This window comes from Cervus canadensis, chromosome 4, assembly GCF_019320065.1.
Source record: "Cervus canadensis isolate Bull #8, Minnesota chromosome 4, ASM1932006v1, whole genome shotgun sequence".
NCBI lineage: Eukaryota > Metazoa > Chordata > Mammalia > Artiodactyla > Cervidae > Cervus > Cervus canadensis.
In genome coordinates, this window is record NC_057389.1 from 64,639,171 (window position 1) to 64,771,868 (window position 132,698).

General features: G+C 57.2%; 10 protein-coding genes, 1 long non-coding RNA gene and 2 other non-coding genes across 37 annotated transcripts; 6 read left to right on the plus strand and 7 right to left on the minus strand.

Annotated features, from left to right (window-relative positions):
• Window positions 1–8,373: 8,373 nt before the first annotated feature.
• On the minus strand, window positions 8,374–24,615 carry PLK5 (polo like kinase 5 (inactive)). Of its 4 annotated transcripts, none has more exons than XM_043465579.1 (11): window positions 24,276–24,615; window positions 12,482–12,595; window positions 12,213–12,329; window positions 11,449–11,578; window positions 11,265–11,352; window positions 11,071–11,166; window positions 10,191–10,446; window positions 9,991–10,117; window positions 9,757–9,833; window positions 9,531–9,616; window positions 8,374–9,294 (listed from the first exon to the last, which is right to left on the minus strand). In XM_043465579.1, exons 1-10 carry the CDS (start codon window positions 24,402–24,404, stop codon window positions 9,539–9,541), a joined length of 1,212 nt encoding a protein of 403 aa, XP_043321514.1. In that variant the 5' UTR covers window positions 24,405–24,615; the 3' UTR covers window positions 8,374–9,294; window positions 9,531–9,538. The 4 variants fall into 4 exon arrangements, with proteins under 4 accessions (XP_043321514.1, XP_043321516.1, XP_043321515.1 ...); XM_043465581.1 differs by lacking the exon at window positions 24,276–24,615 and adding an exon at window positions 13,182–13,425 and having other exon boundaries at window positions 10,248–10,446; XM_043465580.1 differs by lacking the exon at window positions 24,276–24,615 and adding an exon at window positions 13,182–13,425.
• A 307-nt stretch (window positions 24,616–24,922) lies between these two features.
• Window positions 24,923–31,979, plus strand: ADAMTSL5 (ADAMTS like 5). Of its 4 annotated transcripts, none has more exons than XM_043465576.1 (13): window positions 24,923–25,151; window positions 25,974–26,295; window positions 26,685–26,757; window positions 26,865–26,956; window positions 27,189–27,249; window positions 27,394–27,502; window positions 28,833–28,960; window positions 29,257–29,368; window positions 29,695–29,781; window positions 29,908–30,071; window positions 30,358–30,472; window positions 30,546–30,617; window positions 30,964–31,979. In XM_043465576.1, the coding sequence occupies exons 2-13, from the start codon at window positions 26,240–26,242 to the stop codon at window positions 31,263–31,265; spliced, it is 1,371 nt and encodes a 456-aa protein (XP_043321511.1). In that variant the 5' UTR covers window positions 24,923–25,151; window positions 25,974–26,239; the 3' UTR covers window positions 31,266–31,979. The 4 variants fall into 4 exon arrangements, with proteins under 4 accessions (XP_043321511.1, XP_043321510.1, XP_043321513.1 ...); XM_043465575.1 differs by having other exon boundaries at window positions 24,997–25,151; window positions 30,283–30,472; XM_043465578.1 differs by having other exon boundaries at window positions 24,997–25,151; window positions 30,283–30,472; window positions 30,972–31,979.
• Window positions 31,980–38,325: 6,346 nt separating this feature from the next.
• REEP6 (receptor accessory protein 6) lies at window positions 38,326–44,614 on the minus strand. 5 transcript variants are annotated; one of them, XM_043465586.1, is made up of 6 exons: window positions 44,220–44,295; window positions 41,816–41,852; window positions 41,009–41,102; window positions 40,793–40,931; window positions 40,419–40,587; window positions 39,732–39,901 (listed from the first exon to the last, which is right to left on the minus strand). In XM_043465586.1, the coding sequence occupies exons 2-6, from the start codon at window positions 41,829–41,831 to the stop codon at window positions 39,864–39,866; spliced, it is 456 nt and encodes a 151-aa protein (XP_043321521.1). In that variant the 5' UTR covers window positions 41,832–41,852; window positions 44,220–44,295; the 3' UTR covers window positions 39,732–39,863. The 5 variants fall into 5 exon arrangements, with proteins under 5 accessions (XP_043321518.1, XP_043321521.1, XP_043321520.1 ...); XM_043465583.1 differs by lacking the exon at window positions 41,009–41,102 and having other exon boundaries at window positions 38,326–39,901; window positions 44,220–44,569; XM_043465585.1 differs by lacking the exon at window positions 41,816–41,852 and having other exon boundaries at window positions 44,220–44,614.
• Window positions 44,615–45,864: 1,250 nt separating this feature from the next.
• On the plus strand, window positions 45,865–52,165 carry PCSK4 (proprotein convertase subtilisin/kexin type 4). 5 transcript variants are annotated; one of them, XM_043464304.1, is made up of 15 exons: window positions 45,865–46,084; window positions 46,343–46,447; window positions 47,809–47,901; window positions 47,975–48,103; window positions 48,188–48,264; window positions 48,361–48,449; window positions 48,638–48,810; window positions 48,904–49,116; window positions 49,451–49,551; window positions 49,630–49,733; window positions 49,821–49,938; window positions 50,212–50,421; window positions 50,593–50,717; window positions 51,055–51,177; window positions 51,323–52,165. In XM_043464304.1, the coding sequence occupies exons 1-15, from the start codon at window positions 45,890–45,892 to the stop codon at window positions 51,790–51,792; spliced, it is 2,325 nt and encodes a 774-aa protein (XP_043320239.1). In that variant the 5' UTR covers window positions 45,865–45,889; the 3' UTR covers window positions 51,793–52,165. The 5 variants fall into 5 exon arrangements, with proteins under 5 accessions (XP_043320239.1, XP_043320240.1, XP_043320241.1 ...); XM_043464305.1 differs by having other exon boundaries at window positions 50,215–50,421; XM_043464306.1 differs by having other exon boundaries at window positions 48,011–48,103.
• A 5,624-nt stretch (window positions 52,166–57,789) lies between these two features.
• C4H19orf25 (chromosome 4 C19orf25 homolog) lies at window positions 57,790–62,830 on the plus strand. The gene is made up of 2 exons (XM_043465593.1): window positions 57,790–58,161; window positions 61,394–62,830. Exons 1-2 carry the CDS (start codon window positions 58,032–58,034, stop codon window positions 61,618–61,620), a joined length of 357 nt encoding a protein of 118 aa, XP_043321528.1. The 5' UTR covers window positions 57,790–58,031; the 3' UTR covers window positions 61,621–62,830.
• A 1,881-nt stretch (window positions 62,831–64,711) lies between these two features.
• Window positions 64,712–86,221, minus strand: APC2 (APC regulator of WNT signaling pathway 2). 4 transcript variants are annotated; one of them, XM_043465590.1, is made up of 15 exons: window positions 86,143–86,221; window positions 79,332–79,490; window positions 79,087–79,177; window positions 78,813–78,993; window positions 77,911–78,019; window positions 77,672–77,785; window positions 77,038–77,115; window positions 76,784–76,882; window positions 75,921–76,311; window positions 75,321–75,416; window positions 73,262–73,401; window positions 72,835–72,912; window positions 72,583–72,699; window positions 72,064–72,278; window positions 64,712–69,923 (listed from the first exon to the last, which is right to left on the minus strand). In XM_043465590.1, the coding sequence occupies exons 1-15, from the start codon at window positions 86,194–86,196 to the stop codon at window positions 65,009–65,011; spliced, it is 6,837 nt and encodes a 2,278-aa protein (XP_043321525.1). In that variant the 5' UTR covers window positions 86,197–86,221; the 3' UTR covers window positions 64,712–65,008. The 4 variants fall into 4 exon arrangements, with proteins under 4 accessions (XP_043321525.1, XP_043321524.1, XP_043321526.1 ...); XM_043465589.1 differs by having other exon boundaries at window positions 77,672–77,788; XM_043465591.1 differs by lacking the exon at window positions 86,143–86,221 and adding an exon at window positions 82,405–82,631 and having other exon boundaries at window positions 77,672–77,788.
• Window positions 86,222–90,148: 3,927 nt separating this feature from the next.
• RPS15 (ribosomal protein S15) lies at window positions 90,149–91,972 on the minus strand. Its single transcript, XM_043465600.1, has 4 exons — window positions 91,834–91,972; window positions 91,393–91,478; window positions 90,381–90,615; window positions 90,149–90,294 (listed from the first exon to the last, which is right to left on the minus strand). Exons 1-4 carry the CDS (start codon window positions 91,834–91,836, stop codon window positions 90,181–90,183), a joined length of 438 nt encoding a protein of 145 aa, XP_043321535.1. The 5' UTR covers window positions 91,837–91,972; the 3' UTR covers window positions 90,149–90,180.
• Window positions 91,973–94,644: 2,672 nt separating this feature from the next.
• On the minus strand, window positions 94,645–113,734 carry DAZAP1 (DAZ associated protein 1). 6 transcript variants are annotated; one of them, XM_043465595.1, is made up of 12 exons: window positions 113,510–113,731; window positions 107,154–107,194; window positions 106,508–106,674; window positions 106,163–106,228; window positions 104,787–104,894; window positions 103,949–103,997; window positions 100,936–101,018; window positions 98,640–98,793; window positions 97,795–97,824; window positions 97,548–97,688; window positions 96,770–96,946; window positions 94,645–95,555 (listed from the first exon to the last, which is right to left on the minus strand). In XM_043465595.1, exons 1-12 carry the CDS (start codon window positions 113,536–113,538, stop codon window positions 95,383–95,385), a joined length of 1,218 nt encoding a protein of 405 aa, XP_043321530.1. In that variant the 5' UTR covers window positions 113,539–113,731; the 3' UTR covers window positions 94,645–95,382. The 6 variants fall into 6 exon arrangements, with proteins under 6 accessions (XP_043321530.1, XP_043321529.1, XP_043321532.1 ...); XM_043465594.1 differs by having other exon boundaries at window positions 104,787–104,897; window positions 113,510–113,730; XM_043465597.1 differs by lacking the exon at window positions 113,510–113,731 and adding an exon at window positions 113,443–113,464 and having other exon boundaries at window positions 104,787–104,897.
• Window positions 113,735–114,002: 268 nt separating this feature from the next.
• Window positions 114,003–117,090, plus strand: LOC122439960. The gene is made up of 3 exons (XR_006269022.1): window positions 114,003–114,235; window positions 115,603–115,697; window positions 116,759–117,090. It is a non-coding gene; the product is annotated as an uncharacterized LOC122439960 (long non-coding RNA).
• Window positions 117,091–120,622: 3,532 nt separating this feature from the next.
• On the plus strand, window positions 120,623–123,705 carry GAMT (guanidinoacetate N-methyltransferase). The gene is made up of 6 exons (XM_043465602.1): window positions 120,623–120,882; window positions 121,880–122,025; window positions 122,143–122,206; window positions 122,505–122,572; window positions 122,775–122,885; window positions 123,359–123,705. Exons 1-6 carry the CDS (start codon window positions 120,702–120,704, stop codon window positions 123,497–123,499), a joined length of 711 nt encoding a protein of 236 aa, XP_043321537.1. The 5' UTR covers window positions 120,623–120,701; the 3' UTR covers window positions 123,500–123,705.
• A 414-nt stretch (window positions 123,706–124,119) lies between these two features.
• On the minus strand, window positions 124,120–130,343 carry NDUFS7 (NADH:ubiquinone oxidoreductase core subunit S7). 3 transcript variants are annotated; one of them, XM_043465604.1, is made up of 9 exons: window positions 130,294–130,343; window positions 129,987–130,086; window positions 128,302–128,335; window positions 127,332–127,400; window positions 126,856–126,973; window positions 125,460–125,639; window positions 125,329–125,375; window positions 124,781–124,869; window positions 124,120–124,283 (listed from the first exon to the last, which is right to left on the minus strand). In XM_043465604.1, the coding sequence occupies exons 2-9, from the start codon at window positions 130,000–130,002 to the stop codon at window positions 124,186–124,188; spliced, it is 651 nt and encodes a 216-aa protein (XP_043321539.1). In that variant the 5' UTR covers window positions 130,003–130,086; window positions 130,294–130,343; the 3' UTR covers window positions 124,120–124,185. The 3 variants fall into 3 exon arrangements, with proteins under 3 accessions (XP_043321539.1, XP_043321540.1, XP_043321538.1); XM_043465605.1 differs by having other exon boundaries at window positions 130,241–130,332; XM_043465603.1 differs by lacking the exons at window positions 129,987–130,086; window positions 130,294–130,343 and adding an exon at window positions 129,797–129,980.
• On the minus strand, window positions 130,266–130,339 carry TRNAN-GUU. The gene has a single exon. It is a non-coding gene; the product is annotated as a tRNA-Asn (tRNA).
• A 128-nt stretch (window positions 130,344–130,471) lies between the features above and the next one.
• Window positions 130,472–130,544, plus strand: TRNAF-GAA. Its single transcript has one exon. It is a non-coding gene; the product is annotated as a tRNA-Phe (tRNA).
• Window positions 130,545–132,698: the final 2,154 nt, after the last annotated feature.

A 132,698-nucleotide genomic window follows, 5' to 3' on the forward strand; every position in this document is an offset into this window, starting at 1 on the left:
AACATATTAAAAAGCAGAGACCTCACTTTGTTAACAAAGGTCTGTAGTGTCAAAGCTATGATTTGGCCACTTGATGTGAAGAGCCAGCTCATTGGAAAAGACCCTGATGCTGGGAAAGATTGAGGACAGGAGGAGTAGGGGGCAGCAGAGGATGAGATGGTTGGATGGCATCACCACTCAATTGGACATAAATTTGAGCAAACTCAGGGAGATAGCCGGGGACAGGGGAGCCTGGTGTGCTGCAGTCCATGGGTTCCGAGAGGCTGGGACACGGCTTAGGGACTGAACAACGCCAGGATACGGGGTGGCGACTGGCAGGTTCGTGAACCTGGAGCAGAATTAATTCCCCACACATTTATGGATATGGACTGAGCGCCTTGATCCTTGCCATTCCAGGAGCGGTTTTGCCAGGAGGAAGCCAGAAAGCCCCAAGCACTTTTGCTGCTATTAACCCCTTGCGCCATCCCCAGCCGGGCCCCTCCAGCGGCTGGGAGGGACCAGAACTGCTTGTCCTCTGTCGCCACCGTGTGGCCAGAGCTGCACTCTGCCCGATACCGCTGCAGAGGCCGCTCCTTATTATTTATGTAGTCAAGTGGGCATAACTGCCCTTGGCCCAGGCCTGTGGGCTCCTCAGGACACAAACTGGTCCCCTTCCACAGCCCACCATCCATCGCTCAGCAGCTCAGCGCTGGCACGCAGTGGACCCTCCCTAAATGTTTGCTGATTGAATACAAGACAGGGACCGATCCACCCCACCCAAATAAAACTGAGGGTTTTTTCTCTACCCTAATCAGATCCCTAACTGCCTGACCTCCTGAGGTCCTGAGATACTGAGCACATTTAAATACATACCTGAGTGGGAGGGGAGGTGACACAGACGCTGGAGGCCACCTGCTTTACACCATCTGACCATTGGGAATTTACCCTGGTGTCCAGAGTGAGTAGGGCTTGGAGTTTATTCTTCCAGATAATTAATGTAAGTTCTCCCCCTAGGCACTGTGGTCATTTGGGGCCTGGATCATCCTCTGCGGGGTGTCCTGGACACTGTGGGGGTTGACCAGCATCCTTGCTCTCCCATTCGATGCCAGGAGCCCCCCTTCCCCAGTTCTGATGATGAAAATGTTCTAAAGTCTCCCCTGGGGGCAGGAACCTCCCCTCCCCCAGTGAGAACAGTTCATCCCATTTTTCAGGGATTGGACCAAATTGGCCCTGAACATGCTGTGTCCCGGAATCTCCCCACATACCCACCCACATGGAGGGTTCCACTTGCAGAGTTGGAACATCTGATTTTGGTTTATTTCAAGCAACCCTTAAGATGGATTCATGTCCCAGCTAAAATGACTTATGCTTGACTCGTAAAACTTTTTAGCGTTGGAAATGTCACGTGTAAATCCAAGCAGAGAGGGTCAATCCAAAGGACCCAGCTTCAGCAAATAACCAATTCTCAAATTTCCCAGCAATTCTTGGCTGTTTCTCTCCACCTGCCCCACCGCCACCAGGCTCTGTAGCAAACTGCATTTGTCCACAAGGCCAGGATGCTTACTGAGTAACACACGTAGCCACAATGTCACCATCAGAACTTAAAATTGTTAACAATAACTGTAAAAAAAAAAAGTTAAGACATGTGGGATCTAGTTACCTGACCAGGGATCAAACCTAGGCCCCTTCCATTGGGAGTGCAGAGTCTTAGTCACTGGACCACCAGGGGAGTCCTCACCGTAAGGCTAATTTCTTAACAGTAACTCTCTGGGCAGCATTTCCCTTTCCTCGAGTGTATTGTTACTGTTTACAAGTCAGTTGGTTTCAATCTGCATCCGGCGCATACTCCCTGCAGATCTGGCTATCATGTTTTGTTCATGTACTCTAACCAGCGGTTCCCAACACAGATCCTCAGAGTGGATGAGGAGGTTTAAAAAATATCAAAGCCCGAGTCCCCCCAGTTATGCTGTAATTAGTCTGGGTGCCACGTGAGCAGCAGGATTCTTTTTCAATTGTGGTAAGCATAATAAAATTTACCACTTTGAAGTGTACATTGAGTATATTCACAATTTGGCCCGTCTATCACCCCTATCTCATTCCAGAATATTCTCATCACTCCAAAAAGAAATCCAACCTCCATTAGCAGTCACTCCCCACCCCCAGCCCCTGACAACCAGGATCTGTGTCTGTGGATCGGCCTGCTCTGGACATTCCATCAGTGGAATCACACCCTGTGTGTCCTTGTGAGTCTCCTTCCCTCATTGAGCATCGTGTTCTCAAGTTTCATCCATAGTGTAGGGAGTGTCAGGGCTTCTCTCCTTTTATGATTGAAGAATATTCTAGTGTATATATGGACCACCTTTTGTTATCCATTCATCCTTGAGGGATGAATTTTTTAATTAAATGTTTTTGTGTTAAAAAATTAAGGAAAAAATTTTGGCTGTGCTAGGTCTTCATTGCTGAGTACTGGCTTCAGTAGCTGAGGCACACAGACTTAGTTGCATAGAGACCTAGGAATAAAATTGCTGAATTATTTGGTAATTCTATGTTTAATTTATTGAGGAACCAAGGAACAGAGTTTTTTGGGTTTATTTTATTTTTAATTTTTGTCGAGCTACGCTGGCATGTGGGATCTTAGTTCCCAGATCAGGGGTCAAACCTGCACCCCTGCAATGGAAGCGAGGAGTCTTAACCACTGCACTGCCAGAGAAGTCCAAAACAGAGTTTTTAATTGAAATTTTTATTGAGATCTTGTAGATTCCCCTGGAGTTTTAAGAAATAATGCTGATCCCTTATACATTCTGTCCAGTCTCCCCCAAAGTTTGCGTTTTCAAAACGACAGTCGGTACCTCAACCAGGATACATTTATATCTAAATCAGATTTCCAGGCCCCTCAGTTTTTCTTGCATTTGTGTATGTGTGTGTATTTAGTTGTCTACAGTTTTATCAGTAGGGTAGGTACATGTATACACCACCACAGTGGCCTATTTCCCTAACCTTGGCAACCACCCAAATGTCCTCCATTTCAAAAAGGATATCATTTCAAAAGTGTTGTATAAACATAATCTTACAGTATGTGAGACTGTAAGTATGTTTGACATTGTTTTTGTTTTTTGCTCAGCATGATTCCCCGGAGTCATCAGGATTTTTTAAACTCTTCAGTGAGGCGGTCTGATATTATTCAGGTTGACCTACTTACAGCTGTTCCCCTAGCAACCCATGTGCCTCAGTTTTCTCATCTGTTAAATGGGGAGAGGAAAGCCCCCAGCACTCAGGTGAGCTTTGAGGATTAGAGTAGATGGGGAACCAGGTGCCCGCAGTCAGGACCTGGAGCCTGCGAGGCTTTGTGATGGCACGCCAGGTTGCCATGGCACCAGCCAACCTGCCTGCCCGGGATGCTACAGCCCTGGTCCCGCCTCGCTTGCTGGTGATTGGAAGAGGCATCGTGACACATGCTCCCACGGACCAATGAAGAGGTAGTCCAGAGGCTGGGGTCTGCCGACGCTTTAGATTGGAGGAAAAGGTAGAATTGAGTGAAGCCAAATTTTCCCTCACTCTTCAGGTTTAAATAGACTTTCCGTGGTTTCTTTAAAAAAAAAAAAAACACACACACAAAAACGGCCTGGTCATCCCTGGAATGAATTCATTTCCATTTCATGAAGCTCCAGCCCGTTGTAAATGCCCCAAAAGGTGAGGCTAATAATTCTCCTAGTAATTTTATTTCTTACGACACACAGTTAACCTCTCTGAAGAAGATTCCAGAAATTTTCAGTGTGAGGGTGGTGTGGGCACTTTGCCATCTCTCGAAGTTCTCATACCTAGAAATAAGAATCGGCCTGGGAGGTTATGAAATTAATATATTCCGTGGTTGGTTTATTTTTAATAAACCACCATTGTAGGCTCAGGGTGTGGGCGATTCTCACAGATTGTTGCTGTTCTTACGCCCACAAACAGATGGAAATAAATACTCTAGGTAGGTCATTTTGCAAGATGCACAGTTAAATGGACCGTGGATGTTTTGCCTCCCCCCCACTCCCAGAAACAAATGTTCTGGGTAGAAAAGGGGCTGGGTCCTTTCATGTTTTGGCATGTGTGTTAGTTAGCTATTGCTGGATAATGCATCACCCCCAAACTGAGTGACTTGAAACATCCATTTATATATTAGAGTATTAGCCAGGAAAAAGAGTGACATTCTGACACACTGCAGCATGGATGGACTTTGAAAATACCATGCTCGGGACTTCCCTGGAGGCCCGGTGGTTAAGACTGCGGGCTTGCACTGTAGAGGGAATGGGTTCCATCCCTGGTCTGGGACCTAAGATCCCACCTGCTATGCAGCAAGGCCAAATAAATAAATTTTTTTTAAATTAAAAAAAAAAAAGAAATATGATACTCGGTGAGAGAAGTCAAACATGAAAGGCCACACAGCATGTGATTCTGTTGATGGGAAATGTCCAGAACAGAAAATGGGAAATGTGGATCTCCAGGCAGATCCACAGGCACAGAGTGGGTTCTTGGTTGTCAGGGGCTGGGGAAGTGGAGGGGGTGAGGAGTGACTGCTGATGAGGACAGGTGTTCTTCTGGAGTGATGGACTGTTCTGGAACTAGACAGGGGTGGTGACTGTGCAACACTAAATGCACTCAGTGCCATGGAGCTGTACACGTTAAAATGGTGAATTTCATGTTATGTTACCTCAGTAGTAATAATAGTAGCAAAGTAAAAAAAATAAAAAAACCACAAATCACACATGGTTTGTGTACTTCTCTGCTCACACCCCATTCCTCTGGATTCTCCAGGGAATCCAGGGAGATTCTAAACTCTCCCTCTTTTATGCAGAACAATTTCTCTTCCCGGGCCTGACCACACTCAGGCCTGTGACCTCCCCTGATGGGCCCCCAGCCCCTTCGTTCCCTCCCTTTACCTGTTCTTTCACAAAATCACCAGGTGGGTCTTTCCACCCAGAGGCAGGAATGCACCCAGTCACAGGGTTGAGAGACAGAGCAACACTGATGGTTTAATTTTTTCCATAGGAACATATTGAAAGTCATTCAGTTGTGTCTGACTCTTTGAGACCCCATGGACTATAAAGTCCATGGAATTCTCCAGGCCAGAATACTGGAGTGGGTAGCCATTCCCTTCTCCAAGGAGTCTTCCCACCCAGGGACTGAGCCTGGGTCTCCTGCACTGATTCTTTCCAAGCAGGCAGTTCAAAGGGAAAACCTGCTGGGGGGTGGGCTCAGGTTCCCCACCCTGACCTGCTGGGTGACCTGCTGCAGGTCTCGTCCCTCTTCAGGTGCCCCTGTGCCCTGCCTGCAGGTGGGTGCCTGTGGGCCCTGGGATCCTTCCCAGGGCTGTGAAGGGTCACCTGAGTGAGGGTTGCAGCTCTGCCTGGGCCACGTCTCCAACCCCTGAGACATCTTCCCATTGAATACAGCAGATGGGCTTGAACCTCCCGCCTCCACAGGCAGCCACGCCAGGTTGCAAGGATGTCATCAAAGGGCTCAGAACCTTTGTTCAAAACCTTGGGATTGGAACCTCCCTGGTGGGGGAGCTAAGATCCCACATGCTTCATGGCCAAGAAACCCAAAACATAAAACAGAAGCAATATTGTAACATATGCAACAGAGACCTTAAAAATGGTATACATCAAAAAAAAAAAAAAATCTTAAAAACAAAACAAAAAGCCTTGGGATTTGCTTCACTCGACCTGATCCTGACCCAGCACAGGGAGCCTGATGGATTGAAGAACACTGCCCCCTACAATCTGGGTTCAGGAAGCAATTGTCTTTTCCAGACCAGCCAGACTGAAGCCTCTGAGTTCTCTCGTTTCTGTTGGCTCACCAGCCAGCTCTTTCCTGAACTCATCTTCTGACACTATCCTCTTGCACATAACGGCCAGCTGTCCATCAACCAGAGCCTCCAGCTCTAGGAGCACACACGCCCCACCCTCTGTCTTGCCCTGGCATGACAGAGGTCACCATTTTCCCAGCCTCCCCATCCGTGTCCTCCCTGCCCATCCATTAAGCAGTGTTCCATACTTGAGAGTTTTGGTCATGGCAGAACCCCACTCTGCTAAGGATTTCTGTGTTGGTGAAAATCTGGCCCACCTATCTGTGTCACAGAGAGCAGTGGGCTCAGATCATACCGGGTTTGGGTGCCCCCTTGCCAAAGCTCCTCAAATGCCCCAAAGAGAGGCAGATGGGGCAGGCTGCAGAGTCAAGTCTCCTTTAATGAAAAAATAACAAATCTAGACACAAGTCTGGGTTGAACAGTCATGCCAAGATGCTAGACGAGGACCCCCCCCAACCCCCTGCACACTCCCTATGCTGTCCCCAAGGACGTCCCTCGGGGAGGAAAGGGGGGCAACAGGGGCAGAAATGGACCCTGGGTCCTGGGTATCAACATGCAGAGGTCCACTCTGATCCTTGGGATCGCTAAATGCTCTGTAGCATGAGGATGGCATGCTGAAGGTGCTGGTGGGTGCCTGGGGCACAGCCATGGCCCCGCAGGATGCCCAGTGGGTAGGAGGTGCCAGGCTGGCCCAGTTCCCAGACTGTGAGCAGCAGCTCCTCACCACCCCTGCTCAGCACGAGTTGTTCCTGATCTCCGCTGCCACTGACTGCCAATGTGGGGAGAAGCTGGGGTGGAAGGGAGAAGAGGCCCCGGCCCTTGGGGGGCAAGTGGACAGGAAACTGAGGGTGCCCTGACCTGAGTTTCAGTGGCTGCGCCCCCCCCCCCCCCCCGCTGTGGGGACTCCAGGCCAGGAGCCAGGGCTGTACCGCACAGACAGGGAGACCAAGGCTCAGATGGGAGCCCCTGCCTATAACCACCCAGTGAGACCTCCTACTCAAGCCTGTGCCCTGGGGAACAGCAGCTCCTCACTGGTGCCAGCTCTCCCCGCTGCTGGGCATGGCCATTGGAAGCCAATCCTGCCCTCTGAGACCCAGCCCAGGTCAGGGCACTCTGGTCTAAACAGAGATGGGGTTTTTACTGTAAAATAAAATCATACTAATTTTTCTAAGATGATAGTAAGGATTGTATACTACTGCGTTGGAAGTCTGTTTTAGGAGTGGCTACAATTTCTTAGAGATTGCCAGAATTGCTCAGGAAAACCTACAACTGATTCTGCAGTGAGATGATATTTTGCCAGCTGCTACCGGTGACCACATGGGACCATGATCCCCAGTGACATTCTGCCATCATTCGAACACATTTTATTTCCAGTTTTATGCTTGGGAGTCATAAATCTCAGTTCCTGGCTCCACCAGGAACCAACTGCTTCCTAGGGCTTTCTCCCAAAAGCAGGCAACACACCAGGCCCATCTGAGGGGGCCCCTTGCTCCCCTGCACCATCCTGTCACTGAAGAGCAGCAGCACCACCTGCTCGGACACCAGGAAGCACAGCAGGTGGAGGCCAGGTGCTCCCAGCCAGCTGGGCATGGACAGGCCCCCCTCCTGTGGACAGACCCAGCTGGGAGGCCTCAGGGCCGGGGATCCCCACCGCCTGGCCCCCTGGCTCCCCCACCTCCACCCTCACCTCTTGAAGCTGCTGCTGCATGTACCAGGCAAAGAGCCGCAGGACAGCCAGCAGGGAACCCTGTGCCCTGGGGAACAGCAGGGCACCCAGCAGGCTGGGCACATTCCTCAGGGTAAACATCTGCAGCTTTCCCAAGTGGGGCACATAGCTCACCTGGCTGTTGTTCGGGGGGGCACAGGGTGGTGAGCATGGAGTCAGGGGGCTCCATCCTGGGCACCTCACACCCGAGGACACCTTCTCCTATAGCCCCTTGGACCATGATTTGAAACCAGCTCTACAGAGGGCTTTGAAACCAAGCCCTCTCTGTCCATCCAGTCCCAACCCCGGCCCTAAACTCCAGACCCATGGCTCCTCAGACTTGGCTGTCCATGCTGAGATCCTGATGGCTCCCCACATCTGCCCTCTTGCCACCTTCCTCTCTTGCCTGGTGGCTGCTCCATCCCCGCCTCAAACCTGCAAACTACACCCAGATTGCAGCCCTTGCTCACCCCTCCACAGCCATTACCCCAGCCCAAGTCACCACCATTATCCACCCAGCTAGTCCGGCCACCTCCCTGCTGGACTCCTCCTTCCTGCCCCAAGCCCAGCAGTGGCCTATGAGGCTCTGTAACTTCACGTCTGCCTCCATGCCGCTCCTCAAATCCACCACACTGGGTCCCATCTTGGGGGCTTTGCGCATGCTGTTCTGTGTGCCTCTGATGCTGCTCCTGACAGGCCCTTTCTCATCCTTCCTGTCTCACCTGAGCATCACTCCCCCACAAATCCCCTCCCTCCACAACCACTCTATAGAGTTGCCTCCACCCCGCCAATCTGTCACCTCATCTGCTTTGTTTTCTTCAGAAAACTGCCACCAAAATCAACTTAGTGATTCGTTTATTTAGCATTGTTCTCCCCCAACAGGCAGTAAGCACCTGTACGTATGCACAGTCGGTGTTTATTAAATACTTGAGTGAATGAAGAAAGGTGAAGGCAGGGAGGACTTGGCCCCACAGGGGGTAGGAACTCCATGATTTATCCCCCTGGGGGGTGCAGGGCCATGTGGGTGCTATCCCGAACCAAGACCCTGTTGCCACTGTCTGACAGTTGGTAGCCAAAGCGATACTTGCTAGAATAATCCACCCACTTGGGGGCCCAGAAGACAGGCTGCTGCTCTCCTGGGGGGTCCTGCATGGCTGGGCACAAGGAGGAAGTGACATGAGCGGGAGTTCCTGGAGGGGCCTGCTGGAGGCACAGGAGATGGGGAGAAAGGTCCAGGGCATAGAAAACCAACTCGGGGCTTTCTGGTGGTCCAGTGGTTAAGATTCCGTGTTTCCACTGCAGAGGGAGCCAGTTCAATCCCTGGTAGGGAGAACTAAGATCCTGCATAACACATTGGGTGGCCGAAAAAAACTACGCAAGCAACTCTTGCCTTGAGGAGGACCCTGGGGTCACAGCCGCTTTTAGCAATCAATAAATCTGAAATGCCTGTAAGGTCCAAAACACTGCAGGGCTTTGCTTTATTTCATTAAGCATTTTTTTTTAATTAAAAATAAAATTGCTCAAGTCCACATGGCAGCCCAGAGCGAATGCTTGGAAGAGGAAAAAGGCAGGAATGGGGAGCCTAGGGAAATCCAGCAGCCCAGAGGGAGAGCCAGGGGAAGCCGGAAGTCTGTCTTCCGGGCTTCTCAGCAAATCTCACGTTATCTTGTGCCGCCCCTACCTGGGGGACCCGAATCCAGGCAGAGCTGCAGGTTCCTGATGGCTGCCTCCACCTCCTGCCTTGGACTTCCCTCGGGCCCTGGGGAGACAGATCTCTGTTGGGGTGCACAGGATCTGGAGAGCAACCCCAGCCCCCCTCCCACATCCAGAAAAGTCCCATGTTCAACCCAGGAATCCAGACACTGTCCCCACTTTACAGGTGGGGAAACTGAGGCCAGGAGAGGGGCTGTGATGCTTGCAAGGCACAGTCCTCACCCCCTACTTCTCCACCCTCACCCCTGCCCACAGTTCCTGTCTAAGATGGAGCGTACTCACCCGCGGGGTCACTCTGGAGTGTCCCCTGGGCCAACAGCTGGATGGGTCTCTCGGGGGCACAGAGCCCCGCTCTCCAACAGGGAGTCCTGGGGAGGGAGTAGCAGACGTTGGGAATTGGTGATGGGCTCCGGCCTCCCCATGGAGACCTCATGACTTCTCCCCGTGCCCAGCCAGCTGTGAGGACGCCCTCTGCATTCCCCACTACCTCCCCCCTCCCAGTCCTCACCTCACTGCCCCACTCCATGGAGTCAGGGTCTGAACCGTCTTCTCCAGAACCTGAGGCCTCCTGAGGAGCCAAGAGGCCTGCAGGGGGCGCAAGGATTTAGGGGTGGGGGCAGAGCCTGGCCCCACATGGAGGGCATCTGCCATGGAGGTGGTTTCAGAGCAGGAAGGGGATATGGCAGGTGTGTGAGATGCAGGGCAGGGAGGAGCAGGTGATGGGGGAAGGGGAGGTACTCACAGGGTGCCCGGTACTGGGGCAGTAGCAGCCGGCCCACTTTTCGGAAAAGTCTGCCCAGAGGCTGGGGGACGACGAAGATGGGCGGGCTGTGGCAGGAGTGGGGTGGCAGCCGGTCCGGGGTGAAGCCCTTCAGAGTGGGGAGCTGGAGGTCAGCAGGCTGCTCCTGAGTACCTGTGCTACCTGGGGGTGCTGACCCTCACCTGGGGCTGCTGAGACACCCCGGAGAGGGGCCGCCCTGTCCCGCTGACACCCCACACCTGTGTGAAAAAGTCATCCTGCAGCAGGTGGTCCAGGCTGGGCCGCTCGGCTGGGTTGGGGGCCAACAGGCGGGCGATGAGGCGGCGCGCGTTGGCAGACAGGTGTGCAGGCTCGGGGTAGCGGCCATCTCGGATATTCTGGTACATCTCCGACAGAGGAGCCGCCACGAAGGGAGGGACGCCAGTCAGCACCATGTACCTGGCCAGGTCGGGGGCAGGAAGCAGGGCACCTGCTTGGATCTATTCTGGGCATCCAGGGTCAGGTCACACCTACCTGTGCACACCTACCCTCAATCCCTGACACCATTCCCGCTTCACACCCTTTTTCTCACACCTGCCCTGCGTCCACTGTCACCTAGTCATTCTTGTCTGCACAGAAGACAGCGGCATCTGTCTGTACCCCTGCTTGCACCTGGGTTACACCCGGACACCTGCATAGACCTTTCCAGTTTTAATTTATGCTTGCTCGCACCTGTCCCAATCCTGCATATGCCTCATGTCTGTACAGATGTCCTGATCTGCCTGTGTAGCTAACACCTGCACACACCTGTCCACACCTCTGGGCATGTTCAAACCCGTTCTCTGCTGCACATACACCCTCCTGTATCCCTATTCATACCTGTAGGCTCAAGTGATGGCAGGTGCCTGCTCCTGCCTGCCCCCCAGCTGCACACACTGAGGTCCTATATTTGCTCATGGCTGCCTGTCCCCACACTCAACCTCCTCCGTATATGCTTACACCCGTCCTTACCTGCCTCTGCCTGTGCCCACCTGGGCATTCCTAACCCCCTTCCCCAGGCCAGGGGCTCCCAGGGGAACTCACATGATGCAGCCCAGAGCCCAGATGTCCGACTGGCAGGAATGTCCGTTTCTGGACACTACCTCTGGAGCCAGGAAGTTTGGGGTCCCGCAGAGCACTCTGGGGGCATAACAGGGGCTCAGGAAGACTGGGAGCCCCCACACCAGGCCAGGCCCACCTGCACCCACCCAGAGAGCCCTCTCAGAGCTTGCAGTCACCTGTGGCAGCGGCCCCCTGGCCCCATTCTGGTGGCCAGCCCCAGGTCTCCGATCTTCACCTCCATGTTCTTGTTCAAGAAGAAGTTACCTTGTGGAGGGAAACGCAGCGGGCGGTGAGGAAGGAGCGTGGCTTGAGTGGAAGCCCCGCCCTCACCCTGCCCCGAAGCCCCGCCCCGGCCCGTACTGAGCTTCAGGTCCCGGTGGACGATGCGCCGCTGGTGCAGGTAGCTCAGGCCGCTGACCAGGCCTCGAAGATAGTAGCGCACCTCGGGCTCCGTCAGCGTCTGCCGTGCCTGCAGCACGTGGGCCAGCGACTGCAGGGGCCCGACAGGTGCCGCACCACCATCGAGGAGACACAGGTGAGTTCCAGGGGCCCAAGAAGGCAAAGGAAAATTCAGCCAGGCCCAGGTGGACGTGGCTGACTGTGGAATGGGCAGAGGTGAGCTCTGAGCCCGAGCCCACAGGAGTTCAGTGAACGGAGGGGCCACGATGAGCTTGTAGGCCAGAGATAAACACAAGGTGGGTGCACGCTGGGCACAGGTGCGCTTAGGTTTATTTAAGTGGGCTGAGTTTATTTAAGTGGGCTGTGAAGGTGCAGCTAAGTTCAGTTGGGTCCAGGAACGGGCATCCCTGCCAATCAGACATCTGGGCTCTGGACTGCACCATGTGAGTGGCCCTGGGAGCCCCGAACCTGGGGAAGGGGGCGGGGCTGCCCAGCTGGAGACAGGTGTGGGTAAGTGGGGCCTGGCTGAGTACAGGAGAGGCACGGATGGGCTAAGATGCTCCTAGGTGGGTCAAGAGAGCCTTTGGGTGGGCAGGGGTGCACAGGTGGGCCTGGCGTGGTCTCAGGTTAAAACAGGTAAGGAGAGACAAGGGTGGGAGGACACAGATGAGCTCAGCAGACACGGGTGGGAGGGGACATGCCTCCCTCTCACTCCGCCCCCGCACCTGGCGACTGCAGTATTCCAACACCATGTATATGTGGTCCCGGTCAGCGAAGTGGCCGTGGAAGGCCACGATGTTGCGATGTCGCAGGCGGCTGTGCAGAGCGATCTCGCGTTCCACCTGCAGGCAGGGCACCATGTGTATACACCCGGTAGGCGCCCACACCCGAGGCATTTTTACCCCCACAGGCGAGCTCCCCACCCCAGGGCAGGGACCTCTCTGGGGACCCGCTTCAGTCCTGGGGCTCCCGGGCACTGACGCGCAGAGAGTACCTTGCCGCGGGCATGTAGCCGCGCAGCCCCGCCCCCTCCGCGAGGCACCACTTTGAGCGCGAACACAGCGCTGGTGGACATGTCGGTCAGCTTGTAGCAGCGGCTGAAGGCGCCCTGCAGGGCAGGAAAGACAAGCTGGGTGCATACAGGTGTGAGGACAGATGGCCAGGCCTCCTCACACACACAGAGAGCTCACACCTTCCTACCTGGAATCCCAAAGCAACACAACACAGATAAACGCGAAGGCACACAGATACATCACAGACACCTCCTTACCTGGACACGCAGAGGCCACAGAACCCCAACACAGTACCCAGACACACGCTACGACGCCCGCACACAGAAAGCACAGACCTGACACACGCAGACACACACGCTCAGGGAGTCCGCACCAAGGCTCCAAAACACACCACACACCCATCCCCTGGACACATAACCCACGCCACAGCACTGCACGCCCAACACCGGTTCCCGCCACACAACACGCGCCGCACAGCGAGTTCATCGCAGACCCAGGCGTCCACCCACGCCAGCCCCGCGCCAGCCTCCAAACTCCCGCAGACACGCTGACACGCAGAGACAAAAGCCAGGGCGCACACTGGCTCATCTGCGGGTCGGGGTTTCGCTTGCGCTCAGCCGGGCTGGGACCCCCACTCCGCCCGTCCCCCTTGCCGCGGACTTGGAGTGCTGGAGTCCCCACCTTGCCGATCAGCTTCCCGCGCCTGTACACGCGCCCTGAGCTCGGGTCTCGCAGGAAGACGGAGACCAACGGGCAGCAACTGCGCCGCCGCCGCCGCCGCCGCCGCGGCCGGGGATCCATCCCTCCCCGGGGGCCTGGCTGGCGCACTGGCGCGGCCTCGGGCGCGACCACCGCGCACAGGGCTGCTCCGGGGGCCGCGCGCTACTGGGGCGCCTCTTATTGGCCGAGGGGGGAGGGGTGGAGTCCAGACGCTCCGGGCGACCGGTGCGGGAGGGGGCGGGCGCGTGGGGGCTCATGGGCATGCGGGGAGGCCGGGCTGGCGGGAGTTCCAGGGACCAGAGCGGCGCTGGCATCCTGCACGTAAACCCCGCGCCAGTCGCGCGCGCTCAGCTCACTGGCTTCTCCGATCCTGCGCCTCCCGCCAAGCTGTGAATTGTCCACGCGCCCATTTCTCTGAGCAGGAAACTGAGGTCAGAAGGTTTGTCTCACTTTCTCGAGGCCTCAAAAGGAAGGGTGGGTGGGAATGAGGGCTTGGCGGGGCTCCCCGCAAGGTGCACTTGAGGTTTGAGTCTAATCCTCCTGAATACACACGTGGGACTGCTGCAGATTGGTAGGTCCCTGGGGCCTGCCTGTATGGCAATGTGAGGCTTGATCATCTTGGCCCTGGGGAGCCACATCAGAGTTCAGAGGAAGAGAGAGAAAGGGGAAGAAGCCTAATATCTCTGGGACTGGGGCTGGTGGGGAGGGCAGTGCAGCCCAGAGGGGCACTGCTAGGAAGCTGCTGTGCATAATGGACACTAGGCATCAGGAGCAGGATTTGAGGACTAAAGGAGAGGCACTAGGGGTGGTGACTCCTGGCTCTGGCTTGGGCAGCCATGGAGAGGCAGGCGGATAGAGGACAAAAAGGCAGGCTTGGGCCCTGCGGAACTATGGTGGCACCTCTGAGCTGTGCCTCACACTTCCGCTGTCTCAAGTCACCCTTTCACTGATCCTGAGACCCAGGTACTGGCCTTGTCCCCATTTCACAGATGAACACACTGAGGCCCAGGGAGGTGAACTCACTTCCCCAGCCAGGAAGGGGCAATGCTGGGTTTGAATCCAGGCAGCTGCCTCCAGATGCTTCAGAATTAATACCCATACCTTACATAACACAATGAATGGGGAGGGGTTAGAAGGGCTCCGTTTGGCTGGAATTAGGCCTTGGAATTTTCCAGAGACCAGATTTCAGAGTCCGGCCCAGCCAAGCCACCAGGGATAGGAAGCACCTTCTGTGTAGTCAGATGGCATGTCAAATGGGGGTGCCCAGGGCATGGGGGACTCTAAGGGGGCCCCAGTGCATTTGATGGGAGCCAGCCTCTGGCGCCTTTCCAGGGGGGCTGGCCTCAGTGCCAGGGTCAAGGATTCCAGGCCAGTGAGGGGCAGGGGCGGGGGCCCAGCTGACTGTGGCCAGGGAGGCTGAGTCCCCTGCTAATGAGGATCAGGTGCAGTGTGACCGGAGGAAGGCAGCTGGGGGCCCGTGGGTCTGAGCTGTCATGCCACTGTCGCCCTGGAAGCTGCATGGGCAGGCAGGAATCCAGGTCCCTCTCAGGGCCGCACCTCCGCCACCTGCTAATTCAGGTATTTGTCCAGCACTTACTAGCGTGTGGAGCTTGTGCTGGGCTCTGTGGGGCCAAGACAGACCTGCCTAGCCCTCAGGAATCTGTAGACAGGAGATCACCCAGACTTAACCAAAGTCAGGGGTCTGGGCCAGTTCTGGAGGTCAGCATCAGAAACCCAGACCCCTTCCACACAGTGGCTCATCCCAGAGGCTGGGGTTGTTCTTAGCCCCATGTTACAGATGAGAAAACCGAGGCTCAGGAAGGCATATGTGAGCCAGTCACCAGACTGTAACTGTGCTCAGCCTGGAGTGCAGGTTAGGGGATCCGGAGCCCCTGACCCCCCCCAGTACTACCCCCTGGCTCCTTCCCTGGTGGCCCCAGGAGCACAGGAAGAGCTCTCACACTGGGGCAGGCAGCTGAGCCCACTGGACCCCTAGAAGCCTCCTGGGGGAAAGAAATCCCAAGTTCCTGGCCCAGCGCCTCCCAGCAGGGCTGTCAGCTGACACCCTCTGCAGACAGCAACTCTGCCCCAGTCGCCCGGCAGCCTGCTGTTTTCCTGGCTAAGCCTCCTCCACCGGACTGGGGAGACTTTCCATCCTCAGCCTGCACCCTCTCGGGCAGGGATGCCCTCCCCCAGCACTCTAGAGTGGAAAACTTTATCATAAAAGGAAAAACTTAGATGCTCGTAGCAGCCATATTCACAACAGCCAAAAGGTGGAAATAGCGTGGGTGTCCATCAAAAGGTGATGGATAAACAAAATGTGCTCCAAGCCCACAGGGGAATATTATTCAGCCTTAAAAAGGAAGGAAATCCTGATGCTTGACACAATATGGGTGATCTTTGAGGATATGATGCTCAATGAAATAAGCCCGACCCAGAAGGACACACACTGTCTGATTCCACTCATGGAAGGTCCCTAGAGGAGTCAGATCCACAAAGACAGGAAGTAGATGGTGGGGCCACGGGGTGAGGGAGAAGAGGGGGAGTCAGTGTTTCATGGGGTCACAGTTTCCATTTGGGAAGATGAGAAGGTTCTGGAGATGATGGTGGGGCTGGTTACACAACAGTGTGAATGTGTTTAATGCCACTGAGCTCTTCTCTCAAAAATGGTGATGATGGCAAATTTTTCGTGATGTATATTTTGCCACAATCAAAAGTGAAAACCATATTAGATATCACACCCCAAGAAGCCCTCAGCCTTAGGGGCTGACTAAGACCCGCATTTTACTGATGAGCAAACTGAAGCCTCACATGTGTGGCAAGCTAAGAATTGTAGTTCTGCAAAGGGGCCGGTGTTGGGGTAGGAGGCTCAGTGGGGCAGCCTGACCCTCCCATGCTGACACCTGCCTGGGGCTCAGGAAGCTGAGGAGTTGTGGGCTGGGGCCCCAGGCTGGCCACACAGCCCCCTGAGACCCCTCGCTCCAGGCCACAGGCTTGGTTTGTCTCCAGTCTGTTCTTTCTCTGACCTGAGATAACTCCCCAGACTCAGCAGATTTCCTGGGAGAAGCGCCACGGAGCCTCGCTCAAAATATAATACCTGCCGCAGGTGGAGGGGGTGACTGCTGAGACAGCATCGGGGCTGGGCTAGGGAGGCCTTCCTCGGGGGGTGGGCTGGGTCAGCTTTGGGGTCCACAGTGGTGTGACTCCTTCCATCCAGAACCAGTGCGGGAGCAGGTGGATAGGCATAGGCATAACTCAGCCCAGCTCCTAGGTCCCTCTCTAGCCTCCTGTCTCCTGGATGTGAAGTGCAGTGGGCTCCCTTCTTCCTGCTTGTCTGTACTTGGGAGCCCTCAGCCAGACCTTGCAGGTCTCCAGGGACAGGCCCCATGAGCAGAGAGGGCAGGAGGGGACCCCATGGCCGCAGTGCCTGCTGCCTTGAGACTGGCCCAGCTGGCAGGGGTGGTGGGGGCCAGGTGCCATGTCCCCTGAGTTTCCACAGGAGCAGACCTCGTCCTTGTCTCTCCCAGATTCCCAGAGCCCACTGTCATTGACTCCTTCTAGAAGCTCTGTCCTCTCGCGTCCTTCAGACACCTCTCTGTAGGCTTTTCTCTCACCTTTCTCACCCCATCTTTCTGGTTCTCCTCTGACAGCCCTATTTGTCCTCCTGGAGCCTGGGGCTCAGTTCAGAGGCCCCCACACCCCTTGTCTACCCCCTCTTTCTGGCATGGTCCAGGCCAGCAGGAGACTGATGTGGGCAGCTTGTCTCTCTTCCCCTGTCTCAGTCTGGCCTCTGCCAAAAGCAGAGCCTGAAGCAAGGGTTTAGTGCAGTGAGTTGATTTGAAGAGCAGGAGCAAAGGGCCCAGGAGGATGGGTCAGGGCAGGACTCGGAAGCCACTATGGGCCCTTGAGGAACAGGGTAGATGGTTCCCCAGAGCTGCCTGTCCACAGGGAGGATGGGGAGTGTGTGGACCCCTGGCCTCAGCCCCTCATTAGCTGGGGCCTCCACCCTGGATGCTCATTGTCTGTATGTGCAACTTGGAATGTCTCCCACACGTGGTCTGACTGCAGCTTGGAGAATGATGAAGTGATGCTGGGACAGGAAGGGTGTGGGTGGGAATCTCTGAGGGGCTCGCTGCCTAACCCAGAGCAAAGCAGAGCCTGGACTCAATCATTCCAACCTCTCCCCTTTGACTTGTGACACTAAGATGCATGTCCACACCAGATTGGGGGGTGGACAGGGTCAGAGAAGGGATACCAGAGGAGGAGATGAAGCTGAAGACACCAGTGGGTGCTGCCTGTCATGATGCCCAGGACCAGCCAGGGCCCTGGGTCAGGAGCAGTACGGATAGCCACAGCCAGGTCAGGGGACACAATATGTCTGGGCCATCTGAGGCTCACAGAACCAGGGGCTGGCTGAGAGTTGGATTCAGAGGACAGTCCAGCCTCTTCCTGACAATAAGAAGTCTTCTAGAACTAAATTGGATTGCATCTAAAAGCCTGCTAGTGGGTCCCCATGTCTCTCCCACACACCCACACCCACACCCTGGTCCAGCCACGTTGGCCTTTCTATCGGTCTGAGATCCCACACCAAGCTCATCCCACCTCAGGGCCTTAGCACACACCATTCTCTCAGCCCAAAGCTCTCTCCCCAACCCCGGTGTTCATCCAGTAACTCCTTCTCATCTTCTGGGTTCCAGGCAAGGGCCCCCCCACACCCCAAAAGCCCCTCTGTGGTCCCACACAACCTGAAATCATGCTGTTTCCTTGTTGGTTCGCTGGGTTCCCCCCCAAGGACCAGGGGCTCCACAGTAGAAGCAGGTTGTGTGTTTCCTTGCTGTGTTCCCTGCAGGTGCTGACCCGCTCCCTGGGGAGGCCTTGGGCGAGTTCACACCTTCCCCCGAGTGGCCCGGACCCCACCTGCTGGGTGGGCACCCTCAGGGTCCCAAGTGCGTGCTGCTCACCCTGGGTGGATGCTCTTCCCACCATGTCCTCAGCTGGACACCGTCTCAACCTCTGTTCAGGGACATTGATCAAGTCTGGCTGCAAGCAGAGTGCTGTGTGAGCATCAGAAGCAGCCAGATTTCCACAGGAATAATTCATATTTTAACTGTTTGGGCCTTTTGAGCAATTATGAGAGAAACAGTTCATTGTCATGTGGGCTCCTGGATGCAATCCTCGAACACAAAAAAGAAATTAGTTGGAAAAAAAACAAAAGGAATCCAAATAACATTTGGAGTTTAGTCTGTTGTTATAGTAATTACTAATATTATTAATTAGAAATGGTGATATACCAATGTCATTTCCTTAGACATCACAATAGTCATTGTTTCCTGTGGCTGTTGTAATGAGTTACAAACTTGTTGGCTTAAGAAAGCACACATGGGGCTTCCCTGGTGGCTCAGTGGTAAAGAATCCGCCTGCCAATGCAGGAGACATGGGTTTGATCTCTGGTCCAGGAAGATCCCACGTATCACAGAGCGACGGGGCGCGATGGGGCCCAGTGCACCACAACTGTTGAGCCTGTGAACTGCAACTAGTGAAGCCTGAGCGTCCTACAGCCTGTGCTCAGCAACAAGAGAAGCCCCTGCAATGAGAAGCCCACACACCACAACTAGAGAGAAGCTCCCACTCGCCGCAAGTAGAGAAAACCCTGAGCAGCAAGGAAGACCCAGCACAGCCATAATAAACAAATAAATATAAAAGAAAGCACACATATATATCTCATGTTCTGGAGCTCAGACGTGGGCAGGGCTGGTCCCTCTGGAGGCTCCTGGGGAGCACTGGTTCCCCCTTTTTCCACCTTCTAGAGGCAATGGCAACCCACTCCAGTACTCTTGCCTGGGAAATCCCATGGACGGAGGAGCCTGGTAGGCTACAGTCCATGGGGTTGCGAAGACTCGGACGCTACTGAGCGACTTCACTTTCATGCACTGGAGAAAGAAATGGCAACCCACTCCAGTGTTCCTGCCTGGAGAATCCCAGGGATGGGGGAGCCTGGTGGGCTGCCGCCTATGGGGTCGCACAGAGTCGGACACGACTGACATGATTCAGCAGCAGCAAAGGCACTACATCCCTGGTTTGTGGCCCCTCCCTCCATCTTCACAGCCAGCAGTGCAGCATCTCCTGTCTCTCTGCCTCTGACCCTCCCCCTCCCTCTTATAAGGACCCTGTGATGACACTGGGCCCTCTGGGGAATCCAGGGTCATCCCCATCTCAGGGGCATTAATCCCACCTGCAGGGTCCCCTCTGCCCTGTTACATGGTCACAGGCCCCGGGACCAGGATGTGGACATCCTAAGGGGTGGGGTGGGGATTATACTACTGATGACAAAGGATAGACAGAACTGATAATAATATTTTTGTAACTTTCTGTAAATCTAAAATTATTCCAAAATAAAATTTCTCTTTAGGGACTTCCCTGGCAGTCCAGTGCTTAGGACTCTGTGCTTTCACTGCAGGGGGTGCAGGTTCAATCCCTAGTCAGGTTAATAAGATCCCATAATCGCCATAGTGTGGCCAAAATTTTTTTAAAGTTCTCTTTAAAAAATAATTAAAAGGTGACCGAGAAATTAAAACCTTAAAGGCAGTAAGTAACTCAGAGTCACCTCTAACCTCTACCCCCAGATCATTGTGGGTGACCATGGGGGTTTATTCCTATCCCCTTCCTGTCTGAGCTAATGCTAACATAGATACTTCTTCTATATACCTGCCATTGGATCCTGCATAACTTTTCTAACTTTCTCACCTAATGCTTCTTGCTGTTTCTGTGTAACTTTCCCATGCTCCTAGCCCCCAGGTGCTGTGAGGCCCCTGCCCCCCACCTCCCCAGCTTCCTGTTCACCCCATTACACAGGCCTCCTCAGAGGGCCTGGTCCTCAGCCGGCTCCTCTGGCCCCTCGGCCTTTGCATGTGCTGTTCCGTCAGCCAGGAACACCCTCTCTCACACCCTCCTCTGTTCAGTTCCCCCTCATTCTCCAGGTCCTGCCTCCAGCATCCCCTGGCTCAAGAGTGCCCCCCCACCCCACTGCCTCAAAAGGAGCTCAGGAAGAACCCCCCTGGCGGTCCAGTGATTAAGAATCCAGGCTTCTTGTGTGACCCAGGGAGCTCAACCCCGTGCTCTGGGACGACCCAGAGGGGTGGAAAGGGGTGGGAGAGGGTGGGAGGGAGGTTCAAGAGGAAGGGGGCATATGTATACTATGGCTGATTCAAGTTGATGAATGGCCAAAACAAACACAATATTGTAAAGCAAGTATCCTTCAATTAAAAATAAAATAATTAAGTTAAACACACAAATAGTGAATCCAGGCTTCCACTGCAGGGGGCCCGGGTTCTGAGAACTAAGATCCCGCATGCCTTGCGGTGCAGCCAAAAATTAAAAATTAAATTAGGGACTTCCCTGGTGGCACAGTGGGTAAGAATCTACCTGCCAATGCAGGGGACAAGGGTTTGACCCCTGGTCTGAGAATATTTCTCATGCCTCAGAGCACCTGAGCCCACGTGCCAAAACTACTGAAGCCTGTGCGCCTAAGCCTGTGTTCTGCAAAAAGAGAAGCTCGTGTAGTGAGAAGCCCATGCACCACAACTGGAGAGTAGCCCCCGCTCTCCCCAACTAGAGAAAGCCCACGTGCAGCAACAAAGACCCACTGCAGACAAAAATAAATAAAGCAGTGTGTACATGTCAAGAAAATAGTTTGTTAAAAAAAAAAAAGAAAAATTTAAAAAAGGAGCTCAGGACACCCATTCAGATATGAGTGTGAAGTCACCCCACACCCTCCAAGTCTTGCTGCGTGTGACTGTTCCCCTCTGCTCCCCAGAGTCCTGACCCATGAGGTGGGGTGAGGATTTCTCTCATGGGGGCTGTGGGGGGTGTCACATCAGATATGGAGGCCTTCAAGGCAGTGGTGACCTGTAGATGTGAACTACTCCATCACAGGGTCAGTGACCTAAGAAACAGGACTTGTCTGGGGGGTGAAGGTGACGGAAAAAATGCTGTTCTCTATTAGTGGAGACCCCTTGATGAGAAGTCACAGAAACTCAAAATTGCTCAAGTGAAACATAATGGATGGCTTCAGGTGTGGCTTTGTCCAGGGACTCAAACAACTGTCTCAGAAGTCCAGCCCTTTCTGCTTCTGGCCTCTGTTGGCATCTCCCTAGGGCAGAGAAGCAGTATCATCCCAGCTCACATGGGCCACCCTCGCCATGGTGGGGCCCCGATCCTGCTCCACTCATGGCCAGGAACAGCTGGGCAGCTTCAGAGACCCAAGTTCTGGGGCAGGGTGACAGGACCCCTCCTACCTAGTCTACACAGGAGGCTGGAGGGTCCTGTGGACCACGTGGCCAGGCCTGAGGGATCACGGGAGGCTGCAGAGGGTCGGGGAGGGCGTTTGGGAAGTTCAAGCTTGTGAGGCCACAGAGGGAGCCTGGCTGATCCACATCCGTCAGGACCCATGTTGACTGGGCCTGATCCTGTCTAAGCCCAGCTTCAAGGGTGGGGTTCAGGATAGAGTTCAGTGTTGGGGGACCCCATAACCCCTGGGCCTAGGTCCAGGCCAGTGCATGAGTTGGGGGTGGTGAGATGCCACCACACCTGGAGCCGCCAAACCTCACACCCACCCCTCCACCTGCAGCAGGTGTTGTGAGTTGAGTGCTCAGCCTTCCCCTCCGGGAATCAGCTGAACCCAGCTGAGTTTCATCCTGGCTGGGTATGCGAGGCTGGAAACCTGGGGGGCAGCAAAGGCTGGGAGGCACGGGCAGGCACAGGACTCCACACCTTCACCCCAGTCGCATCTCGCCAGCTCTCAAGCGCTTGTGTCCCCATGCTAGGCACAGGCTTACTGTATATGCTCCCTGGAGGATCCAGTAAGCGCTGTGAGATGTCCTTGCAGGACACAGGGGCTGCTGTATGCTCTTTCTACAGGACTCAGTGCCTGCTGTATACATTCACTGCAGAGTACAATGCCTGCCATAGACACTGTACTCAGTGCCTGCTGTGTGCACTCCTTGCAGTGTGCTGTGACTTTTGTATAAATTTTTTTGCAGGCTACATGGACTGTTGCATACACTCCTCAGGACGTTCAGTGTCTACTAAATGCATTCCTTGCAGGTTGCAGTATCTACTGTATATGTTCCCTGCAGGACAAAGGGCCTGCTGGATGCGTGCCTCTAGGATGCAGTGACTGGTGTGTATATCCCCTCCAAAGCCTAAAGCCCACTGTATATGCTCCCTGCAGGACACAGTGCCTGCTGTACGCACTCTGCTGAGCACAGTGCTTGGAATATGCAGTCCTCGAAGCCTTCTGTATACCTTCCTGCAGGCACACTGTCTCCAGCCCCTGGGGCTTGGGGCCTGAGGCACATGGGAGGGGGATGAGCTTGTCCACTTGGTGGCGCTCCTGGTCAAGCCTGATTTCTTTCTGACACCGCCCAGGCCCTAGGTCCCAGCTTCGCACACAGTAGGTGCTCTGCGGAGGGTAGCTGCCCTCACCATTACTCGCCTCCTCCTGCCACCCTTTCGAGCCCTGACCCACCAGGCTCAGCCTTGTCAAGGTCACTGCCTCCATCGATGCTGATCCACCAGCCACTAGTCCAGCTCCATCCTTACCTCACCCACACAGGTTACTCCCGCCTCCCAGGCGCCCACTCTTTGGAGACCTGAGGGGACCCCAGTCTTTGTTCTGTCCACATGCACACCCCATGACCTCATCCACTACTCTCACCACCACTGTGTGCAGTGGATGCCCACGTGGCCCTCTCTGGCCAGATGTGGCCCCTGGACTCCCAGCCTCTCCCGTGCTTCATGCCTAGACCCATCCCCAGCTGACCTCTGAACTTGCCCCCCACCCCCACCCCTCAGGGAAGAGGGCGCCTCCCCTCCCTGGCTGCTCAGGCCAGGCTCCTGCCTGCCTCCTCCCATCCAATCCCCCTGGGATCTGTCACACAGCCTGCAGACGCCACTCCCAGACTGCTGGGAACCACCCAGTGCTGTCCCCTCCCCCACCCCGGCCCTTGGCCCCACCATGCCTGCCACTGCCTCCCCACTGCTTTCTGGAGCCCCCTCCTGCCCCCAGAATGCCAGAGGCAGGTGTTCCCAAACCAGAGCGCCCCCCCCCCACCTCCCATGGCTGCCACCCCCCACCCCTCTCGGACCACATCTCCACCCCAACCCTGGCTATTTGCTCCAACCACACCAACTTCCCTGTGGAACCTTATTCTCTATTCCAGCCTCAGGACCTTTGCATGTGCTGTTCCATGTCCCCTTCTGCCACCTCCCTGTGGCAATCACCTTCTGGGGAAGGGCCTTCCTGACCCCCACCCCATCTGCAGTGGGCTTGGGCTATTTTTTCAGAGCCTCTAGGTCAGAAGGTGGCCTTACACCATTCTAGGGGATGCCTACCTCACTAGCCTAATTGATGGGGTTGTTTCCAGGTGCAGCAGCACACATGTGTGCTCAGTCTTCAGTCGAGTCCCACTCTTTTTGACCCCATGGACTGTAGCCCTCCAGACTCTTCTGTCAATGGGATTCTCCAGGCAAGAATACTAGAGTGGGTTTGCCATGACCTCCTCCAGGGAATCTTTCCAACCCAGGGGATTCAACCAGAGTCTCCTGTATTGCAGGCAGATTCTTTACCGCTGAACCACCCAGGAAGCCCGCAGTGGCACACAGTAAGTGCTCAATAAGTTTTGGACAAATAAATGGCATTGGATAGCCCTGCTTTGAGCTGCTCCAGGCTGGAGAAAAGAGCGGGATCTGCAATGCGCCCTCCCTGTGGTCTGGGCTGGGAGACCCCATAGCGGGCTCCCCGGAGAAGGCAGCGCTCAAGCTGAGCCCGGGCCGAGCCCACGAAGAAGGGCCGTCCTTCCTTCGCCCACTTGGTGACCCAGTCTTCTCAAGCCGCTCGCCAGGGGGCATCCCGGGGCGACGGGGAGGAGCCAGGGGGAGGGGGCTAGTGAAGGGCGCCTGCGGCGTCCCTGCCAGGGAGGGAGATGAAGGGTACGCAGATGCTAAACCAGGAAAGAGTTGGGATGGTGGGGAGCCCTGGGGTAACCCTGTCCTTACCGGTCCGCACAAAGTATCGCTGTAGAGACAGGTCCCCGCGGGCCCCATTGTCTGGCTGGGGAACCCAAGGTCGAGGAGGGCGGGTCCGCAGCCATAAGAGAGGGGGACCTCCTCGACCAGGGCTAGCATCGAAGCCACGGCTCGCCTCCCCGGGCCGTGCAAGGAGGGCGGGAGGCAGGGTGGGGCGCGTCCTCTGGTGACAGCAGCGCCCGGGAATGCGCCAGGCTGGGAAGGGGCTCTCCGCCCCCCACGCCCGGCCCCTGGGGCCGAGCTTCTCCCCAGTGCTCTGGGGCCCTACGCAGGGGGTGGTCGGGACCAGGGGCGGGAACCCCGCAACCGCAACCCTGAGTGACCTTGAGGGAGGGGTAGGGAAAGGGATTTGGGGAGGGGTAGTGGCCGCGAAAAGGAACCTTAGGGGCGACGCGATCTGGGCGTCGGTGGAGAGAGGGCAGCGCCCTCCAGGAGCCGCAGCAGGGCGCCCTCGGTGTGCGCACATTCCCGGGCCCTGAGCGTGGCGCCCGGAATAGCAGCCCCGAGGTGGGGGTCAGTCCCCGCGTGGCTCCCCCGCCCTGGGCTTCCCAAGGTCACCGGGACGCGGACGGTCGGACACCAGGCCGCAGCCCCGGGGGGGAGTGGGGGGGGCACTGCTCGTGCAGGGCAGTCCCCTGCCGCAGATCGGTGCCCGGGCGCGCAACGGCCGCGCGGGGGCGCACGGCGCCGCAGCCCCTCCGGACCCCGGCCGGGGCGCGCCCTGGGAGGCCGGGTGGGAGGGGCCGCGCCGGGCTCCCCCCGCCCCTCCTCGCGGGCCCCGCCGCTTCCGCTCGCCCAGGGGCCGCCCGGGGAGCCAGGACGAGCCGCCTGGGCTTTGCGTAGCCGGTAAGTCCCTCTTTCTATCCCCCCACTATCGCGGCCAGCGTCTTCTCCCCCACCCAAAGCTGGGGTTGGGGGATGAGGCAGCCATCCATAGGGTGGGAGGAAGCCACTTCCTCCTGGGGAAACTGAGGCCCGGAGGCGTGGATGCCCTGAGATTGTACCCACCGTGCGACTCCTCGGGTAGGGAACCCTGGAGAGTGGGAACGGTGGTCCTTCTGGCCCCTCATGTTCCATCACCTAGACCCTCCCACCGCAACAAGCCAGTGCTAAGTGGGAAGCAGTTGTCAGAAGGGCCAGCCCCCTCCCCCTCCCTCTGCTCCCCAGCCCGGACTTTTTCCTGCTGCCTAAGCCAGCCAGGGCTGGGGTTTAGAGATGCAGCGAGTCACAGGGCTCTGATCAGACGGGGTCCCACCCCGGGGTTGCCCCCCCCGCCCAGTTCCTCAGTGTTTCTGAGCCAGGAGAACTGGATAACCAGGGAAACGGGCTCAGGGTGGTCTAGTGGGCTGGCCTGCCCCACCCAGCGCCAGGACCTCCAGGCTGCAGGCCTCCAACGTCCTGTGTGTCCTCTGGGCACTGCTGGCTGCCGGGTGCCATGGCCCTGGCCCGAGAAAGGACTCACTAGGTGGCTGCTTCCCTCCCCTTCCTCATCCAGTACTGTGGTCATGTGGAGGGTGGGGATGACAAATGACTCCATCCTTCCCTGACAAATAAGGAAACTGAGGCCCAAGGAGGCAAAGTCTCTCTGCCACCCCCTCCCCTACCCCCACGCAGCTGCCTCCGTCTTCCCTCCATCATCCTTACTGGCCGCCCCTTTCCCTCTTGCAGGCAGCTCGGGGGCTCCATCCCACACCCTCCGCACATGAGGCCATGAGGCACCCACTGGACCAGGGCCAGGTCACCCCTCCCTGCCCCTTACCCCATCCAGGAGCTCCCTGCTGTCTCACATCTGGGAGCTGAGGGAGCCCTGGAGGCTGGGGGCCTGCCTGTGAGGGGGTGCCTCTGCCGGGCACCAGCTCCAGCTCCCACCAGCCACACCCTCTGCAAGGTCTCATAGAATACTGGACAGAACTGAGCTGGTCCCCATTACACAAATGGGGAAACTGAGGCCAGAGAAAGAGGAGCACCTGGCCCCCGGCTATACCAGAAGGTAAGTGCAAAGATGGTGGGGAGAGTGGGGAAGGACCTAGGACCCTAGAGAGACCCGTGCACATCCCTGAAATGAATGATTCTTTCCATGATGAGACACTAAATAAGCACCTACTGTGTGCATCATGACAATAAACAACCAATAATAATAATTTTTATGTTTTCCTTCCCCATACCAGGCTCTGTGCCTCCCATTTTTCTCACCTAATTTGACGGAGCCCTCAAAACTTTTCTATTAGGTGGGCTCTATTATGACTTCATTTTTCAGAGATGAGAAGGGAAGCTCAGAGAGGTTGAGTTACTGTCTGAAATCAGACAGTCGGGGTAGAGCTGGGGTTCAACCCCTGGCCTGCTGGCACCCCCACTTCCATGCACCCTCTGCCCCCCCAGACCCCGCTCCCTCTGGAACCTCTTGCTTCTGCTGTGGACCTTCCTGAATTGTGGTTTGGAGGGCAACGCTCAGGTAAAAGGGGACATAGGCCCTGGGGCAGCAGGGATGGGGACGCGGCTGCCGCATGGGATTAGCCAGCCTCCCGTCCAGGCTGACTGTGACTCTCTCTCCCCAAGTAGGGTCCAGGTGAGTGGACGCCATGGGGTTCCTGGAGTCGCTGTTCCAGCTCTTGCGGGCGAGGGCTCTCAGTGCGCAGCCGGAGATGTATCCGGTGAGGAGGCTGCCCAGTGGAATGGGAGGGGGGTCCTTGCCCCTCCTCTCCTGCCAGCCCAGCCCAGCCCCTGGCCGCACCCTTGGCCTGCCCACACATGCTGTGACTTTTAATCCCACTGATCCAGCTGGAATGTGGGTGGGGTTGGCGAGGGTAGACTGATGGGCAGGCTGGTTTTGGGGAAGGGGGTTCCCGGAGGGGCTGACAAGTCTGGCCCCCTTGCTCCTCATAGGTTTCCAAGGGAAGAACTGTGCTGGGGGGACACCCATGAGTACCGCCTCTGCCAGCAGCCTGTATGTACTACCCACCCCATCTCTTAAACTCGGTTCTCCCCGAAGCCCTCCTGCTTCCCTGCTCAAGCCCCCAAATATGCTTACCACCATACCAGGTGCTCTAGGGGCTGTCCCAGCCTCTGCTGCACCCATCTCTGTCCCCAGGACTGTCCCCCAGGGGCCATGCCATTTCGAGACCTCCAATGTGCCCTCTACAATGGCCACCCCATCCTAGGCACCCAGAAGACCTACCAATGGGTGCCCTTCTATGGTGGTGAGTAGCCCAGCCTCCTGTTAGTCCAGAGGGAACAACTCAAAACTGGCCAGAAAAAGTTAGCTTCTAAAAAGGAAGAGGAACTTGGAGGGTTGCAAGAAGGGGGCATTAGCACTGGGGCTTTGCAGGATATGTAGGAGTTGGTGAAGTGAAGCCGAGAAAGCATGTGGGAGTTGTGAAGCAGGGGCAGAAGGAGGAAGGGTCTATTCTGCACAGGGTTGAACACCAAGCTGAGGATTTACTGGGAGCTGTATCCAGAGGCCAAGAGTTCTCAAACTTATACCAGTAGCAGGAAATGTTGTTGAGCTGAAAATAGCGAGTTATATAACTGTGTGCCCAGGGCAGCGCGCCTCCAGATTTAAGGGAAACAGGCAGCTTCAGACGCCACGGTGGGGGTAGACACAGATAAGAAAATCCTGGAATGGAGAAAGTTCCAACCGTCAACCTCATGGGTTTTTTTTTTTCCCTTCACCCTAAGAATTGGAGGAAACTTGCCATGATCTCACCCCCACAGAGGCCCGCCAGGGCCAGCTTAGGCTCCATTCCAGGCAGGGTCTGCCAGCCAGCCTCAGGAAGTTGGGAGATGGAGGGAGTTTGAGCGGGGGTGGGGTGAGGGGGCAGGGATCGGGGCTGTGAGCCTGTGGGTGTGATCAGACTATCCATTGTGCCCCGCTGCCAGGCAGAGGGGGAAACAGAGTCCCAGGGAGGGACAGCAACATACTCAGGATATGCAGGGCTCAGCACTGAGTAAATACTTTTTATTGAGCACCTGCTGGGTGCAGGGTCCAAGTGCTGAATGAGTTCTGCCCACCACTCTACCCAGAGCCTAGAACATTGTCTGGGAAATGTGCTTGATGACTGTTTGTGGAATGAATATATTAAAGAATGAGTGAAGACTAGGTAATGACGTTGATATTGTGTGTGCATGCTCAGTCGTGTCTGACTCTTTGCAGCCCCATGGACTGTAGCCCGCCAGCCAGGCTCCTCTGTCCATGGAATTTTCCAGGCAAGAATACTGGAATGGGTTGCCATTTCCTTCTTCAGATGACGTTAATAATGGGTCCCTAGTACTAGGACTTAACATGAATGAATGAATGAACGAATGAATACATTCTGGCCCAGTATATGAGTCTGGGACAATCCCAGGGAGCAGGAAGCAGAATGCCTAAGGTCTAGTCCGTGCTCTGCCTCAGCCTCCATTTGTGGCTTTGGCTGAGTCTCTGAGCCTCATATGCCCAAGGGGATGGCTGCCTGGGGAAGACTGGCAAGGAGGGAGCTGGAATTCAAATATAAATCCCCCCACACGCCCGCCGACTTCTCGCATCCCCAGCACCCAACCAGTGCGACCTCAACTGCCTAGCCGCGGGGCACGACTTCTATCACAGCTTCGGTCGCGTGCTGGACGGTACCCCCTGCAGTCCGGGCGCCCAGGGACTCTGCGTGGCTGGCCGCTGCCTCGTGAGGATTCCAGGCCCCGCCCCACCCCGCCCATTTCCAACAAGGCCCCGCCCCCCTAAATTCCACCCCGCCTCTTCCCTCCATACCACGCCTCCAAACCTGGGCATATCAAGTCCACGCCCTCCCCTGCCCCATCTATCACTAGACTCCATCCCCAGCTTCCTCCCACGAGGACCTGCCCCCAAGGCTCCATCCTTTTAGTTCTTGATTCAGCCTTCTTCCAGGGTCCCGCCCCTTTGATGGCCTAGGCGAGCGGGGACCGTCTGACGGCGCGCGTATCCACCCCACCCCTTTAGAGTGCCGGCTGTGACGGTTTGCTGGGCTCCGACGCCCGCGAAGACCGCTGCGGCCGCTGCGGCGGCGCCAACGACTCGTGCCTCTTCGTACAGCGCGTGTTCCGCGACGCCGGTGACCGCCTGCCCCGTCCTCGAGTTCTCCCAGAGCCCTTTTTGTCCTTAATGTGCCGCGCTGATTGGACAGTCTCCGCCCCCCCATCATTCTGATTGGTCTTTGCCAGATTATTCCGCCCTTCCCTGAACAGACATGGGTTTAACTCTTTTGCTTCCGCACTTAAACGGTGGTAATAATCCTAACTCCAACCCATCTGTTAGTACTGGTCTTCGGAGGACCAGGGCCTTGGCTAATCTCCTTACCGCAGCATCTCACTTAACCCTCAAACCATCCTTCAAATACACCCTAGCTGCTCCCCAACACCTTCCTTCCCTCCCGCCCAGGTGCCTTCGCTGGGTACTGGAACGTGACCCTGATCCCCGAGGGCGCCAGACACATCCGCGCCGCCCACCGGAGCCGGAACCACCTGGGTATCGCAGGGTCCGAGGGAGGAGGCGCCGCGCTGGCAGCCCGAATCCCGCGGGGAGGGAGATGGCAGGGTCGGGGAGGTGGGCAAGGTCATTTCTAGGGAGCCCGGGCTGACCCTTCTCTTGCAGCGCTGATGGGGGGAGACGGGCGCTACGTGCTCAACGGGAACTGGGCGGTCAGCCCGGCCGGGACCTACGAGGCAGCGGGCACCCGCGTGATTTACACCCGCGCCACAGGGCCGGAGGAGACACTGCGCGCCGCCGGGCCCACCTCCGAAGACCTGCTCCTGCAGGTGGGGGTGGGCCTGAGAGGGCGGCTGGGCGTTGGGGATGGGGTCAAAGAATCTGGGGGGGAGCAGTGGTCAGAGGGGGAAGGCTGGGGACTACCGGTCAGAGGGAGGAGGCTGGGTAGAGTGTGCGTGGGGGGAGTGGCCGGCCATCAGGTCCTAGTGCAGTTCCCTAGTGTGTAACACTCTCCCCGCCCCGCCCCCGCCCCCGCCCCAGGTCCTCCTGCAGGAGCCCAACCCAGGCATTGAATTCGAGTTCTGGCTCCCTCGGGAGCGCTATGGCCCCTTCCAGGCGCAGGCTCAGGTCTTGGGCTGGTCCCCGCGGCAGCCTCAGCCTCGGGAGGTAGACCCTCAGCCCCTTGAGTCCCCCACTGTCATCCCTCCAAGGACCCCGATCCCCACTCCAGGTGAGCTGGGGACAGCCTGGGTGGGGGGCCAGCAGGGGCAAGGCCCGCACCCCTGACCGCACTGCCCCTGCAGAGCCCTGTCCACCCTGCCCGGACACCCGCGGTCGTGCCCACCGGTTGCTCCACTATTGCGGCAGTGACTTCGGTGAGAGGTCCCTGACCCCATCCCTCACCTGGCCCCCAATTGACCTGAACTTGACCCCTGTCCTGCTGACCTCTAACCCTGGTCCAACCTTACCCTTCACTCCTTGACCTGACTACAACTTGACCCGTTCTGACCCTAATTTGACTCCCTGATCTGATCCTTTGCCCTAATCTGACTCCTGACCCCTCATTGTTCCCTAAGCTGACCTTGACCCCAGGCCACAGCTGACCACAGTCCCCAAGAGCCTCCATTGCCCCACCTGACCCCCAGTTCTGTCATTTTGCAATGGGTACATGGTTGGGACCCAGGCCCTGTCCAGCAGGGCTCAGCATGGTCCCACCCACAGTGTTCCAGGCCCACGTGCTGGGCCGCGTCCGCCAGGCCCAGGAGACCCGCTATGAGGTGCGCGTGCAGCTCATCTACAAGAACCGCTCCCCACTGAGGGCCCTGGAGTACGTGTGGGCTCCAAGCCGCTGCCCTTGCCCCCCGCTGGCCCTCCATCGGGACTACCTGCTGGCTGCCCGGCGCCTCATTAGCCCTGATGGCACCCAGGACCGGCTGCTTCTCCCCCATGCTGGCTATGCCCGGCTCTGGAGCCCCGCCGAGGACAGTCGCGTGCGCCTGGCTGCACGGCACTGCCCTCTCTGAGACGCCAGACAAGACCTTGGCCACACATGGGTGACTAGTCTAAGTCAGCATATGTCTCCTCTTTCCATAGCTTCCAGGGAGCTAGGAACTGTTTGTCTTCCACCTGCAGCTCTATGACTCCCATCATCACACTCAGATACCCCTACCTTCAGAGCCACTGTCACCAGCAGGTCCACACTGGTGAGGACTCAATGAACAGACTTTTAATTCTGGTTTCGTCTCTCACCTTGGCTGCCAGGAAATGCATAGCTGTTCTACACCCAGAGAATTTGTGTCTGCTTTTATTCCCCTTGCTTCACACTCATGTGCTCAGAGACATTGTCACACACAAGCCTGGTCCCAGGAAAACATGCCTAAAGAGACGTGGTAATGGTTTTCCCTCTTGTCCTGCCTACCAGGAAGTTCATCACTGTTTAACCCCCGACACTCTCTCCTTTCAGGCTGCTACTTACACACGCACTCTCATATTTTCAGAGACACTGTCACAAACAGGCAAGACCCCCAGAAAACATGCCTACCCAGGCACTGTAACATACCAATTTCCCCTTTTGCCCTTGCTACCAGGAAGTTCACAGATAATCTTAACAGCTTCAGCAATTTGAGGGTGGGGTGGGCTTTCCTCCAGGCAACCCTCCTGTTCACCCCTTTTTTTATTCCTATTTAATTTTTACAAGAGCTGTTTTTTTAAAAAATAAAAAAACAAGCCCAGTTACACACACTTGGCCGCAGACACTTTGGAATGCGCTGGTAGTCAGATCCACAATCATGCTCACTGCCCCCCCCCAACCCCCGTGTGCACATGTGATCATGTGCACTTTGCCCCTCCTCCTCCTGCTCCAGCCCCCAACTCCCTCCAGCATGACTGAGGGAGGTCCTGGGAGGATGGTGATGACAGGAAATAGATGATAAGGGAAGGTGGGGGGTTTCTTAGGTCCCAATCCTGTTCCCATGCCCCTTGGGGCCACACATACCTCTCAGGCCAATTCGGGGGGGGGACCCCTCCAGCAGAGTAGGCAGGTCAGTGCCCCACCTTCAGCCTGTGCCCTGTCCTCATGTGTTCTGGATGTGGTCTCCTCATAGACTCTAGAGCCAGGAGGGTAGGCCTAGGTCATGTGGATTGGAAGTGTCTGCGGGGCACCAGCAAACAAACCTCTCCTTCTGCCTCCCCACCCTGAGTGGGGTGGCTCATGCCATCATATGAGACAATCTGCTCATCTGTACCGTCTGTGGTTGTTTTCCTCTGGGGCGCAGGATGGTGGGAGTGTGCAAGGGGTTCAGGTCATGCAGGTCTCAGTGGACTCAACCCTTGACCTTGTGGGTGACCTCCGGTCAAGCCCTGCAGCTCTCTGGGCCTCAGTTTCCCCACCTGTGCATACCCTTTCAGCCCCACTCAGCCCTGACCATGGGAACCACACCCTTTGGGACTCCTGCCCTACCCCTTCGGTTCACTCGTGCGTTCCTCCAAAGACTATTTATTGAGCGCCTACTGTACGCCTGGGACCAGCAGCTCCTGGGGCAGCCCACGCCTGTTCATTCTGCAAAAAGTGATGAAGCCGGAGAATCTCAGGACCGCCCACCCTCCAACCCCGCGAGGCCGAGCGGGTCGCAGCTCTGGAGGGAGGCGTGGTGCCCGCGCGCCCCCTGGAGGCAGGATGGGGAAGAAGGGATTCAGCGCTCCGGGTGTTACCTGCAGTCCCCAAGGGTCCCCGAAAGGCCCACATGGGCCCCTCTGCTTCATTGCAGTGCGGGGATGGATCGGGGAAGTTGAGTCTCTGGCTTCCTCCTCCCCGGAGCTCTGCGGGTTAGCGCTGCCATCTACTCCCCAGCTAGCTGGACCGGTTGACCAGGGCGAGGAGCCTGCCCCGGGGTGGTTTGGGGGTGGGGGGAGAAAGACGCCAGTGCAGGGTTCACTAGCAGACGGCATGGCCTGTGACCCCACCAGCCGCGACTTCCCGAAGCCACTCTTTCAGGCGGCAACGTTGTTTCCGGAAATGACCATGTAACCAGGGATCGATGGAGCCATTTAAAGAGAGAACACATTGCAATTTTAAAGATACTCGAATCAGCAACGTTGATCCAAACTAGCATTAGCGCTTGCCCAGCAAAAGTTCCACACCGCTTTGACTCTTTCCTTTTAAACATGAATAAAAAAGGCCAGGTGGTTACATGCAACAAAGGAAATGAGTGACTCAAGATCTGTTTCTTTGAGTCTTTACCATCCTCGGGTTTATTATTGACTGGGTCCACTTGGGTTAGTGACTGGATCGCTGCCCGGAGGGACCACAGGTGCTTACAGACGGAAACTCCCTCTCCAGGGAGGCATGCACAACTGAGTCCACTCAAGCCTCCTGTGCTGGGAATTCTTCAAATGGACTTCCCGCAGGAGGCAATGTTTATTAAAGGATAAAGGGTGAAAACTGGAGAAGGAAATGATAACCCACTCCAGCATTCTTGCCTGGGAAATCCGAGGGACAGAGGAGCTGGGGAGGCTACAGTGTGTGGGGTCACGGAAAGTCAGACATGACTTAATGACTAAACAATAACAACTCCTTGGTCTTTGGTTCTGTGTCACTTAAAGCTAAGTTCTTGGGACTTAAACTTCCTAGTAATATTTTGAGGCTAATATTGAAGCTATCTGGACTTCATCTAGCAGATTTGAGACAAATAAGGAGCTATTATGGGGCTTCCCAGGTGGTGCTAATGGTAAAGAAGGCAGCTGCAAGTGCAGGAGATGTAAGAGATGCAGGTTCTATCCCTGGGTTGGGAAGATCCCCTGGAAAAGGAAATGGCACCGCACCCCAGTATTCTTGCCTGAAAAATTCCATGGGCAGAGGAGCCTGGTGGGCTACAGTCCAGGGGGCCACAAAGAGTTGGACACGACTGAGCACACAAAGAATGAAAACAGGCAAGTTTGGAACTTGCGTTCCTGTTAATAAAACTGTAGTAATCACAACAGCTAATTCATCCTCCCCCCCACAAAAAGATTGTATTCGGCAATCTTGCAGCATGCCAGCTGTGGGGAAGGGGGTATGATGCTTTTCTTACTGTTTTGAATTCTCTGCAGAGATCACGCCTCTTGTTGGCTGTACTTCTCTCTCACTGACCCTGTACCATCTGGCTGGCCCATAGGAGGACACACATCCAGCTGAAGGGCTGCCCCCAACCCCCGAACTGTCTCACACCCACATTAGTTGAGGGCATGGGGGTTAGGATGGTGTGACCACCTGAGAAAACAGTTTGGCTATTTCTGCTACAGTTGAAGTAATGCTCGTGTACAAGGTTGAATTATCATGTTCGTGTCCTACCCTCTAGAATCTGTGAACAGGACCTTTGGGGAAAGGGTCTTTGTGATGTAATTGAGGGTCTCAAAGGAGTACCTGGGTGAACCCTAAATCCAACAACCAATCGCCTTGAGGAGGCACAGAAAGAGAAGATACCCGTGTGAAGACAGTGGCAGAGAACCAAGGGAGGTGGCCACAAGACCAGGGATGTCTGGGGACTCCCAGAAGCTGGAAGAGGGAGGAAGGACCCTCCGCTGGGGCATCTAGAGGAAGCACAGGCCAGTGACACCTTGATCTTGGACTTCCAGCCTCCAGATGGTGAAAGGGAGAATTCTGGTTGTCCCAAGCTGCCTCACTGGTGGTAACTGGTGGCAGCAGCCCCTGAGACTCAGAAGCTCCACCCCACACCCTGCAGTCTCTGACAGATAAGAGAGTCGATAGCGCCACTCACCAAAGGCTGCTTCTAGAATGTTCTGAGCAGCTGTCGTCACAATAGCCCTGACTGGAAACAACTTTAATGCCTGTCATCAGGGGACCAGATCATTCTCTGGCCTTTCCACAAAATGACATGCTCTCCAATGACAAAGAATGACACCCAGGTCACTCCCCGCGGCAGCAGGGCGAGTCTGAGTCAGACAGGAGGGGATAGAAGATATCATGGACATGATGCAAGTGACCATCAATGACAGTGGGGACCGCGGCAGGGTGGGGGCTCCCTGGGTGGGAAGTGACTGGGTGGGGCCTGTCCTGTTGTGTTATTTGCCCCCAGCAAAAGTTGCTGGTTATACTTTTCCATACATTTAAATTAAAAACAAGTCTGAAGAGCTAAATAAATGTCAGTGCTTCCACCTGGGAGACAGGTGTGTATCCGCTCACCTGTACTCTCAGATGAGCTGATGGGGTGGTGGCAGAGGCAAGGCCCAGAGACAAACTTCAAGGGGCATGGGGGGCAGGGCAAGGCCAGGTGCAGAGCGAGCCAAGGCCCCGTCTCCTGCCCCAGACCCAGGTCACACCGCCAACTCAAACACCTGGGCCAGTGATAAGCAGATAATAAGATCTGCATCCCTAGAGCCAACATGGACTTCTCAGTAGGGTGGGGGTTCATTAATAATTAGCCTTCATCCCTTCCTCCCAACAAATCCAACACCCTCTAGTAAAAGCCAAAGTCCTCACCACACCTTCCAGGGACCTGCATGGCCCAGCCCCCAGACCCACCTCCTGTCTTGCCCTGGCTCTCGCGGTTCCAGGCACATGGGTCTCTCTGCTCTCCCTCTAACCCACCAAGCATGGTCCTGCCTCAGGGCCTTTGCACATCCCCCATGCCTGACCCACTCCTGCCCCATGTTCACAAAACTTGTGCCCTCACTTTCTTCATGTCTCTACTCAAAAGTCACTTCCAGGGACTTCTCTCATAGTCCAGTGGCTAAGACTCTGCGCTTCCACTGTAGGGGGCACAGGTTCAATCCCTGGTCGGGGAACTAAGCTCCCACATGACACATTGCATGGCACCCCCCCCACACACATAAAATCACTGCCACAGAGAGGCATTTTTCCAATGCTTCCAGCTCCTGCCCCCAGCCCTGTAGCTCCTCCCTGTATATTCTCCCATGATACTCTTTCTGACCTGTTATGCATTTATCCTGTCAACTGAGACCTCCCCAAATTCTCAGGAGCAGGGGTTTTAGTTTCTCTGCGTCGTTACTCTACCTTTGGCTCCTGGAGCAAGGCCAGGCATACAGTAGGTGTTCAACATTTGCTGAGAGGTTGATTGAATGAACTGGACCCACTGCTCACTGGTAGCTCTCACGCCGTGCCTCCTCCTCCTGCCTTGCTGAAATTCTCAAGGATGAGGACTCAGGGCTGCCCGGTTGGGGGCTGTGCAGAACTGCCTCCTTTTTGTGAAAACTGTGGTGGAGAAGCTCCCACCAGCTGGAGGCAGACTGGGCCGACAAGAGGGAAGAGGATAATGTGTCCTGGGATTGCAGGGAAGTTCCTTGGCGGTGTATTGGTTAGAGAAAAACAGAACACCCTCCCTCTCCCAGCCATTCAAAATTCAGGTCCTTGGAAGCACAGCCTGAGTCAGAAGGTGGGGAGCGGGGGAAGCTGAGCGATGTGGTGGTCTCAGGGGAGCCCCTGAAGCAGGTACCCCACCTTGAATCAACCCCACCAGGAGCCCAGGGGCCCATGTTTTGTGCCCCTACAGCTGTCGGTCACTGACTCCAGCCCACTCCCAAGAAGGGGGCCGTAACCTCGAGGGCATCTCCAGGGAGATACTTGCTGTCATACAAAGACAAATCTACTGCCAAGGGGGCAGGTTTCATCCCTGGCCGCGGAACTGAGATCCCACAAGCCTTGTAGCATGGCCAAACAAATATCTCCAGACGTGGCTCAGTGGCCCTGGGACAGGAGCATCCCCTGTTGGGAACCACTGAGCTGGCCGTGGAGCCACCGCCCTACTAGGGTCCCTGGTTTCTCCTCCTAACACTCCTCTTGCACCAGAAGTGTGACTGACCAGAATCAGGGGTGTGCAGAGCTCTGGTGGGGGGCAAACTGTGAGGGACACCATGGTCCTTCCATCTGTGGCTGCAGCCGCCTTGTGGGAGATCACCAGGGAAGCCCCCTGCAATCCCAGGACACATCATCCCTCTCCCTCCTTATAGGCCCAGTCTGTCCCCAGTTGGTGGTGGCTTGTCCATCACAGACAGTTTTCATGAGAAGGAGGCAATAACTGCTCCAGGGGCTCCCCTGAGACCACTGCCTCACTCAGCTCCCCTCACCCCCTACCTTCCGACTCAGGCTGTGCTTCCAGGGATGTGAACTTTAACAAGTGGGAGAAGGAGGGTGTCCTGGCTTTCTCTCTGGTTGGATTGGATTTGCTACTTTTTGCTCAGATGTGTTTGCACCTATATCCACACAACAGGCACATCACCTTCCTTACCTGACCTGTCTCTGCCTGTTTTTATGATCAGGGTGGCGCTGGCCTCACAGAGGAAACCAAAGGCAGGTTGTAGAGGGTCCTGTCCCTGCTTACCCAGCTCCCGCCCCCCAATTTCCTAGGAGGCCAGGCAGACGTCCACAGCCAGCCTCCCGGCCTCTCTGCTGAAGGTTGCCTGGTGGCATCTGGTCCCATCACTTCATGGCAAATAGAAGAGGAAAAAGTGGAATCACTGACAAATTTTATTTTCTTGAGCTCCAAAATCACTGTGGACAGTGGCTGCAGCCATGGTATTAAAAGATGCTTGCTCTTTGGAAGGAAAGCCATGATAAACCTAGACAGTATATTAAAACGTAGACATCACTCTGCTGGCAAAGGTCTATACAGTCAAAGCTATGGTTTTCCTAGTAGTCATGTACGGATGTGAGAGTTGGACCATAAAGAAGGTTGAGCACAAAAAAATGAATGCTCTCACAATTGTGGTGCTGGAGAAGACTCTTGAGAGCCCCTTGGACTGCAAGGAGATCCAACCAGTCATTTCTAAAGGAAATCAACCCTGAATATTCATTGGAAGAACTGATGCTGAAGCTCCAATATTTTGGCTACCGGATGCAAAGAGCTGACTCATTGGAAAAGACCCTGATGCTGGGAAAGATTGAAGGCAGGAGGAGAAGGGGGCGTCAGAGCAAGAGATGATTAGACAGCATCACTGACTCAATGGACATGAGTTTGAGCAAACTCCAGGAGATGGTGAAGGACGGGGAAGCCTGGTATGCTGCAGTCCATGGGGGTCACAAAGAGTTGGACACAACTTAGTCACTGAACAGGGCTTCCCTGGTGGCTCAGATGGTAAAGAATCGCCTGCAGTGTGGGAGGCCTGGGTTCAATCCCTGGATTGGGAAGATCCCCTGGAGAAGGGAACAGCTACCCACTTCAGTATACTGGCCTAGAGAATTCCATGGGCAGAGAAGCCTGGCAGGCGACAGTCCATGGGGGTCACAAAGAGGTGGACATGACTGAGCCATTTTCACTTCACTAGCCACTGAACAACTGCAAGCCTGGCCCTGGCCCAGAGGTGCCTGCAGGGGGCGCTGGCTGGAGTGAATGGCCACTACTTCCCCAGTGACCAGCAGGGTGGTGGATCCTGCCCAGCTCTCTTGGCTCCTGGGCAGGAAAAATCTCAGGTATGCTTTCGACAGGGGACAGAGCGCCAGGTGCCAGCAGGTGTGCTAGGTTTAGCCACCCCCGCCTTCTCGGCCTCTTTCTTCTCCCACTTCGATCTCTTTCTATAGGCTCCTCCTGGGTTCCCTCCCAAATAAAGAGCTTGAACTCAGATTCTTGTGAGGTGGGACTGTTGCTTTTAGCTGGCTCCTCTGGAAGAGTTTTCAAAGAAGGGGACTTCCTTTGCTTCCACTGCAGGGAGCACGGGTTCAATTCCTGGTCAGGGAACAAAGATCCCCCATGCTGCCTGGTGTGGCCAAACAAGGAGGAGATTGTGGTGAACAGGCCTGAGAGCTCCTGAAGGAGGGGAGAGAAAGCTTAAGGATATGGGCTCAGAGTCCATCTCAGCCACTTGGTGAGACCTCCATTCTGAGCCTTGGTCTTCTCATCTGTAAAGTGGGGCTGGCCCAGCACCCGCCCCCAGGAAGCCCCTCCCCAGAGCCGGAGGACAGACAGGGGAGACGAGGCTGGTCCAGAGAGCTTTACTGAGCCCTCCTTAGCAGGCCAGGTGCTTCATCCGCCAGCAGTGCTGCAGGCAGCGGAGCCTGTGTCTGTAGTCAGGCCAGCTGTAGGTGACCTCAGTGGTGGACTCTGAGCTGTACTCTGGGGAGGACTCAGGCTGGCCGGAAGCGGGGAGCTCTGGCACCGAGGTGCTGCTGGTGGCCTTTGTCGTGGGCCGTTTCTGGTGCCGTCTGCTGGACTTGGGGGCGGAGGCATCTGGCCCGTTGGGGGTCTCGTTGGGGGGCTGCGTGGGGGTGGTGGTGCCACTGGGAGACTGCCCAAGGGCGGGGCCCTGGCTGGAGGTGGTGCTGGGCCGAGGTGTGGAGCCTGAGGGCCCCTGGGAAGGGCCTGAGGAAGTGGTGGAGGGCCGGGCGCGCTGCTGCCCGGGGGCCTGGGTCTGGCTGGAAGAGTTGGCTTGAGATCGGAGACCACCCCGGTGCTTGCCAGGCGGCTGCGTGCCGGTGGCCGTGGTGGCAGCTGCGGCCTGAGCCTGGGCCTGGCCCAGGCTGGTAGAACTCCTGAGGGCGGGCTTGGTGGGGAACGAGGGGCTGGTGGTGGGCTCGGCTGGTGAGTCGGCGGAGGAATCCGCAGACGACCTGTGCTGTGGCACATCCTCTGTTTCACGGTCCAGTGCGTCCGCGTTCGGGCTGGCTGGGGGTTTTACTCGGCCTTCTGAAGCCGGGTCACGCTTACTTGCCCTGTTGTGGAGAGAGCACGCCAGGGGTAAGTGAGGCGGGTCTGCCTGTGCCGAGGGCCCGAGGGCCATGCTCGGCCAGTAACACCTGGGCGCAGGCCACTGAGGACCGGCATGGGGCCCACTTGAGGGACCGGCAGCCAGCCCTGGCTGGGATAGAAGCAGGTGCAGGCATTCACACACACGCATGTGCACTCACACACGTCTAGGAGCCCCCTTCCAGGGGTGGGTGCTTACGTACAGTCGACTCCGAGGGCAGTGAGGGGCCCGCTGCTGTGGCTGCCGGGGTGATGAGAGCCCGGCTGCGGGCCAAGGCCTGCAGGACTGGTTCCCGAGAGCGTGGGAGAGAGAGGTGGACAGTGAGACGGGGAGGAGGAGTGCCTGTCAGAGGCAGCAGGGATGCCAGACGGAGGCCAGACAGAATCAGGAGGACAGGAGGCTGCAGTGAAGGTAAGTGGGGCTGGGGAAGCCGGGAGACAGAGACCAGGCATACGGACACCACTCGCCCTGCACGCACGCACCGTCCTTCGTCATTCCGGCTGCCACGTCCAGGGCCCGCCCGCTGATGTCGCTCACGATGCTGTCCACGGCCTCGTGATGCTTTAGAAACAGAGGACGTATGATGCGATGGTACAGCATATGAGCCCCGTTCCAGGGGCCGGGAGCCATGCAGAACAACAGGAAGGCGCACTACAGGCAGAGGTCAGGAGTCACACTGGGCCTCCTCCATCAGACACCCCTAGGAATAGGCCTGGCCTCCCCCATCAGACACCCTTAGAGATGGGCCTGGCCTCCCCCATCAGAGACCCTTAGGGATGGGCCTGGCCTCCCCCATCAGACACTCCTTTGGGTACCCGCCCCCAGGATGGAGTGGTGTTTCCCGGGTGGTGCCAACCTTGCCCGCGTAGTAGAAAGGGAACCAGGACAGGAGTAGATCGCTGAAGAATTCGGCTAGCCCGAACAGGCCGTACACCACCCAGTATGTGAGCCACACAGTGTCGTCCTCTTTGTTTGGGCTCTCGATAGCTTTGATCCTGGGAGAGGCATGGCAGGGTCAGAGGCTGCCCAGAGAGTGCCCGGCACCCCCGGCCCTGCCCCAGCAGGCACTCACGAAGCATATGCGGGGTATGCAAAGCCGATGAGACTGCACAGCAGAGGAGCCCCGTACCCGAACAGAAGATACAGGCTTAGCAGAGTGGCGGCTCCTGCAGACAGAAGGGGGTAGGCGTGGGCTTCGCCTGCTGAGCCCGGACCCCAGCGTTCCCTGGGCCTGGCCCACGCATCCTGCACCATAAAGCCTCCCAGAAGCCTCGGCAGCCCCTGTAGCACCTGGGCACCCCCATCATGGCTCTGAACCCTGACTCTTGTGTCTGTAGTGCCCTAATATGTCCATCTCCCCCACAGGACTGCCAGATCACCCAGGGCAGGTGGGCACCTCAGGATTGGTCTGTACCAAGTACCTGCCCAGTGTTTATTGAATGAATATGGGATCTCTACGATTATAACCATCTCACTCCAGGTCCTACAGGAGTCACTGAGCTGAAGGGGCTAGAATTTGAATAGAAGTCATGGGAGAAGACAGATTCTTTACCCTCTGAATCACCAAGGAATTCTATGGATAGAGGAGCCTGGTGGGTTACGGTCCATGGGGTTGCAAAGAGTTAGACAGGACTAAGTGACTAACACTCTACTTTCAGTGGGAGAAGAGGCTTCCCAGGTGGCGCTGGTGATAAAGAACCCACCTGACAATGCATATGTAAGAGACATGGGTTTGATCCCTGGGTCAATAGGAACCCACTCCACTATTCTTGCCTGGGAAATCCCATGGACAGAGCAGCATGTTGGGCTACAGTCCATGGGGTCACAAAGACCAAGACACAGCTAAGCAACTAAACAAAAACAACAATGGGAGAAGAACCTGAAAGTGAGGCCATTCTGTTGTTAATACTTGATTCCTGGAGAATGGAGAAAGGCAACAGAGTTTGTAACTTTGATCTTAGTCAAGGGTCTCTTCCCCTTGCTACTGCTGACTCTTGCGGGATCTTGGGCACTGTGGGGCAGGGAGCAGCATCCTTGCCTTCTCCCCTGCTTGATGGCAGGAACACCCAGAGTCATGACCACCAGATGTCCCAGATACTGTCCAGTGTCCCTGGGGGGCCCTTGTCTTCGTGGCAGGATGCAAAAGGTCATATTGAGAGTCCCTCAGACGGAGAACTCTCACCCACTATGAGACCCCTAGTGAGTGTCTCTTTGCTTGAAACCTCAGTTTCCTCATCTGTCAGTGGGGCAGTAGTGGCCCAGTCTCTGAGGGTTGGTGTGGGGGTAACTAAATAAGACAAAAGAGGGGACCCCTCCCTACACAGTGAGCCCTATGGTAGCCCAAACACACTCTCAGCAATGAGGGTTCAGAGGACATTGTGGTGGTGGTGGGGTAGCCACGAGTGTTAGCCACTCTGAAATCAGAATGGTCGCCGTTACATTTATTAAGCTCTTCTTGTATGCAGGGCTCTATCCTCCCCCTGTTCTATCTCATTCAACAGCCAGGTGAAACAGAAGCGGGTTGGGGGGGCAGGGTACGGCGGGGGTCAGGCTCACACTAGGTCACCTGGGGAGCCTCTGACTTCTGGGAGCACTTACAATCCCTCCCCCACCTCCAGGCTGTTATCTGCAGAGAGAAACAGAGGCCACCAGTGGACCAGAGGGCAGAGTTCCCTTCCCCCTCCCCCCCCACCTGTGTTAGCCTTTATCCCCGGGGTCTGGCATCAGGAGAGGAATGGGGGAATATATGGCTGGCTCTAGGCAGCCTGCTCACTGCTTCCTCTGGGTTTCCTCCTCTGGTAGCTGGGAGGGGAGGAGGGTTTAGAGGATCTCAGGCAAGTGGGGCCTGAGGGTTTCTACATCTGGGAACAGGGGTGGGGGAGTGGCACCCCTTCCCTGGAGATTGCTACTTGGGAAGCAGTAGCTCTCGTAGGGCCTCCCTTCCCTCAATCCGGATTTCTGCAGCCTCAGCAGCGGGAGGATGACCTGGGGCATCGGCGGGGGTGGTCCCCGAGATCAGCAGCAGATGGGGTGGAGTGGGGTGCTCTAGACAGGGCAGATTGCAGGGGCAGCCTCCCATGCAGCCCCTGCTGCTCTGGGCCGTTTTTCTGCCCTGTGACCCCCAGTCTCCTCAGCAGGCCTCTCTCAATGGGCCCCTCCCCAGTGCTCTATGACCTAAATTCCCCACCCACTGGTGACAGGGATGTGGAAAGCCAGGCAGGGGATAAAGGGCTTGCTCCCAGGGGAGGTCCCGGGCTGACCCGGGTTGGGCACCAGCAACCTGGAGGGACAGGTTTGGATCCTTCCTTGGGCTGCCTGGCATGACAATCCCCCAGCTGGTGGGAAACGGGAGGAAAGTGGACTCTCGGGATCTGTACACAGGTGCTTAAAAAAACATGGCATGTCCTCACCCAGAGCCGCCCCCCCAGTGTCCAAACTAACTGTCCTGAGACTCATTCTAGGCGGGCTTCTCAGAAGAGGTGGCAGAAGGGGGTTGGGTCTGAAGCACCAAAAAAGAGGGGAGGCACTTAAAGGGCACTTACTGGACAGTTTCAGAGAATGGCAGGAGCCACCCAAGGTCACTGAGGAGGAAAGGCAGAGGAGGGACTGGAATGGAAGTGACAATTAGGGGTGACTGGACTCCCTATCCACGGGCGCCAGCCAACGTTTCTGCAAGCCAACCGCAGCAGTCAAACAATCCAGCTCAGGGGGGCAGAGTGAGAGGGCAGACCAAGGGGTTGAGCTTGGGGTGGGGTGATTCTAGCAGGAAAACCTCGGGAGGGGGGGTGGGAGTGACCCTTCCCTTCCTGGTCATCCAGAGCATCTCCTGGGAAAACGGGAAGCTCTCTACACTTGCTTCCAGGCTGGAGTCCATCTGGGAAGAGGGTGGCGAGACTAGCAGGGCATTGCTATCTACCTGCCCTCTCCTCCCCCAGGACCAGAAGAACAACCGGAAAAACCGGACTTCTGCCTGGAGGGCACCCAGAGCCAGGAGGGAGGAGGGGGCAAAGGACGGCTGCAGGGCCGAGAGGGGGTTGGTCCTCGACTGAGGTCTCACGGAGGGGGCGAGAAGAGACTGCGGCCAGAACCAAGGTCCTGGTCCACGACCCCTCCCCAGGATCTCGGTCTCCTCGCTGGACTGTGGGAGCGCCCCGCCGCCTGAGTTGGAACCCGCAGCCGGGGCGGCCGAAAGGGAGAGGTCCGAGGCCCCGAGAGCCCAGGGCCTCACTATGCCTGTCGGCGAAATGGGGCGGCAGCCCCAAGCGCTGCCCACGACGGCTCACCCGTGGCCAAGTACCGCTTGTCGACACCTGTCTTGGCTTCGAGCGCCCCTAGCGCTTCGGTGGCCAAGTTCCTCTGTTCCAGAAAGCGCTCGAAGCGCTGGCGCAGGCCGTCCATGGCACTTGGGCGCCCGGGACTGGCAGCTTGAACTTGACCGTCTCCCCGTGCACCGGCTAGACTGCTTGCGCGCCGCCTTCCTTCGGCGCGAGCCGCACCGCTCAACTCCCGAGCGGGTCTCCGCCCCCGGGCTGGTTTCCGCCTCCTGCCCTCCGCTCTGGCCAATGGGAGGGCAGGGCGGACAAAGGAGGTGGGGCCTGCCCCGTCTCCTCCGCCGCATTGCCCTCTGGAGGGCCGCGGCAGCCGCAGCCGCGACTTTGGAGGAAGGGGGCGGGGCGCGGTGACTGAGGGCACCGATTGGCTGAGCGGGAGGGGGACGTAGCTGATTGGAGGGGCGGGGTCATGGCTGGGGGATTATTGGCTGAGCGGTTGTGGGTGGAGCTGGGGGCGGAGAGAAGAGTGCTGGGGAGGTGGAGCTGGTGGGCGGGGCTGGAGAAAGTTCAGAGCTGATTGGAGAAACAAGAAGATGTTTATTAGGGAAAACAGAGGAAGTGGGGCTGAACATAAAGGAGGAGGGAGGGAATCGGAAAAGCGGTGCTTCAGTTCAGTTCAGTCGCTCAGTCGTGTCCGACTTTGCGACCCCATGGACTTCAGCACGCCAGGCCCCCCTGTCCATCACCAAATCCCGGAGCTTACTCAAACTCATGTCCATCGAGTCAGTGATGCCATCCAACCATCTCATCCTCTGTCATCCCCTTCTCCTGCCTTCAATCTTTTCCAGCATCAGGGTCTTTTCCAGCGAGTCAGTTCTTTGCATCAGGTTGCCAAAGTATTGGAGTTTCAGCTTCAGCATCAGTCCTTTCAAAGAATACTCAGGTCCGATTTCCTTTAGGACTGCCTGGTTTGATCTCCTTGAAGTCCAAGGGACTCTCAGGAGTCTTCTCCAATACTACAGTTCAAAAGCGTAATTCTTTGGCGCTCAGCTTTCTTTATAGTCCAACTCTCACATCCACACATGACTACTGGAAAAACCATAGCTTTGACTAGATGGACCTTTGTCAGCAAAGTAATGTCTCTGCTTTTTAATATGCTGTCTAGGTTGGTCATAGCTTTTCTTCCAAGGAGGAAGCGTCTTTTAATTTCATGGCTGCAGTCACCATCTGCAGTGATTTTGGAGCCCAAGAACATGGGGCTAAATGTAGGAGGCGGGGTTTATTCAAAAGCGCAATTCTGGTTGGATTAGGAAGGAGGTAAGGCTTATTCTAGGGGTAGGGGTGTATATGGAGTCGGCGGGGCCAATATGGGGCGGAGTCAATTATAGCAACAATGAACTCGCTCCTCTAGGTCAAAAGAATTGCGGGTCATTGTACAAACGAGGAGACTGAAGCTCCAGAGGGTTTGAGTCTACAGAAGACCGGTCTGGGCATGTGTCTCCCCCACACTTCTATTAGAGCTTTGCGCCCTTCCATTGGGGGAACCGCAAGGCTCCTTGGGAGTTGAAGCTTTTCAGGGGTTGCTATGGCGCCGGGGGCGGGGCGGGCGCTTGGGCCGTCTCGGCGGTTTGGCCAGGAGGAGGGGCTTTTTGAGGCCCCGCCCCGGCCCCGCCCCCGCCGCCATGCGGCCCGCCCGTACTGCGCTCTGTCTGCACCTGACCTTGGCCCTGGGCCTGGCGCTCGTTGGCCCCATGGCTGTGGGGTGGGCCTCGGCCCGGGCCCCCATCTATGTCAGCAGCTGGGCAGTGCGGGTGTCCCAGGGTTACCAGGAGGTCGATCGCCTGGCGCGTAAATTCGGCTTCGTCAACTTTGGGCAGGTGGGCGGGACCCAGATTGACGGGAGGAGGCGGGAAGATGTAAGAAGGGGACGACCCCAGATCTCTGCAGATGGGAGGGGCCCCCTCGTTCCCCATATATCAAAGACCCCCAGCTCACCCCTACTTTGTTTAACTTCAGATTCTGGGACCCCGAGAGGCCACCTGGTTGGGGGAAGATGTAAGAAAGGGACTGGCCTCAGCCTGAGAAGAGCTCCATCAGGGGAACCAGGTCTCAGCCATGCTCCCCTTCATTCCCAGATTTTCCCTGACGGGCAGTATTTCCATCTGCGGCACCGGGGCGTGGTCCAGCAGTCCCTCACCCCGCACTGGGGCCACCGCCTGCGCCTAAAGAAAGACCCTAAGGTGAGCCTGGCCTTCCCTCAAAGGTTTCCACCACCTCCTATTATTCTTATAATTGTAATGAGTGGCTGTGTGACCTTGGGCAAGTCACCAGCTCTCTCTGAGTCTTGGTATGGATTTGGCTCCCTAGTCTACAGTCGGGAGCCAGATGGGGAAGATCTGTGGAGAGCAACAGATCATGTGTGAGTGCAGCACTCACCCCATGGCCTGGTGCCCTGTCAGCGTTTCTTGTCATCCCCCTTCTCTCCTGTATCTCACCCAGAAACATCAAGGTCCCCAGGTATAAAGAGGATGGCCTGGGGGGCTGACTGGCAAGAGTCAATCTGAAACCCGCCAGGAGCACTGTTACCAAGAGAAGAGGCTGGTTGGAGATGTGGTCTTGATAGAGGCCAGATCTGGCTGATGGGTTGGGTGTGGGGGGCAGAGAAAAATTCAGGGGCAGCTTCCATGTCTGGAGCTGAGCAAATGGGCAGAAGATGGACCTGATTGCTGAGATAGGGGTAGGAGGGGGAACATGAGCTAGTTTGGGCAGGGGGTGGGAGTAGAACAAGGAAAAGGGGGGTAAGGGTAAAGGCCTGAGGAAGAGTGGCCCGAGGCAGGCAAAAGGGCATGTGCAAAGGCCCTGGGTGCAGCAGCCACTGTGGTTGCAGCAGAGGAAGGCTGGTGGGGGCCAGACAGGCAGGGGGCCTCTCGGGCCTCAGAGAGAGTGGGGCAGGAAGGTTCATAGACAGTGATGCTGCAGCATGCCTAGAGTGAGTTGCAGAGAGGTGGTGGGGACAGGGCAGCTAGAGGACCAGGCAGGAGGTGGGTATGGCCATACAGGTGTGTCCTGCACCCAGAAGAGTGTGGTTGAGAGAAATGGATGCTGCAAGGGGAGATGGACGTGTCTTGGGGAGAGGGATTCTAGAATGTGGACAAAGGCAGAGTGAGCCACAGTGACCCTGGGCAGCAACTACCACATGTGTGGGGGTCCCTTGGGGATGGGTGCTCTGAGGATTTCAGCGTCCTCCCAAGGCAGAGCCTCAGGCACACGGGAACCTCCTAGAGCAGCCCCAGCAAACACAGGTCCCTGGCTCCATCCTATATCACCTCCATGGGACAAGGAGGTGACAGCCCAGACACACAACCTCCTAACCCTCAGCCCCCACACACCTCTTCCCCCCACCCCAGCAGACCCAGGAAGAGGCCTGCCCAAACCCTGGAAGCAGATTTTGGCCTCTTGGCCTGGAATCTGCAGAAGGGCTAAGAGGCAGGGCCCTCTGAAGCATCCTGGTGTGAGGACAGGAAGCTGGGAGTAGGGCGGGCTGCTCATAGGTCCAGTCCCTCCCACAGTGTGGTCTCCTCTGCCCCCCACCCACCACCAGGTGCAGTGGTTCCAACAGCAGACACTGCAGAGGCGGGTGAAACGCTCCCTGGTGGTGCCCACGGACCCCTGGTTCTCCAAGCAGTGGTACATGGTGAGCTGGCCGGGCCGGGCAGTGGGGCCTGGCCATGTCAGAGCCCTCCTGACCCTGACCCCACCTTGCACAGAACAATGAGATGCAGTCAGACCTGAACATCCTGCAGGTCTGGAGCCAGGGGCTGTCGGGCCAGGGCGTCGTGGTCTCCGTCCTGGATGACGGCATCGAGAAAGATCACCCAGACCTCTGGGCCAACTACGTGAGCCTGCAGGGCTGGGGTGGGGGCTGCCTCATGTCTTCCAGCTGGTGGGAGCCCCCTCATGTCTCCACCCCCTTCCCCCAGGATCCCCTGGCCAGCTATGACTTCAATGACTATGACCCAGACCCCCAACCTCGATACACACCCAGCGATGAGAACCGGTAAGCCTGGCATTCCCAGGAGTGTGGGGGCAGACCCTGGTTCCCTACGAGGAGCCAGGGGGATGTGATGGGCTCCTGTCTCTGCCCTGGTGCCAGGCATGGGACCCGCTGTGCCGGGGAAGTGGCGGCAATGGCAAATAACAGGTTCTGTGGTGCGGGCGTCGCCTACAACACCCGCATCGGAGGTACTCAGGCTGGGGGGTGGGGAGCCTCCTGGCCTCACGCCCTTGCTGCTGAGCAGTGGTGCCAGGGTGCCAGGCCCAGGGTGGAGGAGAACTGAGCACCCCCCATCGTCGACACCTTCACCCCCAGGCGGGGAGAACATGGGGCACAGGCAGGGTGTCCAGCGAGGCCGCAGCTGCCGCCCATGCAGGTGTGCGCATGCTGGATGGCACCATCACCGACGTGATTGAGGCCCAGTCACTGAGCCTGCAGCCACAGCACATCCACATCTACAGCGCCAGCTGGGGCCCCGAGGACGACGGCCGCACGGTGGACGGCCCAGGCATCCTCACCCGAGAAGCCTTCAGGCGTGGCGTGACCAAGGTGAGTGGGTACAAGGCATGGTGGGCCTGGGGCCTACACACAAGGCTCCCGCTCCACCCCAACTCCCGCCTCTGTGCTGGTCCCTTCCTGCAGGGCCGAGGCGGGCTGGGCACCCTCTTCATCTGGGCGTCAGGCAATGGAGGCCTGCACTATGACAACTGTAACTGCGACGGCTACACCAACAGCATCCACACACTCTCGGTGGGCAGCACCACCCAGCAAGGCCATGTGCCCTGGTACAGCGAGGCCTGCGCCTCCACACTCACCACCACCTACAGCAGCGGCGTCGCCACGGACCCTCAGATCGTGAGCTCCCCCGCCCCCTGCACCCTCCCACGGCCAGACTCCCAAGGCCTCCTGCCTCTGCCTGCCCCACCCAGACGCCTGTCTCTCGCCTTCCCTCCTGTTCCCCACCTGACCTCCTCCCAGGGCTGCCCTGTTGGCACCGGACACAGAGTGGGGTCCCAGACCATGGGTTGGCACCCCTTCATGCGCCCTCCTGTCTCCCAGGCGGCCCTCCTCAGTGCCCCAGGCCTACTGTTGTGCTCTGCGGCGCCTCTTCATTGAAGCCCTTGGGACTTTTGAAGCAGGGTGGGGTTTCTACGGGCACTGGTCTCAAGCCCTTGTCTGTGCCCCCCAGGTCACCACAGACCTGCACCATCAGTGCACGGACAAGCACACGGGGACCTCGGCCTCTGCCCCACTGGCAGCGGGCATGATCGCTCTGGCTCTGGAGGCCAAGTAGGTGACGGTGGGGTCCCGCCAGCTGCCCGTGCCGCACAGCGTGGCCCTGGCTCACCCACCCTTGCCCACTTGCAGCCCACTCTTGACATGGAGGGACATGCAGCATTTGGTGGTCCGAGCGTCCAGGCCCGCGCAGCTGCAGGCGGAGGACTGGAGGACCAACGGCGCTGGGCGCCGAGGTGTGGCAGGGCCCAACGGGGGTGGGGGGTTGGGGGGGGGGGCCACCTCACGCACAGGGCCATGACCGCCGGCCCCTCCCCCTGCAGTGAGCCACCACTATGGCTACGGGCTGCTGGACGCTGCGCTGCTGGTGGGCATGGCTCGCTCTTGGCTGCCTACGCAGCCCCAGAAGAAATGTGTCATTCATATCGTGCATACCCGCACGTGAGCGCGCCCCTCTGCCTGCAGGATGCCTGCATCCTCAGCCTTTGTGCCTACCTCCCCACAGCTGTTCTCCCTCCTGCCATCTCGCCCATCTCTCCCTCCCCCCACCTGCCACCTCCCCCAGCCCTCCTCCACCTGCTTCTGTACCTGCCTTCTCCCTACACCTCCCATTGCTACCTGGGGAGTGGACACAGGGAGGTGTGCCCGTCTGAACAAGGAGAGGGAGGGTAGGCTTCAGGATCTGAGCCCAAACTCTGCCTGGCCCCCCACCAGCAGGCCAGCAGGAGAGGCCCTGGCCCCCAGCCCCATCCTGCCAGTCATGCGCGTGAGGAAGAATGTGTCGGCCTGCGCCGGCGACGCCAACTCCATCCGTTCGCTGGAGCACGTGCAGGTGCAGCTGTCCCTGTCCTACAGCCGCCGTGGGGACCTGGAGATCTCCCTCACCAGCCCCATGGGCACCCGCTCCACCCTCGTGGCCATCAGGTGCAGGGGCAGAGGCTGGCCCTAGGTGCAAACTCTCCCTCCTTTCTGGGTGCCCCCATGTAGAGGAGCCTGAGCACCCTGGGGTCAGGCAAGCTGGACCCCAGCCCTGTCCACATTGGCCGTGCCGGTCAGGACTCTGGTTATGAACCCCCCCTCACCTGTCTGTCCCAGACCCTTTGACGTCAGCAGTCAAGGCTACAACAACTGGATCTTCATGTCCACCCACTTCTGGGACGAAGACCCACGGGGCTTGTGGATCCTGGGCCTGGAGAACAAGGGCTACTATTTCAACACAGGTGAGGTCCAGCTGGGTGCTGGCTGGGGCTCCACCCCTACCCACCTTGCAGACTGGAGCCCGTGGCCTCTTTAGCTGCCCCCCTACCTCACAGGGCTCCCACTGGTCTCCTGGGAGAGACTGAGCAGGCAGGACTGGCACGAAGTAGGTGCTCACTTACCAGCACACAGCAGGTGTCTGGTTCCGAGCCCACAGAGGGTACTGAGCAACTCTGCACCGTCTGTGTCCAGGGTTCCAGGATGGGGTGTGGGTGGCAGGGTGGGGGGCCTGTAATGGCAGGACCAGGCTGCCAACAGCCTCTCCCCCTCCTCCCCATGCCCACTACAACCCCTGCCCAGGGACGCTGTACCGCTACACGCTGCTGCTCTATGGGACGGCTGAGGACATGACGGCGCGGCCCTCTGGCCCCCAGGTGACCAGCAACGCGTGCGTGCAGAGGGACACAGAGGGGCTGTGCCAGGGTGAGTGCCCGGCGTGGCATGGCCCATTTGCCGGGAGGTGGCAGCAGGGGCAGTGTGCGTGTGCAGCCTGGGGTGAAGGGGCGGGCAGGCTGGGGTGGCAGGTCTCAGCCTCACAGCCCCATGGACGTGTCTGTCCCTCATGCAGAGTGCCACAGCCCCGCCTACATCCTGGGCCACCTTTGCCTCGCCTACTGCCCGCCAAGATACTTCAACCACACCCAGCAGGCGGTGACCGCTGGACCCGGGCGCTCAGCTGCGCCTGCCATGCAGGTCTGCTCCAGCTGCCACTCGTCCTGTTACACCTGCCGAGGCAGCTCCCCGCTGGACTGCACTGCCTGCCCTCCGCAGTCCATGCTGGATGAGCAGCAGGGCTCTTGCTCGGGACCCTACCCCCCTGAGGGCCATTCCCAGTCCATGGCAACTGCCCGCCCCTGCCACCATGGCCCAGCCCAGGCTGTGGTGCTGTCCCTGCTGGCCATGGCATTTGGGAGCCCCCTCCTCTGCCATGTTCTGCTCATGGGCTGCCTGCTGCCATGGATGGGACCCCCTAGGACAGGGGACCACTCCAGTCACCACTCCAGACCCCGCAGCAGGCTGGAACTCAGAACCGGCTGACAAGGACAGCCAGCATGCACCTCTGCTCGAGCCCTGGTGGGCACCCCCATCCTACTGTCCAGACTGGCGCCCCATAGGAACCTGCCCCGGGAAGGCCCTGGCAGCCTCGGAGGCACAGGCCAGGGGTGGCCACGTGGGATCCTGCACCCCGGACTTGGCAAGTCAAGGTCAAAGAGAGAGAGAGAGAGAAGTCTCATTGCATAGTTTGGGTGGTGTGGGTGGGGAGGTGGGGAACTAGGCGGGAGGCCGATATCCCTTCCCTGTCCCAAGAGTGGAGGGAGGGAGAGACAGAGCAGACGACACTGTCCAGAGTCTCCTCTCAGGCACCTCCTCCTCTGCGCAGAATTTGCAAATAAAGGTTGAATAGAAGGTGCAAGTCTGTGGGGTCCTTGGGGTACCACTCTCTTCCCCACGGTGTGATTGCTGGGGGCGGGGGGTGTCCCATACACTCCATGTCTGTCCCTGGAGAAGGGGTCGGGGTCAGTGGAGTCCAGAGCCCATGCCCTGGGGGGTGGGGGCTGGTGGGCTCCTGAATGATAGCTGTGGCAAAGCCTTGAGAGCCCTGGAAGTGTCCTGGCCTGCTCTTACTGCTCTCCCATCCTTTTTTCTTTTTAAATTTTTTTTCTTTTTTAATTTAATTTTGGCTGCACTGGGTCTTCATTGCTGCACACAGGCTTTCTCTAGTTGCAGTGCATGGGCTTCTCATTGTGGTGGCTTTTCTTGCTGTGGAGCACAGGCTCTAGGTGCTCAGGCTTCAGTAGTTGTGGCACATGGGGTTAGTTGCTCCATGGCATGCGGGATCTTCCCGGACCAGGGGTTGAACCTGTGTCCCCTGCACTGCAAAGCGGACTCTTAACCACTGGACCACCAGGGAAGTCCCACCTTTTCCATCCTTATGCATGAGTTTCTCTTTAAGGCTGAGAACTAACAGGAGTGTGAGCAGCAAATGACAATTGCAGATCTACCCACACGGCCTGTCTACCGGCTTCCAATAATTGCACTTTTCTGTTTTTCTGAGGTCCTTGGGAGGCTGAGGGAATGATGAACTGGAGATACAATGCTCTTACTCCCTCAGGCCTCCACTTCCCCATCTGGAAAGTGGGTTCTCCACCTCTCTGGAACTGAAGGAGGATCCCAAAGTGCAGGGAGGGTGGGGTTGGGGTAGGGAGGGCATGGATGGAGCTATTGAGAGTCCTTCCTCTGTCCTCACACATATCTATGGGGTGGGGACACTTTCCTCGTTCCTTCTGATTTTCAGAGCTGAGAGGCAATTTCCACAAGGAAGTGGAGGCTGGTTGTGCCTTGACCACAGGCTTCATTTGAACTCCATGGAGGCAGTCCTGGTTTGTTGCAGGAGCCCCAGAGACACTCCTCTCCAGGGACCCTGGGCACCTGCTGAGCCACCAGGCTCAGGTTGGGCAGCCTCAAGCTGGAAAGTAATGGGAATGAGGTCAAGGGCTGCAGCTGGACCCACTGTAAGCAGGAGCAGCAGCCAGCTGCCCTCACCTCTAAAGTCCCAGCCACACCCCTAGAGTCCCACCCAGCTCAGCCCCTGCTTCCAGAGTTAGCTCCAGACTGTGAGTCCAGAGCCATCTGGCCTCCCTCTCAGAGCCTCAGTGACCACACCTGTGCAACAGCATTAAACCTGGCACCTGCCTCACCAAATACTCTTGAGGATCCAAAGTAGTTTTCTGGCCTGACATACGGTAAGTGCCCAAATCATGCCAGTTTGGGGCAGCCACTTTGGGAAACAGTTCCACAGACAAACATGAAGTTACTGAAGGACCCAGTGATTCCACTCCTAGGCAAATGCCCAAGAAAACTAAAGATACATTCACACAAACAACTATGCCAGGATGTTCACAGCAGTATGATTCACAGCAGCCAAAATGTGGAAGCAACCTGAATGTCCACTAACGTGGGTGAATGAATAAATGCAGGGTGGTCCCTCCACACCCGGGAGCATCACTCAGCCATGAAAAGGAGAGGGGCACTGACACTCTGGACAACTGCAGATGAACTTTAAGAACACGATGCTCAGTGAGAGAAGCAGGAGATAAAAGAACACAGGGTGTGTGATCCCGCTGATGTGAAACGTCCACTGTCTATTGCCGGGAGCCAACACACGAGACCCTACCCATGACAAGGTGATGAGGGAGAAAACCTGACAGGCAAGGCAGATCAGATTTTCAGGGACTTCGAAAAGCTGCCGCCGGCGCTCACCTTAAAGATGATATCTGTCTTTCTGATGCTTGCTTCAATAGACTACTCCCTAATTTCTGTGACACAGGCAGAAGGCCTTCCCCAATCTCTTCCCAAATAAAAATAAATTTAGAACTTTAATCAATAAGTTTCGCAGGTGGTGGTATTTTATGAGATTATCCAGGATGAAAGGAGTGTTTTAATTTAAACTCCTTTGCTGGTATTTTAGTTTTGTTTTTTTTTTTTTTTTTGGTATTTTAGTTTTAGTTTGTTTGGCAAATGCGTTTATGCCCTTGGTATTTTTTGCTTGCTGTGTTTTTGCTCTTAATGTGCTAAGGTTGTGTTATGGAAACCATTGTTAGTATAGTTATAGATCTAGAAAAATAAGAGCTTAGCCCTAGTGTGGTACCAATGAGACAGTTGCTAATTGTCAGCCAGGAGTGCTAGGCAGAGGCTGCCTCACCGAAGCTGCAGAGTCTGTGTGGGGTAAACTTCTCAGATATACGCAACTGACCACTTCTGCAGAAGGATTAATTTTTGTGTTAACAAGGTTATACTTCTATTCTGTACTGTTGCCCTGTGAGACTGCTACCTTTCAGTTAAGGTCACCATAGAAACAGAAAATAGGTTTACATTCACCTGACCTGCATAAAATGTTAATAGGCCCCAAGGCCAGAAGATAATGTACAAGACCCTCATAAACAAAGAAGTATACAGAAAACACCCTGGTTTTGTGAAGGACAAGCTGACATAATGTTAAACTATCTTCCCCTTAGAAATGTACTAACTTAGGGTATAAAAGCCACGGTAAAAAATAAAAGATTGCCAGACTCTGTAGTGACTCTCTCTCTCTTTCTCTCTCTCTCCCTCGCAGACTTGGCCCTATCAAGGCTGGTCTCATGTGTCTTCTCTCTCTCTTTCTCTCTCTCTCTCTCGCCGACGCCATTCATCCTGAGGGTACCCCCTGGATCCTGCCGAGGCTGGACCCCGGCAGTCTATATATTCCCAAAACACTGACTTGTACTCTTTAAAGAGGTAGACTTTATGGTATTGCAGGCTTCCCTGGTGGCTCAGATGGTAAAGAATTTGGTCGCAATGAGGGAGACCCTGGTTCAATCCCTGGGTCCGAAAGATCCCCTTGAATAGGAAATGGCAACCCACTCCAGTATCCTTGCCTGGAGAATTCCGTGGACACAGGAGCCTGGTGGGCTACAGTCCATGGGACCGCAGAGTCTGACATGACTGACTAATACTACTAATACTACTACTTGTAAATTATGTAAATTGCTTTTTTTTTTTTTTTTTTATTGCGCCAGAGCAGCTTATGGGATGTAGGATCTTAGTTCTCCCACCTTGGACTGAATCCAAACCCTCGGTAGAGAGAACAAGGAATCCTAACCACTGGTAGGTGGTGGTAGTGGTGGTTTAGTCATTAAGTCATCTCCAACTCTTTGCGACCCCAAGGACAGTAGCCCGCCAAACTCCTCTGTCCATGGGATATCCCAGGCAAGAATACTGGAGTGGGTTGCCATTTCCTTCTCCAGGGGATCTTCCTGACCCAAGGATCAAACCCGAGTCTCTTGCATTTCTGGTGGTCTCCTGCATTGCTGGTGGATTCTTTACCGCTAGGCCACCAGGGAAGCCTTAACTTACTTTCTATAAAATTGCCTAAACACAGAAAAACCTCCCTGGTCTGAGCAGGTGTTCCCACCCTACTTAAGAGGGGAGAGGCCAAGATCAGCCTCCAGCGCTATGACCCCACCCTGAGGGGAGGGATTTTAGAGACTGGAGAGGCGACCATGACGTGGATTTGGAGGAGAGCCCAGACGCGAATGCTGCGCCCCTGGTCACCTCAGTGGGGCTGGCACAGCTGGCATTTACTGAGTGCTCCCTGTGTGCCTGCCACCTTTTGTGTTCCCATGATAGCCATGTGGGTTGGAGGTCGTGTCCCCATTTTGCAGAAAACTTGGCCTCAAATGCCTTGTTCAGTTCAGTCACTCAGTCCTGTCCGACTCTCTGCAACCCCACAGACTGCAGCACACCAGGCTTCCCTGTCCATCACCAACTTCCGGAGCTTGCTCAAACTCATGTCCATCGAGTCGGTGATGCCATCCAACCATCTCATCCTCTGTCGTCCCCTTCTCCTCCTACTTTCAATCTTTTTCAGCATCAGGGTCTTTTCCAGCGAGTCAGTTCTTTGCATCAGGTTGCCAATGTATTGGAGTTTTACCTTCAGCATCTGCCCTTCCAATGAATATTCAGGACTGATTTCCTTTAGGATTGACTGGTTTGATCTCCTTGAAGTCCAAGGGATTCTCAGGAGTCTTCTCCAATACCACAGTTCAAAAGCATCAATTCTTCAGTGCTCAGCTTTCTTTATAGTCCAACTTTAACATCCATACACGACTACTGGAAAAACCATAGCTTTGACTAGATCTGCTTTTTAATATGCTGTCTAGGTTCATAGCTTTTCTTCCAAGGAGCAAGTGTCTTTTAATTTCATGGCTTCAGTCACCATCTGCAGTGATTTTGGAGCCCCCCGAAATAAAGTCTCTCACTGTTTCCATTGTTTCCCCCATCTATTTGCCATGAATTGATGGGATTGGATGTCACGATCTTTGTTTTCTGAATGTTGAGTTTTAAGCCAACTTTTTCACTCTTCTCCACTTTCATCAAGAGACTCTTTCATTCTTCTTTGCTTTCTCCCATAAAGGTGGTGTCATCTGTGTATCTGAAGTTATTGATATTTCTCCCGGCAATCTTGATCCCAGCTTGTGCTTCATCCAGCCTGGCATTTCACATGATGTACTCTGCATATACGATAAATAAGCAGTGTGACAATATACAGCCTTGACCTACTCCTTTCCCAATTTGAAACCAGCCTGTTGTTCCATGACTGATTCTAACTGTTTCTTCTTGACCTGCATACAGATTTCTCAGGAGGTAGGTAAGGTGGTCTGGTATTCCCATCTCTGTAAGAATGTTCCACAGTTTGTCGTAATCCACACAAAGGCTTTGACGTAGTCAATAAAGCTGAAGTTGATGTTTTTCTGGAACTCACTTGCTTTTTCGATGATCCAATGGATGTTGGCAATTTGATCTCTGGTTCCTCTGCCTTTATTATATCCAGCTTGAACATCTGGAAGTTCACGGGTCACATACTGTTAACCTGTACTGTTGAAGACTGGCTTGGAGGATGCTTGGAGGATGCTTTGTTAGGCAGTGAAAGAAGCCAGCATTGGACCCTACGCCCACCCTTTGTGCTTCTAGGCCCTGCGCGAGGAGGCTGATGTTGCTTCCTTCCTCATTCTGGTCCACTACCCCACTTCAACTTGCTCAGTCTTGTCCAACTCTTTGGGACCTAATGGACTATACTGTCCAAGGAATTCTCTAGGTTAGAATACTGGAGTGGGTAGTCTTTCCCTTCTCCAGGGGATCTTCCCAACCCAGGGATCGAACCCAGGTCTCCTGCATTGCAGGCGGATTCTTTACCAGCTGAGCCACAAGGGAAGCCCAAGGGAAGCCCAAGGGAAGCCCAAGAATACTGGAGTGGGTAGCCTATCCCTTCTCCAGGGGCTCTTCCCGGCCCAGGAATCGAACCGGGGTCTCCTGCATTGCAGGTGGATTCTTTACCAACTGAGCTATCAGGGATGCCCCACCCATTCTGGTCCAGAGGTACCGAAACTCTCTCGGGCGTGGCCCCTTTAAAGGGGGGCGGGGGTGGCTTCGCGGCGGGCGGGAACCCGAGAAGGCCGGAAGTGCGCCTCACGTGCCTACAGGGCGGGCCCGCCGGCCGACCGGAAGCGGAAGTGGCCTCTCGGCCGCTGTGGCGGCTGAGTATCGCGACCAGGTGGAGTTTCTCCTGGAACCTTGTCTTGAGTGGAGCCGGACACTGAAGCCCCAGACAGCGTGCTGTTCCGCCTTGGGAGGAACGAGGCAGTACCGGCTTCGCCGGGAGCGGGGCTCCGGAGCGTGTGTAGGAGTTTGCTGGGTGGCAAGAACTGCGCGGTCAACGCTCTTTTTTCCAGCCTGCAGGGATGGGCTCCAAGGCCAAGAAGCGCGTGGTGCTGCCCACCCGCCCGGCGCCCCCCACGGTAGAGCAGATCCTGGAGGACGTGCGGGGGGCGCCCGCCGAGGACCCGGTCTTCACCGCACTGGCTCGGGAAGGTAGGGGGAGCCCGGGTCGTGCAGGGGAGGGGCAGTCCCGAGACCCCAGCAAAAAGGGAAGCACCTGGCTGCTTTTGAGACGCACTGGCAGAGTTAAGTTGTCAGGACAGAGACTGTCTGGCCCTACAGTGCCCCAAATACTTAGGTCTGGCCTTTTGCAGAGAAAGAGTGTCCACCCCTTGTTCAGAAGATAAACGGAAAACAGTGACTGCAGGGTCCGACATACAGTTGTAGTCTGAATACTGTGTTCTCTATGAGGTTCGTTTATTCGTTCAACCTTATTGAGAACCTCTTATGGGCCAGGTTCTATTCTAATCATTGAGGTGGTGAGGTGATATCTGAACGTTGAAAGTCCTTGGGATTTCCCTGTCTGTCCAGCGCTTAGGACTCTGCGATTCCACTGCAGGGGGCATGGGTTCAATCCCTGGTCGGGGAGCTAAGATCCTACGTACCACGTGGCACAGCCAAGAAAAGGGAAAAAAAAAAAGATGAAAGTGCCTGTCCTCAGGCCATTCTAGTGAGTAGAGAGGATCAGTATAAGGCTTGTGGAATATCAGAAGGTGAGAAACACATTGGGACTTTTTTGGGGGGTTCTCTTTGTGTCTTTTTGTTTTCTTTAAATTATAGTTGGTTTACAATGTTAATTTCTGTTTTATAGCAGAGTTACTCAGTTACACATACTCATTCTTTTCCGTTATAGTTTATCACAGGATATTGAAAATCCTGTGCTATACAGTAGGACCTTGTTGTTGATCCGTCCTGTATATAATAGTTTGCGTATGGTTATCCAAAACTCCTAGTCATTCTTTCCACTATCCCCCTTCCCCTTTGTGTTTGTTGTTCAGCCGCTCAGTCGTGTCCAACTCTTTGTGACCTCATGGACTGCAGCAGGCCAGGCTTCCCTGTCCTTCACCATCTCCCAGAGTTTGCTGAAACTCATGTCCATTGAGTTGCTAATGCCATCCAACCATCTGATCCTCTGTTGCCCCTTTCTCCTCTTGCACGAAATCTTTCCCAGCATCAGGGTCTTTTCCAATGAGTCGGGTCTTTTCCAGTGAGTCGGCTCTTTGCATCAGGTGGCCAAAGTTTGGAGGTTCAGCATCAGTCCTTCCAGTGAATATTCAGGGTTGATTTCCTTGCTGTCCCTCCCCTTTGGCAACCACAAGTCTTTTCTCTATGTCTGAGTCTGTTTCTGTTTCATAGATAAGTTCATTTGCATTATATTTTAGATTCCACAAATAAGTGACATCATACAGTATTTCTCTCTTTCTGACTTCCTTCATTTAGTATGGTAATCTCTAGTTGCATCCATGTTGCTGCAAGTGACAATATTTTTGTGCTTTTTCACTGCTGAGTAGTAATCCATTGTGTGTATATACACCATATCCTTTTTTTTTCTTACCATACCCTTTTTATTTCTCTTTATCCATTTATCTGTCAGTGGACATTTAGCTTGCTTCCATGTCTTGGCTGTTGTAACTAGTGCTTCAGTGAACATTGGGGTGCATGTTCTTTTGAATTATGGTTTCATCTGGATTTATTTGCACAGGAGTGGGATTGCTGAATCATATGGTACCTCTGTTTTTAGTTTTTTTGAGGAACTTCTGTGCTGTTTTCACGGTGGCTGCAGTAGCTTATATTCCCACCAACAGTGTAGGAGTGTTTACTGTTCTCTCCACCCTCCCCAGCATTTGTTATTTGTAGAGTTTTGGTTTGTTTTTGTTTTTTTTAATATTTATTTATTTGACTGTGCCAGGTCTTTGTTGTGTCATGCGAACTCTTAGTTGCAGCATGTGGGATCTAGTTCCCTGACCAGGGTTTGAACCTCAACCCCCTGCATTAGGAGCATGGCATTTTAGTCAGTGGACTACCAGGGAAGTCCAGTTTTTAATGTACAGTTTTTAATGATGGCCATACTGACCTGTAGGAGGTGGTACCTCATTGTGGTTTTTGATTTGCCTTTCTCCGATAATTAGCAATGCTGAGCATTTTTTCGTGTGATTCTTGACCATTTGTATGTCTTCTTTGGAGAAATGTCTATGTAGGTCTTTGGCCCATTTTTCAACTGGGTTGTTTTGTTTATTGATATTGAGTTGTATGAGCTGTTTGTATGTTTTGGAAATCAAGCCCTTGTCAGTCACATCATTTGCAATTATTTTCTCCCAGTCTGTAGGCTGCTGGTTTCCTTTGTTGGGCAAAAGCTTGTGAGTGTGATTGGGTCCTATTTGTTTGTTTTTGCTTCTATTTCTGTTGCCTTGGGAGACTGACCTAAAAAAACATAGGTAAGATCTATGTCAGAATGTTATGCCTGTGGTCTCCTCTAGGAGTTTTATGGTGTCATGTCTTATATTTAGGCCTTTAAGCCATTCTGGGTTTATTTTTGTGTAGGGTATGAGAGAGGGTTCTAACTTCATTGACTTACATGTGGCTGTCGGACAATTTGTTTTTAAATTAAGTAACAGTAAAAATTCTATTCTTTGCTGCACATGACCACATTTTACAGGCTCAGGAGATCCTTGTTGTTGCTGCTGTGCTGGGGTGCTCAGCTGGGGATGTTTCTGTCGCCTGGAACGTTGTGTTGGATGGGGCCGCCTGAGGAACCACAGCACCTATTTATCCACAGCCCACAGCTGGGTCTTTGGTGGCTGCTTGAGCCCCAGCTTAAGGATCACAGGCCTAGGTCCCCAGCACTTGGAGGTTGGGGCCATGAGGCGTGGCCAGTGCTGGGGCCATTCATGGAGCAGGGGGCTTCCCCTGCTGGCCTGTGTCCGCCTCTGTGTGCACCTGCACTGTCTGGCCTTTCCCACCTTGGTGTTAGGCAGGTGGTAAAGTGACTTGAATCAAATGCAGAGGTTCTGGCCAGTTTGTGGACAAGGGGACCAGGCAGAGCAAGGAGGACCTTGATGTGTGTCCATGTGACCCTGGAGCCTGTGCCTTTTCTGTCCTGACTCCCCCCCTCTCCTGTACCCTTTAGGAAGTGTGGTCACTGGGAAGTGTGCGTCCTGGCCTCTTCCCATCTCCCTGAGTGCTCAGAGTGCTGGTGAGAGCCATTGTGCTCTGTGATCAGGGTCAGAGCCCTTTCCAGGAGCCAGGACCCACCCCTTGGAGGGACTGTGGGTCAGTGGAATCCAGCCTTTCCTGTGACCTGTCCCCTCTAGTCCATTGTTTTCTCTGGAGGGTAAACTGAGTCCTCTGGTTAACGGGCAGTGATGCTGCCGTATCCTATCCATAGACGCCTTGGGCCCCTCTGGGAGGGCCGAGGACGCCGAGGCCCAGCAAGAGCAACTCTACCTCCAGAGCCGGATCTATGTGGCCATGAACCAGCGGCTGCAGCAGGCGGGTGCCCAGTTGGGGCAGAAGCGTGCAGACCTGCAGCAGGCGGGCGAGGAGCTGGAGCGGGACATCAGCCAGGTGGGCCAAGTGGCTCTGCCTGGCACAGCAGCCGCCTCCTTGGGGTAACCCCGCCCACCAGAACCTCGGGTCCTCCACTCAGCATCTGGCCTGGCACACCTCACCTGACACCTGGCCCCTGGGTCCCAGAAGATTTCTGGCTCTCTGTTCTGCAGCCTAGGTATGCCCTGGCACCCAGAGACCCCAGGGGACACAGCCTGCCCAGTCGGTGTGGGGCCTCACTGGACACAGACCCCTCCCTGAGGATGGGATCCAGGTTGTGCACAGGCCTCTTGCCCTGAGGAGCCCAGACTGGACTTCCTTCAAGGCCCGGGGTCCAGGACCGTCAATCCATCCTCCCTTCCCTTCCTCTGGCGACCCTGCTTCACTGACCAATCAGACTGAGCTGGTGGGACCCACCCCTCTGGTTCTGCCATCCCCATGTGAATTGAGGGGGGCCCAGAGGTTCCAGGAGAGTGTGGGGGTGTTCAGTGTCCTCCCCAGCCCATAGTGGCTGTGGTTGTGTGAGGAGCAGTAGCTCTCAGGGTGAGTGCCACCTCTTGGGGCCCCTGGCTCCCCATCTTGGACCTGGGTGCTCCCCCAGGGCAGGCTCTTATCTGTCTGTCACCTGTGGGATTCAGTCACATGGGGATACTGTGAGAGGACGTGGTAGTCAGTCTCCACCCCGGCTTTCACCCAGTGCCCTTCCTCTTTCCACCTTCACCCGCAGATAGGTGGGCGGTGGGCCAGGTGAGGACCGTGAAAAGGGCTTTCACCCTAAAAAACCAGTCCCGTGAAGACCAGAGCAGCAGACCAGTAGGAGGTGGTGAGCCCACTGAGCGCCTCCGACGACAGTCCCCCCATGGGCCCCTCCTTTCCAGGGTCCCAAAAGCTCAGGGCGGCGCTGGGACTCCGCAAAGCAGACGAGGGAGACCTCGCATATCCCAGGAGGAAAAGGTGTCTTCTTCACACCTAGAGACTCTAAAACTGGAAACTTGGGGGCCCAGGTGTTGAGAGAGTGTGGATGCAGCCCCAGTAGCAGCAGTGGACACCGAGCAGCCTCCTCATCCAAGGGAGGGCACTCTTGCACACAACAAACCCTGTGTCAAACTCAAGTACACTTGGTTGTGGGGAGTGAGGCTGTGCAGGCAGCACATGGACCCGGATGGAAGGCCTGCAAAGCCCCCTCCTGACCCCCACCTTGCTTCACCCCTCTGGAGACTAAGGCGCAGGCAGTTGGAGCGCGATTCAACAGCTGTTTATTAAAGGTGCAGTGAGACGCCTGGCTCTGCGGCCTCTTTCCGCCAGGTGATGGCTTTATGGGTGGGGGCTGTACGTATTTACAGGTGTCCTGGGGCACCTGGGATGGAGACGCGGGGAGGGGGACAAGCCAAGACAACCAGGCTCAGGCTGCGGCAGCGTGGTGAGGTAGTGCCCCAAAGTCAGCACCCAGCTCGTGGTGTCCATCTCCTCTGGGCTGAGGTCTGGCCTGGGTGCCCTATGTCTCTTGGGTCAGGGCTTCACAGGAGTGTTTGGGGTCCTCGGACTTTGTTCCTCCAAGCTCTGGCCTCAGGCTGATTGTCCAGCAATGGCCAGCACTGCCTCCTCCAGGAAGCCACTCTAATCAGGGTCTCGGGCTCCCACCAGCCCAACGGCTGCGTGGGCCGCTGCTGTGATGGATCAAGGTGGCAGGGTGAGCGCTGGACAGGATGGGATGGCTCGGGCCCTGCCCCTGCCTGTAGAGAGAATGGCTAGGGGCAGCCAGCCTGGACGGTCCTCTGCCACCAGTCATGGCAGCCGACATGCTCAACCCAGAGGTAGCTCTGGGAATTCTCCCCACGGCCCACGTGGGGAAGCAGGCATGCAGCTGCCAGAGCACAGCCTGGGACTCAGTACGGGGGCTTCCACTCCAGGCCCCCACAGCTTGGCAAGCTGGCAGCATTCCATTTCCAGGGGTGGCTCGCCTATGATGATGGGGTGCAGCATTCTGCAGCCCCTCCCCCCCATTTGAGAAGGAGCTCAGAAGGCCACTCCCTCCTCCCCTCCTGGCTACTGACAGGATGGGAGCAGCCGTTTGCAGAGGAGTGTCTTATCCGCCTTGGAGAGGGGCCTCAGGGTCAGCAGTGGCTGTTCTAGTGCCTGCTCAGTCCCCACCGCACTCCGCAGGAGTAGTACGTGGTGCAGCCCTTCCTGAGTCCTGCTTCCGCCCCTGGCCCTCAAGCCGAGCCCCTGGCCTGCGGGACTCGATGTAGCAGCGTGTGTCTTAAGGAGCGGCAGCACGGCGTCCGAGGGGGGCGGAGGCAGGGCTCCTTCAGCACCTCCTCTCCACCTGGCTCTGCCCCCCTCCTCCCAGAGAAGGGATAGCAACCGGCACACTGTCTCCGGCCCCCAGAGCAGCCCGGCAGGGCGGTGTGACTGCAGATCCATAGGACGGCTGAGAGCAGCTCCCGGCTCTCGCCCACAGCCGGGCTCCTCAGGGAAGGGAGATCGGCTGTTCGGGCAGGTGTGCTGGCCCCCGGGAGGATGCCACGCCCCACGGAGCCCGCAGATCCAAGGAAAAGGACTCAGGGTGAAAGGCAAAGGCCTGGGACCGGGCAAGCGCCCGCGGGGAGCACTTCCCGCAGAGTGCGGTCCAGGTCCCGTGGTCCAGGCCTGGCTACTGGGCGGTTGGGTAGGCCCCGGCCTCCCCTCCGTTTCTCGGTCTCCTCAGCCACGACCCTCCCGGCACGCCTGCCTCTACTGGTTCCTTACGAGTACTGCGGGGACGCCCTGTGTCCCCAACGGCCCCGACCAGTTTCGGGGTGCTCCAGGCTCCCTGCGCGTGTCTGTCTGGGGTTGGGGTGGCCTTTCTGCCGGGCGCAGACACGCCCCTCCCGCACGCCCCCAGCTGAGGCCGAGACGGAAAACATACCAGCTAAGTCGTAGTTAACCAATTACCTGGCCCTGCCTGTAATTACAGGCTTTCTCCTGCGCATGCGCAGCCGCCTCCGCCCCCACCCCACCCCACCCCCGCCCCCCGCCTGGCAGGCTCCTGCAGCCGCCACCCTCTCAGCCCCGTCCCCACCTCGGCGGGCACTGTCATTCCCTCCCTACCCCCATGCGTTCCCCAGAGGGGAGGGGAGCAAGTGTGGTGCTAACGCCGGGCCCGGCAGGGCCAGGAACCCAGAAGGGCACCGCTGAGGACCGCCCGTGCCAGGAGGGTGGTCTCCGTGCGGGCGCCTCGTGGGCGCCCCCTTGCGGTGACGCGCGCTCCAGCCCGCAGCTTACTTTCCTCCAGAAGCTTCCTTAGCTCAAAAGCAAGCGTCTACGCGTGAGTGCGAGGCCCGTGTGGGCAGGGGTGAGGCTCGGAGGGCGGGGCCCTGGGGGGGGTGGTGGCAGGCGGGTCCTGGGACCACCCTCGGGGCAGCCAGACGGCCCTGGGCCAGGAGAGGATGTTCTGGAAGTCCAGTCCTGGCCACTATTCCAGGAGGCTGGTGGGGACGGGGGTGGGGGCCTTCTCCACGGCGGAGTCAGCGGTGGCCGCCACCATGGGGCTGGGCACGTAGTTGAAGGGGGGGACGCGGGCGGAGCGGCTGGGGGAGCCTTGCCGGCTGGCGGGGACGAAGGGGGTGGGGGCGGGCGCCTTGGCGGGCGGCCCGTCCACGTCGCTGCCAAGAAGGGAGGTGGGGCCGCCGACCGTGGCCTGGGGGGGAGCCCTGCTCTCCATGCACGGGGACGTGCTGGAGTTGGTCTTCGCGGCCGCGAAGTCCTCAGTCTGGACCACGGCGTCGCTGGTCTTGCGCTGCGGCGGGCCGGCCGGGCCGTCCTCTGGCGGGGAGCCCAGCAGCGGCAGTGCTCGGGCGGGCAGCGTGCTCCGCAGGATGTGCGGGACGTCCTCGTCCCGGATGCGGCGCCACGTGGTGCCCGGCGCGGCCACCCTGGGCAGCGGCCCGGCCTCCCCTGCGCTGCTGCGGCGGGTGGCGTCCGCTGCAGGTTCGGGGCTGGTGGCATCCGGTCTGCGGACCACGCTGATGTGGGGTAGGGAGGCATAGCGCTTGACCGTCTCGGGCCCGGTGGCCGGCGTGCGGACGGGCAGGCGGGACGGGCTCTCGGAGCTGGTGCGCCGAGGCTGCCGCTCGCTGGGGCGGGGCCGGGCCGCGGGGGCCCGCTGCGGGGCCGGGGCCTGCTGGGAGCCTGCCCGCAGCTCATCGCAGCGCGAGGAGCAGAGGAAGACAGCGGGTAGTGCTGGCCGGCCGCGGCAGGGCGAGTCAGCCTGGGTGGTCGGGTTGGTGGCCTCGGGTGCTGACAGTTCCGAGCGTCGGCGGCGGAGCAGACCCGGCGACTCCTTGATAAAGGTCAGTTGCCGCCGGAAACCCGAGCGCTCGGAGGATTCGCTGCCGCTAGAGCGGGCGGAGGCCACGCGCACCAGGCCCAGGCGGCCCCCTCGGGTTGCAGGGCCCCTTTCTGCGCCCACCCGGACCCTAGGGCCTGGCTCCGGGGCTGCCCTAGCCAAGGGCGGCGGCCCCCGCCTGGCGGGCCTCTGCATGAAGGGGATTCTCACGGGTGACTTCTGCGTCTTGTGCTGCTTGGCCAGCAGGGCTCTTGCTGGAGTCTTGGGCACTGGGGAGGCCTTGGGGCCGGGCAGGGCCCCTGCAGGCTGGGCAGCAGGGGGCGACCTCCTGGGCAGAGGCTGGGAGGCCGGTGAGGTCTGAGAGGAACTTGACGACGGGGTCTTGGCAAGGCGGGCTGGTGGTGTGGCACTTCTCTGCGGGGGACTGAGCGTTGCCAGCTCTGAGATCTTGCCAGGCCGGTGCAGGCTCCGAGACCGCTGCTGCCCTGTGCTGGGGGCTTTGGTGGGGGCCGCCGGCTGCACGGGGCTGGGGGCTCCCATCTTTCTTGCCGCAATGCGGGAACCAGGGGCACCTCTGGACTGTGCCCGGGTGGCCGGACTGGGCATGTAGATCACTGTATGTCCCCGGAGCACCGCCGGCACCCCATTCGGGGCCTTCTGAGTGCCACGCAGCTTCTCCGGCCTGCTGCTGCGCTGGGTGAGGGCCCCTTCTGGTTTCTCTGGCCGCAGGGCACCACCTGGCTGGCTCTCTGCCTTTGGCTGACGCCCCTTCCTATGCAGGGTGGGCTGCAGGGTGGAACCCACCGACTGCCCTGTTGCAAAGGACAGAACGGAATCAGACTCTGAGGAGGCCTCGCGGGCAGCCGCCGCTGCGGCCTGGTGCAGCCATGTGGCAACAGAGTTGGCGCCCTCCTGGATGGCACGCCACTCGATGCTATCCAGGTCTGAGGCATGGTCTGAGCTGGCCGCCTCCTCACTGCGCTCCCGGGGCCCTTCTGCTGCACGCTCCTTTGGCTGGGCCTCTCGGGGTGGGCGGCGCCTTGGGCCAGACACCTGGGGCTGGCGCCTGGGCAAGGCTGAGCCGATGCAGCGCTGGAGCAGCTCTGCCTCGGCCTGCGGGCTGGGGGTGCCATCCTTACTGCCCCCGGGGCCCAGGTCCTTGGTGAGCCCTGGCTTGTGGACCCGGGGCCGGCTGGCCATGCACTCGGAGGGCTCAGGTTCGCTGAGGGAGCTGGCGGAGGAGCTCAGGGAGTAGCATGGTGGTGTCTCATCTGCAATGAGGCTGGGCTGGGCCCGGGCAGGCGGTGCCGCCTTGGGTGCAGCCTTGGGCACAGCCTGCACCTCCTTCCTGGCACCAGCTGGGCACTCCCTCTTCACCGCCCGGGGGATCGCGGATGCCCGCCGTGGGGGTGCTGCTGTGACTGCTGTGGCCGTCTCCTCATCTGAGTCATTGCCATAGAAACAGTACACAGCCTCCTCAGTGGGCGTTGTGAGGCACAGAGACTGCAGAGCCCCATCCCCATGCTCCCGGCCTGGGCGGGAGCTGTCCCGCAGGCTGTCCCTGCAGGTGCTTGGGGGCCGGCGGAGGGGCAGCTCCAGCCCTGCCCGGCTCCTGCCAGCCCCCCGGGGCTGCTCTGTGCTCCGGCCCATGCTCCCCACCCTGTGCCGCTGCCCAGCAGGCTGCCTGGTGGGGGCGGCACGACCCGCGGGCTTCTGCCCATCCAAACGCCCACCATCCTTGGGGGGTCCCTGCAGGGTCTCGTCGCTGAGGGAGGCGGCGCTGGAGAAGTTGACTGGAGTGCCCTCGGCCGAGTCAGTGCAGGAGTCGTCCTCATGGGCCGGGGCAGGCACCAGCATGTAGACCGGCACAGGCAGCGCGCGGCGACCAGGCACCAGTGCCGAGGCCACCTTGCGGAGCCGGGCAGGCACGGACCCACCCAGGCACTCACGCAGCAGCTCCAGCTCCTGATCAGTGGACACCGGCCCTTCCAGACAGCCACTGGCTTCGTCCCGTCGGCGGTGCCCCGGGCCTCCGCCTCCTCCACTGCCACGCTCTGGGCACGCAGGGGGCAGCAGCCGCAGCTCCACGTCCTTCTGCACATAGAGCTCATGCAGGGCCAGTGCGCTGAGGCTGGAGGCACACGAGAAGTTCTCGTCGGGCTTCTCCACGGTGAAACGCACGCTGCCTGCGTCCAGCTCGGAGGGCAGCCGGCAGCGCTCCCGGCAGTCGGCAATGTCCAGGAAGCGCTTCACGTAACTCTCCCACTGCAGGCTGAACTGGGTGGCCTCCCGCTCGCCTGGTGGTGCTGGGGCCAGCGGCGGTGTCTTGCTACGGCTCGGTGGCATGGTTTGCCCGGGGCTATCAGGCAGCTCACTGGGGCTGACCGTGCCGCTGCCCAGTCCGCTGCACGGGTCACTGGGGATGGAGCTGGCAATGGACGGGCTCTCGAAGCTGCCCAGTGAACTGACTGAGCTGCAGCGGCTCAGCACCAGCGGTGTCTCCTGTATGCAGTTCTCAGAGGAGCTGGACGGTGTGGCATCCTCCACCCCCAGGCCCCGACCCCTCTGGGGTGCCGGGATGGCCATGGGCAGGGAGGTGGCCCCCGGGCCCCTCCAGGCCCCATCCAGCTCTGCCTCACCAGGGCCAGCCTCCTCCAGCCCCTCCAGGGAAGAGTCACTCTCGTCTAGGTCCCCAGCCTCGCTGGGCCCCGGGCGGCCAGCTGAGGACAGCGAGGACAGCGAGCTGCAGCGGGACAGGCAGAGGGGTGCTTTCTCGACCGCTAGCTTCTCAGGCACACTGCTCAGGCCCTCTGTGGACAGCCAGGCCTGTTTCCGGGCCCCGGGGGCCAGGGACCCTGCACCCACCCTGGTGGCACCCTCCAGCAGCGGCACATGCTGGTAGGTGGGCGACAACTTGATGGTACGCACGTGGGCGTCTGTGGCCTTGGCATCCCGGGCCTCAGGCTCAGCCTGGCCGCCGGGCAGGTTGAGGTCGAGCCGGCTGGGCCGCGCCTGGCCACGTGGGGGCCCCTCTCGGTGCTCAGCCAGAGCAGCCAGTGAGCAGGGCCGTGAGTGCTCACGAGGACAGTGCCCATCACTTGTGCTACCGCTGTTGAGACTGTCATTGGAAAGGCTGGCGTGGGCTGCCTTGAGCCGCAGCAGTGGGTGAGCCCGGCTGCCGCCCGCTTCCCGCCGCCCCCCCTCAGGTCCCCTGCAAGGTGAGCAGGATTGGGCACGGCCTTCTCGCGGGGCCTCCTGCCCAGGGTCCCCGGAGCTGAGGCTGAAGCTGTCGTCAGAGGAGGTGTGCAGGGCCGAGATATCCTCCACCAGCCTGTCGATGCGAGCCACCGCCAGCGCCAGCTTGGCCTTGGCCCTAGCTGCCACGGCTGCCTCCCCACAGGCCTCCTTCTCCACCTCCAGGCCTCCTCGGCGGGTGGGCGGGGCTCGGGCCAGCGCCTGGCCCTGCAGGAAGGGGCTGCCCAGGAAGAGGGAGAGCACTGCGGGGCTGGCGGGCTCTGCGGCAGTGGCGGCAGCGGCCAGGGAGGGCGCATCGTCGTCGTCAAAGCAGCCCGAGTCAGAGGCGTAGTCCTGGGCCAGGCCGTCCAGGTGGCGCAGGGGCGGGAGGGGCTTCTTGGAGACGGCCTCGGCCTCCGGCAGGCCCTGCTTCTCCAGGTGGTCAAGCGCCTGCGCCAGGTGCCGTGTGTCCAGCTCGGCCTCTAGCGCGCGCTGCTTGCGCACGTACAGGCTGGGCGCGCAGGAGCCCGGGGAGATCGCGGTGGCCGCTGGCTGGTACTTGGCAGGCCGGTGAGCCAGCAGGTTGCGTAGCGCGGCGGCGCTGCCCATGGCGATCATCTTGTGCTTCGAGTGCACCAGGTTCCGCAGCATGCCCACGGCGCCCAGGTCCCACAGCAGCTCTTGGTCGCGAGGGCTGCGGGCCGACAGGTTCCAGAGCGTGCCACACGCATTGCTCACTATGGTCAGGCTGTGCGACGTCAGGTGCTGCAGCAGCGTCTGCAGGCAGTTGTGGTCGCGCAGCACCTGCCTGCGGGAGGCGGGGCGGAGCGCGTCAGGCCCCGCCCAACCTGGACACGGCCCACCACCCTCCCCGGCAGGATGGGGCAAATCCAAACAGAAGATGCCCAGGTAACTTCGAATTTCAAAAACAGGGCTAAATTCTTAGTGTAAGTGTATCCCAAACATTGGGTGGGATGTACTTGTGCCAAAGCTTTTATTAATATCAAACTATTAAACAGTACTATTAATTCGTTATTAATACTCAGGTAAAGTCAAATTTAGTTAACTCATTTTAAAAAATTTTTATTCTATAATGGAGTATAGTTGACTTACAATGTTGTTAGTTTTAGACGTACAGCAAAGTGGTTCTGTTATACCTTTATACATTCTTTCTCGGATTCTTTTCGCATCTATGTTACTATAGTAGAATTCGCTGTGCTATACAGTAGGTCCTTGTTATTTTACGTATAGTAGTGTGTAGTATATCTCTATATACCTATACTAGAGATTTCTGTTTGTTTCTAAAGATACCAAGTACTATTTATTATTAGCATTAGTAGTAGATAAAATGTTTTATTTTGCTTGATAAGACTTTTTTTTTTTTCTGTCCACTCCATGACTTGTGAGATCTTATTTCCCCCACCAGGGATGACTGAACCCGGGACCTCGGTAATGAAAGCACCAAGTCCTAACCACTGCACGCCAGGGAATTCTCTACTGGGGTAAGGTCATTAGCACCAGTATATCCCATGTAATTAGAGACGTGAATGGCAACCCACTCCAGTATTCTTGCCTGGAAAACTCCATGACACAGGAGCCTGGAGGTCTATACTGCATGGGGTCGCAAACAGTCGGACACAACTGAGCGACTAATGCTTACACTTACTTATCCCATGTAATATTTGGGATATACTGAAAATAGTATTGGGGGCTTCCCAGGTGGCGCTAGTGGTAAAGAATCCACCTGCCAATATGGGAGAGGTGGATTCAACCTCTGGATTGAGACCCTGGACAAAGAAATGGCAATGTCCTCCAGTATTCTTACCTGGGAAATCCCATGGACAGAGAAGCCCATGGACTGTAGCCCACCAGGCTCCCCTGTCCATGGGGTCTCAGAGAGTCAGACACAATTAAGTGACTAAGCACACACACACACAAAGATAGTATTAAAAGGAAACAGAAATCTAAGTATTGTTTCTTAATGTTTTAACTGATAAAATCTTCAGCACAGGTATATCCCATGCAATATTTGGGATATACTTAGATGTATACTTTTTAAAAGTTATGTAATTTCATATATCAGAAGCATTGCTTATTAGTAATATTAATAAGTGAAATTAATAAAGAACAAGTTTTTATTACTATTATTTAGAAAGTGGTGCATTTTTATTTTAATAAATTCATTTAAAATTCAATATAAGTATGCAATATGTTATAGTAGGAAATAAATATGTTAATGAAGAATAGGTATTATTTTACTTAATGAATATTTTAATAAAGAGCAAGTATTTATTATTAATGTTATTTAGAAAATTATGTATTTTTTACTGAGTTAATTTAAAATTTAGTACAAGTATATCACATGCAGAGTTTGGGATATACTTTTAAAAGTTATGTCTGTTCACATAGTGAAGTATTGTTGTTGAAGTATTGAAGCTTGTTGTTAATGTTACCTAGTAAGTTACTTATTACATAGTGAATAACATTTTAATAAAGAACAAGTATTATTAATATTACTTGAATATTATGTTTATTTTTACAAAGCTAGTTTAAGATGTAGTACAAGTATATCCCATGTAGTATTGGGGATATATTTATACGAAAAATAGCACCTAGGGGGCCATCTAGATGACTCATTGGCAGGAGAAGGTAAGGCTCCCCGGGGAGTTTACTGCAGAGGGGGAGTTTACTGCAGAGGGGGAGCTGCCAGCCCCACTCCAGTGCCCCCACTCCCTCCCCCCACCTCTTTACCCCCAGCGCTCCAGCACCCCTTACACCTTCCTCCACCCCCCAGCACCCCCCTCCTTCCCTTCTTTCCTCAAGCCCCGCCCCAGTGCCCCCCACATCTCCTTCCTCTGACCCCAGCATTCCCCACTCCCTTCCCCCACACCTCCTTCCCCCCTCCCAACGGGGACCCCTCCCACCCCCTCTCCCTGCCCCCAACTGACCTGTAGTCCTCACGGGTGGCGATGAGGCTGGACACATTGCGCAGGATGCCGCCACCGCTCTCGATGATGGCTAGCGAGTTGCTCTGGCACTTGTAGGTCAGTGTGCTCACCAGGAAGCCCAGGGCACCATCCACCTGGCAGATGGCCGCCTTGTTCTCCGTGCTGTGCGCCGAGAGGTTCCACAGGGCGCTAAGCACGCTCTTCAGGGTGGACTCCTGGGTGCAGGGCAGGAGCAGCAGGGGGTCAACAATGTAGGGGGGACAACACAGCCCACTCACCAGGCCCTCTCCCCAGAGGCACCCACGTGAGATACCCAGATGCGTTTTCAAATTTAACTAACAAGTAATGGAGTCAGCTATGACAGGTTCTCTGAGCGGCAATGTTGGAAGCCCCAGGCGTGGGCCTGTTGCCAAGCAGTGGGTTGTCTGACTTGGTTTCCCCCCAGGTGGAGAACTCGCCGCCAGTGCCTCCTGCCCACCCTGGCTGCCCCGCCTCCCAGCCGCCCCACTCGACACCCACCTTAGTGGCTCGCAGGACGCACTGCATCAGGGCAGTCATGCTGCCCACCTCCCTCAGCACCTTCTTGCTGTTGATATCAGCCCTCCAGGACAGGTTGCGCAGGATGCTAGACACGACCTGGGGGCGGGGCAGGGCAGGCAGGGTGGGCCTGGGCCAGGCTCCCACCCTAAAGGCCTGCAGCAGCCGGCACACAGCAAAGCGCAGGGGATGCCCTCCACCTCCCCCCCCAGTGTTCCCACAGCCTCCTGATACCTGGTGCAGCTCCTCACTCTCTGATGCCAGCTGGGCGACAATGGCCTCCATGCAGCCCCGGCGGGCACACAGTGCAGCCTGTGGTGGGCACAGGGAAGTCATGCCATGTCGGGGGGGACAGGTGGGGCGAGTGTTAACCAAGCACTTGCAATGTGCTGGAGCTTGAACCCCACCCCCATCTTCACCACCATGGAGGGAGGGGAGCAGTCACTTCATTGCCCAAATGAGCCTGAGGCTCAGGCAGGTGCAAATACTGGTCTCCCCCGCAGCCCTCCATCCACAACCCAGAGGCCCCCTAGCCCACAGGGCAGTGTGGCCAAGAGGACAGTGGCCTGGTTGAGGGAGAAGCTGGGCCTCAGTCTCCCCACCTGTCCCACAGCTCAGTGCTACTCTGGGCCTGGTGAGGCCGACCCACCCACCCAGGCACCTTGTTGGCGACGTCCCCGAAGGTGAGGTTGGTGAGGGTCATGCCGGCGTATCGGCGCAGGGCCAGGTTGAGAGGGTCCCGGGTCATCTTGTGCATCTCATGGTCAACCTGCAGTAACTCCGCCACTGCCTGCAGCCCACCTGTGGGGGTCCCGGCAGTGCAAGGGTGGTCAGGTGCCCCCAGCCATCCCGCCTCACAGGTCACTCTGCTATACACCCTCCCTTCTCTCCCACCCCCAGTCTGCTCTCCTCAAGCCTACTTTTGAAACCTGACTCTGAGGACACCTCCTCCAGATAGCCTGCTGGCAGGCTTGCCTTTCCCCTCGGTGCCCTGTGCCTCCACGCCTGCCTCCTTTCCACTCTCAGTCTCCAGTCACACGTGGTCCAACTACAGAGCCTTTGCATGTGCTATTCCCTCTGCCCGGGTGCTCTTCCCCACTGTCCACCCAGTTTCCTGCGTCCCCTTCTGTTGAAGAGTCACTTCCTCAGGGAAGCCCCCCAACTTCCCAAACAAGAAGTCTCAAAACCATTAGACGGCGAACCACTGAGGGCAGGGCGGGAGGCTGTGCCCTGCCACGTCCCCAGGACGGACCAGATGGCATATGCTCAGGAGCCATTGCTCATGGCCCCCACACACAACCCTCTGTTCACTAGGACACAGGGTTCTCACGAATGTGGACGGTGATGGTCAAAAGGTACAGGAACCCAGACACACACGGCCCTTCCCCTCGCTCAGCAATGGGATCCTTCTCAGGACTGTGAAGTGCTTTTGCTCATGAACACAGCAGTGGGGGCCATCCTGGGGAAGGGGCTCAGCAACACAAACCCACAAGCTTCCAAAGGGACCCTGTGTGTGTGTAATGTGCATAGCAGAATGAAAAAAATGTTGAGATACATAATTCAAAGTTGAGGGGGGTATCCAAAGCCTTTTTGCTTCTTAATCTTAAAAATCCACTCCTAGGAGCCTATATATTTATATATATAGTGGAATATTACTCAGCCACAAAAAAGAACAAAATATTGCCATTTGCAGCAACATGGATGCAACTAGAGATTTTCTGTGAAAGACAAAGACAAAAGCCATATGATGTTACTTAATGTGGAATCTAAAATATGACAAATGAATCTATCTACCAAACAGACTCACAGACACAGAGAACAGATTTGTGGTTGCCAAAGGGGAAGGATGGAGTGGGAGGCTGCGGTTGGCAGAGGTAAGCTATTATGTGCAGGATGGATACACAACAAGGTCCTACTCTATGGCACAGAGAACTATATTCAATATCCTGTGATAAGCCATAATGGAAAAGAATTTAAAAAGAATATATATAACTGAATCAATTTACACCTGAAACCAACACATTATAAATCAACCATACTCCAATAACAAATATTTACCATACTATAAATTAAAATGGAGAAATCTTATAAGCCCAGAATGCACAGCCCAGGGGTCCTCAGAGTACCAGTGCCTGTTAAATTGCATTGCACACACCATGCCCACAAGAGGGGAGAAGGTAAATCATATCTTAACTTCATCAAATAAGTGACCTTTCAGGCCTCCTGGAGGGGACTTGGTAACCCCCAGGGGTCTGTGGAACAGCCAAGAGAGGAAAGCCTCAAGAGCTGTGCCCTCTTGTAAAGTGGCCACTGCTCCAGATGCCCCCCACCCTGCCCCTCACCCCACATTGTCATACCATGTGAGACCTTAGGGAACTTCTGAGTGCTCCGATCACCTGCCAGGTGAGAGGTATGTGCCTCATTTTGTATTAGAGTAAAATGAAGCAGATGAATGTAATTTGCGCCCTTGGTATTTCTGTTTCCAACATTTCAACGGACCTTCGTTAGGAAAAAGATGTAATATTCCCAAACCTAAAATTTCACAGGGTCGCCCCGCCCTGACCACTGGTAGGTTAGATTCACCTCAGCTCCTGACTTTCCCAGCCCTACCCCCATTGCCTGAGTCCCAGGACCACTAGGGCCCAGAGCCTGCCCTGCGCTGGAGGAGGCCTGGAGACCTTGGACCAGATCGGGGGCAAGGGTAGATGAGGGACACTCACCCAGCTCATTCATGGCACGGCGGTATTCCTCGTCGAAGGACAGCTTCATGACGGCGCAGGTGGCCTGACAGATCTGCGGCTCGATGGGCACCGGCGCTGTAGGCACAAGGACCATGGTCAGAGCCCTCCCACTCCCGGAGATGTTACCTGGTGCGTCCCCGCCCCTCCCTGCGGTCTGCACTCTGCAGGCCTGCCAAAACCCCAGAGTTTTTCAAAGTGCTGTGCGCTGGGCTTGTGGGAGTCACTCCCGGAGTAGAGGGGCCTCCTTCACAGAACCTCTAAAGTGAACAAGGAGCGACCTGCCTCACCCAGTCTGGTGCTCAGCATTGGAAATTAACTTTGCAATCAGCCACAAAAGCTAGGAATCTCAAACTCTGCACTCACGTTTAGAGGGTTGCCTACAATCCATGGTTTCTTGAACATCTACCCTGCGGCCTGGGTTGTTCGTGGTTGTCCCTTCACCAGTCTATCTTCACAGGTTCCCATGAGACCTCAGCCAGCGCCAGGCACAAAGCAGGTGCCCAGGAGAAGCCAGAGGCCCCTGACACCCCAGGGTGCTGCCCTGCCCTGCCCCGCGGGGAGCCCAGGATGCGCACTCACCAGCACCGGCACCGCCGCCCTCAGGCCCGCCATCCCGGGCCTGCAGCCAGTCCCAGCAGGTCTCGCAGTAGGCGCGGATCTGCTCCAGCACGTGTAACACGCGCATCTCCTTGCGTGCCAGCCCCTGGTCGGGCTGAGAGAAGACAATATTGTGCAGTGCTGCGTTGGCGCGCATGCGCGCATCCTTGGCTCCCGGAGCCCCGGGGGTCCCGTTGCGACCCCCAGCCCCGGCCTCAGTGCCATGCAGGATCTGCAGCAGCAGCGGCAGACAGCCTGAGCGGCGCATGGCCACGCAGCTTTCGGGTGAGCTGGACATGGCGAGCAGCGTCCGCGCCGTGTCCTCCTGGTCCCGCGTTGCCAGCATGGACAGGAGCCAGAAGACCACCTCCACCTGCGAGGGGCAGGAGATGTCAGGGTGGGGAGCCTGCACTCCCCAGCCAGGGACAGTCCCCCAGCCCCTGGTGACTCCCCCTAAACAAGGGAGTCCCATCATGCTAGCCCTCGCTCACCCTGCATCCTCCCAGAGAACACACACATACACCCTACTGCAGAGACGCCCCCAGTCCGTGAGGGCCAAAGGCCCATCCCACCGGCATCACGGGTACTCCTAAGCTAGCATGCCCTCCAAATATATAGGACAGGTAGCCACACCAACGCCAGGCTCCAGACTACAACCCAGCCTCACCAAGCACTCCAATTCAGGGTGACCATCCCACACCTGGATAAGCTTTATGGCGGTCTGGGGAGGAAGGGCCTTCAAATGCAGTAGGGGTGCAGGACCCACTTCACAGTGTATCCCAACCAAGCTGCCGCCATCCCTCCACCCCGCCTGTGAGCATCCCCCGACCTGGACTCCCCCTCACCTTACTGTTGCCCGGCTGAGGGGCACCATCCTCAGGGTGCGTGGGGACCTCATTTTCGGCGTCCTCGTCCATGGGCATCGACTTCACTGCCAGCAAGGCCTGTGGGAGAGCGCCAGGCCTGTGGTTTCCGCCCAGGGGCACCATACAAAGCTCTCAGGCTGCCATGACAACGTAGTGGGGGCAGGGCCCTGGGGGTTCCCTTACTGCCTTGGCTGTCATCACCTACTAGGGCTCTAGCTCCGCCGCCCTGGTACCTGGGGCTCAGTCTGCTGCACCCGGTCCTGCGCGGACAGCAGTTCCTTGTCTATCTGCTCCAGGCGGGAAGCACGGATCTGAGTGGGAGAAAATGCACGCTGTGGAAATCCCGACTCCGCGCACGTCCCAATATGGCCCCGCCCTCAGCTCAAATCGGCCACACCCACTGTCAAAGCCCCTGGGCTCTGACCCTGGGCTTCTTCCTCGATGTGGCCCTCCCACTCTAAACCCCACCCAGTTACTTGACTCCACTCACTTCCTGGCCCCACCCAAGGTCCAACCCTTAACCCCGGACTCTTGACCCGCCCAAAACTTAGACCCCTGTCTACCCTCCAGACACACTCAACTTTCTGACTTGGTCCCTCAATTTGACTGGCAACGCCCAAGTCTTGTTCAGACTCGGTTCCTCGCACTGTCCTCTCCGTCCCCATCGCCCGGGGACTCTGCCCTCTGTGCTGGGTCCGGCCTAAACCCGCTCTAGCTGTGGCTTTGCCCCCTGCGACAGGCACCACCCACAGGAGCCTCTGCTCTCTGATTCGCCCACAGGTATATAACCCCGCACTAACCCAGACTCCTCCCACAAGGTCTGCGCTCTGATTCGCCCACTGGTGCACTGGCCCGCCCGCGCCGTACCTGCGCCCGCTGCACCATCTCGTCCGAGGTGCCGAAGCGCTCCTCCATCAGCGAGCGGATGTGCTGAGCCTCGAATTCCAGCTGCTGCCGGATCAGATCCATCTGCATCGAGAACTGCTGGGAGGGGCGGACGGGCCCCGTGAGGGGGCTCCCGGGAAGGGGAGGGGCCTCCACCTCCGCTCCACGCCCCCCGCCGTAGGCGGGGCCCTGTGGACCCCTGGGCCGCCCGGGGAGCTCACCGTCTCCACGTGCGGGAGTTCATCCAAGCGCTTAGATAGCCCTTGCAACTGCGAGTAATACCAGAGCTTCTCCTTTTCCTCCTTCTCAATCTCATTCAACAGGAAACACCTGGGGGAGGGCAGGTCGGTGGGCGCGGGCTCACAGGCCGGGAGCTGTCTACCCTGATTTTAATGAACACTTCTTGGGTGCCATGTTTAAGAGGCAGTGTGGCAGTCTCAGCGCCCATAGCACTCCTGGGACTGGGGTGGGGATGGGGTGCAGAAATTAATTGAAAGTAAAAAAGGCAACTCATTTGTAAACTGTGATCCTCGGAGAGAGGCTCTGAAGAGGTTAACACCTCTGCAATACTGGATAATGGCTTTCTAGCCTACACAGGGTAAACTTGAGGCTCAGACTTCTTCATGTCTGGTGCGGAGACACTGTTATTCCCATTCTACAGGGCAGAAGTCTGAGGCTGGCAGGGGCTAGGGTTCCTGCTTGAGGTCAGACAGCAAAGCATAGAGTTAACTCCAGCCTGCTCCAGAGCTGTTCTACCTGACCCTACACGACCCAGCTGAGCTAGGCACCCAGACCCTGCCTTCTTCTGGCCTCAGGCCCAGGTTTCTTGGGCAGCAGCCCTTTCTCCACAAAGATTGCCTTGAGTCCCCCTGGCTCCAGGCCTGACTCTGAGCCCTGGCACCGGACACAGCCCTGTCCCTGGCAATGCCTGTGTGTCCGGGACCCCTGGGGACGTCTCCCAGGAGTCTTCCCCTCAGCAGGAACACCCCCCTCCTCTTTGTCCTCCAGTTGAGGTCAGTTGGGCCAGGGAAGGGGGCTGAGGTACCAGCCCCCTGGGGGCAGTGGGTGGGGTGGGGTGGGGGCAGGAGGGCTCACAAGGTGGGTGGAGATCCCCCCATCTCACCGTTCCCGGTCCAGTTCCTCCAGGAGCCGAATGGTGGCCCGGCTCAGCTCCCCAAAGCTCTCTTTGGAGGGCCCAGAGCTATGCACTGGGCTTCCCTCAGGGGTCCGGGCAGTGGGTTCGGGGGCCAGAGCTGGGGGCTGGAACTTGAGGTTATACAGGCTGGTGATGTCCATCTGCAGCGCTGAGTGGGCATGGAGAGAGAGGTGAAGATAAGCACCTCTCCCTGCCTCCCCTCCCCGCAGTATGCAGAGGAAGTCCCAGGTCAGTGCCTCACCTTTCAGCTGTTCCAGCACCTCAGTCTGCCCGGAGGACACCAACACACGGGCCTCCTGCTCCAGCTTGCCCTGTAAATGCTGCAGGACTGCCTGAAGATGGAGGCAGGAAAGATAGCGGTCGGTGATGCCTGGGAGCTCCAGGTCTGGCCATCTGTTAGATGCCCTCGTCCTGCCCACCCATCCCTTGTGTTTGTCCCTGTGCCACAGGCTGTGTCCTCTGCCTCGCCTCGCCTCCCCCTCACACCTTCATTCCTGACGTCTCTGTCTCCAGCTTGGACAGGTGACTTGAATTATCCCGAAGCTCCTGCCTCAGGTGACTGTTCTCGGCCTTCAAGGCCTCCACCTGCCGCACCAACTGTTCATAGGGAGCCACGGAGCTCGTCATCTTCAGCTCCTGCAGTGCCTGGGGCCGTGGGAGACAGGGATCATCCAAGGGTCTGGGGAGGAGGCAGCCCCTGACCTAGGTTCTGGCCCTCCCACCCAGCCCTGGGTGGGTCTCAGGCAGGGTGGCTGGATGTTGCAGGCAGAATGGTGCTAGCCCAGGGAGTCTGGGGGACTGACCACCTGGCAGATGGGGTGACAGACACAGGCAGGCAGGGACAACAGGAGACAGAGGGACAGAGCCATTGGACAGGTTTTCAGACAGACAGCCAAAGTGACCAATAGACAAGACACACAGACAGATGCTGGCCCTCACTGTGGGGGCTTCTGGACACACAAACAGACAGTCAGCTAGACAGACATATGGCCTGACAATTTAATTTTATTATTATTATTAATTTTGGCCAAATCCACGACACGTGGGACTTTAGTTTCCCAACCAGGGATTGAACCCACACCCCCTGCATTCAAGGCTATGTCTCAACCCCTGGACCACCAAGGTAGTCCCCAACCTGATAATTTAAACTTGCAGGTGGGCTCTCCAGCCCAATGCCACCAGGCTTAGACACACAGCCAGAGACAGACAGACAGACAGATGATAAACCAAGACCCTCTCCTGAATGAGCACAGGTGCCCAGAGGCTGAGTGGACAGACTGCCAGCTGGCCCAGATGATGGACAATAAGAATGCCATGAAGGTTCTAAGAAAGTGGTGGACAAGCTGATGGTGGAGCCCTGGCAACTGTACAGTTGGACAGACAGACCCAGAACCGCGAGGATCACCTAGGGGTCTGGAACCTGGACACCTGCAGCCCCAACACCCATTCAAGCAGTGGTTGGATCCAGAGTACCTACCTGCTCGGCCCGGTGCCCCTCTGGTCAGCCCTCTGCTAGCCCCTGTCGCCCCCAGGACCTCCAGCCCCATCCCCAGCACATGGCCACCGCCGCTTGCTTCTTTGTGTGTCTGGCTGTCCTTCCTTACTCGGCCCAACCTCCTCCGTCTATCCAGCTGGCCAGTGCCTCCTCCCTTGTCTTCGCCCTCCTGACGGTGCGATCCCACCACCAGCCCCCCTTCCCTCTTTGTTCCCTTCCCATCAGCCCATGCCCCCTCCCTCCGCCTTTGTCTGAGGCACACCAATGGCAGCTCATCTCCTCCGCCACCTCCTCCCTAGGAGCCCCCTCCCCAAGTCAATCAGTCAGCCACCCCTGCCCACAGCAGGGGGGGGGCACACCTGCCCCCTCCCCTCCCCCTCCACCACCTGGCCGCATCCATTCATTCCCTTTTTCACTCATTCTCCTCTCTCTCCCCCACCAAGGAGCCCCCCACTCACCCTAGGGATCCCAAGGGCACAGCTGAGCCTGGAGTAGGGGTGCAGGGGCTTGGCCCCAGGCAGGACATGGAGTCAGTCCTTTCTAATCACTCGGAGGATCTACTGCATGCCTGGCTCTGTCATCTGATACCTTGTCACAGTCCTGAGTCTCGGCGACCACCATTAGATTGTTCCCAGAAAGAGAAGCTGAGCCAGGGGGTGGGGGATGCACCAGGCATGCATGGAACTCAGACACTGCCCTGCAAGTGCTCACAAGTCCAGGTAGTGCTGGAGGTATACCAGCCCTGCCCTCTTTGCAAGCCTCAGTTTGCACATCTGACAAATGGGGAGAACTCAATCTGCCAGGCCTGTCTTGTGGGAGACTAGAGGGCCAGGTGGGATGGCTGTCATGGAGCAAACCACAAGTGACAGGCAGACAAGACAGTCCTATGTGAGACAGCATGTCAGGTGGGGGAGACTGGTGCCCGAAGACCACAGCTTCCCCTCCCACCACAGTAATGATCCTGCCTATGACTCAGCCAGGAGTCCCAGCTGGGCATCAGGAAGGACTGGAGTTTCGGTGAGACCCCTGGGGTCCAGTGGGGGCCCTGTGTCCTGGTGGAGGCCACCACATGTGCCCACCCAGGGGGAGCAGTAGTCCTGGGCATAACCCTCCCATTCCCCAAACCCAGAACCCGCCTGCAGCCCCTTCCCAAGGCTGCCCTCACGGGCTCTTCTGGAATGGCCCAGTGGAACTTCAGACCTTTCATTCCCCTCACACCCAGTAATTACTGCTATGTCCCCATCAGACTGAACTTGGCAGCTGGGCTACCTGCTGGGCTCCCCCCTCTCATTCCAACCTGGGTCTCTAACCCCACACTCCCATCACCCACCCCAAGCTCTGCCCTGGGGGGACCCTCTCAGGGCATCCTCGCCAGCCCCTTCCTGGCCTCCCACGATCCACTTTTCACACACAGTCAGAGGGAACTTGGAAAATCACAAGCTGGACCCCATTTCTCTCCTGTGCCAATGCCTCCAGGGCTCCCTGGGGCCTTCAGCATAAGCTGTGACTCCTTTACAGAGGCCCCACGTCACTGCCCCTGGCAGCTCTTTCTCCCCCCACCCCAGGCCTTGACACATGCAGTTCTCCTGACCAGAACACCTCTCCTGACTCCTGCCATCCCTCACAGTGCAGCCTCCTCCTGGAAGCCCTCCTGCCTGCCCTTCATCCCAGGCTGCCTCGAGGGACTGCATCAGACATCTCCATCGCCAACAGGAAAGCACCTACAGCTAGGGGTTTGTCTGAATGAGCAGCGAGAGGCCGCATTTCCTCTGATTCAACTGACACCCAGAGAGAGGCAGCAGCATCCCCCTAGGCACATTGGCCAGCCCGCAGACTCTGGGAGGCCTGGGTGTTGAAACCTGTGAGTGGGTGTTTGCATGGGACCAGCTGCAGAGACGCAGACGCCTAGCTCCCTGGGACACAGTTTCTCCTCTGGCTCCACCCTGAAGAAATGGAGTCTCCACATTGTGTATTTACAGGCAAGGCAGAGAGAAAAGGATGGAGACTCCTGGCGAGGCGGAGGCTGCCCTCCCTGCCCTCCACCCAAGGAAGGCGCCCGCTTACTTTATTTCATTGGGTTGGGCTGGCTGCGGTGCGGTGCGGAGGGCTTGGGTCTTCCTCCCTCCGCGCTGCTACGCCGGCCCCGCCCAAGCTCCCAGTCTTTCAGGGCTGGGGCGGCAGCGGGGCCCAGGTTCCAGGGCTCCGGGATTTCGGCGGCTCTGACAGGGGGCTCCGGGGCGGACAAAGCCCGGTCTGGGCCTCGCCAGGCGGCGCCGCCGCTCAGGGCGCTGGACGAGACCACCGCGAGCGGGGGAAGATGCGGGATGGATGCAGGCGCGGCGGCCAATGGCGGCGCGGGAAGATGGGCTGGTGCCATGGCAACAGCCAATGGCGGCCCGGGGCGGAGACCGCCTCTGGCTGCGGGGCGTCGGACCTTCGCTAGGGTTCGGGGGGAGGGGGTGTATGTGTGTGGGTGAACCCCCCTAAGGAAAGGGAGCGCCCCAATGATCATGACCTCTTGTCCTCTACTCCATTTCCGGGTGAAATGGCCTCTTAGAACCTGCAGTGGCTGAATCTGAAGAATCTGAGAGTAAAGCATCCAGTCCTGGGTGTTACATCAGAATCTCAGGGTGGAGGGAGGGCCGCCCCAGGGGCGGTGGGGCAGGAAGCCCTTCCCCACGGATCCAGCCTGGCCTTGTTCCAATGGGTCAGGGCAGGCCAGGACTGGGGACACAGCTGGAGGGCCTCGAGGGTCCTGACTAGCATAGGGAGGTGAGTTGGAGGGTGGGCAGGCATGCTGGGGAGCACCTGGGACCCTGTATTTCTCCCCGCTTCCTTAGCAGAGTGTGTCAGCACCTCCGTGACTCCATGTCCCTCCCCACATTCCTCTGTCCCTGACTTTCTCTGAATCTCTCTGACTCTGTCTCAGGTAGAATCCACAATTCAGCCTTGCATAAGGGAAGCCAGAGGAGGGGTAGGTCTGGGGTCCCCAGAGTACCCATCCCCAGCTGTATCAGATCCTCAATGAGTCCCTGGAGGCCACTTGAGGGTTTAATACCCAGAAGCTGAATCTGTAGCTGCGGCTGAGGCTGTCTGGTGCCCAAAGTTATGAAGGAGGCACCAGGGCCACAAAACACAGCTTCGAGCCTGCCTCCATCTTCTCCTGGCTGGGGGACCAGAGCAAACAGTCATTCACCTGGAGACCCTCCCATTTCTTTCTCTGTAAAATGGGATGGTGGCTGCAGCCCTTGCAAGGGCTGGTGCGAGGAAGGCCAGGACAGGAGGGGCAGCCAAGGACACAAGGACCACATTGTTTCCTGTTGGGTGAGTTGCAGGAGGCCCCGTGTGCCCCATCCTGGGATGACAATGCTGAGGGCCCTGAGAGGATGCAGACCTTGACTGTCCCAGAGCCTCTAGAGCTGGACATTGCTGTCCCCAGCCTGCAGGGCTCAGAAGAGGGGTGCAGCAGGCAGAAGAAGTCCTTCCAGAGGCTGGGGAGGCTGCACTGAGAAGAGGACATGGGTGCTGGGCCCTTTCAGGATGAATCAGAATTGGGCATGGGATTAAGGAAGGGAAAAGCTTTCCAGGCTGAGGGAACAGCAGGTCTGATGCTTGGAGCCAGGAAAGATCAGAGCCCACTCGAGGCATACAGGCATCTGGTGGGGCCACAGAGGACAGAGGGTGGTAGGGTTGGATCAGGAAAATGATGAGGCCTTTAGAGCAGGGGCAGTCCCCATGGAGGAGTCCTGGGGCTGAGTGGGGGTGGGGAGAAGGCAGAGCCCAGGACCTCAGCTTCAGCTCCACCTTGACTCCCCTCTACAACCTTGGGCACATCTCTCTCTGACCTCAGTTTCCCACTTGGTTCACTGGGAGGTGGGTTGGAGAATCACTGCCCCCACCCCCATGGGATGAAGTCTTAGCTCCCCCACCCAGTTTCAGATGGCACTGTCCTCAGCCAGAACATTTGAGCTGGCAGGGACTTGGAGGGTCCAATGACCAGTCCTATCCTCATACACAGGGGCAAACTGAGGCTCAGGGCAGGAAGCATGTTGCCTAAATTCATGCAGGAGTCCCACTAGATCCTCCCTGGGCATTTCTCACCACTCTGGGTGTGTCTTTGACCTGGAAGGCTAGAGCACATGAGGGTTGGATTGTTGTTCAGTTACTAAGTCATGTCTGTCTCTTTGCGACCCCATGGACTGCATGCAGCACGCCAGACTTCCCTGTCCTTCACTGTCTCCTAGAGTTTATTCAAACTCATATCCATTGAGTCAGTGATGCCATCCAACCATCTCATCCTCTGCCTCCCCCTTTTCATTTTGCCTTCAAATTTCCAAAGCATCAAGGTCTTTTCCAGTGAGTCAGCTCTTTGCATCAGGTGGCTGAAGTATTGAGGGCTGAGACCCCAAGGCAAAATGCCCTGTCCCCAAGCCTCTGGAACATCATGTCGCTGACATCACCCAAGACTTGACCCTGTAAATCTCTGAGGCAGAGCCAGAATGTGGCATCACTGGAAATTCTAGAACCACAAGAGCCTTCGTAACCCTCAGAGGCTCCCAGAACCCCAGGCTCAGTCTTGGGAGGTGCTGAGAAGCAGTGCCCAGGTCTAGCGGGGGGGTCCCCTCCCAGTCTCCATCCCTGCTATCATCTGCACCCCCTAGTGCACAGGGCTGTCTTCTCCCCACCCCCACCTCAGCACTTGGTCCGGCACACAGTCAGGTTCACTCTTGGATCTTCTGAGCCTGACCTCGAGCATCTCTGCCGCCTTGATTCTCTGCCCTCCCCCACTGAGCCTCAGCTGTGTCAGGAGCTGGAGACGGAACCAGAAGTGGCCCCCGACTCAGAGCTGGATGATAGGGGCGTGGGAACAGGAAGACACCAGATGGTCATGAGACCACAGAGATGGGCTCAGGTTGGGTGACTGAACAGGGCCCTGACAGGTGAGGAGAAAATGCCACTGGAGGTGGGAGAGGGGTGGAGCCTGCCGGGCCAGGCCGCGTCCCTGAATCCCGGTCTCCTGACAGCGGTTCTGGGCCTCAGTTTCCCGGGAGTGGAGGGGCCGGGCGCGCGGCCCGTCAGCACCGTGGATAGCTCCCGCCGGCCTCCTGGCTGTGTCATGTGCTGGCGTATCCGCTCCACGCTCAGGCTCCAGCCCAACTCTAGGCATGACCTTGGGGGCTCCCCGCTGCATCCCCCAGCCTCAGTTTCCTCCTAAGGAGGGGATGTTAGAGCCCCAGGATTCGGATGTCAGAGGTAGCAAAGCTCTCGGGCCCGGTGGGATGGACATTAGTATTAACATCAGCATGGGCGATGTTAGTCATACGCTCGGCGTCCAGAGGGGGAAACTGAGGCCTGGAAAGGTGCAGGGCGTGGCACGTCCCTCCAGACGCCTGTGCTTGTCGAGCTTCAGCACAGCGCGCCCCAGCCGCAGCCTCCCTCTCCCACCAGTCTCCTGGTCCGCTCAATGAGGAGGGGTCTGGAGGAAGTCTTTCTTGGAGGCTTTACGCTGGGCACGAGGTGACCGCGCTTGCGCAAACCCGGGAGTTGGGGGAGGTTGACTGCGGCGCGGGGGAGGGGCTCCCAGCCCTGAGAAAGACCTGAGGCGGTTTCCCTGGCAACGGTCTCCACAGCGATCGCGCAAGACCCCAGACTCGCGGAGATTCACTGCGCGTGCCCCGACGCCTCCTGATGCCACGACCACAGTCCTCGCCGTCCTCACTGCATCCCTGGCTGCGGCTCTACGCGCCCCAGCCGCACCCACGGCCAGACCCCACCCACTAGACCTGGACCCCCGCGGCCTACCTGGTCCCGGAAGAAGGCCGAGTGCAGCAGGCTCAGCAGCCCCAGGAGCCCCATGGAGCTGTGGCCACCTCCACCAGCCCGCGCCCCGCCCCTAGACTGCTGGGGGTGGGGTGGGAGGAGAGGACCAGGGCGTCTGCGCCTGCGCGGAGCAAGGGGCGGGGCAGGGTCACACATCCAAGCAGGCGGGGTCTCTAAAGCCGAGGGGGCTAAAGAGGGGAGGCCTGGAGGACCCGCGCGGGCGCCTGGGGTCTCGAGGTCTGAGGACTTGGGAGGGGTGGTGTGAGATCCGGAGGGAGGGAGGTGGGGGCGGGACCAGCGTGAGCGGAGGAGGGGGGAGGGGCAGGGATCCGACGCGGTTGGGAAACCCTAGAGGCCGGGAGGGGCTCTCACGAGAGCTGCGGAGGAAGTTGGTGTTGGGAAGTGCCGCGGTAGGAGGGGTCCCACGGAGGATGGAGATCTCGTAGGCACGGGGGTGGTGCCGCCCTTCGCTTGGAAGGTGTCCCCGCAGAGGCCGGACGGCGCGTTCGGTTCATTAGTCATTCAGCAAACACTGGCTGCGAGCTCTGAGTTGGGCGCTGGGCACGGGCCGGGGCGGGGCGGGGCGCGGGTGGGGGAACTGGTGGGACGACACCACTAGTAAACAAGGTTTCAGTAATTTACCAAATACTTATTAAGCACCTACTGTGTGCTAGGCCCTGTGCATGGAACAAAACAGTGAAAACCCCTGTCTGTGGGAAGCTGACATCGGGTGGCGAGGGGCCGACAGTCAGCAAGAGAACATGTTGGGTAGAGGAGGGTGCCGAGGAGGAAACAGCCCGGGAGCTGAGGGGCTGCTGGAAAGTGCACTTGAGTGGAGATCTGAAGGGCAGGAGGAACAACCAGAACGAACTGAGGGAGCTGGAGGTGAGGGAGAGGAGGGGGAGGGGCGGGTGAGGCCGCGCAAGCCCCCAGGGCAGTGGTCAGAGCAGGGACGCGCCCCGCCCGCTGCTCATAGGCGCCCTCTGGTGTCTTCAGGGAAAACGGCCGTGAGTGGCGCTGGGAGACGCAGGAGACTGCGGGGGTCCCGGATAAGTGGGAGTTGGGGAAAGATGGTGGAGAAGGGAGGATGGTGAGGGTGGTGGAGGGGACGTTATCGCGAGCTCTGCTAAGTCTTGGGAAGTAGAGAACAATATGTCCTACTGTACTCCTGGAAGTAGAGGGCGCTGCTGTGGCCGGGATGCTGAGGGCTGGCCTCATTAAGCAGGTGCTGGGATTCTGCAGGAAGGGCGTCGGGCGGAGAGCGGAGCCCGCGGGAAGGCTGGGAGAGGGGAGCTAGTCGGAAGAGGATGAGGAGCGGCGGGGAGGAGGGACTTCATGGACCACGGCGGACCCTAGGCATTCTTCTGGAACCTGGGGAAGTTCCAGGAGGATGACATGCATTTAGGTTGACGGCCAGGGTAGTAGGAGTGGGGCACTGGGGAAGCGGTTCTGAAGGCAGCTGACTCTGACCAACAAGGAACCGAGGGTCGAGTGACGGAACTGCCTCTGAGATGGTGCAGATGGCGCGCAGGGTTGGGGTACGGGGGGCAGAACCAATAGGATACGTTCAGGAGACAGGACAAAGCAGGAGCGTGGCCTGGCCTGAGCCAGCGGACCGGAGAGAGGCCATCCGAGTCCTGCCCCGCCCCCTGGACCTCCATAAGTTCTCCCGGAATAGGGCGCCACCTGGCTGCTGCTGCGAGCATCACTGGCTGCGTAGGAAAAGGTGTTCCCCTTGCGGTACTAATCTGCATTGTCCCCTAATCATACGTGGTTATTTACAAAGCCAGATGGCAATGCTTGCCCACCCCGACACCACACCCATCACCACTTCTACCAGGGCCTCTCCACCCAGCAGGGTGGAGGGGCCCACAGTCCTGGTACCCGCACTTTGCATCTGCAGGGGCCTGGAGGCTCCAAAACTGCACTTGTACAGCTTTTCAAGCTCAGGGTCAAAAAACTTCTCTCCAAAAAGGGGCAAATTTGCTCTGAGGTGTACCCCTCTATATGGGGCTCCCCTTGTAGCTCAGTCAGTAAAAAAAATCTGCCTGCAGTGCAGGAGACCCAGGTTCAATCCCTGGGTTGGGAAGAGCCCCCTGGAGAAGGAAATGGCAATCCACTCCAGTATCCTTGCCTGGAAAATCTCATGGACAGAGGAGCCTGGTGGGCTGCAGTCCATGGAGTTGCAGAGTTGGGCACAACTAAATGACTAACACTTACTTACTTACCCCTCTATATACGCTTTGAATTCAATGTGAAAAACAATGCTTACTTCAGCACATGTGTTTTTCTGAATTATGTAAACCCCCAAAACAGACAATCGAGGGTACAGCAAATGCTCACCCACTCCTGCCCTCCCTCTCGAGTCGTGGGGCCAGGCAGGCAGTTGCTGGTCTGAAGTGAACTTGGCCTGTATGGCCCAGATCTTCCAGGCTGTATCGCTGACAGAGGTCCATGAAGCAGACAGCTAGTGATCTCACCTGACACCCAAGCCTCACATGACGGGCCCAAGTTTCTAGTTGGTCCCTTTGAAGCCTGACTGGGTGCAGGGGGCCGTCCAGAGTGTTCTACCCCATGAACCAGCGGGCAGCCCCTCACTGCTCTTCACCACCACCACCCAGGTGTTCATTCCCCTCACCCTTCCCTCCTGCCAGGTGTAGGTCAGGCCCACTGGTCCCCACTCAGCCAACGGGAGCTTGGGTGGGATGGGGGCATGGACTGGAGGTCCTGCAGCATTTGGACATTGCTTACTTTTATCAGCCTTGTTCCTTCCAGGTTGCCCTTTCCCTAGTTATAGGAGCACCCTGTGAATCAGGGACACTACTAGACAAACTGCAGACACTAGTCTCAGTGCTGTCACACTATCTCCGGCCTTCTCCACAATAGGTTGTTAAGTGACCCGTGCTTTCTGTTCAACTAAACTCCAGATCAGGATATTAACAGTATGGACGCTTCCGTGGCAGTCCTCTGGTTGAGTCCACATTCCCACTGCAGGGAGAGCAGGTTAGATCCCTGGTTGGGGAACTAGGATTCCACAGTGCTGTGCCAACCGCACCCCCAGACAGTAAGAACAAATTATGTTAAAACTGAGATAAATGAGCGCAGAGCAGCGGCCACTGAGGGGAGAGGGAGGCACCTTTGTGCTCCATCTCCACACCCAGACTCTGGCCATCCCTCACATACCAAACCCAAGCAGACCTGGATGTCTCAAGGCCACCTCAACATCTGCAGGACACACCCCTGCTGTGTCCACCTTCCACCAGCTCTGGCTTGAACCTGGGAGTCCTGTCCATGTTCTCCCTCATCCTGCCAGTTACAGACCCCTTAGGGCCTCACTGCTGCCTGGACAGTTACCCACCCTGTCTATTCACCAATGCACCTGTCTTCTTTGCCATCGTGAAGGAAGTAACACCTGACAAGAACACTTTAGGGAACATCGTAGATGGGGTGATCCCACCCACACAACACCCCAGGAAGCCTCAATGCACAGGCTGGGCCCTGGAGTTACTTTGGAAGATCTTTAGAAGCTGATCAGGAGTGCAAGGAAGTCAAGAAGAGGGACAGACATGGGCAGCATGGTTGAGTGCCCAGGGCACTGAGGAACTGTGGCCAAGGTGGGAGAAGTTGGAGCATGGGGGAGGGAGGTCAGGTCACTGTCCACAGGTGGGCCCACTGGGGGAACTCGGGAAGAGGGGCACCAGAAGGGGAAATGCTGCCTTCAGTCCAGGAGTGGCTGGAGCATAGGGAAGGCAGCACAGGTCCCTGGACATCCCAGGACTTGTCACAGAACCCAGTACACCTGATCCCTAGCCTCAACCTATCTGAGACCGGCTGTGTCTACACCAGGAAAGCTCAGGTCACATGCTGCCTGGCTCTGGCCCATTTTTCACCTTAGCTTCCAGATTTTGTGATCATGCCCAGCGCTATTCCTGGGAGCCTTGATGGGTCACAGCACCCACGGGAAGTAAAAACAGGTCGCACTCAGGACTAGAGAAATCTCTGCTTTTATTGGCCAGCAGGTTACTTGAGGGGGATGAAGCGGGAGGAATGGGTAGCCCCGATACCGGGCCGGCCGTGTTTCACGGGCTTGTAGGTGATGGAGAACTCGCCCAGGTAGTGGCCAATCATCTCAGGCTGCAGAGGAAGGGTGCGGGATAGTCAGCAGAGGGTCGGTGGCGGGGCCCCACCCCACCCCCGGGCCCAGCGCAGCCCACACGCACCTTGATTTCCACCTGGTTGAAGGTCTTGCCGTTGTAGACGCCCACCATGCTGCCCACCATCTCGGGCAGAATGATCATGTCGCGCAGGTGCGTCTTCACGACCTCGGGCTTCTCCATGGGCGGCGCATCTTTCTTGGCCTTGCGCAGCCGCTTCAGCAGCGAGTGCTGCTTCCTCCGCAGGCCGCGGTTCAGCCGCCGTCGCTGGCGCGCACTGTATAGCTGCATCAGTTGCTCACTGCGGGCGAGGGTTAGGGTTAGGGCGAGGGCACACAGAGCGGGCGGTCTGAGCCCCGGCCCAGCCTCAGAGCCCACCAGGAACACTCCTGCTTGACGAGGAGCTGCGAGAGCAACGTTCCCCGCCTGGCCGGGGCCCACAACACCCGCTTCGAACGTTTGCGTGGGAAAAGCCCTCCAGTTTTAGAATCCCCGCTCCGCTATCTACAAACGAGGAAGCCGAGCCGGGAAACAGGTGACTCGGCGAGTTGCAAACTCGCGGGCACCATGCTCTGTTCTGCTAGCCTCAAGAACCCAGCAGTGGGGCCACCCTGAGAAGCCCCCGGCCGATGAGGACCCTATGTTGTGCCCCCTACGAAACCGGCCCCTCCGCCCCAGACCGCGCACACCTCTAGGAGAAAGGGCGTTCCTGCGTCACAAGCTTCCCTTCCCATCCGGGGCTCGGGCTTCGCACCCACCCTGCCTAGAAGTTTCCAGCTCTGGCCAAACCTTAGAGCAAGGGTCGCCAAATCCCGCCCACGTGCCAAATCCCAGTCGCGGCTAGCCTATCTTGTAAGGCTTGCGGGCTAGAGCGGCTTTTACATGTCCGAGTGGACGCCAAGACGTCCAAAAGGGACTCGTGGAAACCTGTTCAGTTCGATCCTCAAGGACTCATTTTTATCCGCACGCAGCCCCGCCCTCTCGCCTACACACGGTACACGGACGCAGGTCAGGCTGCAGCCCCAGCCCACCATGGGGACCCCTGCAGCCGCCAACCCCCTGTCCTGCCGCCACTTACTAGGACATGTCCAGCAGTTGGTCGAGGTCTACGCCGCGGTAGGTGAACTTGCGGAAGGTCCGCTTCTTCTTCTGTTCCACTTCCGCCTGCGCGGGCCGGGCCGGGGGTGAGCGGGGCCCCAAGATCCACCCCCAGTCCCCACGGCAAGGTCAATAGGCCCGCGGCTCCCGCGGAAAACCGCGCGGCGCTCCTGGTATGGGAGCCTGTGGGCACGCACCGGGCTACGTGGGCTCGGCTGAGTCAAACGGGCAGAGACAGGCCTTCCCTACCCCGAATCATCCTGACAACCAGCAAGCCCGCCCCGCACCCCCATATCCGGCGGTTCCAGAGGCCTGCAGGAGAGGCCCGCAGCCTCGCGGCTTGACCTCGGCCTCCGCTGCGGGCCAGAGCTCGGATGGCACCGGATGAACCCGGAACATACATGGAGGATGTAACACTCACCATCTTGCCGGTTCTTCAGAAAGGATCTTTCGTTCTGCGCCAGCGCAGTTATCGCGGGGTCTCAATGCCCCGCCCCCGGCCTGCGCGCGCAGGCGCTTCCGGTTTCCCGACAGAGGACGCGCGCCGTCTGCTGCCCGGAGGTCAGAACTCTGTCTCCGAAGAATAAAAGAGCCCCGCCGCCATGACAAAACTGGACCTCGAATTAAAAAGCAGAGACAAAGATCTGCATAATCACAGCTATGGTTTTTCCAGTAGTCATGTACGGATGTGCGAGTTGGACCATAAAGAAGGCTGAGCGCCAGAGAATTAATGCTTTCGAATTGTGGTGCTGGAGAACACTCTTGCTGCTGCTGCTGCTAAGTCGCTTCAGTCGTCTCCGACTCTGTGCGACCCCATAGACGGCAGCCCACCAGGCTCCCCCGTCCCTGGGATTCTCCAGGCAAGAACACTGGAGTGGGTTTCCATTTCCTCCTCCAATGCAAGAAAGTGAAAAGTGAAAATGAAGTCGCTCAGTCGTGTCCGACTCTTAGCGACCCCATGGACTGCAGGCTACCAAGGCTCCTCGGTCCATGCGATTTTCCAGGCAAGAGTACTGGAGTGGGGTGCCATTGCCTTTTCCAAGAACACTCTTGAGAATCCCTTGAACAGCAAGATCAAACCAGTCAATCCTAAAGAAATCAACTCTGTGCATTGGAAGGACTGATGCTGAAGCTGAAACTCCAGTACTTTGGCTATCTGATGCGAAGAGCCCACTCATTGGAAAAGCATCAGGATCCTGGGAAAGATTGCGGGCAGGAGAAGCGGGCAACAGAGGAGGAGATGATTGGATACTACCCCGACTTGATGGACATGGATTTGAACAAACTTGGAAGATAGTGAAGGACAGGGAAGCCAGGCGTGCTGCAGTCTATGGGGTTGCAGAGTCGGACACTATTGAGTGACTCAACAACAGTTGCCCTCCACTGCTGGAACCCCCAGGCTGGAGCTGACTGCCTAGTGTATGGGAGCCCCTTCTTCAACTGGGGCACGTGTGACTCGTCACTGCCCATTTTGAAAACTCATATTGGTGCTGCATAACCTCTATAATAAAACCCATATTTAAAAGTGTTTACGGAGTGCCTGTTTGCAGGAGGCGCTGTCTGGGGTTCTGGCTGGCTCCACAGGGAGCACAGACGAGGCAGACCTGTAAGAGACAAGGTCATACAGATATCTGAGCCAAGAGGGTGGGACACTGGCTTTGCACAGATGGTTAGAAATGGCATCCCTGATTAGAACCTGCAAGCCTTTAACAGACAGAATTATATAAAGTGTTAGGTTTGCAACACATAGAGGGGTGATATATCTAACAATACCGAGAACAGGACAAGAGACAAGAACTATATAGGGGTTCAGTTCGGTTCAGTCACTAAGTCGTGTCCGACTCTTTGTGACCCCATGAACCACATGCCAGGCATACTTTGTCAATATTCAGTGGAACAGTGTCCATCCGAAGGTGATTCCGGTACGTTAAGATGTGTGTTGTTCCATGATGTCAGCAATTCCACTCCTGGGTGCACAGGAGTGCACCTGAGGAACTGAAAGCAGGGACTCAAACAGATTTGCACATGCCTGTTCACAGCAGCATGATTGACAAGAGGTGGAAACAACTGGTGCCCATCCATGGATGATGGATAAACAATGTGGTTCGTCCACACAGCCTTGAAAAGGAAGGACATTTTGACACCTGCTACAATGTGGATGGACCTGGAAGACATCACTGTGAGAACCCAAACACAGGACAAATACTGCATAACTTCACTCAGAAGAGGTCCCTAGAGGAGGGTGAGATTTCAGTTTGGGAAGATGAGAAAGTTCTAGAGATTATGGTGGGGATGGCTGCACAATAGTGTGACTGTGTGCTTAATGCCACTGAGCTGTGTGTACTTAGAAATGGTTAAAAATGACCAATCTTAAATTTTGTCATGATAAGCAACCAAACAGGTGCATATGGTACTCTAAAAACCTCAAAACTACAATGAAAAAAAATCATTGAAAGAATTAAAAATCATTGAAAGAATTTTTAAAAATCATTGAAAGAATTACACTAGAAAATATTCATTTAATGCAAGAAAGCAGTAGTCTGAGGACTAAAAGAGATGTGACATGTAGAAGGGACAGGAAGAGGGGCATTTTGGGTCTAGGGGAGAAGGTGCCTTTCTCCCCGGCTCTCTGAGCTGGTCTGTTGGTTAGGGCAGGGCTTTCTGGCTATTTGAGTTCATTGCATTATCTCCAGTCCAGCACACTGGAGCCATCTAGGACATTTTCAAATAACTTTTTCCCTAAAATCTTGCTTGTGATTTTTACAGTGAAGTGACAGCCCCATCCTTTCACATGGCAGGGGGAACTCTGCAGGTGGGAGCTCATCCCACCCCACCTCCCTGCCCCCAGGTTCCTGGCCCACCACCACAACCTTCAGCTCCACAAGCTGCACCCCACAGGCCCCAAACTGGGAGTCCCACCACCCCTGCCCACAGCCAATGCCTGGAAAGGTGAGCAGCCTGCCTGAAGCCACAGTCCAGGTGTCACTTCTGCAGGGGTGCAAGGGACCTGGCAAGCCCCACCCAGATCTGTCTAAACTCCTCATCCTCGGCACCCAGCAAGTGGCTCAGTGGACCCCAGCGCCCAAGGCCCCTCACAGGGTGTCTGCAGCTCTGAGCAGGCCCCCAACCCCAGGCTCCAGACCTCAAGACCCCCATACCTGCTGAGGAGGACCCGGCTCCCCGCACAGGAAGGGGCTACTCCCAGCAGAGGGAAAGACGGACACAACGTGGGTTTCTAGTCCAAACGCACTTTCTTTATTCAAACTGGTCAGCGCGGATGCCCTGAAGCCCCGAGCACGGGAGATGGGCCAGCCTGGCCCCCTGGTTCTGGATGGCGGGCGGACACAGGCGGGAGTGGCCCCACAACGCACCTGCAGATATGGCCAGGCACGCCAGTCGACAAAAGCAGAGAAGAAAACAAAAAACAAAACACACTCAGTAGATTTCTTCTTTATGCTCCCAGAGTTTCTGGACCAAGTCCCAACCCTCAAAGCCAGGAGCGAGGGACTAAAAACGCCCCTCACCTCCACCAGTGCCGACGGAAACCCTGTTTTAAATTAAAAAATAAGCGAGTATACATCGTAGAAAATTTCTCTTAAAAATCTCACAATTTGTAAATGTATATTTTTTTCTTTAACATAAAAGTTTACAATATACGGTAAAATAAAGGCTCAGGAAAATAATTTCCAAAAAAAAAAGGAAGAAAAAGAAACCTGAAGTTTTGAATTAAAGCTGAAGAATTTTTTTTAAACCCTGTTGTTGAACCAGTGACTTTTTTTTTATTGTGCTGATGGGTTAGAGAAAGAAATATATTTAAAAACCTCAGTCCAGGTACCCACAGCCACCTCCAAAAGCCTCCCCCCCTCCCCCCACGGTCGAGTCGGTATTTCCACCAAGTTTGTGATTGTCACGAGTTCACAAGTTTGAATCCTGGTCTCAGCCGCCTGCCGTTCGCAAGGAGGGGCCGCGGCTAGCGTCGGTAGGGATGGAATCCTTGTACGTTGTGGTTCTGACCGCGTCCAAAGCCACTTCCGCCAGCGGGGGGACCCCCTGAGCCAGGCACCGAGGGGCCCCCGTAGGAGGGGGGCTGCTGGCTGGGGTCTGAGAAGCCCTGTCCGAAGCTGGCCAAGTCCTGTCCGTAACCTGCGGGGAAGAGCCCGGTGAGCTGGGGTGGGACCCGGGCAGCCATCTTCACAGAAAAGAGAGTAACTCTGAGACCCCTTCCCACACTTCCTGCCCTGTCTCGGGGCTGGGGGCCTGCGGCGCACCCTTGCGATTGGCGAGGCCTTCGAGCTTGGAAACACAGACACCTGGCCAGACCTGGGGGACCACGGACTCCTACAAAGTTTGTTCTCCAGTGGAACTCAGGGTGGACGTGGCAGATTCCAGGATTTGAAGAAACGTTACAGATCAGGCTGAGCTGCAGAGCTTGGACCCCAACAGTGCTGCCCCTCCTTTGAGCAGGGCCAACCCGCCCCACAAGGCCCCCTGGGTCGGTGGTGCCGACCGTGGGGGCAGAGCTCCAGGGCCAGTGGGGTGGTGACCAGTTGAGATCCTCACCCTGGCAAGGGCCCGTCCCCGAGGGCACCGCCGAGTCCACCCCCGCCCAGAACGGCAGAGGAGGTGCCGTCCGTGGCCCGGGCGCAGGCAGTGGGGACCATGGAGGAGGAGGCACCACCTACCTAGGCCACATCACTGCTCAGCCTGACCAAAAGAGTGTAAACAAAGTGGGGGCCGAAGCCTGGCGGCTCTGGAGAAGAGGTGCCCAGGCCTGGCGAGAGATGAGACCAGGGTGACTGCCCCGGGCGGCCTTGGCAGAGGAGCAGGGGGTGGGGGGGCACATGCTTGCTCAGTTGTTCGTACACCCCCCCAGGGGTCAGCAACACTGCACCCGCCACCGCGGTGATCTGCTCTGGGTGAGGCGAGAACCCACATGACCACAGCCGGGCAAGGCCCCGAAGGCACAAGAGCCCGAGATGTGGGGGTGCTGGGGGGGCATCTGTTCAGCACAAGAGAGCCCCATGCCACCCCACCCCCATTCGAGTTGCTCTCACGGGCCGCAGACCCTGGTCTCCAACACCTACTTGGTGAGCACCCCTTGGTGAAGCTGGATGCCCACTGACGCCGCACGGCCCCCAAGCCCACCCTGCGCATGGCAGATCCAGACACCCACGGCGCAGGCCCGCTGGGGCCCCCACCCCCACAGGCCCCGACACGGGTGCCGAGCCACAAATGCTCCTCCACACCAGCACCCTGGCCAAGAGCCCACCTCAGGCCTGCTCAAGTTTGGGCCCTGCAAGCAATCCCACAGCCCTGTGGTACCCACCCCCCAGGTGGATGGGGAGCAAGGCACTCACCATACTGGCTGTACGGGAAGTCGGGCTGGGCGGTTGGTGGTTTGCTCATGTCCGGGGCGGCCTGAGATGGAGGTGGCGGGAAGGCCAGAGGTGCGGCCCCGGGAGTGGCCGGTGGTGGGGGAACCCCCGGAGGGGCAAACTGATCTGGTGGGGGAGGTGGAGGTCCGTAGCCGAAACCTGTGGACAGACAGGAGACAGACACAGATGCGGTGCTCACACTCTTCAGCTGCCAGGACCACATGCATCCACTGCAGCTGCCCAGCCTGCAGCCCAGGGAATGACCCTACTGGGCAGACAGCGACCAGCCAGTGGCCTGGCAGAGTGAGTGGGGCCGCGTTCCAAGCCCAGGGTCCCAGGAGGATTGGAAGTGTGGGTGTCCATGAACAAAGACCTGCTCTTTCCTATTAGAAATGAAAGTGACCTAGGGCTGGACGGGAGTGGGAGCCTGACTTGGTTGTCAGGTGGCTCTCATGCCATGGCAGGGCTACAAAACTGCAGTGTCTTGGGTCCCTGGTCACAGATGGCCACTCAGCCCAGGGTCGGAGCAGGACGGAAGGGGGAGGACTGCTCCTGCCAGCTGAACGACATGCCCCAGCAACCCCACCTGCCGGCCCAATGGGGTCAATGGGGACACTCCTCTTTTGGTGGACACAGGTTGCTGGGGACAAAGAATCCAGCCGAGTGGACAAGGTTAGTCCAGCCCTCACCTGAGGTGTGGGGAGCCGGCTCTCTGTGCTGATATGCCCCAGGCCCACCCCCACGGGCCCGAGGCACTTACTGAACTGTGGGGGCGCGCCGTAGCCCTGGGGGAAGCCCTGGGGAGGTGGGAAGCCTCCAGGAGGGGTAGACACAATGTAGGAGGTAAAGGGTGGGGGCGGTGGGGGGGCTCCTCTTCCTGCGGGGGGCGGTCCATAGCCACCTGGAACACAGCATACAGGTGAGGCAGAGAAGCCCTCTTTCCCGCCTGCCCTGCCCCACCCTGCTCAGATCCTGCTCTTCTAGGTTTTCTTCCAACAGGGACTTACCGATCGCCTGTCCTGCCGGCACCCACATTCCTGCAAGGAGACAGGGGGGGTGGGGTGTGCCACATCAGCACCAGGTATGGATTGGGAGACCCTGCCCCCCCAAGGGACCCAATTTCCTGACACATCTCAGGTGCAGGGGGAAGACGTCAGAGCAGCTCCAGGGACACCCAATGGGGAGGCTGTCAGCCAGGAGAGTGGGGACTCGGGGTGTCCTCCGGCCAAGTGCTGGTTCTTTCCCTGCGACGGGCGTGAGAGCATCCGGTCTCACTAGCTGGTTTCCTATAGCTATGGCTCATTTTGCAATAAAAAACACTTTTAAAGCCAGCTCTGAAGAGACCAGGGTGAAGCTTGGAGCCAGGCAGAAACAGCTCTACAGCTCAGGATACTGGTATTCTTCCTTGGACGCCGGCCCTTCTCTAGGTTTCTAAAGGGCATGGAGGCTCCTGGCCATCCTAAGTGGTCTGTAAAAGGTGCACCCATGCTACATGGCAAGCCCAAAGCCAGGGGAGCTGGAACAGACCCAAAGGGCCCATAAGGCAGGGCTCATGTTTCCTCCCTGCTTCTCTGAGGATACAAGTGGAGCTCTGAAGACATTCTGACCCACCCACGTCCACTCCAGCCTCAGTGCTTGCCCTGGGGGCAAAGCTGGCTGCTGGGCATGACCCCTGACCTCCCCTGAAGGTACCGCCCCAGCAGCCCTGGCGCCTGGGGGTGGCAGAGGGGACAGACCCACTCGGCCCCGGGCGAGGATGCTCCCCCGTTCTGGCTCCCGTATCCCACATGGCCCACCCAGGTGCCAGAGCTGCAGGAAGCTCCTGGGGCTGGTGGGCAGGCAGCACCCTTACCTTGTGGGCCATATCCCTGCTGCCACGTAGGCGGGGGCTGGCCCGCCCAGCCATTGGCGGCATTGGGCACGACCCGGCTGCCCCACTGGCTGGCACCTGGCTGTCCCGGCGCTTGGCTCTTGCTGTCTCGAGGTTCGGCCCGTTTAACTTCCACCTGGACAAACCAAGCTCTGATTTAGGGAGACGTCAGGGGTCTCAAGCCCCCTTCCCTTCAGACACACCCTCAGGTAACTTACGACTACACTTAGCATCTTATTATGACTTAAAACTAAATACTTAACTATAAACCTTATTTAGACTAGTAACTTTTTTCTTAAAAATTTTTAATTTTTTTGGCTAAAAAAATGTTTCTCAGGTACAACAGATCCAACTATAAAACATGTAAGGCCTCACCCACTGCAGACAGGGCTGAGGACCAAGAGTCTGCAGAGTTCTGTGTATGACAAGGGGTCTTTGGGTCAAGGTAAGGGACGGTGTAGGCCCAGGGACACAGAGGCCAGGCTCCTCCCCACAAGCACAGCCCTCCTCCTGGCCGCTCCGGCGGGAAGGCCCTCTCCAGAGCCCCCACCTGCCTGCGCTTCCAGCTCATACCTGAGAAACACAGTTGGTTTACTTAGGTTTTGTATTTAAAATGTCTAATGGAAGATAAAAGACTTACCTTCCCCAGGCTAACGCTTAAAGAATCTCAATTAACTCAAAATAATGTCAGAGGGGATGGATGTGATAAGAGAATCTTACATTACATCTAACAAAAAAGTAAACAAACATGCAATAAAATGGACATTTGAATCAGTAAGCAATCTTCATACTGTGTTAGGTCAGCAGCCCAGGAGCCTTCCCTTTTGGAGGTGCCAGGAGCCACTGCATGCGGAAGGCGGGCGGAGGACCAGGTGCCCGCCCTGTAAGGCTGCATGCCCCCCTTACACAGCCTTTTCAGTCTGGGCCCACAGACAGCAGACCCCCAACTCCAGGGCTCCATCAGCACTCAAGAATCCCCAGGTGCTCTTGTTTGTAGGATAAATTTTAATGAGAAAGAGACAATGAATTCACTGGAGTCGTCCTTGGGGTCTCGGAGTCTGACAAACATTGTGTATTCAGGACCCCGTCAGCTTGGCCTAACCCCTTTCTGTAAGAGGACAAGGAGAGCACAGAGGCACAAAGACCCCGCCTTCCGATGCCCCAAGGACGCTCCACAGAGGGGAACAAAACCCCTGCTAGCTCGGGGCGGTGTGACAGCAGGACATTTCAAAGAACTCAAATTAATGAGTCTTCACACTTTCCTTAAGGGAATAAGGTTCCTGCTTACAAAGCAAAGCAGCCCTTGTGATTAAAAAAAACAAACAAACCTGCTCTTCCTGGCCTGTACTCAGGTTTTAATTACAAGTGGGCCCCTGCCCTTTGAGACAGGGCTGAGGCTGGACTCTGCCCCTGGGAGCAGACCCCGCCCTGAGGAGGTCCTCACTGCTCCCCAGCTGTAACCATCACAGGACCTTGAGCAGGGTACACAGGCACCTCGGAACCTGCGTTCATGACGGCACGCACCCCGGAGATCTACATGCCAACCCTAAACTAGCCATTGATGAACGCCTAGAACAGCCTGTGTCTTCTGCAAAGCAGGCTCAGGTGGAGCTGACCCAGCTGCCCATCTGTGATGCAAGGGACAGAGGGGCCACCCTGGGCCATGTTCCCTCTGTGTCTCAGCTGATGGGGTAGCCGGGGCTCTGGCAGAGGGGACTGGGCTTGCCTCAGGGACGAGGAGCCGGGGGCCTGGGGGATGGGGAGAGGAGGGGTCAGGCCACTTTCTGAGTTTCCCTCCGAGGCAGCAACACAGTATGAAGATGAAACAACCAGAGGTCACTTGACTGCATGGAGTTAAGAACTACCAGGAGCATGTGGTCGGACCGAGTTCACAGTAAGTGACCCAATTTGGAAACCAATCCTTCAGGATGTTTACGTTGCCTTCAGTTTTACACGGAACCAGTTCTCAAAGGTTCACGGCCCGGCACGTTCCGGGCCGGCATGGGACAGTCAGGGAGGGGACACACATCTGAAGGAGAGGTCACTGAAACCAAGCCTGAGGCAACCCGCGACTTCACTGGACGCAGCCCGCCCACCCCCCCGGCCATCCCCAGGGGCTCTAGAGCCAGGGGCTCCTGAACCAGGTCCGACCCACAGAAGGGTCCCAAGACCACTCGCCCGGCCCTTCTCCTGCCAAGGGATCTCCTCTCCAGTGAAATCCCTAGGTTGCCTAAGACTTGGTTTGGTCTTAAGGTAAAATAAAACTACAACTACACACTTTTTTGCCCATGATGTCGTGAAAATGCATGTTGACAGCCTGGTCCACTGATTGTTCGTCCTCGAAAGTAATAAATCCAAAACCTAGCCAACGACGAAGAGTGAATCAAGGTAGCAGGGTGTTGTGACACAAAACAGGATGATGAACAGTATTAGGGACGGGCCGAGGGATCGACCAAGGGTTTCAGCGAAGCTGGTGTGTGAGGCTGCGGGGCAAGAGCTGATCTCAGCCCAGACGCTGGGGCCAGTTATAAATCAAAGACGACCTTGGGACCCCTGGGCGCATCTTAGCCACCATCTGGACAGTGGGGTGGTGAGGGCCCAGCGGGCAGGCAGCCCCAAATGTGTTATGGGTGCACTTGTGCTTTTCTGAAACCCAGGGTCCTCCCCCTCGGCTGGCAATCGCTCGGCAGCTAGTGCTGACAGCAGCCGTACACTGCTCTAGCGTTAACGGAGGCACGTCTCTACCACAGTGAGAGCCTCGCCAAGCTTGCCCAACACTGTTGGGTAAGCCCGAGGAGTCCTGCCCAAGTACCATACGTATGCACACAGTGTCTATATCTGTACATATCTACTGACTAAATACACAGAGATACAGGCCACAGGGGGTTCCAGCAGCTCAAACACTGCTGTCAGCAGCAAGAGCAAGAGGCACCATGTCATCAAAAGGACAATTTTAACGGGAAAGACAATTTAGTGCTTCCCAAACACAAGAGAGTGCAGTATAAACGAAGTTTGCTGGTCTGGTGGGTGGGCCGCCTGGCTAGCCTGCGTTTCCAGCCCTCGGGCTGCTGTTCGTCCCTGGGGGACCATCTGCGCTGAGCACTAAGACCACTCATGGCAGCAACTGCCAGAAAACCCCGCAGAACAAAGGACAGGCCAGGGAAGGGCCGAGCAGGGTCAGAAGAGGGGCGCAGGGGAGGGACGAGGGTGCAGGGGAGGAGCGGGGCTCAGAGCTTCCAGGGATGTGGACACAGGATGGGGCAGCCCTGGGATCCTGGCCTCTCAAGCTGAACAAAGAGGGATGTGGGTCCACGGTCGCAGGGACCGTGGGGAAAGACTCCTGGCAGAACCGAGGTGGGAAGAGGACAAAGACGGGGAAAAATAGCAGCTTAGCTCAGAAGTGTGGGCGCCAGCCTTGTGGGGTGGGCCAGCTTTCTAGCACATACGTGTGTCCAAGCATGACACACGCACACAGCCTGAGCCCGCACACCACATGAGAAGAAACAAGAGACAGACCAGAGAAGACAGGCCAGGCAATAGGGATGTGGGGGGTGGAGGGGCAGCGTGAGGGAGCAGAGGCAGAGCCGGGTGCATGGGGATCGAGCCCTGGGAGGGGCACGGATGCTCAGATGGACTGTGTGACAGGGAGGGAGGGGGAACAGGGGCTGCACGGAAGGCTCAGGAAGAGAAACTGGGGACAAGCTATCTGGGGCACCTGCTGACCAACTGCTGCTCCTGGTGTGGTGCCCACCCTCCGCCCACCTAGCGCTGGGGGACCCACGGGGACTCGCCAAGGCCCACGGCTAAGGATGGCAGGACCCACACAGAACGCGGATACGCGGGTCAAGCCTGGAGTGCCCTCCTGCCAACCCCTCCTGCCCAGACCCCGCCCAGGCAGCCCGGCGCACCCCGGGGCCCAGGCCAAGGATGGCAGGCAGCCCTGCAGGGGATCTAAGAGCAGCCTCAGGACCCCATGTCCCAAGATGCCCCCGAATCGGAGGCAAGTGGTGGAGCACAACATGGGTGATGAGCGGCATGTGAGAAAGTGAACGTTTTCTCCAAGTGCAGGAGGGTCTGAAGCCACAGGGCTCGCGGTCCTTAGAGTGCAAGAGGCGGTGAGTCGTGGGGAGGGACCCCGGGGTGGGCCCTCTAGGGATGCGTCTGTCTGTCAAGGCGACATCACCGCTGAGGAAGCGGAACAGAAACACACTGAAACTTCGTTTACACCCCACTGGAGCAAAGCCCGCTCCCTCCTCTGACTGCGGGACTGGCCTGTACCTGTGTGATATAATTTAGCACCTGGAGAAGAGAAATCTAAAGAGATATCGTTAATCACAAATAATTCACAGAGAGAAAAGGAGAAACAACTTACTTAACATTACTGTACTTTTCTATGAAAACACTTAAGTGCATCACTAAGCAAGTACGTCTATGTAAAGTTAAGACTAAGACTTAACAGCTTAATCAACATGAGGTGAAAGTACGTTACTTAACCATGGAGGAAGAGGAGGGTGAGGTTCAAATGGCAAACTATTCTCCAGCATGGCGGGCGCATGCTGCGGGCGCGCGGCTGGTGCAGTGCCTCCAGGGGCTGGGCAGGGGCCGCGGACTGGACGCACTGGCTCACGAGGCCGGTCCAAAAGCGGTTCAGGAACCAAAACACAGAGGCGGGGACAAATAGCAGCAGCCAAAAAAAAAAAAAAAAGGAAAAGAAAAAAAACCCAAAGGGATCACAAATTGGGTGCCCAGTGTCCCAGCCTTGCAAACCAATGTGGCCGTGCAGGTGTGGGCGGCTGGGGCAGCTTCGCGCCCTCCTGCCTGTCCCATAGACTTCAGGAAAAAGAACAGGAAAAGAAGAAAAAAGCATGGGACGCACCAAAGAAACTCCACGTTCAAGCTGAGCTGGGGGAGACCTAGCCTGACAACATGAAATGAAACCCCCGACTTCACTGAGTGAACTTCAAATAGGAGATGATCATAATTGAGGAAGTTCACCATTTAACAAAACCACTCATCTTTCAGGACACGCTTAAAAACAGAAACCATGCTGAAATTCATGTCAAGTTGGAAAAACTTCCAAAGAATGAGCTTAAAAAACAAAACAAAAATGAAAGGACCCCAAGACTGTACTGCCTGACCTTTGGAAGCAGACAGGCCGGGGCTGCATGGGAAGGACTACGCTAGTCTCGAGTCGCCCTGTGCTGAGGCCAGGCTCGCTACAACCACCACCTAAGTGTGAAATAGTTTGCCATCTGAGGGGGAAGGATAAGGACAAACTCGATCTCTTTTACCTCGAGGCCTCTGCTTTTCCGCATCGTAGATCATGACCACTTCTGTGACCTGTAACAGAGACAGGCGTCTGAGGGCCCTGGTTGGCAGGCAGCATGTCTGCCCACAGCCAGGAGGTCCCGAGGCAAAAGGCCCGCTTCCTGGGGTGTGAGACCCTTGGGGCCGCGAGCAAGCCGAGGGGTGCTCATAGGTGGGGCAGGACCAGTGGTGGGTCACCAGGGGCCCAGGGCTCCATGTGCCAGGACCTCCCACTCAGGGTCAGTGCCCCTGGCCTGGCTGGGCCCGAATGTTCCCCACACTCCCACATCATGCACGGCAGCACGAGTTCCTTGCCAGGCCCTGGGCACACAAAGGCACCCCCCCAGACAAGCACACTGCAGCCAGAGAACACGTGCTGAGTGGAAGCTGGAGGTGACCTCGTGCCTCTGCTTAGGACAAAGGATAGCCTCCCTTCCTGACACCTGCAGGCCCCCAAGGTTCTGCCTGCCTCCGGTCTGCCTTATTAGAATTCAGTTCCTATATAAGCCCCCGTGAAGTTCTGAAAGATTTTAGTCTCTTCTGGAAAACAATCCCCTCACACCCTGTCCTGGGGCGGGTGTGTGTGTGGGCAGGGAATGGGACCCAGCCATGTCCAGCACTTCTCCAGACGCGGTCAAGTGCTCTCGACTGCGGGGTTACAACCAGCCGAGGGCCTCCTAGGAGGGGAGCCGGCCCTGTCTGCAGCAAGCACTCCCACTCCTGACTGGCCATGTGGGGTGCTCTGTGCCGTCTTGCCTCCCCAGGACACAGGGCTCTGCCACTCCCGCCCCGATCACAGCTGTGGGCAGGGCGAGGACTCACCACTCCAAATTTCTTGAAGTATTCCCTGAGCTCTGTCTCACCACAATTGTGAGGAATTCCTCCGACAAATATCTTATTTGATTTACTGTTATCGCTCCTGGGTCCTTTCTGCTATTTCAACAAAGAGAGAATGGTTAGTCCACGTGGGGAACCCTCCAAACACACCCTGCTATACAGAGCACAGTCCCTGAAGGCAGACCAGACACCAGAGGGGGACCAAAGAGTCCAGGAGAGCCTCACAGGCCAACAGGGCCCAGGGGCCCAAGTGCCCCAAACATAGTGTCTCCAGCTTGGAGAATGAGCAGCGGGGCCTGCACCAACCCCACTGGTGACCAAAGGTTGGTGGGAAGTTCCTAAACTGAGGACCTTCGCCACCTTCTTCTTCAGGGCCAGATCCCGCCCTCTGAGAACAACCCCTGAAGCTGCCTCCCCCAGGCACCACAGCTGAGAACTCAGCAACTATGTTGCTGGGGGGCCGTGGGCAGGGGTGCTGGTGGTGGGGACACGAGCAGAGGTGGGCAGGCGCGCACACACGCGCGCGCATGCATGCACGCACACACACACCGACCTCCACAGCCACAGGCTCTGCATCTGGGATTCGACCAACCACGGATCAAAAACACTTGGAGAAAAAGAAGTCCAAAGTTTCAAAAGCAAACCTTGAATTTGCCACACGCCAGCCAGCAATTTACACTGTATCAGGCAACTGTAGGCGCTCAGGGATTTGAGCGCCTATGGATTTTTGTCTCCTTGGGCGTCCTGGCCTCAGTGCCCACACAGCACACAGAGGCACGGCTGTGCAGAATACTGAAGGACCTGGGCAGTGTTTCTACCCAGGTGTTCGCTGCACCACTGTTTCTGTGTTTGATGTTTCCTAGCAGACTCAAAAACACACACACCTGGTCTGAGGCCCTGTCTACCATCACAGCTGGGAATCCTGCCAGAAATGAAGGTTCCCAGGTCCTAGCCCTCAACAGCACCAGTCCACCATATCTGGTAGGGCTCTCCTTGAGAACGGAACACTCTGGTGACAGCTGGCCAGGCCCTGGGGGGCACAGGAGGCTCACAGGGTCCCCGAGGTGCGTTTTAAAATAGACAGGCCTCAGCCCTGGAGGGCAGCAGTCAGCAGAGTGCTGAGTGGGGGCAGTGGGAGCAGTTGGTGCGGATGAATACAAGGTTCCTGACAACAAACAGCCAAGAGCGACGGATTCTTAGGTAGACTAATAAGATACTTCTTGGCTACAAGATGAAAAGCTCCCAGCACTGAATCAATCCAAGTGCTCAGGCTCAGCGCCACACAGGAAGGCCTGCTATCGCTCAGTCTGACTGAGCAAGGGCCCCAGGGAAGCATGCAGGAGGGGGCCCCGGCCCCTTACCCAGCCTTCCTTCGGCCGCGTCCTCTCCGGCTGCATCCCCCGAGGCGTGCATGGCTTTGGGTCAATCTGTCGAAAGTTTCAAAGGACCAGCTATTAACAGGAGGCTCGTTTCCCAACAAGAGGGGGTGTTGGCAGTAGAGTCAGGGGTACAGGCCCATCAGGTCGCCCGGGCCACATCCTGGCCCAGCATCCAGTCTAAGTGCAGAGCTGTAACTTTTTTTTTTGGAGCTGTAACTCTTGTAACCCAACCCCAGGGGAAAGCCATCCTTGGCACCCACACAGTGCTGGGGCACAGGGGCACCAAGCAGGAAGGCGGCAGGTGCCTCCTCAGGGCCGGGCACTCACGTTTCGGCCATCAAGGGTGTGTGGTCTGCTGGCCAGCACCGTGCCCACGCAGTTTGGATCTTTGAATTTGACAAAGCCAAAGCCTCGAGACTGGTTGGTCGTCTTGTCTTTCATGATCACGCAGTCCACGACCTCTCCATACTGGGAAAAGTAGCTGCGCAGCGTCTCTGCTCAGAGGTCAGGACACACACAGCCAGGCGTCAGGCAGGTCACAGGCTACTAGCCTGGCAGCCTGACCTGGAGAGTGTGCAGCCAGTAACCTTTACACTGGTTGACTTGCTGACGTGGAGGCGGTGGATAGGGAAAGGGGGAAGGACAGGTGCCAAGGAAGGGAATATGCACCACGTCTCCCCGGGAAGGAGAATGAGCTGCCAAAGGAGGGACACCTGCAAGGCCTAAGGCCAAACACAGCGACCACCACAAACACCTAACTCTGCTGGCTCCACCTTCAGCCTCTGCCTTCAAAGCCGGTCTCCACCCTCCCTGACCAGAAGCATCAGCACAAGATCAAGTTCCAAAGCGCTGCCCCAGTCTACTCCCAATCAAGTGCCCCCGGCAACCCAGACAGTAAGTCAGTCAAGAATTGAAAAGCTAATTCTCACAACTTGAAGGCAAGGTCACAAGCCCACAGCCCATCTGCACTTACCTTGGGTGGTGCTCCAGTCAAGACCGCCCACGAAGAGCTTCCTACAATTCAACAAGAAAACATTCAGGGTCAGGAGGGTTCTGTGCAGGATGTTCCTAGCGGCCCAGTGGTTAGGACTCCGCACTCTTACTGCCAAGGCCTGGGTTCAATCCCTGGTCAGGGCACCAAGACCCCACAAGGTGCATGGCACAGCCAACGGCCACAGAGGGATCTGCCTGCGGGGCTGCCCGTATCGGGCTCACCCTAGGGTGGTCACCTGGGGGCATGGCCATGGTATGGCATGAAAAATGCCACCGGAATTTGCCCAAACAGCCGGAGTATGAGTCACAACATCCAGAGCTGCACACAAATTTTGACCTCAACCACAGTAAGAGACTGCCACCTCCAACCCTGCCAGTGCGGGAGTGGGATCACGCAGCCCCTTCCCAACTGCTCTGCAAACACCGAACACCTTCAAGGTCCACATCTGAGACCCCATATGGCAAACTCAAGGGGCAGCAGAGGTGGGGCTTTAGGAGAAAGCGAGGGTACCCAGTACATGGGCATGAGTAAGAAGCATCACCAATCGCTGGGGAGGCCCCTGGAGCTCGGACTCAGCCGAGTGGCTTAGGCTGTACTTTCAAGCCAGAGCCCTACTATGTGAGAGGAAAATACTGGTGGCCTCCCTGAAACCACAGTTCCCAGAGCCTCCCTGCCTGGTGTCTACACACCTCAGGTTGGGTCCAGAACCTGGGAGCCCACCAGTGCGTGCCACGCTTAGGCTGGCTGAAAGGAGAGATGCCCTGGGCTGTGGGCTCCAACTGGGGCAGGTGTGACCAGTAGGCAAGGCAGGGCACTCTCCATCCTGCCTGTTGCCCCAGAAAAAGGAGTGCCCCAGAAACTGGCACTCTCAGAGTGGCACCTAGGCGCTATCTGGTCCACAGCCAACCCCCCCTTGGATCACAGCCTGGAGACAAAACAGCCCCTTGAGGCTGGCTGCACTGAGCCCCCAGAACCAGCAGCCGGGGCATAGGGACAGACCCACCAGGGCAGTGGCTTCAGCTGTACTCAGGGGTCCCTCCCACTGCAGCTTTCTCCCTGGGGGAGAGAGGCTCAGGGTAGAAGAAACAATTTTCCCACCCCACTTGGGGTGGTAGCCCCTCACGCCCATATACATTCAGGGCGCGTTCCTGGATTGAGGCCAGGGGGCTCACACCCAGCCTCCTGACCATTCTGTCCGTCCCCTACACACCCCTGGGAGGTCAGGCAGGCTCCTCCTGCTCCCTAAGACCCTGGGGAGCATAAGTCCCATCTGTGCCCCCCTACCCCAGCGCCTGACACCAAGGCGGGCAAATGACAGAAGGACTTGAGCTGGCCCAGGCCGGTGTGGGCCACCTCTCTGCTCAGGCCTTTGGCATAGGCACAAATGGGCTTGCTGTGGAAAAGCAGCTTGGAGAGTAAAAAAAATCTTGAGCATCCTCAGAACACTCAGGACAAACCCCAACTGAGAGGAATACCTGCCTGCTTAGCCTGCATCTGACCAAGATGGGAAGGCCTCAGTGGTGTCCCTCCAAGCCACCCAACCCCCCGCTGCTGCAGAGGGTGGAACTGGTCTGACCAGTCCAGGCTCCAGCCCGTGTTTAAATTTCAAAATCAGACATTAGTGGAAAAGGACGAGAAAGGCCATCCTCTGTGAAGCTAACACCGGAACTCGCACTGCAAGTTGGTCAGGGAGCCAACATGGACATTGGGGCTTTCTGATGCTATCACCTCACTGGGTTTGGAAAACAGGACACAGTGGAGTGTCCGCAGAGGCACGCTGGCCCACCAGAGGAGGGCGGGGGACTGCACTTCTGTTCCTGTCACTGCTCTGCAGGCCCCAAGTTACAGAAACTAGGAGGTGAAAACTGAGGAAGTGCCAGGGCTTGGTTGGCACAGGGCACAATGTTGGGAACGAACTGCAGAGCCTAGGCCCAGCACTGTGTTGGGGCTTCATCTATTTTCTCTCCTGTTGCTCCCCGTCTGCAGACAGGAGGTCCTAGGAGATCTCACTGATCCGCGGTGGCGGGGGCGGTCTCAGGGGCACTGAGCAGGATGAGCCGGACACACCTGCGTGGGAACCGGCCTGTGCCCACCCTCCAGCCCAGACTTGCTTGGCACCAGGTGACCTGAGGCCTTGGTGGGCGTTTACACGCAATTCAGCAGGTGAAAGGATCAGCTAACCCTGTGTGGCTCCCCCTCCAACGCTGCCCTACTCTGAAGAGTGTCATTCATCCCTCAGCTGCAGTTGAAGCTGGGGGCCCCCACAGACCCTGCACCCCACTCCTCCACCCCTGGGACTGGAGACAGGTAGTCTGTGATAAGTGCAGGCTCCTGGGCCTGTACCCCAACGGCAGAGGGGTGACCGGGTGGCAGGCTCTGAGTAGCATGCCCCGTCTTCTGCCTGCTGACCTGAAACCTGGTCCTGGATGGCTCCTGAGGGCAACCATGTGCCACTTATGCCAGAAAGTCAGCCTTCAGGGGCTTCCTCAACCGGGTTGCCTACAGCAGGCGCCACCCGGTGGACGACAGGCACCACCAGAAGGAGGGCAGGGGGCTGAGGCCAGGTCCATCACGTGAACTGGCAGGCCCTCTCTTCCTCTACAGCCTGTGTTCACGCCTTCCTGCAGCCAGGGGGCCATCCCACTTTGGGCCCTCTGTGACAGACTGGATGACCGAAAACAAGGGGTGATGCAGGGATCTCGCCCCACAGTCTGGGCTTTCCTTTACCTGCAGGTGAGATCACCTCTCATGGACTATGGGGACTGCACACACGAGACCCTAGCCTGGCCTTCACTGGGTGCCCTGAGACAGGACCAGTGTGTTCTCCCCGGCCAGAGCGCTGCCCCCAGCTGACAGTGACCTCTCACCAAAACCTGGCCACAGCACCACCCCCCAAGAGGAAGCACTGCAGGAGCATCAGGGGTGCAAGGTGCAGCAGGCCAGCTCACCAGGAGTGCAGGCTCTCCACTCTAGCTCAGCTATGCCAGGAGTGACCTTGGCCAGGTTCCCTGACCCTCCTAAGCCTCAGTCTGCTCTACCAAGGAGGCTCTGCCCCAATGTCTGGAACCAGACAGGGATCAAGTGGAACAGCCCCCAATCCTCACAGCCAACCGTGCAGGTGGTCCAAGCAGCCCTGGACCCATGTCCTAGCCCCCAGGAGCAGGCGGCCTGGACACATTGGGAACCAGGTCTCAAAAAGCACTCTCTTTCAAACAGGAGACCTGAACAGGACAGTCCTGCCCGCCAGGGGCATCAGGCCAGGGATGTTGTTCCACCCCGCAGTGCCCAGGATAGGTCCAGAACGCGAGACACCTCCTTCCCACCACAAGACGACCCCCCACCAATGGGTGCTCACTCCCTTAGGCCTTGGCAAGCCGGCCTGGCATGCTCCAGGTCCACACTCTGTGACCCAGCCAGAGCTCCACACCAACCACTCCACAGAGAGCTGGCCCACGGAACCGTCGGCTCACCTTTGGAGCCCTTGGAGCTAAGTCACCTGAGCCCCACATGGCCTGCACCCCCACCCACCTCCAGCCTTTGACTACACGCCCCCCAACTTGCCCAGGTCTCTCTCCCAGAGACCCACACCCAGTGCTACTCCCCCCACAGGTCCCCATAAAACCCTCTCCTCAGACACATCGGGGTCCTTCCTCACCAGCCCACGGGCTGCCAGCAGAACTGCATTCACCAGATGAAAGCCCCACTCACTCCTCTTTGTCTCCACAACCTGTCAGCTCCAGGAACCTCAGTCAGAAGACCCTCCTTCAAGTTGACTCTCCAAGGCCATAGCAGAGACCAGGCTACTGCACCGACGGCTCCCTGTGAGGCTACATGTAACAGTGGCCACTCCCCCTGGCCCTTTGCCCTGAGACCTGCCCTGGTTCTACTCTGGCCACCAGGCCATTGTGACAACCAGGATGCTGGAAGCCCAGCCCATCACATCCAGATGCAGGGAAGGTCTGCCTTCAGAGACTCCAGTGCAGAAGCGCAGTTCTCCAGTGGGGTGGCACCCACGCATCACACACTTCCTGAGGATGTGGGTCCCCATCCAAGAGGGGAGCCGCCCCATGGCCTGTCAACCTCCCCCCAAGAGCCACTCGGAGGGGCTGACTGGACAGCACAGTGAAGGCAGTCAGAGAGGACGGAGGGTGCCACCAGTGACCAATCAGACCGTTATATCCCCGCAACATAGGCGATTGCTTCCTCTGAGCACCATGTGGCAACCACCCTGAGTGGGCAACCGTGGTCCCCCCCACACACAAGAGGGCCCATGGTCAGGGAGCCAGCGAGGTCACAAGTACTGCATTGGAACAGCCAACAGAACAAGGAAGTTAAGGTGGACCTGCACTCCCCATAGTTGCCAGAAACAAGGCTCCCACAGGAAACAAACTGAGCGATGCTGTGGGGCAAAGCGATGACCAGTTCCTGGGACACCCGAGATCTACGGCTTTAGAAGTCAGGTGGCCTGGCTGGATTCGCTGGGGTGCCGGGGCAGGGAACACAGCCAGGCAGGTCCCTGATCCCATCCTGGTTCTGCTACCAACTCTGTGGCCTCTCCAGGTTGCCCGTGGGTCTGGGGTGGGTCTACAGTACAGAGGGTGGGACCTTCCAGAACCAGTGGGGATCCTGGCTCTGCCCTCACCCAGGGGCTGGTACAAGCTGTAGAGGGAAACTGCCAGGGAGCCCAGCCTGACTATCTCCTCAAGAACAAGAGGCACGTCTCCTAGATCTAGAGGCTCCCTCCCCTCCAGGTCTAAGGAAGTCAGGAAAAAATCCGTTTGGCTGAGGGAGACTGCTGGCCCCCCTCAAGTCCGGCCCTTTGGGCTACAACTTTCATTCTGCCCACAGGCTAGTTTCCCATCGGAAGTGCTGCAACTTTTCATTTACCCTACACACAACTCAGACTGCCAGGGCCTGCACCTCTCTCCCAAACAGACCAGGCTAGAAGCTAAGTGCCTTCTTTCTGGTGCTCTAAGAGCCGTGGGGACTCTGGATCCGGGACCCCACAAACACATTTGCTGTCTTCTGGTGTAACCTGCTGCCAAAGCCTGGCCAGCCACCCAACGGCAAACAATGACTTACTCACCAAATCAAGCGTTTTGTAAACACCGCATCTGTTCAAAGTGAAAGGCACTCAGAAATGTACACAAGGCCACGGAAACCCAGCCCAGGCTGTTTTGCCATCTTCGCAAAAAGGATTTAACTGTAAAATTATGCTGATGCTATAGGAGCCAGCCTCTGCAAAGAAAACTAGACCAAACCCCTCGACTAGGGCAGAAATGGATTTTCTGGTTCCTCTGGGAGCGCTTCCCTGCTCTCCCGCTCGTTTAGCATTAGGCAAGGCTATAATTAAAAGGGAAAACTTAGCTATAACAAACCTCCTCTCACTAATAGCTGCACCAAGGAGAAGAAAGACCTCAGAAACACCACCGCCAGTCCACCGCCCAAGTTTCCAGGTCTCTATCTCAAACACACCTATGGGGCTTAGATGGGGGCTGAGCAGGAAGGGGCCCGAGCAACATGAAAACAACAGTTGCAGACACCCGATCAGGTGGCGCGGAGGCGCCGAGATGGTGGACGCTTCAGGGTGCTCGGCAAGCAGACCGGGGACCGGCCCCCATGACCTTGGCCCTCGGGCCCTCGGTTTGCAAACCTTCACTTGGTAGTGGAGTGGATGGTGGAGGGGCCGCCGCTGTGAGTCCTGGGTGGGGAAAGCTGGGCGGCGGCAGCACTGGAACCCCCCGCGACCGGGCCGCCACGTGCGCTGAGCCGCCAAGTTCGCTCACGGGCTGGGGGCGTCCTGGACCCCCCAGGTTCCTGTTCGAGGTCCCCGAGGGAAAACACGGGCGCGGGGAAGCTTCTGCCCCCCGCCAGTGGGAAGTACAGGCGCGGGGGCAGACAGGATGCCCCGGACCCCCTAGGTTTCCGACCGAGGGGCCCCGACGGTAAACTCTGGCTAGGCGGCGGGGTCTCCCTCAAGCATTAAACAGTGGGGACCCCCAAGAACCCCCAGGTCAGGTTCGGGGTTCCTGGTCAGGAAGCAGCAGGGCGCCTGGACCTCCAAGACTCCTCGGATTCTCCGGTTGAACCTCGGGGTCTCCGACCACGAGGCGGCGGGGAGACCCGACCCATAGGACTCCCTGGACCTCCGATTCCTGCTCGAGGTCCCAGGCCACGAGGCAGCGGGGCGCCCGGAACCCCAGGGACCCCCGGCCCGTCGCGCCCCCGGACCCCCGGCCGCCGGCTCGGCGCGGCCCCGCGGCGTGACCTTGACGGGCCGGGCCGGTCTGGGCGGGGGCCGGCCGAGGCGGCGGCGCGGGCCGGCGCGTCCTCACCCGATCTCGTCGGCGCCCGAGTTGTTCATGGCGGCGGCGGCGGCGCTCGGAGTCCGGGCCCCCTGGCTCGCTCCCGCCTCCGGAAGGTCACTGGCCCCGGCGCCCTCCCCACAGCCGCGGCCCGGATCTGCGCAACGGCGGCGGCCGCGCTGCCTCCTCCCCTCAGCGCCAACGGTCACCGCGCGCCCCCGCGCCCGCGCCGCCGCCCTGCGCACGCCCGAGCGCGCTCCCGCACGGGGCCTCCGGGGGCGGGGCCAGGGGTGCGCCCGTGTGCGTGCGTGCGTGCGTGCGGCGGGACCCGCGCCGCCGCCGTTCGGCCGCCGCGCTTCGGCCTTCTTCCTCAGCGGCTGCGAGCGTCGCCGCGGGGCATGCTGGGAAGTGGAGTCCCGCGCGCCGGCTCCGACCCCGCCCCGCGGAGGGGGGGCGCGGGCCAAGCTGCGTGCGTGCGCGTGCTGAGAGCGTGTGTGCATGCGCGGCCGCGCGGGGCGCGTGCGCGACCGGGAGCTCTGGGCTAGGCACTGCGGGACGCAGGCGCGGCTGCGGCTTCCTTGTTCGGTCTCGAGTGGGGGCCGGCGGACGCGGGTGGAGTTAGCTCCGGATGTTGGCCACGCTCTCACGTCGCCAGACCGCAGGAGGCGGGGGCCCTACGTTCAGCTCCCTCACCTCAGCTGCTCCAGCTGCCCCAGAAGATACCGACGGTCAGAGAGGCTGAATCACCGGCCCAAGGTCACTCACTCAGGGGAAAAACTAGAATCAAACCCAACAGTTGGCTGTAGATCCAATGATTATGAAAACACATTGAGCCCCTGCCATGTGCCAAGGATGGTCCTGCCAAGGGGTGGGTTTCATCCAGGGTGATTCAGCCTCCTCTGGGGACACTGAGCCATGTCTGGAGATACAGTTTTGGTTATCACCACTGGCTGTGGGTGCTACTGGCACCTAGTGGGTGGAGGCTTGGGGTGCTGCTAAATACCCTACAATGGGCAGGAGAGTCCCCCAACAAAGAATAATCTGCCCACCGCGTCAACAAGGGAGGTGGAGCAACCCATAGACCATGATATGATAAAAACTGACCTGTATGCTGTTGTCAGATGGTGGTTCCTGCTGCCTAGTGACTTTTCACTCACTTTTTCAGCCTCTTGGTAGCCTAACAATATAACTGATTCACCATAAAATCAAATGAACTGTGAGGAATGAAGGAACCAGGTGTCAGGCCAAGAGTATAACATAAAACATTTATAATACACCTCACTTAGGTCACTTTACAATTTGCTAAGCACGTTGGCATAATCGATTCCATGGGAGGAGGGTAACTTATCAGTCCCCATTTGCAGGTGAGAAACAGAGGCTCAGCGGAGGGGGAAAGCAGTGAGCTCAGGTAGCATCAGGGAGGTGTTCTGTCCTTCCCCTGGGACTTTGCAAAGCTTTTCAGGTCAGAAGAAACCTGTAACACTTGGCAGGAGAGGGAGGAGCATGGCCCAAGTGGGAAAACAGATAGACATGCCCTAATGCACACACCCCACTATTAGAAGATCAGAAAATGGGAAACAACCCGTGTGTCCATCCGGGCTTCCTTGGTGGCTCAGCTGGTAAAGAATCCGCCTGCAATGTGGGAGACCTGGGTTCAATCCCTGGGTTGGGAAGATCCCCTGGCAAAGGGAAAGGCTACCCACTCCAGTATTCTGGCCTGAAGAATTCCATGGACTGTATAGTCCATGGGGTTGCAAAGAGTCAGGCACGAATGAGCAACTTTCACTTCACTTCACCTGTCCGTCCATTGTTGATTGGATAAATAAACCACAAGGGCGTGAATGAAATGCACAGGATGTGGTCAAATGAAGGAAGGCAGACATAAATCGCTTAAAATAATGTACTTTTAGGGACTTCCCTGGCAGCCCAATTGTTAAGACAACACCCCTCCATTGCAGGGGGCAGGGGTTCAATCCCTAGTTGGGGAACTAAGATCCTCCATGCAGCAAAATAAATATATAAATAAAAATAAAAACACAGACATTTACTCAAGATAAAACAAGCAGCCATGTACCTGTCACTGAAACCAACACATTTTAGCATTTTTGTAACTTTTGCTTCAGATCTTTTTGAAGAGATGAACTTGACGGCTTGCTTTTCCCTCCTCCCCGTTCACTTCCTTCTTCCCACCCAAGGGCGAACAGTGAATCAAAAACAGGTATGTGCACACTTTCCTGAATGTAACTCCTAACATGGGTTGGTTTAGGCATACCCAATACACAGAATATAGGTTTTGCCCTTTTCTCAATTGCAGTAAAATATACCAGTTACCATTGTAACCATGTATCAGTACAGAGCTCAGTGGCATTAAGCACATTCACACTGTCATGCAGCCCCTCCCCCAATCATCTCCTGACTTTCTCATCTTCCCAAACTGAAACTCTGTCCCCATGAAACACTGACTTCCCATCCCCTCCCCCAGTCCCTGGCCCCACTATCTACTTCCTGTCTCTGGATCTGACACTTCTAGGGACCTCCTGTGAGTGAAATCAAACAGTGTGTGTCCTTCTGTGTCTGGCTTCTCTCACTGAGCATCATGTCTTCAAGGTCCATCCATATGGCAGCGAGTGGCAGCACTTCATCCCTTTTCATGGCTGAGTGATAGTCCCCTATGTGTGGAAGGACCACATACTGTTTATTCATCACCCATTGACAGACACTTGGGTAATTTCTACCCTTTGGTTATTGTGCATAATACTGCTATGAACATGGATGTACAAATGCCTTTTTGTGTGTCCTAAGTCGCTCAGTTGTGTCTGACTCTGTGCAAGACCCCAGGGACTATAGCGCACCAGCCTCCTCTGTTCATGAGATTCTCCAGGCAAGAATGCTGGAGTGGGTTGCCAGGTCCTCCTCCAGGGAATCTACCCAACTCAGGGATCAAACCCACGTCTCTTATGTCTCCTGCATTGGCAAGTGGGTTCTTTACCACTAGTGCCACCTGGGAAGCCCACTGGACCCTTTTAATTTAAAAACTATATGTAACATTGTGTACAGAGAAAACATATGGCATTGACATTGCCTGGTAGAGGAGAGACCTGGACAGGGGGCAGGGATCATGGGGATTTTGTTTTGTCATAGCTGCCAGGTGACATGCACTTATTATTTATTTCTGGTCCATCTCTCAATATGCTTTGAGCTCTGGGTGGGGCCAGGGCAGGACCCCCAGGGTGAGGAACTTGATATGTGCTGAATAACTGGGTGACTTTCATTTTCCAGGAAGGAGCTGCGGGCTGCTCTGGAAGGGGGCTTGGAAGCTTTCTGTTCAGGGCCACACAGTAAATGTTTTCGGCTCTGAAGGTCCGTGGCAATGACTCTGTGCTGTTATAATCGGAAAGCACCAGAGTTTATATGGAAACGAATAGCTGTGACTATCAACTTTTTTTTTTTTTGACTATCAACTTTATTTACAGCCACACCAATGTGACTGTCATATAATTTCCATGTGTCTCAAAATACTTTGATTTTCATTCAACCATTTAAAGATGTAAAAAAAACATTCTTAGCTCACGTACATCCTTGCCTGCTTAGTCACTCAGTTGTATTTGACTCTTTATGATCCCATGGACTGTACCCCACCAGGCTCCTCTGTCCATGGGATTTCCCAGGCAAGACTACTGGAGTGGGTTGCCATTCCCTTCTCTAGAGGATCTTCCCCATCAGGGATCAAACCTGCATCTCCTGTGTCTCCTGCATTGGCAGGCAGATTCTTTATCTACTGATGCTATAACAAAACCACAGAAAGGGGATGTGACCCGCAGGCCAGAGTTTGCCAACTCTATAACGTTGGACTCTTTTGTTCAACTGTGTCACCTTTCTAATCAGAAAATAAATATTTTCCTTCTTTTAAAACATCTTTGAAGACTGCAGTCTGGAGTCAGGTACACACCTGTTCCCATCCTCTCTGCCACTGATTCACTGTGTGTCCTTGAGAAAGTCACCTTCTTTCTCTGAGTCCAAGTCTGTGAAATGCAGATACTAGGGCACGCACGCTAGGCTCTCTTGAGAAAAGTGGACACAAGGAACCACCATGTGTCGTTTATTTGAAGACATCAGCGGGGCAAGAGTAGTCACTCCACTGAGAGAAGAGGACACCAGCCACTGAGGCTGGAACAGAGACCCCTGGGCTGAGTTGCCAGCCAGGTTGTGCTATGCTCTCAGCCACTCTTGGGGATGGAGTCCCGGCTGTTTGCCGGCAACTACTGGGAAGTGGCAGCCTGACCAGACACGGGAGGTTCCATGTCTCCTGACAGCAAAGCTGCAGGTGACAGTGCTGACTCCCTCCTCTGCCCATGGCTTCCTCTTAGCGTCTGAGTGGGCAGCAGCTTCTGAGAGTGACCCCTACCTCATAGGCTCCTGGGGTCCCTACCCTTGTGCACCTGGCTTCTAACCAATAGGACATGACCAGGGTATGAGGATGTCCTGTGACCAGACTGTAAACGGTTCTGACTTCCGTCTTGCTGGAAACCAAGGTGAAAATTCAGGAAGACCCAGGTGGCCAGGAACTGAATGCAGCCAACTTCCGGTGAGCAACCCTGGAAGTGGACCCGTCCCCAGCTGGGGTTTCAGATGAGTCCCCCAGCCCTGGGCAGCATCTCAGTTGCAGCCATGCCACAGGCTGTGAAGCAGAGGACCTGCTAAGCTGCACCTGAATCTGACCCACAGAAAGATGCTAAACTGGGTTGTTTTAAGCGGCTACATTTGGGGCAGTCTGTTATATAGCAATAGCAATGAGGGCTTCTCTGGAGGCTCAGCAGTAAAGAACACACCTGCCAATGCCGGAGACGTGGGTTCGATCCCTGGGTCTGGACGATCCCTTGGGGGATGGAAATGGAAACACACTCCAGTGTTCTTGCCTGGAGAATTTCATGGACAGAGGAGCCTGGCGGGCTACAGTCCATGGGGTCACAGAGAGTCAGACATGACTTTGTGACTGAACAACAACAATAGCTAATGAATACAGCCTGCCTTCCCCTGTCTCTGGCTAGGCATTCTGGGGCATTGCTTGATGGGTGACATTAGTGAGTGCCTCCTGTGTACATGGGTGGCTCAAGGATACTGGGGTGCATGCCTGCAAAGCCCCCACCACAGTGCCCAGCACAGCCGTAACTAGACAACATGAACTCACGTGAGACAAAAAGCAGTGTGAGCCAAGCCCTGGTGCCTGGTGCCTGGGACATCTATTCACCGTGCCTCTTCCTGAGAGTCTCTTCCATCCAGACCATATGAGAACCAGTGTACCCCCAAGATTTAATCAAGCACTTTCTGTGTACCAGGTGGGTCAGACAGACCTTAAAGAAATACCTTCAGTGAGTAAAATACCAAAGAGAGGTACCAGAGATAAAACAGCTTCAAATGGGCTGTACTCAGCCTGGAAGGGGGGTGCCTCCCAGAGGAGGTGTGGCTGCAGCCATGAAGCAGAAAGAGAAGACAACCAGGCCAGGAGAGTAGAGAAGCTGTCCAGGCAGGGGAGAGTGTGTGTGCAAAGGACTGGGGGCAGGAAGGACACAGGAGCTCTGCAGGGGGTGGGCAGGGCCTGTGGGGAGGAGTCTGGAGCCAGGTCAGGGCTGTTAGCAGCCATCCAGAGGCAGACACAGAAGGGCGTGGCTTGTTGTTGTTCATTCGCTGTCATGTCCAACTCTCTGTGACCCCGTGGATTGCATCACGCCAGGCTCCCTGTCCAACACTATTTCCCACAGTTTGCTCAGATTCATGTCTATTGAGTCGATGATGTTATCTAACAGTCTCATTCTCTGTCACTCTCTTCTCCTCTTGCCTTCAATCTTTCCCAGCATCAGGATTTTTTCCAATGAGTCAGCTCTTTGGTGGCCAAAGTATTGGAGCTTCAGCATTAGCCCTTTCAATGAATATTCAGGATTGATTTCCTTTAGGATTGACTGGTTTGATCTTCTTGCAATTCAAAGGGCCCTCAAGAGACTTCTCCAGCACTATAGTTCAAAAGCATCAGTTCTTCCGCCCTCAGCCTTCTTTATGGTTCAACTCTCACAACTGTACGTGACTACTGGGAAAACCATAGCTTTGGCTGTATGGATCTTTGTTCAGACCTCAGCCTCTTTGGGCCTCAGTTTTCCCACATGTTCACTGGGATGTGCAAAAGGTTTGGCAGGGATGGAGTGTTCCAGATTCACACCCAGGGGCCCCCGGTGTGCAGACAGACAGGAAAAGGAAGAGCCTGGAGGACATCCCAGCTCCACTTGGGGCCGGGTCCCAGCATGGCAGGCAGAGGACATAGCTGACTCCCAGGCTGCCCTGGGGCGAGACAGCAGGGGTGGGCTGTCCTGCCTACTGTCCTGGGGAGGAGGATCTGGCAACTGCTGACTGCTGGGGTGGGTGTTTCAGTCCCAGCGCTAGAGGCCTCTGTGCCCTGAGCTGCTCATTAGGCCTCTGGGGTCTCAGGTGGCATGCGGGGGGGGGGAGGGGGGGATGATCTGAGCTCAGGAGGGGTGGTCAGGGCTTGTTCTGGGTCCCTGCACCCGTGCACTCACAGCCGTGAGGTTGCCAGCTTTGCCTGTGGAGCATTAGTTTCTCCACCTGTAAAATGAGGAGGGATAAGGGAACTCCCTGGTAGTCCAGGGGTTGGGACTTGGTGGCGCTTTCACTGTGCATCCAAGTTTCAATCCTTGGTCAGGGAAATAAGATCCCATAAGCCATGTGGCACGCCCAAAACTAAAAATTAAATAAGGATAAAAGGATAAAAGAAGCCACTGCAACACTTCTGAAGGACGACTAATTGTAAACACTTTAAAGCACTTCCAACCCTGCCTGGAAAATCCTTAGACCTTCACACTCCAGCAAGGAGGGGGATGTTGATGCAGTCGGTGGTGACAGATGAGGAAACTGAGGCAGGAAAGCGACAGGGTGAGGACCCCGAGGGCTCCAGTGCCTGGTCTACCCGCCAGGCGCTGGAGACTTAGCGAGGAGGGACCGTCGAAGGGATCCGGGACCCACCGAGGGCCGCCTTTTCCACCACAGCCGCTAGAGGCCGCTCGTGCCGCCGCGCAATGAGCTCGCGCCATGTGCCCTGGGCCTTTCATCCCGCCCACCACCCGCCCCGCCCCGCCCCGCCCCCTGCCCAGAAGGCCCTGCAGGGACGCGGCTCTGCCCCTCCGGAGCTTGCAGGGTGTGCGGTCTATCCCGCAGCATGAGCGCCCCCGCCGCGACCCCTATCTTCGCGCCCGGCGAGAACTGCAGCCCCGCCTGGCGGGCTGCGCCCGCGGCCTACGACGCGTCGGACACGCACCTGCAGATCCTGGGCAAGCCGGTGATGGAGCGCTGGGAGACCCCCTACATGCACGCGTTGGCGGCTGCCGCCGCCTCCAGAGGTAGCCCGGCCCGGCGAGCGGGGCCGACCGAGGCCAGCCCGCTCTCCGGCGACGCGGCGGAGTCTCTGTGCGCATTCTTTCCTCGCCTGGAATGTAGGGCCGCTCGCTAGGGCAGCGGGGTTGTCCTGGGGGCGCTGCGGGCGCCTTGAGTACCAGGAAAGCCCTCTCCAGGAGCACTGACGCCCCGACTCGGGGATGGGGGTGAATCGGGGGATGGGTCCTCAGATGCGGAACTCAGCCTCCGGTCCCCCCCACCCCCACCCCGCACGAGGTCGAGGACGGGGAATGGCAGCCTGGCGAGGTGCTGCCCAAGCCCACGTAGGGATTTGGAGTCTGCCTAGGAGTCGCGGGAGGCCCGCCTCAGCTAAGAATAGCTCCGGGAAAGCTGAGGCCGGGAGACAGCTGTCGAAGGTGGCCCTGCACCAGGTGTCAGAGCCCATGGGGTGCTCAGGGATCCCCACGACCCCAGAGGCTGTGCATGCCACCTCTGGGCCTCTGTGTCCCCATCTACCAAATGGGCACAGCCAGTGTCCCTGCTTAGTTAGGGTGTTTCTCTGCCTCCGTCTTTGACCCAAAGGGGATCAGTCCCTGCCCTCCTGTTCCAGGCCTGGGCCTTGAATCCTGGTTCTTCCTTGTCCTTTGTTGACTTCACTGTTGCGGGGCTGGGGGACTGCCCAAATTGGCAGATAAGCACCCTCAGTGTAAACAGCCTGGGCCAGGGCTCAAAGTCCAGGGTCTGTCCTGCCTCCTGGCCTGGCCAGCCCAGTGGCCGTTGTCCGGGGCCTCCCTGGTAGGCCACCCTCCCTGGCTGCTGGCCCAGGCCCACGCTGTTCCCTCTCAGAGCTGCTGTGTTCTGTCCCACCTCTGCTCTGCTGTGCCGCCCGGTCCTTGTGGCAAATGTTTCTCCCCGTCAAAGCCCTGCCCCCGTGCCCCCTCCTCCAGGTGGCCTCATCAGCCCCACCCAGCGGGTTAACACCTGGGCTCTCTGTCTGCCTAGGGGGCCGGGTGCTAGAAGTGGGCTTCGGCATGGCCATCGCAGCCACAAAGGTGCAGGAGGCTCCCATCGAGGAGCACTGGATCATTGAGTGCAACGAGGGCGTCTTCCAGCGGCTCCAGGATTGGGCCCTGCAGCAGCCACATAAGGTGCCTGTCTCTGCCCTTGGTCCCTGTCTTCAGGGTGAAGGCCTTGCCCCTTCCCTCCTAACAGATGGGAGTTCTGGGCCCCCTCTGACTTAGCCTTCTTTTCTCCTCTGCCCCAAGGTGGTTCCCTTGAAAGGCCTGTGGGAGGAGGTGGCACCCACCCTGCCAGACAGTCACTTTGATGGTGAGGGGCTCTGGGAGCTGGGGGGGGGGGGGCGGGGGAGGCTCTGCTGGGTCTGCCAGCCCCTCTGCCTGCTTATGAAGCCTCGACGTTTCACTGGGGTGCAGAGCCAAGAGGCAGGCACGGACGGATGCACGTCCAGGAGCCTGGCACGCAGGTGTGCATATACCTCCTGAAGGACGGAAGAGACATGATGCGTACAAGTGGCTGTGGCACTTCGGGCCTCCCTGAGGCTCCTACTGGCAGCCCTGCCCGGTGAGGCTGCCCCCCCCAACCATGTGACTTCCATCCTCCCACACAGGGATCCTGTACGATACGTACCCGCTGTCGGAGGAGACCTGGCACACTCACCAGTTCAACTTCATTCGGGTAGGGCCACTGATGGTGGAATGTGGGCTACCAGCCCCAGGATGGAGGGCCAGCCCCGTGGGGGGCACCTGCTGTCCATACAGGGTCACCTCTCCTTCCACTATTCCCCTGACCTGCCAGGAGGTGGGAGGTCTGCTGGGAACACCTCTGCCCACCCTCACATCCCTTCCTGACCACTGTTCACCCTCACCCCCACTCCCAGGACCATGCCTTCCGCCTGCTGAAGCCAGGGGGTGTCCTCACCTACTGTAACCTCACCTCCTGGGGGGAGCTGATGAAGACCAAGTATTCGGACATCACCACCATGTTTGAGGTGCCCCACCCCCATCCCGGGCAGTGACTCTGGGTGGGGAAGCAGCTGTGATCTGGGGAGAGTCCCTGGCTTCCGCCGGCCCTAGGGGCTGATCTCGGTGGACTCAGTGCCCACTTGTACATCAGGAGAGGTCAGTCTCTCCAGACTGACATCTGGTGGCTCCCCCAGGCCCTGGGGATACAGGGATGCAGCCCAGAGTCCCCGCACCCCTCCCTCTGCCCTCCTGCACCCAGGCTTCTCTTTATTCTTCTGGCCACCTTTGTCTCGGGCCTTTGCCCACTTGGTTTCCTCTATCTGCGAAGACGAACTAGGCGATACACCCTAACAGCCTGGAAGTGGTGTTTGAACACCGGGAGACACCCACACCCAGGCCTCCGACCCCGCCTAGGCCCCAGGGTACCTGGCAGAGGGGCGGTCAGCAGAGGTCACCACTGCCCCCCACTCCCCGTGACCTGGCGCCTCCCTCTGGCCAGGAGACGCAGGTGCCGGCCCTGCTGGAGGCGGGCTTCCGGCGGGATAACATCCGCACGCAGATCTTGGAGCTGGTCCCGCCAGCCGACTGCCGCTACTACTCCTTCCCGCGGATGATCACGCCCCTGGTCACCAAGCACTGAGCCCAAGGGCCAGCTGCCCACGCCGCCTGGGGGACCTGGGTTTCGGGAACCCCTACCCCTACTCAGTGCCTTTGTGACCGGAATTGAGGGCTCCAGCCCTCAGCCCTGGTCCAGACCCACGCCAGCTTCCCTGTCCCTCTCTGCCAGAGGACCTGGGGATGAAATAAACGCTAATGCTGGTCTGGCCCATCAGCAGTGGGACACAAGTGTGTGTTTGCTTTTACTTTTCCTGCCTCTCTAAAGAATGGTAAAAGGAAAGAAATCTGCTACAAGGGCTTTTAGGAGCCGGTGGCCATTCCCCACTAGTTTCCCGATCTCCCGTCCCGCCCTTGGCAGACACTGACAATCAATCACCGATGGCCCGTCCCGCCCTCCCGCTGGTGGGCACCTGAGGTCCTCAGAAGAGGCGGAACTAGGTCAGGGCCACACAGGGTGGCAGCCCCAAGATCCAGACCCTCTGGTCCCACCCAGTCAGGCTGCACCCCAACTCTCCCATCATCCTGTTTCCTCTGACTCGACGCCCTCCAGGGGCTTCAGCTTCCCCCTACACGAGAGCAAGGCCCCGCCCTCCCCGCAGGCCCCCAGCCCCGCCCACAGAGCACGCTGGGCGGGAGCGCAGGGAAGGTTGATCGGGTTTATTGACCGCCTCTTGGGGGGACGATGCACAGGGCGGCCGGGCGCCAGCACTACCTGCGGTACCAGATCCGCAACCTCTTTTCCCGTTTGATCTTCTTCTGCAGCTGCAGAATGCCGTAGAGCAGGGCCTCGGCCGTAGGCGGGCAGCCTAGAGCGGAGCGGTGCGAGTGGTGCCTCAAGCTCCGGACCCCTTCAACCAACACCAGTTGGGATGGGCCTGGGGGTGGGCAGGTGGGCGGGCCACCCTCGGGGTCCAGGCCCGCCAGACGGAATGAACCCAGGACTGACTTCCAGGCCAAGACATAGGTGGGGGAAGGCCCGGAGGGCCCCACCCAGGTGATCTGCCCTGTCCACGGCCCTCACCCCCACGTTACCTGGCTAGGGACCCAGGAGACAAGTGTGGGCGGCCTGCTGACATCCAGGCCACACTGCCCCGCCCCCCAGGGCCCTTTCAAAGAGCTGGGGGCAGACTGGAGCGAGCTGAATCCTGGTAAAGTCAAAGACCTACAGCTGGGAAGACCTTCCACGGACGACGGGGAAAAGGCTGGGGTGCCACTCTTCTGGGACCCTAGGTCTGCTCATGCTTCACAGGGTGAGCCCTCTCAATGGGGGAGACGGGGTTCTGTGCGCCCCGTGGGGGCTCACCTGGGACGTAGATGTCCACTGGAACGATACGGTCGCAGCCCCGCACCACTGAGTAGGAATAGTGGTAGTAGCCACCTCCGTTGGCGCAGCTGGGGGAGGGGAGCGGGGCTGTGAGGGCCTTTCCCACCAACCTGGCCACCTCTCTCCCCCCTCCCAGCCCCCAGCCCACACCTCTTCCATAGATACGATGGGTGCACAACACTAAATGCGCCAAAACTCACGGAACAGTACATTTTGAAAGGGAGAATTTTATAGTATGTCAATTCCACCTCCACCAAGAAATTAGATGACTACACAGCCTGGAGAAATAGGAGCTGGCCAGGTGGGGAGAAGGCTGCAGCCCCCCAGAGCAGGATGTACCTCCCATGGTCCTACCATGGACACAGACAGGAACTGGACAGGCTGTGGGGTGGGGGCATGGCTGTCACAGGGCAGAAGGGGACATTCTGGACGACCCCCGTCAGAAGGCAGCACAGAAAGGAGATAGGAGAGAGACCAGTGTGTCACCGGCCTGTCTGTCATCCGACCCTGCCCTGCTGGGCACTCACCTCCCCATGGATACGACGTAGCGGGGTTCTGGCATCTGGTCATAGACCTGGAAGAGACAGGAGTCTGTGTGCGGCTCAAGGCTGGGGGGTGGGGGATGGAGAGTAAGGGTGAGCCTTGGGGCTGGGCCCACCTTGCGGAGCGCAGGGGCCATCTTGTTGGTGAGCGTCCCAGCAACGATCATCACATCGGACTGGCGTGGGCTGGCACGGAAGACCACGCCAAAGCGGTCCATGTCATAGCGGGGTGCCGCCATGTGCATCATCTCCACGGCACAGCAGGCCAGGCCGAAGGTCATGGGCCACATCGAGCTCTGCAGGGCAGGGTGGGTAGCCAGTGAGTAGACTGAGGGGCCCACCATATTTAAAGAAATTGGGCGATTTCACAAAGAAAAATCCAAATGCCTAGCCTTTCTTCAAAGATGACACCTTAGCCCACAGTGACTACATGACCTCCAAACCCCAAGGCATTCTGGATGCTGGTCACCAGCCTGAGCATGCTGCCCCAGCCCAGGACTGCCTGCCAGGAGGGGAAAGTGAGTTTGGCCAGTGGGTCCATGCTTCCCAGCAGCCACATTACCAAAAAGAAAAACAAACAGAAAAGCCCTAAAACCAAGTGCAAATAGTTTTAATGATACAGTGCACACAACCCCAGTCTCCCCTAAATCTGGCCTCCAATATGGCACATGCTGCTCTGAGCACCCAGTGATTACACCTGGCACAGATTTAGAGCTTGTGATTAAGCCCCTGCAGGGCCTTGTTCCCAACAGTGCCTGAACTCAAAGGACCAATTCCTCCAGGAAGGCCTCCTGGATGCATCCTGACTTCCCTCCAACTTGTGGTGTCTGATTCCCACCATCCTAGCTGTTCTCTCTGCTTGTCTGTGTCCATTCTGGGATCTGGCCAAGGTCCCTGCTGCCCTGCAAATGTGCTAATTCAGGTGACAGGGCTTAGGCCACCAGAGGGCAAGGGCAGCCCAACATGGCAGGGCACCCAAGCGGTGCCCACAGTGGCCGACTCCACAGTGCCTGGCCACAGTGACATGGCCACCCTGGAGCTGCGGGTCTGGAGGGGCGCTCACTGCAGCCCTGCTGGTCACACATGGACATTTTACAGCACCATCAATAGGGGCCTGTTCCCCAGCGGGGCGCCCTAGGGGCACTGAAAGGAGCCCCTGTCCTAGGGCAGAGGACACGTGTCCTGAGGGAGACACAGATGAGCACAAGGATAGCAGACTGTCCCAAGGCCAACACGGGGGGTGGGGTGGAAGTTAGGATATCTGCTGGGAAGGAGCTACTGTTTTCATCACCCATTTCCAGTTAAAAACATGGGTTTTACATTAAAAGAGAAAAAAGAGGAACAGAAGACAGAAGGACAGGAAGGAGGTGGATCATCCTCTCTGGGAGGTGGCAGGGGGAAGGGCAGAGATCTTGAGAATTAGAGCCTCAGGTCTTCACACAGAGGGGCCTGGCCCGCTCTGTGGACACTTGGCAGCAGGGGCCTGAGGGACGGAGACAGGGAGGGGCTCACCCGGCGTGCCCAGTTGATGAGGTCGTCCAGCTTGGCCACCACATACTCGCCCCGGCTGCTGGGAAGTGCGGCAGGTTTGGGGACCACGGCTCTGGCCTGGGATATGGCAGGCTGGGTGCTGGACACAGACACATGGCATGGGGAGGCGTCAGCCAGGCAGGCGCCCCCTCTGCCCCCACCTGCTGCCCAGGCCTGGGGCAGGACATGCCTCATTGCAGTCCCAGTGGGACCTTGTCCTCTCAAGGACTTGGTCTCCTCAACTGGAAAACAGGTTTGGCTGACACTCTGTCAGGAAGCTCCTGGTCTGGACATGTGCAGCCATCAGTCTGGATGTGCAGGAGGGGCTGGGCAGGACTCTGAGGGCAGGGATCCCTGGTATGGCCCCACTGGGTGGTGGGAGGGCCCCAGGGTTACCACAGGCCACTGCTGTGCAGGCAAGGGTGGCGGGGGCTAGCTCCCAGGAAGGCCGGCCTTACCTGCTCGGGCTGTCAGCGGCCATGCTCGAATGGACCCCGCGCACCTGCAGAGCAGCACCCATGCCAGAGCTGCCAAGAGACAGACCACACATGACAGGGAGCCCGGGGCGCCTGCTGACAGGGTCACCCCGGGACCAGCATGGGGGGACCGACCAGGGGCCAAATATAGCCTTCCGCCTGTTTTTGTAAATTAAGCTTTACTGACACACAGCCATGCCCGTTCACTTTCTTGGTGGCTATGGCTGTTTTTAAAGAGCCAGAATCGAAAATGTCCACTATGTGGCCCTTTGCAGAAACAAATCTGCTGATCCCTGATCTAGAGAGTACCTGCTCTGCATCTGAAATTTTCCTTGTTTTTCCCACTTTCCCTTTGCTTTGCATTATCTATTTTATTCCCAGGGGAAAAGCCTATCAAAATAAAATCAGCCCAAATCCACAGAGTCCTCAGAGCCCCCAACTCCCCTCCATTAAGAAGACCCTCCCCTGGGGTTTGGGGGACAGTGGACACATGTATATATATGATTGAGCCTCTTCACTGTTCACTGGAACTATCACAACATTGTTAATCAGCTGCAACCCAAGACAAAATGTTTTTGGTATTAAAAAAAAAAACAGAAGACCCTCCCCTGAGATCTGCTGTGTCCCTGAAAGCTCGGGGCTGGGGCTGGATTTCTGGGCTTTGTTTGCACCAAGGCCCTGGCAGCCACCTGCCTTCCCGTCCCAAGGAGGTCTGCACAGGGCTGCTGCCTGAGCAAATGTACCAGAAGCCTTCCAGTGCCAGGTAATGGCTGAGTTGAGGGCACGAGAGCAGGGAGACATGGGTCTGGAGGCCAGACGGCCCCCAACCTGGTGCTGCTGGAGGACCCTCCCAAGTCTGAGGCACCCTATTGGCACCATTTAAGCCCCTCCCGGCCAGGGCCTCACTGCTATGGGTAGAGGGTCAGGATCAGAGTCGGAGGCAGGCACTCACCGCACAGCAAGGATCGGGCGGAGCAGGCGGGGAGCTGCAGAGAGAACCACAGGGTGGAGGCAGTGAGTGGGCAGTGAGCTGAGACAGCATCAGAGGCCACACCGGCCGGGAGTGTCCAGCCAGGCAATTGCCTGCCAGAACCTAGCATCCCCCTCTCTCACCCTCAGTCTATCTAGACTCCATTTAACAAATGTTTGGTACAGAGCGATCTTTCAGGGGACTTCCCTGGTGGTCGAGGGGTCAGGACTCCGTGCTTCCACTGCAAGGGGCCCGAGTTTGATCCCCGGTCAGGGAACTAAGATTCTGCAAGCTGTGAGGTATAGCCAAAAAAAAAAAAGCCATCTTTCAGAATATGAAGCAGACACTAGACAGTGTCCAGTGTCATTCCCCTGTTTCCAACGACACAGTCCACACTGGAGGCCAGTGCTCCTTTCCTCAGGCACATCAGTGTCCCACCTGCCTCAGGGCCTTGCACTTGCCATGCTCTCTGCCTGGAGCACCCGGCCCTTCTTGTGGGACGGGTTTCAGCTCAACTGCCTGGGTCTACACTAGCTTCCTAGGTCCTCCTGATCCTGCCACATCCACATGTTCTTGTGTGGTGCCTACCTGCCCCAGATGCGAGGGCCTCCCTGGCTTCCCTTAGTGTCTGTCATGGCCTTGACTCAGACAGACAGATGTGTGTCAAGTCAACATATCCACAGACTTCAGCGAGGCTCCAGGCCCTGGGCTGGGAGTTTTGGAGTCCCAGAGGCTGGGTAACTCCTGACTCCTGTGTGAGCTGCCTCTCTCTCAGCCTCAGCCCCTCAACCTGACCTTAGGGCTTTGGATAAATTCACAGCACAGTAAATGGCTTTCACCTCCAAGCTGAGGGAATTCCAACCTCTCGTCCAGACTTAGCAAGAGGCTGCTGGTAAGGATTCAGAAGGCCGGTGAACTTGCACGGGAAGGAAAAATACCCATTTTATGGTCACCCGCGTCTTACTAAAAATTTGGCCTTTCCTTAAAATCTGAGTATAGCCAAAACTACAGCATTATTAGCAGGACGCAGGCATTTCACCAACAGAAATGACAATGATTTCTCAACTACGCCACAGGGACTGCTGCCAACCATGTGTAAAGGAAAGTGCCCACTCCATTCCTTCAAGGACACAGCAGTTGGCAGAACTGCCACTAGACCCTGGCCTTCCAGGCATGACTAATGAAGCACCCGGACTGCGAACAGATTCCTGGTTTCCAGACAGTATCTTGACAGCTGTCAGGATACCCACTTTCCTTTACAATCCTGGGAATCCATCCTATGTGCTTAATCGCTAATCGAAGGAGGAAAGGGCCCTGGAGCAGCCAGGGTTAGGACGCCTGCTCAGCCGGTGACCGACCCCTTCCCAGAGTGGCAGGCTGCCCTGAGTCGCGTTCCGGCCCTGCCAGGGCGCGTGACCTCCAGGGGTCCCAGCCTCTCTCTGGGCCTCACTTTTCTCCCTGTCAGGGCTGTACCCACCGGCGCCGCCTCTTCCCGGGAATTTCAGAGGCAGCATCCTGGACGAAATGTGGGCCCGTTCTGCCCCAGCCTGGAATTCCTCCCAAAGATGGCAGCCTGTATCACACTCGGCCTCCGCTTGCCCGAGCGGCTGGGGGTAAAGTCTCCCGGAGCGACCCAAGCCCAGACCCCGCCGCCCCAACCCGCTCACCCGCCAGCGCCGCCATCTTGGCCTCGGCCTTCAGACAACCTCTACGGTCCGTCCTCTGTAGCGCTCCGGATGCCCCGGGCCGTCGCCCAAAGCGGCTCGGCTGGTGCGGAAAAACCGGAACTCGGGTTGGGACGTTCCACCTTTGTGGACGCCCCACCGCCGCGCGATTGCGGACACCCCACGCGGAAATAGAACACAGAGGTACGCGCGGAGAGTCTTGGCAAAAGGAAGAGGGTAGCCCACTCTCTTCTTACCCGGGGAAGCAAAAAGCGTAAGCTGCGTCCCTGGGTGGGCTCGAACCACCAACCTTTCGGTTAACAGCCGAACGCGCTAACCGATTGCGCCACAGAGACAGCGTTGCGGCTGAATTGCAGGCGCGCCCCTACGAGGCATGCGCGGCCTACATGGGCGGCCCGAGCTACGTCTGCGCGCGAGCCGCACAGAGCGGGGCGGAGTCGGGAGATGAGGGAAACACCTGCTATCTAGCCGAAATAGCTCAGTTGGGAGAGCGTTAGACTGAAGATCTAAAGGTCCCTGGTTCGATCCCGGGTTTCGGCAAAAGTTTTGGCGCTGCTAGCATCAGCCTTCTCTGACTCAGAGCTGATCCAGCTGCTCCCAGCTCGTTTACCAAGAATGTGTGGATGTTGACACTGGCTTATGCCAACGCGGGAGGGCTTGAATGGAAAAAGGCCTCAAGTCCGCCCCGCCCCGCCCCGTCCCGCCAATCCCCAAAACTGTGATTCCAGCCCCAAAGCACCGCCCCCTCCTACCTCGATTTCCAAAGTATTTTAAGTGGTAGGATTAGAACGAATGCTAATTGGTTTTTTTTGTTTTTTGTTTTTAGAATGAATGCTAATTGTAAAAGAAACACTGCTGAACACCAAGAGCGGCAAAAGGGAGTTTGCAAAAACACCTTTGTCTCCGATGTGTGTGTTTTTAAAGTTAAGTATATTTGGCTTCATTGAGTCTGTTGCTGCACAGGCTTTTCTGTTTTCGCAGAGCGGGACAGTAGTTGTGTCGCAGGGGCTTAGCTGCTCCGACGCCTGTGGGATCTTCCCGATCAGGGATCCAACCCGTGACTCCTGCATTGGCAGACAGATTCTATCTACCTCTGGACTGACATAATTTTGACAAAGCCCTGTGGGGCACCTGTTCTACTCATTTTATGTATAGGGAAATTGACGCTCAAACGGGGGAACTCAGGTGAGCAGCAGGACCCCTCCTGACGGGCGTGGAACAGCCCAGGGGTGTCGGGGAGCCTGGCGATCAAGGTCTGGGCAGGGGCAAGTGGCCTCTGGCCACCCTCACCATCCATCTCCAGCAAATGCAGGAGTAAAGAGCAGGTGGGGCCGAGGGGAACCCTACAAGTCCTCAGTTCCCACGACTGGCCAGGCTGTGGAGCTGGATTTTTGTTTTTTAAATTTAAATAAACCCAAATAAGTTAATTAATTTAAAAAAAAGAAGAAGAAGAAGAAGACCCAGCACAGCCAAAAATAAATAAATAAAAAAATTTTAAGGTGGGGGGGTGGGGCGGGGAGGCTTCTCTGGTGGCTCGTTGGTAAAGAATCCGCCTGTCAATGCAGGTGTTACAGGTTCAATCCCTGGTCCAGGAAGATCCTACATGCCCTGGAGCAACTAAGCCCTTGTGCTACAGCTATTGAGCCTGTGTTCTAGCACCCGAGAGCCACAACTACTGACCCAGGGGGCCCTAGAGCCTGTGCTCAGCAGCAAGAGAAGTCCTTGCAGTGATAAGACCACACATTGCAATTAGAGAGTGGTCCCTGCTCCCGAAACTAGAGAAAAGCACACACAGCAAAGGAGACCCAGCACAGCCATAAATAAATAAACTGTTGATGAGAGAAAAGTTGTGAACATAGTACGGAGCTTGCTATGCTCAACACCCAGTGTCCCCTATTGCTAACATCTTACACTCACGTTCACGATTCAGGAACCAATGTGGATACATCGCCAACATGATCGTCACAGCTTTTTCAGGCTCCTGTTTTCTCATGTCCTAGTCCTGGGAGCCAGGCACCTGGGAGCCGAGCCCCTAGCCCCACCCAAGCCTTCAGATGGTGCAGCCCCAGCCGGAGACCTCCTAAGACCACAGAGTGGCGCACAGGAGAATGTAGTTTCTAGCCAGCAGGCGGGGCTGGTTTCACTGCTGATGCAGGGCTGGATAACTCAGGCGCTGGATGGGGAGGGAAGAGCCTGGATCAGGAGCCTGGGGCGTCCAGGGAGAACCTTCAAAAGGGCAACCCACCAGAAGCAGGTCTGATGGGGTAGGGAGTAAACAGAGGGCAGGCAGGGAGGAGGGAGGAAGAAGAGGGGGAGCAGGGCTAGAGGAGGAGCAGGGAGGAAGGCAGAGGGGCCAGAGGTGGAGGGAAGCTGCAGGGCGGGGGAGGAGGGCAAGCAGGGGCTGGGGGAGGGGGTGCCCTGACAGGAAAGCCAGGAGGGAGAAACCCCGCCTCAGGGGTGAGAGGCCCTGACCACACTGCCCAGACATGCATAGCCGACTTGAGATTCTCAGCACGCACGCCTGTGCCCGGCATTCCTCGTTTTAATCAATTTCCCGAATAAATGATGATGGGCTTGAAGAGGTGCCCAAGTGAACGCAGGGAACTCCCCTCCAGAAAGCAGTTTTGTTGAAATGTGCTGCTCCTTCCATTGGGGGTCTGATCACCCCTCACGCCATCCGGGCTGGAGCCAGAC

Excerpts from the sequence above, each read along its gene's own strand:
- PLK5 (XM_043465579.1), bottom strand. The coding sequence starts at position 24,404 with ATGCTAGCCCTGGTCGAGGAGGTCCCCCTCTCTTATGGCTGCGGACCC. Across the intron at positions 11,353-11,448 it reads CCACCGGGACCTGAAGCTCA|GTAACTTCTTCTTGAACAAG; the intron begins GTACGGGCCGGG and ends TCCCTCCACAAG. Across the intron at positions 10,447-11,070 it reads TGGGCTCTGGGCTGCATCAT|GTACATGGTGCTGACTGGCG; the intron begins GTGAGTTCCCCT and ends CGACCTGGCCAG.
- ADAMTSL5 (XM_043465575.1), top strand. The coding sequence starts at position 26,240 with ATGGGGAAACTGAGGCCAGAGAAAGAGGAGCACCTGGCCCCCGGCTAT. Across the intron at positions 26,758-26,864 it reads GTTTGGAGGGCAACGCTCAG|GGTCCAGGTGAGTGGACGCC; the intron begins GTAAAAGGGGAC and ends CTCCCCAAGTAG. Across the intron at positions 27,503-28,832 it reads ATGGGTGCCCTTCTATGGTG|CACCCAACCAGTGCGACCTC; the intron begins GTGAGTAGCCCA and ends TCGCATCCCCAG.
- REEP6 (XM_043465583.1), bottom strand. The coding sequence starts at position 44,554 with ATGCGGCGGAGGAGACGGGGCAGGCCCCACCTCCTTTGTCCGCCCTGC. Across the intron at positions 40,932-41,815 it reads CAGAATGGCCTCACTTTCAG|GATCAAAGCTATCGAGAGCC; the intron begins GTTCTTCTCCCA and ends TGCCTCTCCCAG. Across the intron at positions 40,588-40,792 it reads CTTTCTACTACGCGGGCAAG|TGCGCCTTCCTGTTGTTCTG; the intron begins GTTGGCACCACC and ends CTCTGCCTGTAG.
- PCSK4 (XM_043464304.1), top strand. The coding sequence starts at position 45,890 with ATGCGGCCCGCCCGTACTGCGCTCTGTCTGCACCTGACCTTGGCCCTG. Across the intron at positions 48,104-48,187 it reads CAGACCTCTGGGCCAACTAC|GATCCCCTGGCCAGCTATGA; the intron begins GTGAGCCTGCAG and ends CCCTTCCCCCAG. Across the intron at positions 48,450-48,637 it reads CTACAACACCCGCATCGGAG|GTGTGCGCATGCTGGATGGC; the intron begins GTACTCAGGCTG and ends CCGCCCATGCAG.
- C4H19orf25 (XM_043465593.1), top strand. The coding sequence starts at position 58,032 with ATGGGCTCCAAGGCCAAGAAGCGCGTGGTGCTGCCCACCCGCCCGGCG. Across the intron at positions 58,162-61,393 it reads CACCGCACTGGCTCGGGAAG|ACGCCTTGGGCCCCTCTGGG; the intron begins GTAGGGGGAGCC and ends TCCTATCCATAG.
- APC2 (XM_043465589.1), bottom strand. The coding sequence starts at position 86,196 with ATGGGGCTCCTGGGGCTGCTGAGCCTGCTGCACTCGGCCTTCTTCCGG. Across the intron at positions 79,491-86,142 it reads CGGCCTTCTTCCGGGACCAG|GCACTGCAGGAGCTGAAGAT; the intron begins GTAGGCCGCGGG and ends CCACGGCCCCAG. Across the intron at positions 79,178-79,331 it reads CAGAGACGTCAGGAATGAAG|GCAGTCCTGCAGCATTTACA; the intron begins GTGTGAGGGGGA and ends CTCCATCTTCAG.
- RPS15 (XM_043465600.1), bottom strand. Across the intron at positions 90,616-91,392 it reads CAACTGCTGGACATGTCCTA|TGAGCAACTGATGCAGCTAT; the intron begins GTAAGTGGCGGC and ends CCTCGCCCGCAG. Across the intron at positions 90,295-90,380 it reads TCAACCAGGTGGAAATCAAG|CCTGAGATGATTGGCCACTA; the intron begins GTGCGTGTGGGC and ends CTTCCTCTGCAG.
- DAZAP1 (XM_043465594.1), bottom strand. The coding sequence starts at position 113,538 with ATGAACAACTCGGGCGCCGACGAGATCGG. Across the intron at positions 106,675-107,153 it reads TGACTGGAGCACCACCCAAG|AGACGCTGCGCAGCTACTTT; the intron begins GTAAGTGCAGAT and ends ACCTCTGAGCAG. Across the intron at positions 106,229-106,507 it reads ACACCCTTGATGGCCGAAAC|ATTGACCCAAAGCCATGCAC; the intron begins GTGAGTGCCCGG and ends AACTTTCGACAG.
- GAMT (XM_043465602.1), top strand. The coding sequence starts at position 120,702 with ATGAGCGCCCCCGCCGCGACCCCTATCTTCGCGCCCGGCGAGAACTGC. Across the intron at positions 122,207-122,504 it reads GCCAGACAGTCACTTTGATG|GGATCCTGTACGATACGTAC; the intron begins GTGAGGGGCTCT and ends CCTCCCACACAG. Across the intron at positions 122,573-122,774 it reads ACCAGTTCAACTTCATTCGG|GACCATGCCTTCCGCCTGCT; the intron begins GTAGGGCCACTG and ends CCCCACTCCCAG.
- NDUFS7 (XM_043465603.1), bottom strand. The coding sequence starts at position 129,833 with ATGCTGCCTCTGAAATTCCCGGGAAGAGGCGGCGCCG. Across the intron at positions 127,401-128,301 it reads CGCCCGATCCTTGCTGTGCG|CTCTGGCATGGGTGCTGCTC; the intron begins GTGAGTGCCTGC and ends GTCTCTTGGCAG. Across the intron at positions 125,640-126,855 it reads TCATCAACTGGGCACGCCGG|AGCTCGATGTGGCCCATGAC; the intron begins GTGAGCCCCTCC and ends CCTGCCCTGCAG.